The following is a 144179-nucleotide window of genomic DNA, read 5'->3' on the forward strand; positions in this document are numbered from 1 at the left end:
AACTTATGACCATCTGTTTTTCCGTTTCTTAATACAGTAATCCGTTTACCCTCCAGGGTTGGTTTTCCCCCCGGGATTCAGGGAGGGATTCCACCTCTACCGCCTTAATGGCATTGTTCTGGAGCGTGAGAAATTTGGTTGGAATACAACTGGGAAGGAGGACTAGTACCCCATCCAGGTGGCCTCACCTGCTATGCTGAACAGGGGCCTTGTAGGACGATGGGAAGAGATTAGAAGGGATGGGTAGGAGGAGGTAAGGAAGTGGCCGTAAGTTAGCTTCCATCCTAGCATTTGCCTGGAGAAGTGGGAAACTATGGAAAATCACTTTGAAGATGACTGAGGTGGGAATAGAACCCCCTCCACTCAGCTGACCTCCCGAGGCTGAGAGGACACCATTCCTGGCCTCATACCACTTTTCAAAACATATGACCATCTTTATTCATCCTAATCTTTTTCTCTTCTGTTTTTCTGTCTTTATTGCTTTCTTAGCCTACACTTTCCATATCAAGACTGAAGATCTGTCAAGATGGTTCCTCAGTACTCACTGAAAACACTGAAAACTGGATATGTGAATATGTGACTGAAAAGAGTGTGTTTGGATATGTGATTATGAGCAAAATGTGTCTATTGAAAGCTATAGCAAAAGCAAGATAGTAAAAATTTACAGGCTGTAAGGCTAGCCATGGATTTTAAAAGAAATAACTTCAGTTCTGCAGGAAAAGTCCCATTGTGCAACATCTCCCAGGTAATTATGAAGAAAATATTGTGAATTACCATAGATCTGTTATCGGTTTACGAGAGAGAAATTTATATTTACTCTCAAAAACTGGTACTGTAGACCAGATGTATTTATTGTGCAATAGTGGTTTTTATAATTAATATCTGACAAATTAGGATGCAGAGATTAATCGATGGCAAGGATATTTGTGTGTATGTATGGTAATTTTCCTTGTACTTGGATCAGATAGGGCATTTAAATAACATCACAACCAACAACCATTAACACAACAATTAAAACATGAATCACTTTTAAATATAATTTATTCTCTATCGTAGGTTAGTATGTACAAAGATGAATTACATTTTTCTGATGGATATATACAGGGCTTTATAAATTAAATTCAACCAGTTGCGCTGTCCTTCTTTGGCTCACCTTGAGCCTTATCGCTTGCTGATAGTTCATTAGGAACATTTCCCACTGATTCTTCAAACTCTCCAGGATCAATCAAACGCTTCTTTCCATGAGGTGGAGGACCGATGAGTTTTTCAACTTCATCATAGTTCAAGGTTTCTTTTGCAAGCAAAGCTTCAGCCAACTAAAAAGAGTTTATAATTTTATTATACAAAAATATGATTGTAATTTCTTTATTGTGCAATACAGGAGAGGAGATGAGGCATGACAAAAAATATGCAAATGACTAAGAAGTCAAAATGATGAGGATAAAACAGAAAACTGTTATAAATGTTAGTAAAAGAAAAATTGTGATGTAAGGTTACAATTTATTTATACTGTACATCATATAGAAGGAGTAAAGGGACATACAAAAGTTATGTTCTAGCCAGATTTTGGTGTTATTTCTACTGATAAACTGATCAGTCTAGGTACTTACCATTTTCAATTTATCATTATGCTCTTTTAGAACTTGCTCAGTTTTAATGTATGCAGAAGCAACAAGCTGTCGAGCTTCAGTATCAATCACAGCAGCCAGTCTCTTGCTATAGGGTCTCTTTCCTATTTCATTTGACCTTTCTTCTGGGAAGGATACCAAACCAACAATGTCACTCATACCAAACTGACGAATCTGGGCATAAGCCATCTGGGTAACTTTCTGAAGATCATTCTGAGCTCCAGTTGTTACTCTATTAAACGTCAATGACTCGGCCACTCTACCACCCAGAGCCATACACATTTTCTCGAACAACTGTGGAAATACCAATTCTTTACAAAACAACATCTGTTTTTACAAGCACTACATTTACATGCATTAGAGGCAATCATTATACATAAAATGCAGATATAGAAAGAATCAATTCAACAGAATAACCTGCAGATATTTCTGCTAAAGAGGGTAAAAGAAATAAAGAAAATATAACATGATACTGAAGTTAAAAAGGAGGTATGAAACAGTAACAAGAAAACATGTGATGTCCTGCTGAAGACTCGATTATTAAGCTGGAATGATACTTTGCTATTTACCATCTCCACCTTCCCATACTTTATCACAATCATATCTAATGACTAATGTTTTCTTTCAATTCTGAAAAGATAGCTTATGCTTTCATTATGCAATTTCCTGCAAGAACAGGGAGCTTTTGCTGACACAATTTAAAAGATGCTACTTTCTATTCAAATTTAGCAGGACATTTCTTTCATTTTTAATGCAAGCATGTCATTTATGATATCTTATACTTCAAATATTCTTGAAATTAAAAAGTAAGTTCTTTTAAATTGTGTCAATAAACACTCCATATTCTTGCAGCAAACTGCATCAGGAAAGATGAAAATACTGCCCAACTGTTGCACAATTTTTCCCAATGTGTTTACTTAAAGGCCAAGTATTTTTCACATTAAACTAAAGAAAATACAGAATAGGATCAAGGAAACATTCTGCTTGGAAATATACACCTCATGACATGAAATAGAAGCAAAATGTATCTAAACTCTACGTTTCACATAATATTCACGTTCATGTAGTCTAGAGGGTAATAGAAGTTATTGAACATAGTATGAGAGAGAGCAAAGGCCAGGTACAGCATTGTGTGGCTCGAAATAATGGAAACCGTCAATATCATGTAAAGTCCAATCTGTAATGGAAAGAAGGTAAACGAATGTATTATTTAATAAGTAAGTTATAAGTTTTATTTCCATTTTATTTCTTGTCTATTAGTTCAAGCTTTTCACATACATTCAATTAGCTTCTTTCCATTACAGATTGGACTTTACATGATGGTTTCCACTATTTTGAGTCACACAACACTATACCTGGTTTTTGCTCTCTCTCATACTATGTCCACTAACTTCTGTTGCCCTCTAGACTACATGAACTTGTGACTCATTGAAGACGGACTGTTCTTACGTTTTAATTTGTGATTTTGTCCTCGTTTTAGAGTGGCATCCAGAACTTTTAGACTGAGAGGTTTTCAACCTTGCCACAACCTCATGTTGTTTTAGATTCATTATGTCTCACAAGTTTTTATCCTATATTCTTTCTCATTGGTTTTAATGGCTCTTTCAACATCAATTATGTAGCTTCTTTTTCACTGAATGTGGTTCAAAATGAGTTGAAACATGTTTTATTAAAAATCACTCCATCAAAAAATGGACACATGTATTGAATTGGAGGACATAATAAGAACTTTTCTTTTGTAAAGGGAAGGGAAGGGAAGGGAAGGGAAGGGAAGGGAAGGGAAGGGAAGGGAAGGGAAGGGAAGGGAAGGGAAGGGAAGGGAAGGGAAGGGAGCAACAAGTGTTGATATCATTATACTTATGCTCGGTGCACAATATAATTGAAATTAGTGTACAGAGTGTACATTCTCTTTGTCATCTACATTCACAATAGAAATAGGAAAATATCTGACCATTATTATTATTTCAATGGAACCCCAGTAATCCGAACTAATAGGGGCTGTAGTCTGTTCGGATTATTCGAAAAGAGCATGTGATACTGCATGTACAGTACAGTGTACAGTTACAACTATAGTATAAGCTGAATTGGGGAATAGTAAAAGTAATCAAGTTACTTGTAATGAATACCTTTTAGTAATTTTCACTTGTACTCATTACTTTCTAGTAATCGTTACATTCTAGTAATTGATATACATCACACAGAAGCAGAAACGGGGGTGGGGGGTGGGAATTGATGATGAAGATAACTTTTTCAGTTCTACTGCAACAGAATCAGTAGCTTCATCAGTTCAGGATGAGTTACTTTCTTACCTCTCCAGTACTTCCAAAGACAATTCTTATAGCCTACCAATGATGTTTTTAAAATTAAACACAGGTATTCCTTTACGTGCCCCTGTAGAGCATCTTTTCAGTAAATGCAAAGATGTACTTTTCCCCAAAGATGTTGAGTCTTAGCGATAAGAATTTTAAGAAATAATTAATTTATTTGCAAACCAAATGGCAAGTTATTTTAGAAATTCTAAGGATAATTTCAAAAGTTACAAGGTATCACGTTTAGTCTCATCTACGTAATGTCTATATCAGGGCCTTTCAAACGCCCAGAATCTCACGTGTGCAACTGAATCATGCATTGGTTCGATTCGGCTCGGACCAGCATTTTGTCTCGGGGCGACTCGGCTAAATTCAGCTCGGATGGAAGAGTGCTGCACAGTGAGTGAAGAAGGGGAAAACAGGTGGAGCAAGAGAGACAGGCGTAGGGAAAGGGAGAGACAGAGTTATTGCTCAAACTCGAGGAGCGAGGTCTGCACTCTGGTCAGCCTAGCAAAGTCTTCTTATACAGCTTGTGCCGCGCAATGTACCGGTGCATGTACTCTGAGAGGCCCTGGTCTATATGCTAAAGAAAAACCATGCAAAGTGAAATATCTTTTCCTTGCAAACTTTGTGCTATGCAGGGGAAAAAAGTCAGCTATTTCTTTATGACTAGTACTCTGTAAAATAATCTGTAATTGTAATTGAGTAAAATATTTCTCAGGTAACTATAATTGAATCGATTATTTCAGAAAGCAGTCAAGTGCCAAAAAATGAAAAAATGAGTTAATTGCAGAATATGTTACTAGGAGGGTATATGCACATTTTGGTGCTGAAACCAGTCAAGAAACGTCCTCCTATAATGGTCAGGCATTATGTTGAATTTCATATTTAGTTCAGAAACCAGTTAAGTGACATCAATTGGCTGGTTTCTGCAGTAAACTGCTGGTACATTTTGTGATGAACCGCACCTTGCCGGTTGGCGCTGCTGTTGTGAATCTAGAATAACCAGCTGTTCAGCAGTTTATATTGTCATTGTTGTGTATCTGGAATCGCATGCTCGTAGTTTTCAGAACAACTGATTGAAAAAGTGTTTCTTTTGTTTAGTGCAGTGTTTTTATAATAGTAGTGATAGCTTATGTCTGAATGTTCAGAAGACGAACCTGTATCAAAAAGAAAACGAGGAGAGGTAGATACACAAACTCACATGCGTAATATTATTCGAAATGCCAGGAAGAAAGGAGAAGGTTATCTTACTCAGGAAAGGAAATACCTGGTCTGAGCCCTACATTATTCTTTGTTATTGTTTGTTTTATGTGCCCATCAATATCAAGAAGATACTGACCTAAATACCTTAAAACCTTACATGATAGGAAATGAACAGTTTTAGGACAGCATTTTACAATGGCCTAATACAGGGACAGAATATGGTGTGGATTTTGTTAATGAGTATTAATTACCTCCTGTCATAATAAGCAGGCATTGCTGATGTCATCCTTTTAATAATTATATTTGTAGTCTAAACCTATTCAAATATTTTCTGTTTCCACAAATATGGAGTTTATGACAAAATCCTTTCGAAATTCAACAATTATCCCACAAAAATATGTTTACAACACTCGTTTATTTCAGAAACCAGTTAAGTGGAAAATGTTTCGGATTTTTTTACAGCAAAGTTAATAAGCACAAAATAGTTTTCCTTAGATACAAAGTATTAAATGGTATAATACTTTCAAGCGAAAATATTAAATTCCCTACCATAACATTTTGTCTATTGCTAGACAGTTTTTTTCATTTTCCCAAAAATGACAGACTTGGCGCTCGACTGGTTTCTGAAATAATCGATTCAATTCATCCCAATTACTGTTGTACTCTTCCCATCTTTAAGTACTGTATTAGCAGCCGCAAGATAATGTATCAGGTTTAGTTTCTTAAAAAAACAAAAAAAAACAACCTACTGTTCTAGTTAAGTGAAAGTTTTTGTCACAAATGAAAAAATCATTTAAATTAAAAGGAAAATACAGTATTGTTAAACAGTGCACTATAATATGCAGTTCAATACAGTGCAGTATTTTGTACTGTATTTGGATTCTATTCTGACAAATTCTAGATGAAATAATCATTTTAAGATCAGTACCATGATTAGAATGTTCTTTACACAACAGGTGGAATTCTGATCTATTTTCCTTTATCACAAATTTTGTTTGCATTGTCCAAAATTTCTGATTTGCGGGATTTGGTTTGCCAGGGTCTGCTGTATTATTACTGTGCAACTACCAATTATGCTCCTACTATAGTAAGATATTATATCTATTCCTTTGAGGAAACAACAACTGTTGATACCATCATACTTGTGTTAAACCTTTTCCATGGGCATTCTTTGACTCACTATCTGGTGAAATATGGAGTAATAATTTGCTTGTTAGGGATAAATGTGGAGCACCTTCGCTAAAGAATGTTTCTGTAAAAACAACTTAAGATATGTTTCAAATTTTGCAACAAGAAAATATACACTACACTTATTTTAAAATGATGCAATGAGATTATGTAATTAGAACCAGGAACTCACATCTATGATACATCACGAAGCATCCTGCATCTCACAAGGTAATAAAGGCAGACTGAATTTGTTTACCTGAATGGGGCACCTCTTTTCTTAGTCATACATACAGAGAACACAGGCCTTCACCGTAAATCCCCTCAATTCCTTTTCATCTAAGAGGTCTGTCAGATGAAGATATTTAGACACCAAATCTCGCCCCTTCTCAGGCAAACAATTACAAATTAGTCTGGAAGGAAAATAATGTTTATTTTCAGGCAGCTGATATATCTGCATATAAATTAGAATGCCTATAAAAGCCTTCCTTGCTTTGGGTGTGGTGTCTTTGCAATATTTATTTTCAAACTATTTTGTCTCAGACCACATGTAAGTTTGCAGTCCTACTAATTTTGTGAGAATATTGCTATCAATGATGTCTTTCAAATATTCAAATTCACTGGCACCAGTTGGATGTTTATGTACAAGCCTATAATACAAATCAAAATTAACTGGAGAAATGAAACTGATATTATTTGTCCAAGTAGGCACAATGTTTTAACAGGAACAGTTTTGAATGAGCAACTCCCATGCAATCCAATGTTCCTTCAGGTTCATCTTCTGTGCCAACAGATTCCACACCACTTTCACTACCCTCACAATATTCAAACCCACTATCACTGCATTAATATATTTATTCTTAATGAATATGCTAGGTTCTAATCGTGGTAATAAATTTTATAATACTCTGTATAAAAGAGCAATATACAGCCGAAACTGGTTAAGATGTCCCTCTCTAGTGCGTTTCCCTGGTTGTTACACCATTATTCCGGCAATATACAGCCGAAACTGGTTAAGACGTCCCTCTCTAGTGCGTTTCCCTGGTTGTTACACCATTATTCCGAAGTCCCAGGACGTGTCCTATTAAATACATGCTAAAGAAACCTGGATAGCACATTTACGTCACACTTTAGTACGTTCGTAACTCCCATCATAAGAAATTTAAATTAGCGTTCCCGGCCACGTTCCGCTGCAGGGAGCAACAGGCCCAAGCCAGTCTTATTCTCTTTGCGTCTGACGTGTTGGTGCTTCCGCGCTTAGTCGCCGGTCTGCCTAGGCTTAAACCAAGAAATGATCGTTCAAACACAATCTTTCAGATAATGTGGAGGCGGAGAGTAACAGTGCGCAGGAGAAATGTTTGAGCGGGCAGCCCGTGGTGAGTCGCACTCCCACGCCCACAGTTACTTGTTATTTGACATTAGTTTTTATGCGTGTCATCATACACAATGGATCGATCATGCTCGCGACACCAGTACTCTGACCTGTGTCAGAACACGATAGTGTACCCATAAGAAAGTCGAAGTGGATTTAGACTCTCTCATTTGATATTTCTCATTTTCAATTTAAAAGTCATTCGTGTGCTTTTTTCGTTTCCTGTGTGATTTTCAGCGGTTGTTATGAAACCCGAAATAGACATTGAGAACTTAATATCTTTAATGTCAGAAATACCAGTGGTCTCGTGTTTGGGAAACCGTGATATTATTTTAGACCCGTTATTGAGAGAGTATCCTCAAAATTGTACCCATCTCCTTCTCTAACAATATTTGAAGGACACAGCATGCTTGAACTATTTTTGTATTTTCTTAAGTGTAGAAAGTAAACAAAAACTATGAGGGTCCATATTTATTACCCACAAATGAAAAGAGTGTTGAAAAGTATCCCCTGGAAAGCGCGGGGAGTTCTGTACCGCTCGACCCGCTGTGCGAGTAAGAGTCAGCGGAGGCGGGTACCGTACACCCGTGCATACACTCGGGCGTTTCACTCCTGTGCCGTCTGAAAGAGGCCCAAGTGACTTTTGTAACAATGTACTGTACCAGGAAAAGTTGTGGGCAAAGGGCATGAGTAGGACCTCAGGGAGTGGAACTGGGTTTTGGAGCCGATACAGAGAAGGATAGTCTCGCAGAGCGAATAATAGATGGTAAATAATTTTTTTTTCTTAAAACGATTTATTAATTTTTCACCCTGCGGTATGATTATTGACTCAAATTTTGCATAGAAATTAAATGTCGAAAATAATCTCCTTAAAAAAAAAAAAAGGCATAAATATCATTGGTTTCAAAGTCTTTCATATGTGGGAATTTCCACCTAAAGTCTTTTTAAACCTAAGCACACTTTTATAATGAGAAATTATCAAAGTTTTCAGTTCTCAGTTCGTCAATCTCGATATATAGCACACTTGAAAGCCTACAGTCTTTCTACTGAAATTAAATTTATCACTTTTGAGAAATTATGAAAATTGTTCACACGCGACACTGAAGTTTCACTGTTCAAAATAAATGAAAAGGTTTAGTCAGTTTGTTACTCACTTATGACAAGAACTGTTGCTACCAAATGTCGAAAGATGGACGTCTGGAATGTTCCATGTAGAATCAGGATTGGCGATGTTGACGTTCCCAATGAGGTGATGACAGCTGGAACTGGATCACGTTGAGTTGTAGCTTGTTCGGGTGATTTTCGCACACGAAAATGGCGTATGAAGAATCACAGTCCTTTCTGTACGAAATGCTATTTACAGTCGTTATTGAAACGTTCATAATCACACAGTTCACATAAAAAAAAAAAAAGAAAGTAAGTCGATAAGCACAGTCTTTGAACACAGTCTGAAGTTGCTAGGGATTATTTTCTGCTAATCCTGTTACTATAATGTTATATTAACACAGAAAAGTTCTCACTTTTTCACTCAAATTACTACTGTGAGTCTTATGTTGGTGTGACGTGAATATGAGTTCTGGTAATTCTAAGTATTAGGCTCAGTAAAAGTTCAATGTTACTTGAAGTTACCTAAGTCCACACGTAATGAAATAGTTAATATTTGTACTCCAATAAGTTCACTCGCGTTACAGTCTTAAATGTCTTTAGGATTATATTGTAATCGCAACGCGGTATACTAACTGCAGTGCGACGTCCTTTAATAATTCTATCGGTGATAGAATTTCGCGTTCCGGAGATACGACGGAAAGTACTTCTACCGTGACTGCGCGAACATACTGTACGCGGGCCGGTCTCTTCGCTATCTCACTCACACAGCTGTTTGCTTGTCCTTGTACTAGTTTGCGGGCTGTCTGGCCTTGACATATATAGATACCAGCGCAGGGAGGGGTGGCGGCTCTCTCGGCCTTGTGACCATGATTACGTAATTTCGTTGAGACTTTAAATTATTATAACTCAACAACCGTTTGATGAATTAATTTGAAATTTACAGGGATTAACTTTTATGATGTTTGCTATAATTCAGCGTTTGTCCCGTTGAAATTGGTTAAGGCGTTAAAAAGCTGTTAAAAGAAAATTTCTTTCGAGAAATATCTCTAGGGGAGGTGAGCTTCAAGCGACAGGTGACGTCACTTGACTCCGCCTAGCGCACTCGTAGGGTCTGGCACATACTGGAACATTCTTTACATGGATGTTCGTACGTCGGTCGGATCTTTAATGCTGGAAATAACATTTCTTTCAATTAACATGGACCAGGACCTAGGCCTTCCTGGTACATCTTCCCCTTGGTTGGACGAAAAGAAAATACGCAGGATTTTCTTTTCCAGGCTTTACTCTTCCTGTGGTACATATTGTTTTAAATTGGCCGTTAGGCTTACGTACTATGGTCAATGGATTCAAGTACTTAGTTACGCAAGGCGAAATTATCCCATCATCTGTCATTTTATGAATTAAGTTACGAACTTCTTCTCGATATTTCTCGGGTACGGGATATGGTTTCTTCTGATAAGGAGACAAGTCATTTACATCAAGATGATATTCGTAGTCAGCTATCTCTCCAGGCTTGTCATCGAATACACATGCAAATTTCTGTAGAACGTCATTTTTAGCCTCCTCCTTCAATTTTAATTTAATTTCCGGGTCTTCAACCACACTGGCTATTGACATTATATAATCCGGACCTATAATGGAGTTCTCATTGAATAGGGACTCTGCGTCGTCCTCACTTTGGTCACCCTTTCTACTTTCTGCTACGGCTGGCGCAACCTCGCTTACAGCGGGCTTAATAATGTCACCACCGGCTTCTTCAAAACGGGCTCCCTTCTCTTGAACTTCCAGGTCACTTCGTCCTACCAGCTGTAGTTCTACGGAATTATTCTGTAATCTTACGAGGTTGGCATCATAGTCAATGGTTCCTTTGTATTTGATCATAAAATCTGATCCAAGTATTAAGTTGAAGTTAAGACGTGATACTACCAAAAATATGTGTTCGAACATCTGACTGTTAATTTCAAACTCTAAAAATGCCTGGGATTTGCATTTAACAATCTTGTCAGGAACAATCCCTCTTACTTTAATCTGAGCTGCAGGTAATAACAAAACATTGTTCTGATCTTTCAGCGAGTCTACAAGCTTATCAGAAATTAAAGAAGCTTGCGCTCCAGAATCGATGAGCGTAATCACCTGTAGGTTGCCTGTGCGTACTGTTATGACAGGTAATGAACGTGTAATAATTGGCCTTAGTGTTTGTGCGTCTTCGAATAGTAATTCGGAATCGTCAATATGCCAGTAATTGATAACAGCAGTACAATAATTTGACGTTTCGACCTCATCGTGTTCGGTAGTCAATCTCCCTATTGCGAGATCGGCGTTTTTTTTTTTATAGCGCCTGTTGGGTCAGGATCAGGTGATCTTTGTTCTCTTGGTCCGAATTGACGTTGATATTCCAGGGATGTCGCTCCAGGTTCATCAGGATTACGGTTTCTCTCCCTGATGTATTCCCGTGTGTCCTTCCATCTACTTTCGAGTTCTCGCCGTCTGGCCTCACGATTTCCTTCAGGAGTGCTTTCGCGCTGTCTCCATGAATTCCTAGGTTGGTAAGGGTGTCTATCCTGATTCCTCTGACGTCTAAAATTCCGGAATCTGGTTGGGTTAGTAGGGCTTAATCTGCCTTCTTCACGTATCCTGGGTTCCTCTCTCTCCGGCGGTTTTATTTCCGCAGAGTTCGTATTCATTTCTCTACTCCTGTTAGTTTTCGGACTAGATTGGGTATTAGCCGTATCTAACCTACGCAAAGTAGCGTCAAAATGCTCCAATGTTTTAATGTTGGCAGCGACTAGTATCTCTTGAACATGAGGCGGATATTGAAGTGTCAGGATCTGAATAAGTTCAATATCTGGCAAAGGTGGATCTAAAAACTGGAGTTTCTTTAATTGCATTAGACAGTAATCTGAATATCGGGAAGTATTGTATTTGCTAGAGTAGAGTTGCATCTTGACAAGGTGCTGTCTTTCTGAATCCCAAAAGCGTTTAAGAAGTGCCTGTTTAAAGTCATCATAGTTTTTAAAATTGCTCTTAAAAGCTATGAACCATGATAAGGCTCGTCCTTCTAGAAGTTTGGATACTACTCTAAGTTCCCTATCGTCATCTACCCTATTCTCTTCCAGGTAATCGTCGACATTTAACAAAAATTCTCGAGCAGTGTACTCATCACGTCCTGAAAATTTGACTGGTTTGTCATCTGGTACTTTAATAAGGGTAGTTGTATTGTGTATTTCCCTCGACGAACCAGGAATTGTGACGTCAGTTGTATGTTCTTTAAGTTTAATTTGATTCATTTCTTCGGACAAATTTTTAATTTTAGAATTAATTGAGGTGTCTAAACTTTTTATTTCATTTCTCAAGTCAGTTTTAATGACTTGTACGTCTTTACAGAAAGCAGCTATCTGGGTATGCGTGCTATCTAGCTGTCCTGTAATACGCTTGTCGAGTTCTCCTTGCGTGCTCTTAATTAATCCTATCTCGCTTCGTAATTTACCCACGTCGCTCTTTAATGCATCTCGCAAGGTTTCCTGCACCTGAGCTAACTTTGCTTGAGTTTGTGAGATGTTACCATGGGATCCTTGAAATTCAGTCCGTAAATCTTTAAGTTCAGTGGAAAATGCTTGAACGGAAGGAAGAACATTTCTAAGATCTTTGTCTAAAGACTTGACGACCTCTGTCTTTATTTCTTCCTTAATAGACTCTAAATTTTCAACAAACTGATCCCGCATGTTTTTCAATGTAGCTTCGACTTGTGCACTAGAATCAGTAAGTTTCTTTTCGAGGCGAGTTCCAGCTTCACGGAATCGTTGCTCGATAAGGGCACTAGATTCAGTGAGCCTTTTATTAATGACCTTATCCGCTTCAGCAAACTTAGTGTCCAAGGTCCTGTCAATTTTAGAAGTTAAGTCTTCAACCTTACTATTTGACTCAGTTAACTGCGCTTGAAGTTGAGTATTTTGTGCCTGCATTTGTTGTTGAAGTTGAGTATTTTGAGCCTGTAGTTGGGAATTAGACTCGATCATTTGAGTCTGCAATTGGTTATTAGACTCTACCATTTGCGTATTAATTCGGTCAATCTTGGCATTCTGATCGTTAATGCTAAGCCTGAGAGCTTCGATTGCTGCAAGTAAGTTATCCATGTTTCCGGAATATTCGAATAAGTCAAATACAACAAGTTCTTCGTGTTCGTAATGATTGCAGTCGGATCCTGTGCGCAAAATACAATGACTTGGATCGAACCCTGAATATTGCGATTATTACTGGCGCATCATCTATTATTATAGCACGGCTCCAAAATCGGGCCCTTGAAGTTGCGACGTCATTTATTATTATAGCACGGCTCCAAAATCGAGCCCCACGTTGGGCGCCATCTATTATTTTACTATCCTCTCTGTACCAGGAAAAGTTGTGGGCAAAGGGCATGAGTAGGACCTCAGGGAGTGGAACTGGGTTTTGGAGCCGATACAGAGAAGGATAGTCTCGCAGAGCGAATAATAGATGGTAAATAATTTTTTTTTCTTAAAACGATTTATTAATTTTTCACCCTGCGGTATGATTATTGACTCAAATTTTGCATAGAAATTAAATGTCGAAAATAATCTCCTTAAAAAAAAATGGCATAAATATCATTGGTTTCAAAGTCTTTCATATGTGGGAATTTCCACCTAAAGTCTTTTTAAACCTAAGCACACTTTTATAATGAGAAATTATCAAAGTTTTCAGTTCTCAGTTCGTCAATCTCGATATATAGCACACTTGAAAGCCTACAGTCTTTCTACTGAAATTAAATTTATCACTTTTGAGAAATTATGAAAATTGTTCACACGCGACACTGAAGTTTCACTGTTCAAAATAAATGAAAAGGTTTAGTCAGTTTGTTACTCACTTATGACAAGAACTGTTGCTACCAAATGTCGAAAGATGGACGTCTGGAATGTTCCATGTAGAATCAGGATTGGCGATGTTGACGTTCCCAATGAGGTGATGACAGCTGGAACTGGATCACGTTGAGTTGTAGCTTGTTCGGGTGATTTTCGCACACGAAAATGGCGTATGAAGAATCACAGTCCTTTCTGTACGAAATGCTATTTACAGTCGTTATTGAAACGTTCATAATCACACAGTTCACATAAAAAAAAAAAAGAAAGTAAGTCGATAAGCACAGTCTTTGAACACAGTCTGAAGTTGCTAGGGATTATTTTCTGCTAATCCTGTTACTATAATGTTATATTAACACAGAAAAGTTCTCACTTTTTCACTCAAATTACTACTGTGAGTCTTATGTTGGTGTGACGTGAATATGAGTTCTGGTAATTCTAAGTATTAGGCTCAGTAAAAGTTCAATGTTACTTGAAGTTACCTAAGTCCACACGTAATGAAATAGTTAATATTTGTACTCCAATAAGTTCACTCGCGTTACAGTCTTAAATGTCTTTAGGATTATATTGTAATCGCAACGCGGTATACTAACTGCAGTGCGACGTCCTTTAATAATTCTATCGGTGATAGAATTTCGCGTTCCGGAGATACGACGGAAAGTACTTCTACCGTGACTGCGCGAACATACTGTACGCGGGCCGGTCTCTTCGCTATCTCACTCACACAGCTGTTTGCTTGTCCTTGTACTAGTTTGCGGGCTGTCTGGCCTTGACATATATAGATACCAGCGCAGGGAGGGGTGGCGGCTCTCTCGGCCTTGTGACCATGATTACGTAATTTCGTTGAGACTTTAAATTATTATAACTCAACAACCGTTTGATGAATTAATTTGAAATTTACAGGGATTAACTTTTATGATGTTTGCTATAATTCAGCGTTTGTCCCGTTGAAATTGGTTAAGGCGTTAAAAAGCTGTTAAAAGAAAATTTCTTTCGAGAAATATCTCTAGGGGAGGTGAGCTTCAAGCGACAGGTGACGTCACTTGACTCCGCCTAGCGCACTCGTAGGGTCTGGCACATACTGGAACATTCTTTACATGGATGTTCGTACGTCGGTCGGATCTTTAATGCTGGAAATAACATTTCTTTCAATTAACATGGACCAGGACCTAGGCCTTCCTGGTACAGTACGTAAATTAGGCCTACTGTACTTATGTATACAGGTGACATGTTGGTGGTTAATTTTAAGTTCGTACCTAAGTACATGTAAAGGAACTACTGAAGATAGTACAGGTGTATGCTCCACAAACAGGATGTAGTGTGGAAGAAAAAGAAGAGTTCCTCAATGAACTGGAAACACATAATTTTGGAGATGGGATCATGACAATGGCAGATCTGAATGCTCATGTGGGAACTGATAGAATGGGATATGAGAATGTTCTGGGCCCACATGCGTAAGAAATGAAGATGGAGAGAAACTGTTGGACTTTTGTATCAGAAATAACCTGATAATAAAGAACACATGGTTTATGAAGAGGAATAGCCATAAGATCAGCCGATATAGTTGGGATGGACAGTACAGAACACTCATCGATTTTATAACAACAAACCAAGAGTGGGGAAGATACGTTATGAATAAGAAGATGATCCCCAGTGAAAGTATGGAGGGTGATCATAGATTATTAATTGTGGAATTAAAACAAGTAAAAATACCTAAAATTGTATTGAAGAAGAAACAAAAGATCAGGATTTGGGAATTGGAAGAGGAGGATAAAAGAATGGCATTCCAAGATTGTATAAAAAGGAAGTTGCCTAACACGGGAATATGAAGTGGAGAAGACGAATTCAATGCTGATATAATTAAGGCAGCAGGAAGCATAGGACTACAGTGGTTATACCGAACCCTCAATGCCATATGGAAGGATGAAAGGATACCTGAAGATTGGCAACAAGGAAGCATTGTACCATTGTTGAAAAAAGGAAATAGGAAGAAATGTGAAAATTATTGAGGTATAACTCTATTATCACATGGGCTAAAAATAATGGAGAAAGTCATAGATAAAAGACTGAGGGATATAATAGAAATACAGTTAGAGGGAGAACAATATGGCTTTAGACCAAAAAGATCAAAATAGACTTGATATTTAAAGTGCAAACAATAATGGAAAAGCATCTGGAATGGAACAAGGAAATCATCTTTGTATTTTTGGATTTGGAAAAAGCTTATGATACAAAATCATTAATTAACAAGATAAAAATGCTATATCATGAGAGTAAAAGCAGTGTACAAGTGTGGAGTGGTGACTCTGAAACATTTTATACAGAAAAAAGGTCTCAAGTAAGGAAGTGCACTGTCGCCATTATTGTTTATTATGTTGATGGATGATATAAAACGTATAAAACAGAGTATCAGTAGTGATGAAGTGAAAGCTTTGGCATCTGCAGATGATGTGGTGATTTTGGGAAAGGGAGAAAAGGAAGTACAAAGGAGACTGGACCTTAGGAATGAAAATCTGAAGGAGTTTGGAATGGTAATTAGTAAAAAGAAAAAGACAAGAAGACAGAGAATTCAAAATATTAAAATCAGAGAAGAGCTAAATATAGAACCGTTAGTACAGAAGATACAGAAAGCTAGACTGAGATGGTTCGGACATGAAAAAAGAATGGGAAAGGAACAGGTAGCAAGAAGGGAATTGGAAAGAGAAGTTAAGGAAAAGAGACTAGTTGGAAGACTGAGAAGGTAGATGGATCTAATCTGGAAGGACATTAGAGAAGCTGGATTGGATGTGGCAGAAGTAATGGAGCAGGAAAAGTGGAAGGACAGAAAGGAGTGGAGGAGGCTTGTTATCCACACTCGGGCAACTGGAGTGGGACATTGATGATGATGATGATGATGATGATGATGAGAAAGTGGATGCTAAACCACACATGAAACGTGTGTAAATCGCCCAGATGTTGGACTTTCCTGTGACAACTTTAAACATAATTGTAAGAGACAGCTGCGACGTATATAATTCATGTTTCTAAGAACGTTTCTCCTTGATGTTATACTGTCGGTCTTCTCAAATGTATTATTTCTTTATTTATTTAATTAATTATAACAGTAAACACTTGTTTCTTTGTTTTCATCATAATTATTTTTATGTTCAAACCTAACCTTAAATTCAGCAGCAAAATTGTTTTTAATTTTTTAGTACGTTTTTGGCATTACTTTTTTCGGTCCCCACAAAAAACGTCGTAACTAGTTTTGGCTGTAATATAAAACAAGAGCTAAAAGGTTTGCCCTTATTAAATACTTATTTATTGTAACCTAAAAAAGGTAACATATATTTGAAACTAGTTTTGGTGTTGCTAGAGACCATCGTCAGTCAAAATCATAAAGTTAAGGCAAGACATGAATTATAATAGATAAAATTTACGAAATAAAAGAGTGTTGTTGACATTCGGTGCAAGACAAGTAAAGAGTTGAATGATAAACACTCATCATGATGATGGTCTCTAGCAAGACCGAAACTAGTTTCAAATATATGTAACTCTTTTTTTTTATTTTTTTAAAGGTTACAATAAGTATTGAACTGGTGGAAACCTTCTAGCTATTGTTTTTTTTTTTTTTTGCTTTACGCCGCACCGACACAGAGAGATCTTATGGCGACGATGGGATAGGAGAGGCCTAGGAGTTGGAAGGAAGCGGCCGTGGCCTTAATTAAGGTACAGCATCAGCCTTTGCCTGGTGTGAAAATGGGAAACCACGGAAAACCATCTTCAGGGCTGCCAACAGTGGGATTCAAACCCACTATCTCCCGGATGCAAAGCTCTTGTTTTACATTATCCTAGGTCATACTCGCTATATGCAGCCATGTTCCTGCAATGTGTTTAAATTCAGTCAGCTGTCAGTTTTCAGAAAACTTATAAAAATATGAAATTGTAACATTCTGTGTAGGCCACTTGTTTCTAGGAAGCGTAGGGGATTCACTGGTGTCAAGAGGTTATATGTTTAGTCCACAGATGACAGAGGAAGATGGCTTGGAAGTCGAGTATGTTCCACTACGCAAAGTGCGAGTCCAGTAAGCTTTAGTACGTAACCCACAGGAAAGAGTTAACTGAAATTCATATACATTCTCTTCGTCATCTACATTTAAGATAGGAAAATATCTCTTTATTATTATTGTTGTTGGTTTTATATCTAATCCCCCTGTGGGTGGGGACAGTAGAATAACACCCACAGTATCCCCTGCCTGTCGTAAGAGGTGACTAAAAGGGTCCCTAGAGGCTCTCAACTTGGAAGTGTGGGTTGGCGACCATGGAGCTCTTAGCCGAGTCCTGACATTTCTTCCACTTACTTGTGCCGAGGATGGTCGCCTAGTTGTACTTCAATCTTAAAACAATAATCACCACCACCACCACCATTTTACATCCTACTAACTACTTTTACAGTTTTTGGAGATATTAAGGGGCCGGAATTTTGTCCCACAGGAGTTCCTTTATGTGCCAGTAAATACATCGACATGACACTGACATATCTGAGCACCTTCAAATACCACTGGAGTGAGCCAGGATTGAACCTGCCAACTTGAATTCAGAAGGCCAGCGCTCTATGATCTGAGTTACTCAGCCTGTTCTTTAAAATTATTATTTCTTTTGCTGTATAACTACCAATATGCTCATACTACAGTAAAATACTATACCTCTTCCTTTGAATGTAGCTTTCTATCTGTAGGTGTATATTGGGCAAAGCCAAGGGCAAGGTTTGTTCGTGGTACAATGGTGACCTTAAGAAGAGCATCTGTGTACTTCAACATCCAGCCAACCAAAGCATGGCCAGATTCATGATAGGCCACCACACGCTTCTCCTCTGGAGACATGACATGGCTCCGTTTCTCTGTTCCACCAACCAACCTCTCCACAGCATATTCAAGATCACTGCCGCGGACTGATTTCTGTTTATGGCGAGCGGCATGCAGAGCTGCTTCGTTGCACACATTTGCTATATCTGCGCCTGAGAGGTGGAGCAGACATACCATTACAATATTATACACAACATTATATAAAAACAATTTATCAGAAAAATGATCAAAATGTATAAATGATGGTCAAAATGCATACTAACAAAATTATTTCTTTATTAACAGATAGAAAAAAAAAAAGATTTCTCAATAAGTAAAGATGTTGAACTGATTACTAATAAGGGAACTTCTAACTTCCTCTGTGTGTAGGGGTGGTTGAATATGTTCCGGGGTACCGTATTCTGTGGAAAGCAGAGGTGAAAGAAGGTGCTGGTGGGAATGGGTGTATCTACGATAGTCAAAGATTAATTTAAAATTTTAAAATAAAGGTTATATTTCTTTTCAGATCTTAAATTTTAACAAAATTCTTCACTTGGTGAAAGAACAAGATTTCAGGTACAGAGCAATTTTGGTACAAAACAGAAAAACCAAGAATTGGTAGTTTACAACTTTGAGCTTCAAGCTCATAATTTACAAAGGTCCCAACATCGCTAATGTTGCATTTAGTTAGATAAACAAGGAGAGATCTCTCCCAAAACACAATTTTCAAGAGCACTTTTGCTCCAACGGTTACAATTTAAGGCCTTCAAAGGCACCACTCAATATTACACAAATATCTATTATATTACCAGAAAAGAGCTCACATGCTCTACAACTTCTACCAAGGAGACAGTGCTTCCGAACTCTTACGGCCTACTCAAGGCAACCATTAACTATTACAAGACAGAAAAGAGCGTCTCTGCTCAATAAAATTACACCTTCAGGCCTCTCTAGGCACAACCTACAATTTACAATACCATATTAATTACCTTTTAGTTTACACAGGGGTATCTAGTACCCATTCTACTGGGCCTTCGTGAAAAAGAACAGGATAAATTATTGGCCCAAACTCAAAAATATATGGAGGTGTACACTTGCGCTCCTAGAAAACTACGGTTAAAACCCTACTTGGGCATGTGGCCCGATGATGCAGAGGCTAATCCCAAACTACTGAGGTGACTAGAATGGAGAAGTAAATTTACAATTTACAAGAGACAAGCAGTTACAAAATCGTAGTCACCTCAAGATTAATTGAAGGAGGAATTCGAGAGAGGAGTGGGAAGGAAGCGGCCATGGCCTTAATTAAGGTACAGCCCCAGCATTTGCCTGGTGTGAAAGTGGGAAACCACGGAAAACTATCTTCAGGACAGCCGACAGTGGGGTTCGAACCCACTATCTCCCGAATACTTGATACTGGCCGCACTTAAGCGACTGCAGCTAACTCTTAAGTTCATGGCCCAGTACTGAACTATGACATCTGGCAAATAAGGGAGATGCTTTCAGCCTCTTCCCACCCAACTCTAGTTTTAGCGTTGATGGGATGTGAAAGGACTAGATCTAGGAAGGCCTTGATTAAGGAACAGCTCAAGCAGTCACCTGGAGTGAAAGAGAAAAAAAAGTCCTCTCAGGACGTCATGTAGTTGTATGAAGTCAAAACATAAAAGATCTCTGGTGACATTAGAACTCAGCAATAGGTTCCATAAGACCAAAAGATCTGTCAAAAGATCTCTTAGGCCCGTATTCATCAATGAGAGTAAAATCTTGGTTTAAAGCAAAGAAAACCGAGATAACAGTTACCTTTGTATTCACCAACAACATTATCTCAGATAACGAGTATTATCTTGGTTTAATATTTTACCAGAAAAACAGGAAATCTTTCAAGATGGCAGCTCATAAATGGCTTGAACATTTAACTGAAAGAGAAAATCACGACGACGAGGAATATGACCAAAGTTATGCAATAAAACGTCCTAGATGGATAAAAAGAACTATGAGAACTATGATAACACTTATTTTGAAACACATTTTAGGTTATCTAACTCTTCGACACTGTCAGTGTTATCCATGCACGAACATAACCTGAAATCCCCAACACACACTGGTAGGTAGGCCTAACATGAATTCTCAATTGTAGCTTATATCTTCTACTGTACCTACATGACTGAGTGATTTTTAATGACGAACTAAGGAATATTGCTCTTATTTTTTTGAGTGAAATAAACAATGTGTAGTCTATAATATGTTTTCTTATTCTGTATGATGTTAATGCTTTCCGCCACCAAATTCAATAACAATTCCTTCACTTGGAAGGTCGCATTAGGCTTCTTGCTTCATTTCTGGTTAATAGTGGACATAATTTACTATCAATTATTTGCAAACAATGAAAGTAATTGAAAACCTGTTTACAGTTTGATAGTGGCGGCAGTAAGTAGTCATTTGTTTTCCGTGCGTCAATATGAAAAATTTAAGGTTCAAATTCAGACTGAAATGAAAACTTAGTTTTGGGGAACCGAGATAATAAATTCTGCGGTGAATACAGAAACGAGCGTTATCCGAGGTAATGATATTATCCGAGTTTTGGAAATCTAAGATAACAGCAAAAGTAACTGATGTTGGTGAATACAGGCATTAATGAATATGGATGCCCTCCATGGAAGTGGAAAGTAAAAACAGCCCATTAGTGGCTGAGGAATAGGTTTGAAAAGAACTGGGATTGATTAGAAGAGAGTCAATCTACGAATACAAGTATGTGGGTGTTAAGATGTGGACTTTAGTTGACTGACATACGATAGTGAGAGATATTTTAAAATTTTAATAATAAGTGAGACACAGATACGTTACAAAGACCAATCACAAATCACTGTGTAAATCTGTCACCTTGGTATACAAACAATCCCTAGTTCTATGTGGCCACTCATTTACATTAAGAACTGTACCTTTGGTTAATCTCAGCACTGTCATTGCCAGACAATGTTTTAGACTGGCAATACAGGGGTACCTTTTCTAGTAGGCCTGAAGTACACATCACTATTTTTAGTCAAGAGGGTGAAATTAGAATCCAGATGACCAGTCAGAGAGGAAAATGAAGTAAACAAGGGTGAAAATTGTCACCTGATAAGAGTTCTGGTTCCTCTGCCATCTGTTAGAATAAAATGCGAGATTCACTTGTAGTGAGACCTGCAAATTGCGCTGGGTGATGAAAGAGACCACTTTCTCATAGGTACCAAATTTTCAAGTTCTCTGCAGTCTACTGACACTTGTTTCCCACAACACCCAACTGGTACAGCAGACTGAAGGCCTTCTAGCCAGGTTGTGTGATGCTGGCACCAGAATTACTTTCACGTGGCTCCCAACCCACGTTGGGATTGCGGGAAATTAACTTGCCCATCAAGCTGCAAAAAGAAGCGGTACTTTTACCACCTAGACCTGTGAATGTACCAGCTACTTGTTCTCAGCTATGTTGAATCATCTTGGTGTTCTGTGATTTGGAGTGGCTAGCAATCTAAACTTCCAACAAGCTGAAAGCAATTAAGGTAACAACTGCCGCACGGCAGTTCTCTTTCTGGTCTTTGTGGAGAGAGGCTGTAGTTTTTTATAGGAAGATCGATGCCCTCTTTCCTCCTAAATAGGTACCTTCTGGGTGGGGCCGGCAGAATAACACCTACTTAATCCCCTGATCGTCATAAAAGGCGACTAAAAGGGACCCCAGAGGCTCTAAACATTGGGAGCGTGGGTTGGCGACCATGGGGGTCCTTAGCTGAGTCTTGACATTGCTTCCACTTACTTGTGTCAGGCTCCTCACTTTCATCTATCCTATCTGACCTCCCTTGGTCAGTTCTTGTTCTTTTTCGACCCCAACGGTGTTAGTATTCTCATCATCGGCTAGTACAAGTTCGGGTGTCTTCTGCAGGCTGAGGTTCCGTCTTAGGCCAGAGAGATCGGTACATTCTATGAGGATGTGGGCCACAGTGAAGTTGGCACCACAAGAACATACTAGGGGTGGTCTTCCCATTTTAGGTGGTGATTATTGTTATAAGAGGAAGTACAACTGGGCAGTCATCCTCTATATAACACTAATCAGAGAGAAAAATATGGAAGTTATCCGACACTTCGAAAAATGAAGGTATCGGCCAAAGAAAGACAAGGACCACGAAGGATATTAAAAAGGAAAGACTCCCTAGGTTTTGAGTGCTCTAATGTGTTTTTCAAGACATTTTAACACATTGGAGATGCCGCTCGTCGAAATTATGGGCGTGCTATTTCATTGCTGCTGATGGAGCTCGGTGAATCTACAGGCACGTTTTCATTATAGCTAAAAAACAGTAGCTGCTGGTTCAGCGAGCTGTGACTTCACTAGGATACTGTTGAATACTTCTATAAGCATAAGATGTACTAGTTATGAGCATAAGTCGGAAGCTCTTCTTTCAACACACTTATAACACAACCACGTTCCTACATAACCTAGGGCTGCGTCATCGATAACTCTCAACTGTGAAATGAGCGGGAAAGTACGTACGGCACATGCGGACAGGAAGAGTGTGTGTTCGAGAAACAGGCTTGTTTGTGTACTGCTTGTGAATATTTAGCATGTCTAATTCAAGTGTACGAAATTTTGACAACGAATCCATAACGGATGTTCTTATGGAAGACACGAGTTCTCAAAATGAGGATGAGGATAACAATTACACACTAAACATGAAGATTCTGGCGCTTCAGGTAAGTAAATGTAGATAATGAGCTAATTTCAAATTGGTGTGAAGTGTAACGTAGTTTTATACCGCGTTCTGAAGCGGGTTCTGTAATACTATTTTATACCCCTTCCTAAAAATGTGGGTGTTTCCCGTGTACAGACGACAACCTGCAGCAACTCTATGCAACCCCGTCATCAAACAACGAACAGTAGGAAAGCAAATTCCTGGTTGTAAACAAGGATACCGGTGCCAATTGACCAATTAGGTTAGAAACTGTATTAATGTGTTTCAGTGGATGTGTCCACAATATTAGAGAGATTTCCAAATATTAACCGAATTGGCATCCATGGCTGCGTCAGATTTCTTTTTGTTTGTAAAACTCATTATCTTCATAAATTTACAGTATATTTTAAAATTGCTGCACTATTATGATAATCAAAACTCATTTTTGTGTAGAAGAAAGTGTGATCTTTCTAAATATTCCAAAAGTTGTTATAATCATGGCTTACCCTAGCACTGAAAAAATTTCAAAAACCATTAAAAATCCTGTGATTTTTGTAGGGTAGCACATTCAAGTATGGCCATCTCCAACGTGTTAACAGGAAGCACTAATGAAACATTTTAACATGATGCAATGCATCTAAAGATTTTAGAGCCTTATTTTAATTTCATTATGTATTTTATGTGTTGTACACATAGTTCATCCTAGATGCTTTTAATACCTTTTAATGTCATTTGTATTTGTACATTTGTTTTAGTCATTAGATGTGTTTGTACAGTTTTGTATTATGGCTGATGATGGCCAGCCAAGGCTGAAACTAGTTCCAAGATTAAAAATGTAATGTAAACATTGCATAATATAGTATTGAAAAGATGTACCATTACAACATAAGTTTAGTTATTACTGTGATCACAATTTAATACGGATCGAAACCATGAAGTTTATATCCTATGACGATGAGAATACTGCTGAAGACCTACATTAACAAAAGAAATTTACTCACTTCAAACATTTATATAGAAATTAGAAAGATGTTTTGTGAAGACTTTTGTCACGACAGTGAAATATGGGCAATAACTGGCTCAGAAAGAAAGAGAAACTTTTGAAATGTGGTGTCATTACAGAAGAATGCTGTTGGTGAGATGAGTAGATTGAATCACAAATGAAAAAATACTGACTCGAACTTGTAAGAGGCGAATGATTTGGCAAAATTTGACCAGAAGAAGAGACAGAATGATAAGACACATCTTAAAACGACCGGACTTCTTCAGCTAGTTTTTGAGGGAGGTGTAGGCGGTAAGAATGGTCGGATAAACCAAGGCAACAACATATTTTTCATTTACTTTCGCTTTAATAAGCAATTATAGGTACAAACAATGTGAGTGAAGATGTGATAAAAAAATTGTGAGAGTGGCCCTGGGCTAGAGGTGACAAGCTTATGCAAAATGCACCCCACCTCACCTTCTCTCTCTTCTTCCCTCCCATGCTACTTTGCTCACTCTCACTCTTTCGGATAAGTACCACTAATGTTACCTGCCCATCTTACCAGACAATACATGTGGTGTTCAGCTAGTCAATAAAATCTGGTCAGTGATAGATATTATGTGAGAAAATGAGATTGTTCCAAATTATCATGAAAGAACATCTATGATTCTTTTTTCCGTTCTTTTTCTTTGAACTTGCTTTACATCGCATCAACACAGATAGGCCTCGGGGAGAGGAAAGGGCTAGGAGTGGGAAGGAAGTGGTCATGGCCTCTCTATTCAACCCCTGTAGGCAAGGGTGTACAATATACCCACAGTATTCCCGCCAGATTGTAAAAGGTGATTAAAAGGGTAATCCCCTGGGCTTTAAACAGGTTTGGAGACTACAGGGAGCCAAGCTGGGTTTGGCATTGCTTCCATTTTTGTTATCCAACTTCCCTTGATTAACTCTTGTTCTCTTCCAACCTTGATGGTAGTAGTTTTTTTTATATATATATTTCTTTTTTTACAAATGGCTTTATGTCACACTGACACAGATAGGTCTTATGGCAATGACGGGATAGGAAAGGCCTAGGAGTGGGACGGAAGCGGCTGTGGCCTTAATTAAGGTACAGCCCCAGCATTTGCCTGGTATGAAAATGGGAAACCACAGAAAACCATCTTCAGGGCTGCCGACAGTGGAGTTTGAATCCACTATCTCCTCGGATGCAAGCTCACAGCTGCGTACCCCTAACCGCACAGGCGATTTGCCCGGTCGATGGTAGTAGTTTGCAAGGCGCAAGGCCTAGGGAGTCCTTCATTTATGTAACCTACATGGACCTTTCTTCCCTTTACCCCTTTGATTGATGTTAAGAGGGGATGGTTGTCTAGTTCTGCTTCCCTTAAAACCACCACCATCACCACCGCTGCTGCCGCCACCCCCACCACCCTGGAAAGGATTTCTCTAAAAATTTGGAATTCATGTCGGCAACTAAGGCAACTATTCGTTTTTAGGAAGAGGAATTAGTGACTGGAATAATTACCAAGGGAGACCAATACATTTCAAACTGCTTTGAAATCAAAGAATAGACTAGGTAAAATACTGATAGGGAATCTGCCACCAGGGTGACAGCCCTAAATGCAGATCAGTGGTGACTGATTGACTGAGTTTGGTGCAGAAAAGTAGTGAACTTATTTCCAAACTATAATTCAGTATTCTAATTGAAATACTTGGAACACACAACTATTAACTACACCATCATGTCTTTCTTTCTTAATCAGTTTACCATCCAGGCTTAGTTTGTCCTTCCGACTCGGCGAGGGATCCCACCTCTACCGCCTCAAGGGCAGTGTCTTGGGTGTGAGACTTTGGGTCATGAGGATACAACAGGGAAGGAGGACCAATACCTTGCCCAGGTGACCTCACCTGCTATGCTGAACAGAGGCCTTGTGGGGGGGATGGGGAATGGGAAGATTGGAAGGATAGACAAGGAAGAGGGAAGGAAGCGGCTGTGGCCTTAACCAGCATTTGTCTGGAGGAGAAGTGAGAAACCACGGAAAACCCCTTTGAGGATGGCTGAGGTGGGAATTGAACCCTACTTGTAGTCAGTTGACCTCCCGAGACTGAGTGGGTCCTCTTCCAGCCCTTGTACCACTTTCAAATTTCATGGCAGAGCCGGAAATCGAACCTGGGCCTCCGGGGGTGGCAGCTAATCACACTAACCATTACACCACACAGGCGGACACACTATCATATACCAGAGGATATTAGCAACCAGACATTTTCTTCTGTTTCAGAAAACAAACTGGGTAATACACAATCTTGTTCACTCAAATGCTTCACAATTTAATCTACATAATAACAGAGTTTACTAAAAACAGCTCTGGCAAATCTGTCCATTCATTCTACTGGACCGATTTGCTTCATTTCTGTTTTGTTCTATCCGGAATTACCTGCCAGAAAATCATGAGACATTGGTAGATCTCCAACTTCAGACAGCTTTGAGTAATCATAAAATGAAATCATTAAATGATCACTCCAATGATTACAGGCGACGGCTTACCCTATCCTGCAATAGCAAATTGCTAAGCAACTAATACTTTCATTAATATCTCTCTATATATAAAATATCATGTCCTGACTGACTGATTGATTCATTCATCATCGCCGAGCCAAAACTACTGGACATAAAGAAATGAAATTGTGGGGCAATTATATTACAATGTAGGTGCTCATTAAGGGAGGATTTTTGGATATTCTGTCACTAAGGGAGTGAAATAGGGGGTTAATTTTTAAAATGAGTGTATCTAAATCTCAAAAACTGAACAGTTTAAAGATGTGAAAACTGGTATTTGGAATCTCTGTTAAAAATAAGGAAGCACATATTTTTTTGTTTTTGAAAAATCCTCTTGGGGGGGGGGGGGGTTGGGGGGAGGAGAGGAGGTTAAAAATGGGTTGAATAACTTTTATGAGGATACATATATCTCAAAAACTGAATAGTTTAAAGATGTGACAATTTGTATTTGGAATCTCCTTTGAAAATAAAGAAACATGTATTTTTTTTCGACCTGAGAGAAGACTGTTTCTCACATGTGCAGTTCTATGTCGCATGGTCATCTTAGCCCCAAAAGGCAATACAAAAGCTTTCTGGGGTAAATAAAACTTAATTTTTTAGTGAGTTTTTATACTTAAGGGATTTTCAGATAATGTCTTAGTACAGTACCCAGGAATGATTACTTTTATCACAATACAAAATCCATGCAAGCGAAGCCGCGGGTAACTGCTAGTTTAATTGTTAAATTTATTTTACTTACCACTAAACCCTGGAGTCAAATGTGCTAATCGTCTAGAATAGTAACTAGGTTCTTTCTCCAAAACAATACTTTTCAGGTGGTACTCAAATATCTCTTTTCTTTCTTGTAGAGTTGGTAGGTCAATGAGGATGTGTCTATCAAACCTGCCAGGTCGTAACAGAGCCTAAAATTATAAATAATAAGCAATGGAGCAGGACCATCATGTCTCATATAAAATATTCATTTTCAAAACAAGTTAGTACTTCATCATACAAGATGAACATTCAAAGTATGAGGTAATACATATGAATATGTTCAGCTGAATTTATGAAATATGACAAACACTATGACCATAAATCAGTCAATTAATTACAAGTGAAAGAATCTTGATGGCTTGAGGCAATGATTATTGTTCTAAAGAGAAATATTTATAAACAAAGGAGAAATAAATGTTAACTACACTCACTTTGTCCAGTACATCTGCCCTGTTAGTTGATGCTAACATGATAACCCCCTCCTTGGAGGCCATACCATCCATTTCAACCAGCAGCTGGTTTAATGTTTGTTCTCCCTCTCCTGAGGCACCGTCAAACTGACCAACACCGTCACTACGCTTGCGTCCAATTGCATCAATCTCGTCAATGTACACAATACAAGGGGAACGTTTGCGTGCTTCTTTAAACAGATCTCTGGAAAAAACAAATATAACTTTCAAGCAAGAGTGAAGGCAATGTTCTATATCAGGATCGTGATAGTGTGCTGATATTTAAAGTACACTATACAGGGTCTCTCATATAAACTAAGACCACCGAAGCGGTGTTTTTATTCTCCGATGCGTAAGCTACATTATGGGAGGGGCAGGCATAGTTCTTGATCTTGTAAACAGCCTGTACGTGTTCAACCTGGCAAGCATCAGTCGCTAGCCTGAATCTTAGCTGTTAACATGGTGAAACAGTTATCACTGCAACACCGTATTTTTGTATATAAAAGTTCTGGTTTCATCTTAATGGTCGTGTGAACTGTAATAACTCTCACTATTGGCATGCAGAAAATCCTAACGGTGTTCATGAAGTCCCTCACAATGATAGGAAGACTGGTGTTTGGTGTGCTGTTAGTGCAAGATGAATAATTGGGCCTATTTTTTTCAAGATGCCAGTAAATGCAGAGAGGTACCAAGATGACATTATGACACCGTTCTTCCATCAACTAACAGAAGAAGAAAGATCGCGTGGGTGGTTTCTACAAGATTCAGCCCCTGCTCATACAGCAGAAGATTCCATTCTTACAATCTCGGAAGTGTTTGCAGACAAAGTGATCAGTGCTGGTCTATTTCTCCCTCGTTCTCCAGATCTAACAGTCTGTGATATTTTCTTGTGGGGTAAACTGAAAGAAAAAGTTTATCGAAGAAATTCTCACACATTGGAGGAACTGAAAGAAAACATTATGAATGAAATCAGAAACAGCACAATGGCAGAACTCACTTGTGTCAGCCAGAATGTGGTTACCAGATACAATGCCTGTATGACCCAGGAAGTACAACACTTCAAACAATTTTTATAAGGTAAGATTTCATATAAGATTATGTACAAACTTAAAACAGGGAGGCCATGCATGATATAAGTTCGGTTGAGGCAGCTGCCGTAGCGCATAGTACAAACACTGTGCGTTTGGTCTTAGTTTATATGAGACACCCTGTATTCATTGCGCACACTTCAGATGACGAATGTCCAGTTATCAACTTATAAGGTACATAATTTCCAAAATTCCAAAATTAAGTTCTGAAACAGATGCATTACGAAACTTCCATGTACAACCCAATTTCTATAGTTATTGACAGGTCAGTTAATGGGCCTTATGACTGAAGAAATAAGTTCTTTTTAACTATTAGTTTTACATCACACTGACAACAGACAGGTCTTATGGTCATGATAGGATAGGTCAGGGCTAGGATTATCAAGGATACGACCATGGCCTTAATTCAGGTACAGTCCCAGCATTTGCCTGGTATGAAATGAGAAACCACATAAAACATCTTCAGGGCTGTTGACACTATCTCTCTAATGCAGGCTTATAGTTACATGGCCCAAACTGCGTAGCCAACTTACTCGTTTGAAGAAAGACGATGAGTTCCAACTCCACAAAAACTAACAATAATGGGCAAAATGATGATCAAAAATCAAAAATCAAAATCTCTTTATTTGCAAATGAGGTGTTTACCTCGGTGGCAAATGGTACACTAAAATACATTATTGTCAAGCACTAAATATTAAATTAACAAGAGAATAAAATTTTCCTATAATACAATATTATATAATTTACGCTAATGATTTTTTCTATTAAACACACAGCTCATCCTTAATAAATTTACATTGTTTACAAAATTCTACTTATAATATCTCCTGTACTACATGATGATGATGATGATGATGATAATGCTTGTTGTTTAAAGGGGCCTAACATCTATGACATCGGCCCCTAATGGCACGAAATGAGATGAAATGTAAGGACAACTAAAAATCCATAATCATCCACTGACCAGAATTCAAAAAGTGAGGATGAAGAATGAATGGATGGATGAAGTTAAAACAATCAGTGGATCCGACTTGCAATGCCCCACATTCCCAGTAACTAGCTTTAAACAATAGTATTACTGACCAAGGGACTGCTTCTAAAGCACAATACTGAACTGATGATGCTTGTAGTCTAAACGGGTCCAAAATCCAGGTTATCGGCCCCTCATAATGGTACTTATTGCTAGGAAAGTAGAACCATGGTATTTGTCATGTTGTGGTACTAATCAAAAGTAGCGCAGACTCGCGGTATTCCACACATTATGGTACTACTCAAGGTAATGTAATGCGCACATGTAACACAGATCTAAGGTGTTTTGCACACTGCGTAGCTATTTACAGGAAACGCAAACCTATACAGGCAATGCAAACCTATGGTGTTCTTCACATAAGTGGACTAACCATAGGGACTCGCACTATCCCGCAGTGTTCCTCACATAGTGGGTAGTAATCATAGGCAAGGCAGAACCATGGTGTTGCTCACCCATAGTATCGCTCATATAGTGGTACGAATCACAGGTACTGTAAAATGCATCCTGAGCACACACTGTCGCTACTAATTACACACCTATTGTGTACCTAACATAATGGTACTACGCACAAGTAAAAGCGACCCATGGTGTTCCCTGCGTGGTGTACTAATTACAAGTAGTATCATGGTTCTAATTTGATCATCCCTTGGTCGCCTCTTTTAGTCGCCTCGTATGACAGGCAGGGGATACCGTGGGTGTATCCTTCGTCTGCGTTCCCCCATCCACAGGGGGTTGTGTGTTTGGTCTGTGAGAGGTATTTTATTTCCCTCAAGTCCGCCGGCAAGCTGGTTAGGATCCTCCTATTCACCACCTGGGACGCGCCACGTGAGCGTAGTAGGTTTGTGGAATGGGCAGAAAAAGAGGCAGGTCATGAGACTTTCTAGTCTTGAGAGACCAATACAAAAAAAAAAAAAAAAAAAAAAAAGATGAGACAGAAAAGATTAAGAAGAAATGTCTAGCACTTCCTGCCTCGGTAAAGTTGTGTCCTCGTTCTGAGATGGAGCAGCACTTTTAGCCACACCCTTAATGGAGGCAAATTGCACATACCATTTTAACCACATACAAGCTGTTGGGTTTTGTGATGTTAATATTAAGATTCGTGTGTAGGCTAATGATAATATGTCTTACAAAACATCCATCTTTTATTCCGACCGTCAACAATAAACATTACAAAGAGAAAATAAAACATCCTCCAGAGGGAAGACCAGCTGTACAGGCTGAAAAATCTTTGTCCCACTGGCCATCTGAAGGATGAGGGTTCGTATTTTATTGTCTCTGCTTGGTCTCCTTTCTGTGATTTGCGCCTTCTGCCACAGATGTCTAGAGTGCAGGTCATCCTGAAGCAGCAAGAAGTCTCCTACTCGGCACCCCCCTTCTGTCTGTTTGGAAGTCGAACTTCGTTGTAGCTCCTGAGGTCAAGATACTAATTTCTACATCTCTTTAGGAAGTCCTCCTGACCTCCTTTCTCAGGTCTATTTGGACTGTGGGTTCAGAGCCAGTGGGCAGCGCAGTTAGTCGTTTACCGTTCAGGAAATGACTTGGAGTCAGCGTCTCAGATCCGTCTTGAATTATTGGTCTTGAGTTAATGGCAGCTTCTACTTCCACCAATAGTGTTCTGAGTGTCTCCTCACCAATTAGCCTTCCCCAGTACCTTCCTTAGGCATCTTTTAACTGTCCCCACCATTCTTTCCCACTAGTCTCTCCACCAAGCAGCCTGTGGTGCTATAAATTTCCACTGAACTTCGTTATATGCACAGTACTGGCTTGTTCGCGGATCAGTGAGGACCTGGCTGAGTTGTTGCAGTTCTCTGTGAGCAGCCTGGAATGTTCTAGCATTGTCCGTGTAGATAGTGTGTGGGAGCCCTCTTCTTCCCACAAACTACCTGAAAGCCATCAGAAACTTCTCTGTAGTCATATAACACTAATACAAGGTGAAGGGCCCTTGTAGTTGCACATGTGAAGAGGACCATTCTTAAATCTCTGGCAGTACCGAGAATGGAACCCGGGCCTCTGAGGACTGCAGCTAATAGTGCCAACAATTAAGCTATAGAGGTGGACTCTACTTCCAGTGAGAAAAGCAGTGACAAATATGATGTCAAATCACTTGTACAATGGGACCAGGTTCGACCCCATTATGGGTCATCTTCAGCCATGGACTAAAACTGACAATATATAGTGCAAATACAATCAAATTAACACTTTAAAAATATTATGTACGTTTTACAAATTATTTTACAGGAAGGACAAGAAACTCAGACTACAACACTATAAGTAGCAAATTTAAAGTCCACTAGTCGAAGTTTGTCATGTATGACATTGCCATTGGTATTATTCTAAAATGAACAGTCCTAATAAGTAACCTCTGTACGTGTACAATTCAAATTGGACCTGAGCTGTTACACATACAATATTAAAATTGGAGCTGAGCTGTTAGACTATGTTGAAAATTAAAATAACCATCTTGTGTGCTTAGTTACCTTGCTGAGTAGCGTGTTGGTGACAAAAAGGTAAATTCATTCTTAAACATTTTCATTAGCTTCTGAAACTGAATACGATACCTATCTCTTGTCTTGATTAAATTAATTCTAGTTTCCATTTCAAATGTGACTGTTCAGTTTGCCTTTCAATTTTTCAGTATCTGCCTTTTAATTTTTCAGTGAACAATCAGCACCATAGTCTTTGATATTCAAGTTTAAAAAAACACAATGACCCATTTTCAAGGTTGCACAGTAATAGCCTAGCTTTTCATTTTGAAATTCTTCTTTTATGTGGTGTGTTTCCACCACACTATCAGTCATGATTACACAATGATAAAAATATGATACGAAGCATGTTTTTTAAGTAAGCACCGTTTTTATACATGGCCGCTGGAGCGCTTCGGTCGTTGTTCAGATCATGCGCACTCAGTACGTACATCTGTAGGCTAGCCACAAACCCCTTTATGGAAGCATTCACCCATATTTATGTTTGTTTGTGCGTATTGAAAATGCATCTGACAATTAACGGTCCTGCTGAGCGTGAAGTACGTGCTGTGATTCATTTTCTACATGGAAAGAGTGTGAAAGCTGTTGAAATTCATCGCCAGATTAGTGAAGTGTATGGAGAACACACTTTAAGCAAAGGAATGGTAAGAAAATGGGTTAGAGCATTTAAAGAAGGTCGTACTAATGTCTACGAAGAGAAGTGTAGTGGGCGACCATCTGTCATTACTGAAGACTTGGTGAAAAACGTTGATGCAAAGATTCCAAAAAACAGATGCTTTACAATTTCGTCATTAAGTTATGAGTTGCCCAAGGAGTGTTCTTTAGGAAACTGTGTCAGGACACTTAAATTATTGGACGTTGTGCTCACGCAATCTAAAACAAACACATGCATGCTTAGGGCCGTTTTCTACAAATGAGTTTAAACTAGGTTTATTTTAATCTGGTTTAAGTCTGAGTTTAAACTAACATTCATTTTCTCCACATTGGTTTAAACTTTGTACCAAATTTAAACTTGGTTCAAAGTTAAACCTTCTATATTGTAGGTTTAAACTGCTGTTTATATTCAGCCTTTTTGACATTTTATTAACGTATCTGTGATTTTCCTAGCAGAAGGGTTAGTTTTGACTACCAGTACTGCAGTACTTAAATAGAAAAGTACTAAAATTAGAACGTAGTATTAGCATTAGAACAATGGAAGAATTTATTGAAGTATTTGATTAAATAGAATATAACTTTGATGTGCAAGTGAGGTTAAGAAGCCGCATTCCAACAAAAGTTTACAATTTTGGAAAATCGAATGTAAGGGATTTTTTTGATGGATTTATAATTCATAAGTAAACAGTAAGGATTGTCTTAAATCAAAGAAGGATTCATTTAAAATGTCAACTGCACGAAATAATGCTATTTTGCTAGAAGCAATGATTCTGGTTGCTTTATGATATTATGCAGCAGGCATTTTTCTCATTAACAACGGGGACCACAGACCATAAATTGCAGTCTCCTTATAATATTATATAAAATACTGTTGGTGGCATGAATACTATAATATGAAGCATGCAAATATTCGTGCATAAGTGGTGTAATACGTCCGCTGTCTGTGCGGTGTCTGATGACTGTGGTCTTTAAAGCGTTAGGTCAGCATCGTCTGAAACCATAATTAGACGGTTCGAATCCAGTTGGTCGAAAATATTTTTACCATCAGAATGTTGGCCGGCACAGTAGGAGAGGTGGTGGTATACAATTTCTAATGGCTAGATTGCGCGTCAAAAGCCTGGATTCAATCCCGAACTTCTCTGCTCGTGGGAGCATTGACGCTGTTGATGGTGATTCGTCCGTCGGATGGCGACACTAAGCCCTGAGTAGAGCCCCTGGTGCTATTCGGATAGCAGCAGGCTATGTTGACACCGACCTTACCCTTCCCATTCCTAATAATAATAATAATAATAATAATAATACTGTTTCTATGTCCCACTAACTACTTTTGACCGTTTTTGGAGATGCCGAAGGTCGGGATTTTGTCCTGCATGAGTTCTTTTACATGCCAGTAAATCTTCCAACATGAGGCTGATGTATTTGAGCACCTTCAAATACCACCGGACTCAGACAGGATCGAACCTACCAAGTTGGGTTCAGGAGGACAGTGCCTCAACCGTCTGAGCCACTCAGCACGGCGCTCCCTTCATACTATCATATGTCACGTCATTCATTTCATCTCATTATCTCCTCTGATGTGGTTGACGTCAGGAAGGACATACGGTCATAAAGAGTCCACCTTCAAGAACATCATCTTGTGCTAGTAACAGTGCTTCACAATGTTTAAGTAATTATCAAGATCGGGGGGCTTTATGGTATTTCTCAAGAAAATTTGCCTTTCCTTTGAGTAACTTCCTTACATTTACAATACATTTACTACCTTACTCCCCATCTTGCCTAGTACGCCTCATTTTGGAGTCGCCATCGGTAGTGCTATTTGAGGATACAACCAGCCTCTGGGCTGATGACCTGACAGCCAGATGGAGCACAAAATAAACTGTGAAGGGAAAATATCTTAGAAACATTCTTGTCATTTGCAGCCCCAAAGTTTAACGGAATATTTAAATGTCCCGAATGTGATCATGCTCAGATAACCAATCTGATACTTTCCAAGTTCTTCCAACCTATTCTTGACAGGCTACACTCGGAAAATGTTGAATAACTGTGATGCTGTAGACTGAATGAGTTCCACTCAGCGGAGAAATACTGAAATTATGAAAACTACATTGCAGAAGGGTAAGTACAGTACCACAGCTTTATTTTCTAGCAATCAGGATTTTCGGAATCTGATCAAATATTCCACGACTTACATAATGTGTTTGTTTTGTCATATTTAAGGCAACTGCTCTTAAGAAAATATAAACTATATTCAATAAATATTTATGGGATCAGAAAAATAATAAAGTGTTTCATGCTTGCTAGTAATAAAATAAATTATAGTTAAGAATGTTTCATCCTAACTATTGCCAGCTTACCAGCAACATACATATTAATGCTACAGGGAGAAGAGTATTATGCATACATTACTACATACCGTGAACTAGGTTATTTTATAATGATGATGATGCTTGTTGTTTAAAGGGGCCTAACATTGAAGGTCATTGGCCCCGGTTATGTTATAAACGAGCATGGAATCAAGAAATACATCTCTAAATAATACATCCTCACTGGTCTGTCTGCTGGATCTGAGATTCGCGAGATTGATCCCGGTCAAGGGCGATGGATTTTAAAAGAGGATAAATCTCGAGCATGCTTGGAATTTGTTTACTTGAAATTCATATAACTTACTCTAAATGTTGATTTTCTGAGGAAAGCAATATTGCTAAAAGACCAGGATTTTAATATTTCAACGTTCCTGTGTGTTCCACAAGACAATACAGACATCAAAAAACATGTAGGCCTATTAGGCCCACGGTACTTGTTTATGGTAAAGCATGATAGAGAAAAAAAGAATTAAAAGTGCTCTCCATGAAATTGTAGACAACAATGGGTAAAATTATACGACACAACAATTCGCACAAATGTAAACAATTTTATTTATCAGTAGAGCTAATATTCCTCTGAAATTCTACTTTATTCACTACATACGATAGCATTAATTTGCCACAAACAGCTGATATTAATACAAAAATGTTGGTCATTGAATTACTTGGCTCTGATTGGCCAGTTCCAATCAACCATGCCTTCGACTATTCTTTCAGTGCAGCCAATGCTAGCGCAGACTTGACATCATTAGTTTAAACAGGCGAGCTGTCGTTTAAACTAAGCGATTGTCAGAAATTGGTGGAGAAAATGGATGCAGGTTTAAACTAAGTACTAAAGTTAAACTGGTTTATTTTATATCTGGTTTAACTTGATTTGGAGAAAATGGCCCTCACAAGGGGATTCTTTTGCTTCATGACAATGCACGACCTCACATGGCTAATCGAACAAGAGACCTTATTACTTCATTTGGTTGGGGACAATTTGATCATCCTACGTATAGTCTTGACCTAGTGTGTAGTGACTACCACTTGTTCCTGCACTTGAAAAAGCATTTAGGAAGTCAGCGCCACGATGATGATCTAAAAACGACTGTGCGGCAGTGGCTGGCAAATCAGGCGGCAGATTTCAATGAGGATGGAATTCAGAAGCTGGTTTCACGATATGACACGTACCTTAACATGCTTGGTTTAAGGTGCAGGCTTACATGTAAAGAATGAATTGTTTAGAAATGTGCATTACTTTTTCCTATATCAAAATGGTACTTACTTAATAAACACGCCTCGTATATATTAGAAGGCATACATTAGATTAATTACCTAACTCTGGCAGCACCGAGTCCTCCAATCATCTCAATGAACTCTGATCCATTCATAGACAAGAAAGGCACATTTGCTTCAGTTGCAACAGCCTTGGCTAAAAGGGTTTTTCCACAGCCTGGAGGACCAAGTAAAAGAGCTCCTTTAGGAACCTGAGGAAATAATGGAAAGATCCTGTCATTTATTTTGTGAGAAAATACTCCAACTGCAAAATTTATCAAGGATTGTCAATGATGAAGATCACAAACTGATGATGATTATGAAGATAATTGTTTTAAGGGACTTAATTTGTTGTTACCAGCTCTGATTTTCACTGGAGAGGTGAATCCAAATTATTGTTATTCTCTTCCAACCTCAGAAGAGGAAAGAATTACTTTTTAAACTTGGTTTTATGTCATATGAAATAAGGACTTTGAAACATGACAAAGCAGGTGCATGATCCGCCTGATAAGCAGTATTACCTCTCGATTTCAACCACCGTGCGGGTCATGCACCAGGCATGTGAGTAGGATAAGTCCACGAGTTCGACATAACCTGTTGTGCCAACATTCAAAAATTCAAATTATTACAATTTTTAAAGAGGTCCATACAATTATTTCGCTCAGGTTGGCGAGTATGTCATGCTCTACAAATAAACAGTGAATGTGTTAAAGATTTAAGCATTTTTAAATCTTATAAAAGTCAATGATAGTTTAAACAAGACAAATGTAGTCCACAGCGGGAAAATTAATGGGCCTGTAACTTTGAGTTTATGAAGTGATATAACTGACTCTTGACTTTCGAAAAAATTATAAAAAATTTTCTACCATCAAGTCAACATATATAATGCAGTTTAGAAATATAATTTATTTATTTTACTTTATTTAAGAAATGCGAAGTAATGGCATTTTGGAGGAATAGTCCCCTTTAGTTCTATAAAAAAAAAGAGCATTCTGTTGATTTTCAATGTTCTGGGTTTTATCCTAAAAGATTTGTTACAAACTAAAACAATCAATGACTATAAAATACAGCATTCCGAGACTTCTCTCAGAATCTTGAAGTGATATATTAATAAATTAATTCAAGATTATCTGCACACATTTCACTTACTGATGGAATATGCTATCTATATGCCTATAGGCAGAGCCTACCAGGCGAGTTGGCCGTGCGGTTAGGGACGCGCAGCTGTGAGCAGCCCTGAAGATGGTTTTCAGTGGTTTCCCATTTTCACACCAGGCAAATGCTGGGGCTGTACCTTAATTAAGGCCACGGCCACTTCTTCCAACTCCTATCCCACCGTCGCCACAAGACCTATCTGTGTCTGTGCAACGTAAAGTCACTAGCTAAAAAGAAAAAAAAAGGTAGAGCCTTGCATGGACATACAAAATATTATCTGTACCCTCTCAGTATCTGTACTTCCTTGTTCTGCACCCGCATTCGCGAATGGTTATCCATGGATATTGTGGGTATTTAACTATATTACACCCACGGCATTGAAATGGATATAACTGTTAACATAAAATAATAGGCCTGATACCTAAAACCAGTACCCCTACAGTGACAGGTTTATGAGGGATTTTCTCTTGCGATAACTACCAACATACTGAACAGTTTTCCTTCGGAGCCTTTTTTCCTTCCTTCCACTAACTGCAGGAAGGAGCCAGTTAGACTTACATCAGCTTTATAGCTTTATAGTCCCAAAGTTCTTTATATATCACCATTCTCATATGAATATCAAAGGTCGCATAACAACAAGCAGAAATAAGAGTATACCTGAGTGAAAATTAATAAATATCATTATTTAGAAATTATAAGCAAAACTACAGTTTGCATCTGCCAAGACACTAACTTTGCGGATGTCCGTGGATATCCGCATCCTTGCAGGATTCTACCTATAGGTCAAGGAAAAGTAAAGAGCTAATAGTTTACAAATATCTAAATATAAATGTTTGTACCTTAGCCCCTAAACTTTTGTAATGTTCAGGCCTCTTCAGATAATCCACAAATTCCATCACTTCTTGTTTAGCTTCCTGCAGACCTGCAACATCTGAAAAGTGAACGCCTTTTCCTGGGCCTGTTAGGGGATCTACAAGTGTAAATTTCGCACGACCAAGCTGAGTCTGAAAATATAAAAATAAAATGTTTAACCATTAAAATATTACTCCTAATTTGCTATAATTATTCTGGTGAATATGATAACAACCAGTTAACATTTACAGCCTTAAAAAATACCTGATTTCCATATGTTACAATTCTAGATATTATTTATTTCATGTAAGCATCAGATAGAGCTGAAAGGTATTTCTTTATGGATAACAAAAGCCTATAGATAACTGGAAGGTAAAGGCTTCCACTATCCTTAATACTGGCAATAAGTTGGGTAGAGGGGACAGCCTTTTGTACCTAGGAGTTAGCCTGGTATTCATTTCCATTGTAAGCAAGTGAGCTCCAGCACTATGAACATCTCCAGGAGTGGAAATTATATTTCTAAAAATCTGGATTTCCTGATGGTACTGTCTTTTCTATTTAATCAACGATACATTGCCATATTTATTTATGTGACGATAACAAGAATTTGTTGGATCACAGTATCAAAGCATACCATGTTGCACTGGAATACTGTGTTATGGTGATGTGATGTGTGGCCTCCGGAGAAGGCTGGTACAAATCTTTCTAATTGACGCCCATCGGCGACTTCCACATTTGGATGAGTGGTGATGATAATGAGGTAGGGAGAGAGTGAAATCAGGAGTCGGCACTGTTGAATAACACTAAGGGGTCTGCTGAAGACAGATGAATCACCAGCAATAGCGTCATGTGCCCTCACTCCATGTGAACACTTCAGAGAGATTTGGAATTGAAACCAGCCTTCCGGCATGCAATCTAGTGATTAGAAATTGTATTCCACTGCCTCTCCTACCCTGCTAGCCAACATTTTGATGGTATTTTGCCACCAATCGAATTCAAATCAGCTAACCCCAGTGAGACCAATAAGACTTGCCACTTTAACAATCCTAGCCACCAGGTGGACTACCGTATATGTCTTGAGGTATAAACAACTGATTAATTTACAGTTTTTCTTTTAATCATGCCATGTTAATAATTAATGTTATTGCTTTTATGTCCAACTAACTACATTTTAAGGTTCTCAGAGATGCTGTTATGGCATGTTAACCTCCTCAACAGACTGTAGTTTAAAGATGTTCAACTTATTTATTACTCTTAAACTTTAACTTCCCAGTATAAAAATAAACACTCAAGAATATAGTTAAACATGATCAGGTTATAATAATGATATCAAAATTCACATTATCTTAATATCTACTTTACCAAAAAGAGAATAAAACACAAACAGTATTATGTGGCTTGGGGCCGATGACCTTCGATGTTAGACCCCTTAAAACAACAAGCATCATCATCATCATCATCATCACTATGTGGCTTGGGTCCTGTAGCTGTGAGCTTGCGTTCAGGAGATGGTGGGTTCAAACCCCATCATCGGCAGCCCTGAAGATGGTTTTCCATGGTTTCTCATGTTCACACCAAGCAAATTAATTAAGTCTATACATTTACGGCCAAGGCCACCTCCTTTCCTATCCTGTCACTGCCAAAAGTCCTAAGTGGGTTGGGACAATGTTAAAACACTTGCAAAAAGAAGAAAAAGAAAGAGTACTTACAAAAGTGTCCATACTGATTGGTGGTCTGATGCTACGACTGCGTGACAGAAGGGAGAGTAAAATACCCACAACAATAAGGGAAGCCAAGAGTTTCCCAGCTGTATCTGAGCTGCGTTCATATATAACAGGAACACCATTCTCAGCTTTAATACCAAGCCTCTGTTCTGCTTCTCGTAACTTTTCTTCGAATCTGTTGATGTCAACTATGATCATGTGAAACGTCTTATGATCAATCTGGAAAGAAAGAAAAAATATTTTTCTCTGACTGAAACCTCCAAATTAACAAAATCACTCTCAAATAAAATTATAATCTGATATAAGGTTAAAATATGTGCTGTTGGCCAATAATTTTTTAACAACAGGAAGAATGTACAAGAATGACCAGACATGTAGAAATACATAGATCATGCATGGGAGGATAATGATGTGATTAACACCACAGCACAGTTGCATATCTTGTGCTTCAGTTTTGGTTTTAGGCAGCAGTATAAGAAGGGACAACAAAGAGCCATTATTACACAGTGGAAATGTAGCCTATTTAATTACCATTTAAATGGCCAGAAAGCTTAAGTATGTTTTGTCAAAGAGTGCAGGTGCTATATCAAAAGGTTTCTGACTTTGCAGTGTACTATATTGTACAGCAGAATAGTAGCTTGTGTGAGGTTGAATACCATCTCAATGATGCAAATATGGAATCAATGGATTGAGGAGGGATGAACTCACTGACATGAAGGATTCCAATTGCCCTGATACATCAATGAATGAGAGAAGGGACATCTTGAGCACATAGGTATCAATCATCCATATCATAAATACTCACTCAAATATTTGGCTATGTTACACAACAAACTGTGTTTTGTATCATTTTTCAAGACACATTTTCTTTCCTGTACACACCAGTATGATGCCAAGAACATCCGGCAAAGAGGAACAGATGACATACCATTCTCTTTTCTGACAATTTTTTTGCTTCTGCCTGCAGTACAATGATGACACAGGTGACCCTAACTCATATAGGGGCACTGCTTCGGAATGTGCAGGCTTTAAAATACTGACAAGATTATTGATGGAAAGACTATCAGACTTAGTAGATAGGAGAATACCTGAGGAACAACTTGGTTTCTGGAAGGGTCGTTCAACAATCGATGGCATAAAATGCCTACAAAATGATATCGAGAGATCATTGAGACTAAAGGGTGGCAAATTACATGCCATATTTATTGACTACTGCAAGGCCTTCGACTTGGTGAGCAGAAAGCTTATAATAGAGAAGCTAGAATCCCTAATTGGACCTCAAAACTACATAGCAATGCTTATAAGGAGTATTCTTGCGAACAACGTGGTCCAGATCGACGACAACAGATCAGTATCCAGTGTGTTAGAACAAACAAACGGAATATTGCAGGGCGACCCACTAAGCCCCCTACCGTTTAACATAGCTGTTCTGGATGTAGTACCAAGTAGTTAGCATGAATAACGTCGCTATCTATATGTATAGGGACAACATGGTTCTAACTTCGGAATCGACTGAGCAGTTACAAGTAGCCTTCGACAAATTACTGAAATGGAATAAAGAGAATGGGCTAAGAATGAATAAAGTGAAAACGGTCATGATGACCTTCAGAAAGGTAAGAAGAGCTACAAACTAAGTAGGCCCTAATCAAATTAGAAGGGATAAACTTGCAAATAGTGAACAGCTTCAAGTATCTGGGTCTGACATTCCAAACCCATGGTGATATCTTTACCATACATATAAAGGAGAAGGTAGCATCTGCAGTGGCTTCAATGAGTGAAGTGAAGAATATTAGTAAACTTTCGCTCAAAACGGCTATGGACCTATTTAAGCTGAAAGTGACAGCAGTCTTGACATATGCTTTGGAATGCATATGGGATCACCTGAAGAAGAAAGACCTGAAACTATTAGAAAGCTTCAAAGCAAGGTACTTGAAAAAGGCTATGAATCTTTCAAAATTCACCCCTTCCCGCCTGGTGTATGTACTGGCTCGGCAGGAATACTACATTGAAGAACTTCGCATACAGTTGCATCTGCCATCTACTGAGGCCTATCACCAGTTATTGCACGAGCTGCAAGAGAAACGGAATGAAATATGGGACGATTTATATGCGACCGAAGCAATGATGTCGACTGACTGGATGGACTCAAGCTACGAGCTGTGATATGTAGTGACCCGCTTTGCGGTTCATGGGTTTCACCATAGAGTATGTAGCATGAAGAAGTTCCACATCCCAGATATACAGTGTCGGTGTGAACTATGTGGACGGCCATGTGACAGATATCACGTACTGTGGTGTAATCGACGCAGTTCCTCTCTAAGAAAGTTCTGTGAAAACTAATTAAGTTATTCCATGCACATTGTGCGAAATTCTATACTATTATTAAATGATTGCAAAGAAACTGGAAATTTACTGAACATCTCCCTTGGTAAGTTATTCCAATCCCTAACTCCCCTTCTTATAAACGAATATTTGCCCCAATTTGTTCACTTGAATTCCAGCTTTATCTTCATATTGTGATCATTCCTACTTTTAAAGACACCACTCAAACTTATTCGCCTACTGATGTCCTCTCACGCCATCTCTCCATTGTTAGGTACCAACTGATGAGCCCAACCTAGCACACGAGGGCGAAACGCTGGCAACCAGGAATGAGTTAGCTGGAAAATTTATAATGTCCAGTAACAGACCATTTATATTGGTATTATAAATTTACTCATTTGGAACAAATAATTCAGATTCCCTATGGGAATCAGCATTTCTGTATATCATCTGATGGCCAAGCAGGCATCAATTTTTGATAATGAGACAAAGTCTCTCATAGTGTATTGGCACTGCCAGTGGCTACAATTAGCCTACGCAGTGGCCTCCACGGTATGCACTAGCCAGTGTCTTGGTAGGTGTGCTAAGTACCAACTGATGAGCCCAACCTAGCACACGGGGGCGAAATGCTGGCAACCAGGAATGAGTTAGCTGGAAAATTTATAATGTCCAGTAACGGACCATTTATATTGGTATTATAAATTTACTCATTCGGAACAAATAATTCAGATTCCCTATGGGAATCAGCATCTATATCATCTGATGGCCAAGCAGGCATCAATTTTTGATAATGAGACAAAGTCCCTCATAGTGCACTGGCACTGCCAGTGGCTACAATTAGCCTATGCAGTGGCCTCTACGGTATGCACTAGCCAGTGTCTTGGTAGGTGTGCTAGGTACCAACTGACGAGCCCAACCTAGCACACGGGGGCGAAACGCTGGCAACCAGGAATGAGTTAGCTGGAAAATTTATAATGTCCAGTAACGGACAATTTATATTGGTATTATAAATTTACTCATTTGGAACAAATAATTCAGATTCCCTATGGGAATCAGCATCTATAACATACCACTTAGTCGAGCAGCTCGTCTCCTTTCTCCCAAGTCTTCCCAGCCCAAACTTCGCAACATTTTTATAACGCTACTCTTTTGTCGGAAATCGCCCAGAACAAATCGAGCTGCTTTTCTTTGGATTTTTCCAGTTCTTGAATCAAGTAATCCTGGTGAGGGTCCCATACTCTAGTTTTTTTTTTTGCTATTTGCTTTACATCGCACCGACACAGATAGGTCTTATGGTGACGATGGGATAGGAAAGGCCTAGGAATTTTTTAAGGAAGCGGCCGTGGCCTTAATGAGGGTACAGCCCCGGCATTTGCCTGGTGTGAAAATGGGAAACCACGGAAAACCATCTTCAGGGCTGCCGACAGTGGGGCTCGAACCCACTATCTCCCGATTACTGGATACTGACCGCACTTAAGCGACTGCAGCTATCGAGCTCGGTATACTCTAGTTTGGGTCATACCAGAGACTTATATGCCCTCTCCTTTACATCCTTACTACAACCCCTAAATACCCTCACAACCATGTGCAGAGATCTTTGTTGTCTACGTCAGGGCGCACAAAATTACTATACATGATAACCTTGTTATAGCCCATATGTTTAATACTTACGCGTTTTCCTTTGATAATTGCTCCATCATGAAGAATAATAGTAACAATATCAACATCTGGTCGTACTATCACTTCTTCTACCTCTCCTTTGGCCAACATCTGATGTACAAACTCATTCCATGACACATACCGGATAACCTAAAAATAAAAACACAATAATCAAGCACTAATCATCCAATTTAAAAAAAATTAAAAAAATAAATTTGCATATCTACTAAGAATTGAGTGTTTTGAAACAATAGGATAATTTACCTCTGGCTGGTTGCTGCTAGGGAAGAGAAGAGAAACAACAGCTATAAGCATGTAAGCTGTCAGCATCCACAAAAAAGCTTTGGCAAGTAGAGATGACACTTTATTGTCATCATCATCATCTTTATCCTTATCTGGTTTTTTATTATCTTGGGGTTGCTGCTGACCAGAGGATGGAGTTGAGTGGAATCCTCTTGTAGAGAGATAGTGCGAAATTTTCCTAAGATCTTTCATTCCAGTGTGGTGGAGTAAGCTGTACATTGCACAATATTCCCTACAGAGATGTTTAAACATCTGTAGATAGAAAAGTGACACGAAAGGCTTTAGAATGTTTAAGCAGACTTATATAAAACGTATACCAGACAATGTATGATAATTACCTTGGGACTTGGCAAAATTCTCCCTTGCGTTGATGGCCTTAGGCAACCCATTCTGGGGTTATTAAAGTCTTCTTCTATGATTGGTTTATTTATGAACTGAGAGATATTTCTCTCTAACATTTTTATTTCCCGAAAATACCTGAACTTCTTAAATATACAACAGAAAGCACTTCTTGAATGAACGAAATTCATGGTTAAATGACTTACAGTACAAAGTGTAAAATTTACGTTATATTCTTCTCACTTGGTATAAATTATTATAATATTCAGGGGCTAGTTGGTGATGTAATTTCAAAAAAGAACAAATAGAAAAGGTTATATCATGTCACAACATTAAGTGACTTCATCCGCCATGATTGTTTACAAGTGTGCCAGCTATATGTGCGCAGACGCGCCGTCTCACAGGTTTGTATATTTGGTAGGACTATGTTTGTAATGTCAAAATGGCCAGAATTTGATTATGTAATATAATATGGTCTGATAAATGTTGATAATATTTTATATGCAGCCTACAACCTATAATATATATCTAATATATTATATCTCATATACAGTAGGGCCCACGAGAGTTGAAGTCTGACGTTTAGCGCCACCGGCGAGAAAAAGTTGACTAACGCTGCTCGAAAATGGTCTGTTGCTATGGCAACGATAACAGAGTTGCAACATTTTAGGACGCTATCACCACGTGGCTTGGCTGGCTCTCAGTTGCCTTTGTCATTCATATTCTGACTGATTTCTTTTCTCGATGAAGTATCGTCTTCTTGTTGTGCTTATTATACCGTAGTTTATTCCTGAATTGTACAGGTACCGTTAACAATCGGAGTTAAATAATAAAAAACTATCAATGTGGGTAGTGTTGTTATATTCTGTGATTAACATGTGCATTTGTTGAGGTTATTGTCAGAAACTGATGATTTTGTTAGTGATTATGAAATCTTTGATATATATCGATAATGCCGTGTTCTGTCTTAAATGCTGGAATTATTAACACGAGCTTAAGAACCGGTCAAGGGTAAATGAATTGCATTAGGCCTAGGCCTACATGTTTTACTAAACACTCAGCCTGTCTGAAAGGGTGGTAGACCGCAAATGGAGGTAACTATGACAACGCAGCGTACTTCGTAGTTACAGCTTTCGCCGCTCACCTGTCAGACTTCAACTCTCGTGGGCCCTACTGTAGTTAAAGGATATCTAGTACTACAGTGTACAGTACAGTGTGGCCAAATCCGTGCGACCGCCATATTTCTCCCAACCACTCCAATAGCTTAATGTATCACGGGGGATAATTAGGGGTAAAGAAGGCGATGAAGCTATTAATTAATTATAAAGAAAAACACACTTAATTACATAATTATAATTTCTATTACATATTTATTACTTGACAAAACAGAACACTCGACACTACCAGATACATGTAATAACATCCAAGTTCTCTATTAGGAACATTATGACACTAGCAGATACATGTAAAAACAACCAAGTTGTCTATTAGGTTCACAGCGTGTTGTTAGCATAGAATGCATGAACTTATAATTGATTCTAAAGTAGATTTACATACAAACTACACATTGTATATACATATATTTTATGAGAAAGTGTTTCATGTACAATAGATGACGGTGCTAGTTCACAAGTTATTCGATGCCAATTAACGTTGAATGGAAAGAAGTACCGTATCTCGGTCATTCGGCTTTCTTAATATCTTATGATCAGATATAGGAATTATAGGCACCAAGGTGCAAGTGTCATCTACCCGCACGACGGTTCTGCAGTGAGATTGGAATAAATGAGGCGTGTAGATGCAAAAGGGACATTATCCACTTTTTTTCAATTAAGATTTATTGACACTGCCATATGGCGGAAGTAAATATTCATCTTGTTGCAGTAGCATTGGACGTTAAAAGGGACATCATCCTGGTTAAGTTACACATTGAATACGACGTCTTTCTGCATAAGGGGCATCATCCATGCAGCAGTGTACAGCAGAAGGTTCACTATCCTCTCCACCAATAAGAGACATGAATACTGAGTCACATGATGTCAACAACAAAGATGGCGTAATGCACATAGGTTTGATTAATTTCGAGTGTTTGTGAAGCAATTATTGATAACGGGAAATAGTTTTGTAATAATAATACTAGTGAAATGGAAGAACATGCGACACCTATACCTGCTGGAGGGGTGACAAGAAAGAAATCGAGGACACCTGGACAGTGCATGCGGAGAAAAGCCAAGAAAGCAAGGTAAGTTCCAGTAGTTCATTTATTGTAGGCCTAATTCTGAGCTTGGAAGTGCTGTTCATTGGAAATGGAAACTGTATGGACTTCGTAGTGAAATGAGAAAAAATACTTACAGCAATGTGAAACATAATAGTATCCTGTTACTTTGAGTGCTGCAATACCACAATAATTCATACCAAGTACCGGTAACTAATGGGATTTCATCTTATTCTAGATATGCATCCAAAGGTCTGCCGGACTTTCCTTCGTGTAATCACACAAAAGGGGCTTCTCTTTGCAAGTCGTTGACTGCTCAAGAAATTAGGAAATTCAATGAGCGTTTCTATTTGGAGAAAAATAAGCCGTATCAAGACAACTTCCTTCTTAAGCATATGAAAATGACACATGTGAAAGGAGATCTACACAAAATAAATACACACAGAAATTAACCAGAACAAAATACTTCATTTCAAATAATAGCTCAAACGATTTGTTCCCGTTTGTTTGAAAACTTTTCTTGGGGTATTGCAATTGTCTAGAAAGAGGATCAACATCATTGCAAACAATTTTGTTTATAAAGACCAGATGCCAAAAGGCGTGGAGGAGATAGATCAGGGGGTAAATTTACAGACAGAAGGGAAAATGTTATGAATTTCATTAATAAATTTCAGTGCTCTGCCACACACTACTGTGCTTCTAAATCTTGATGAAAATATCTCCCGTGTGTATTGTCTATAAAGAAAATGTGGAAAATGTATTAAGAGGAGCCCACTAACTTGAAAATATTCCATTCAATTTTTAGAAGCATTTTTAACAGAAAGTATAATCTAGGATTTGGTTCTCCACGCGTGGATATTTGTTCAACATGTTTGTAGCTGACTGAAAGAATAAAACATTCAGACAACCCATGCGAAAATAAAATTCATCACTGAAAAACGAGCACATTCATTGCGAGATAAGGCATTTTACCAGCTGCTGAAAGAAGATGATCCTCAGTTGTTAATATTGAGTTTCGACTGTCAAAAGAACCAACCGCTGCCGAAGTTGCCAGGCGAAGCAACCTACTATAGTCGACAAATTTATCTCAATAATTTTACAATAGTGAGAGGTCATTCAAAAGGCCCACTGTCACTGAAAATGTAACTTCCTATGTTTGGGTGAAAAATGAATTTCCTAAAGGCGCTAATGAAATTGCATCATGCTTGTGCACTCTGAGTAAAATTGACTTCATTCAGTACCGAGTGGTTCGTCTTGTTAGTGGTGGCTGCGGAGGACAAATTAAGAATTCCATTCTTATTGCAATGGTTGGTCATTTTCTATCAAAAGCTCCAGCGAATATTTAAGAGGTACATATTATCTCCCCGGTCACTGGTCACAGCTTTCTGCCATCTGATCGTGTTTTTGGTTTAATTGAGAAAGACATTAAGAAGTTAGAGTCGATTTATGATCCTCAACAGTATATTGATTTAATTTCAAAACACGCTAAAGTGCTCAAACTAGGAAGTAGTGGTGTGCAAATTATGATTGGAAAGCATCGATAGAAACAATCATGAAGCCTGTAGGGAAATGGAACTTCAGAATAAAGAGTTGTAAAAGAGTACTTCTGACAATAAATAAGAAGAGAAACATCTTGGTTCAAGGAGAAGATGTCTATATATTAAACATGAGGACTCAAGGATCTGTCTGCAAGTCGCTAAAAACGTTCAGTAACCTAGCAGCTCCTACAATCATCAAAGGGAAGAGCATCAAAAAAGAAAAAAAAGAAAATGTGGATGGTCTTCTCACTAAGCATTATGGAGCAGATTAGCGAAATGACGACAGGCTAAAATTTTACAAGCTCATCATTGATGCAGGTGTGGATCAAGATTTGGACCAAGATGACACTATGTGCGAAGCTACGGAAGATGCTCCACTTCTAAATATTTGAAAGTTTCTGCTGGATGCTGCATTCAGTTTTTAAATGCAAATTTTGTAGTTTTAACAATAAAACTTTTCTTTTGAAATACACTATCCATCATTTCCAATCAAAAGGTACATTATCCATTTTATAAGAATTTTTTTCGTTAACTTCTCATGATTCCTGTACCTGGAAATTGCAGACCTAACCTTTGTCATCAAATGTTAATGAGGTAGTGAACATAAATTAAAAAAAATCACAACTATATGAGTAATTATAAGTTTTTCTAAGTTTCTGTATTTTTTTAAAAAGTGGACAATGTCCCTTTTGCATCTAAACGCCTCAAATATTAGCGATCTGAAATATCAGAACCCCTAAGATTTATACAGCTCACTGGCATAACTGTTGAGTGGCTATGTTACATTTGCGTATTGTTCAAGTACGTTTGCATTCTAACCTATTCATGCCTATAATTTCCATCTCTGCTTATGATTCACGGCAATTGAAATAGGTCAGCTTTTTGTTTTATAATACAAGCATTTCCGGTGTTAATTTCTTCAGTATATACTGCGTAATTCAGTGAGACAGGCGACTTCAACGTACGGTGACCTTCTGTTACATTTTTCCCCTGTACAACAGTGATGGAATGTTTGTAGTTGACACCGAGGCGTGTGATTAAAGTTAAATTTAAGACGACAATGATCTATGAAGTGTTAGGGATGGCAATAAGAAACGAGTATCTCATGTATAGGGCCTACATCATTTTGAATTACTCAGAATTGAAGCAAGTACATTTGACAAAATTCCCCATTATTTCCATTAATTTACCACATTATTTTGTGTCTTCCACAATGATATATGTATTTGGTCAAAGGAATTCTGGTTACTTTAGTGAATCAAACACAATAATTTAAATTACAGTGAGACAGGCGACTTCAACGTACGGTAACCTTCTGTTACACTTTTCCCCTCTACAACAGTGACGGAATGTTTGTAGCTGTCACAGATTTGATGCTTAAGAAAATCTTGTTTTCCTTTCTCCTCGAATAAATTTTTAGCCTAAATACAACGCACTTCGTTATGAATGTGTTCAACAAATCGTGTCAGGTACCGTACCGGAATTGCAGTAATTTCGTTCTTTACTTTAAATACTAAGACCCTTTTATGCCAATATACATCCTTCGTGACTTCGATATATCAATATAGAAAACAATTATTCAATTTCTAATACAAACTGACACGTAAGCTCACGTACAAACCATAACGCGCTCCCTTTGAAACATTTAATTCAAGTTAACCTCTCATGAGGTAAGCCATAGGGATCTAAATTTTTTAAACATCCCTCACAGTGCCAGTTGGTACAGCAGAATGAACAACAACCCGAAAATTTCACCAACTCTGTGAACTACGATCATTAAAACAACGTGTTTTCGATACAGTGCTAGCGAGCAATATAGCGGCCAATCTGAAACCGAACCGACTTTTCTGCACTGTATCAACAATATACTTCCGTAGAGCCTTCGCGGGTGAAAAAACATATACGAATGACGTGAATCGATACCTGCAGTAGGGTAGAGGAGAGATCAGTGGTGGCGCGTGACTTTCGTCACTGGGGGTTCAACAGAAGGAATATATTTTGTCTCCCCCCCCCCCCCCCACACGCACACACACTACCACTCCGATTTTCGTCCAAGTCCTTTCGCTTTCATCACTCGCGAAACATAAACAGGGAAAACAAAACACATCCTGTTGGTAATTTCGCACCCACAGATCCACTCGGTTAGTCGGTTCTTTTACATATATCAATTCTGAATTTACGCACTATTCCTTTGCTTTTAGTCTGCTTCGTTATATCAAGATCAGGCAGTGGGCGGCCGGCATTCTTAATCTCAAGTTTGCACTCAAGAGAGAGAGAGAGAGAGAGAGAGAGAGAGAAGAGTTTGTCTTCCTAAGCATCTGGACACTGTTCATACTCGTTTTGAAGGTCCTTACCTTTCCCGGGCACAAAGATTGTGGACGCAACCACAATGCACAAAAACATACACACGGACAAAAGATTGTAACTTCTTTATGTCCTAAAAAGTTTCTGCACGGCACAAATAATACACTGACACGCTTGCACAGCGTACAATAATATAATGAATTATGATAATTACTGTTAAGTTTTATAAACACTAGTAACACATTTGAAAAACAGGAGGAAACTTTAGGGATGTGTGTTCGCACTGTTGACAACGTTGGTAACTTAATTTTACGAACTCGTGTGTGACAGGCAATTAGCAGTTTCGTTGGTATTATCTTCCTGTTATTCTTTGCCTCAATGATTTTTAATTTAAGTTTCTCCCCAAAAAGTAATTACTCCAAAGAAAGCAAATGAATAGATGTTTAGTAAGTATTGATATATTTGAGACAAAATATCAATCGAAATTTGCCAGTTTTTGTGACTTTTGGTAGTAATGATACTTTCCAGCACTAGTGTTAACTATGTTCACTAGTCTCTGCTGCTGTAGTTAAATTCCTGTAAGGGCAACAGATGGCAGGGATGAACTAGTTTGCTAACCCCAACAACACGACTTGCGACTACGAAGACGGGTGAGAGAGAGTGGCATACTGCGCATGCGTAAAGCACAGATATCCGTTTCTGCGATATCCTGGTCTTGTCTATGTGTTGGCCGGCATCTCCCCGCACATCACCACACCCTTCGCCCTGGTACGGACGGAGATATTGCCTTGAATGGGGGTGCATTTAGGACGAGTGTCCAGCCAGGACTTTAGGCGGCTCACTTGAATTGAAAGTCAGTACGAGTATACAGTATTACGGATAGATGGGCTTAGCAAAGGCTTCGAGATTGACAAGGGAGTTGTGAAAATAGAGTACCGGTAGTTAAGAACAATTTGGTATAAACTGGAGGTTCATTGCTCCGTTGCGCTATACCAGAAACCGCCACTGGGAGAGATAACTCCTTTATGCTTGCCAGGGGCACACCAGCGCGCTCGTAGAAGAATTCTCACTTATACAGACGGATTAAAACGGAGATTTGCGACCATTTTCTGTGTTGCTATCGTCCGGCTTGGGTCAGCTGTCATGAAGACTATTTTTATTGCGTCCGGCAGAGTTCGCATTATAGTTATGTGCCAAGAACACTGCCATTTTCTTTTAATATAAGAAAACCACGTAGTTTCATATTTTTTGTCACGGACAGCTTAACTCTATAACGAAAGACCTTATTACGTAGGAATGTTTCCTAACATATTCATGACTGTCTTTTTTCCCGAAGCAAAACCTGTAGGGGTGTTCTGATAATACCGGTTCACTAATAATATAAAATAGCACAGAAATCAAAGTTTTATTAACATCCTTCCCACCCTGCAATTTTGGTTTACGCTAATAAAATTGCAACACAATGAAAATAATAACATTGAACTTTACACAAAAACATTAAAATCTATTTCACTTGACACTGATCTTACACAAAATGATTGTTTCTATAGTATTATTCACAAGTCCAAACGTTTTGGTGTTTTTTCACTCTTCTACCACTTCTTGTAGTCTTCAGCAGCGGATACGTCATCAGATGGTCTATGAAAAGACCTTTCAGGCTACAGTTTCAGAATAGATTCTGGCCGATTGCTCTGTACAATTGCAGATTCATCCGATGAGGCCATCTCTAAGGGACAGTGTCTTTACAATGGTCTCACCCTCTCACCTGAGTTGTTCTCAGTTTAAAACCCTGACGGCGGCATCCTTACCAGGGTACACCTCCTGAACAACACCTAGTGGCCAGTCAAGTCGTTTAATGTCATAAGCTCCGACCAGCACAACGTCTATAATGTTCACATTGTTGAATGTCCTATATCCCTTTTGCTGAACCTCTGCTGAAAATCTTCCCGGGATTTCTGCAGATAATGCCATCTCAAATTCATTGCTTTTCTGTCGATGGCATCCACATCCAGCACGTCAGTATTGGGTATCTTATGAAGAAAATCAGGTGGTTTCAGTGGCTTCCCTTCAAGCAAATCATCTGATACATTTGTCAATGACCATTAATTTATAATAGCTTCACAGTAACATAGTATCCTGCTTAACCTCTTCAGGGGCATCGACACATTTGATGCCATTAACTTCAGTGTATTTTAAATGTGCTTATAAATGGTACTCCAATGCTCAGAGTGCACAGATGTGGCCTTTAAGATCTGTTGTGTTTGCAGCAACCACGTTTCTTATCCATAAAGCAGCATTTTGTTCACAGCTGTTATGTTTGTTATGGAAGGTGAATGCTTCATCCTGATGTGAGAATTTGATATATTGGTAATTGATTTCGTTATGTTATAATAAATTTCGAACACTGAAAATTTTTAATACGGTAAATGACAACTTGAAGATAATATTGTCATAATAGTTTTATGTGCTTTTATGAAATCATCTATGAAAATCAATAATATACAAATGGCGTCGCATGTGCCCAATGCGCAAATGTGGCACTCATTACGTTATAACATAACCTCACTTTTTACTTTTAGAAATTTTCTTTTATTGGATTGAATGGGGATTGCTCTTCTTTATAGGTTAATATGAGTCGAATATTAAGTCGAGAGGATATTCTTCATATTCTAGACACTCTTCAAGACGACCCAAATGGTTCAGATTTTGAAATAATAGCCACACATGATGAGAGTGAGGCTTATGATGAAATGAAAGTGTTGTGGAAGAAGAGCTCCAGTTATTTTCTCCATCAGTTTCTGAAAGCCGTGATATTTCACAAACTACACAAACAAAAAAACGGTGATCCATCCAACATAACAAGTCCTATTTCGGTCATATACAATTGCATACCAAAGCTAATCCTACAATAAACCACAATTCCATAACGCATGCAGGAAAAGATAACAATTTTGCTGAATAACCCCCATCTTTCCTTGGAAATTATATTTGTACTGTTTCTGGACAACCAGACACACCATACCTATACTACAGTAGCCTATTCACAGAAGAAATAATTTTTATAATAGCTTCCTTGATTGGTCCACCTATGCACTGTGTACACAAATGTTGCCATTAACAAAAAGGTTAGTTTTAGGGTGGTATTAAGTGATTTCTAAAAATAAGTAAATAATTATGGTATTTCACCCTCAATATACCATATAAAACAGGACAAAAAATTAAATTTAATTAATTTGCCCCTGAAGAGGTTAACTTTTCGTAAGCAACCAAAGCCTTGCCCAAGTTACGTCGAAGCAATTATTACACCATTCCAATGAGCCTTTCCGAACACCCTCCCCACCATTCAGCAGTGGGATGGTTGAATTGTTCAATGAACTCGCTCAGCTGTTCTTTGGTTTCACAGCCAGTGACACAATTATCCACATAAAGAGAATTCAGCAGCTTCTCAGCCATTTCTTTATCTTCAGCCGGAACTTCGCTCAGGTGATACAATAATTTCGCACCTAATAATAATATTAAGCTGCTCGTAACCCCCAAACACTACTCTGCAATGTCGCAATGTGATGATCTCGCCTTTGGAATAATCTCCCTACCCGAGAAATCTTAGAATATCCCTGTCATTTTCATAGAGGCTTATCTGCAGGAACGCCGTTTTAATATCAGAATGACCCATATAGAATGTTTTCGAAACTGTAACAAAAGTTTAGGAATCATTTCGATTAAATTTGGTCCCTTCTCCAAGCATTTATTCAGTGAATTGCTATGTCTCTCTTTTTCTGAGGCATCGAACACAGGTCTAGTAGTCGAACTCGATTCCTTAATTAGTGCACTGTGTGGTAAACAGTGGCCTGACGTTTCGTTACTCTCCTTTACAGTCTCCACGATTCCACATTTTATCTACTCCTGAGGCACATCACCATAATATTTAAGCTTACCCAAGTTTATCAATCTTCTAACGACTGCTTCCAACCTCTGCTCAGTTAAGTGTTTTCCAACAATTCTGAATGGCAATCCTTCCAGGGGAGACGAACTTCATATCTACCTTCTTCGTTCACCCTTACAGTTTCACTGAAGTGCTTTACGGCTTCCTCTTCCATCTCTTTCTTTGACTGTGACTCTTCAGGGCCCTTTATGCCAATGGCTTCTAACTTCCGTAAGCCTGGTATGCTCAGTTCATAACCACATGTGAGACTGAGTAGAGAGTGATTGCCCTTAGACAGCTCTCGTTGACCCACCGGTGTCCAACCAAATCTGGCTACCAATGCATATATATTTACATCCAAATTAACCAGAACTCCTGTAAGCAGCTTCCCAAAACATCTGCTCCAAGCAGCATTTACCCCAACATCTGTTAAATAATGTTTATATTTGCAAGAGCAGGATAAACATGTTGAGTTTCTAATCTTGGTACATAACCATATATTTTATTCTTGTCAAGTACCGAGACTGTGCATTTGAAATCCCCTTTTAAGCCCTTGTAATGTTACATTATAAATATTATGGGTCTCTTTGCTAGTCTCTACACTCCGAAATAGACAATGAGACAGGGGCGTAACGTTAGGACCTGCAGGGTCTGCATTGCAGGCGGGCCCCGACTTTTAAAGGGCCCCGCAGACTCTTCGAATAAAAGTATATACAAATAGACCTGTACGGAATATTCTAATGTCACTCTGCACGAAAATGATCGGGGCGGTTTTGTAGAATCAATCAAAATAGGATTTTTCCTCAGTTTGCACATACAGGAATTGCCACATGGTTGCATATTTTAGTTAGAAAATTATACTTTCTTGGTGTCTAATGAACCTGAGATCGTATTATGCACGAAGTTTGCAGAACATTTAATTTTTGTCACACATTTATTCTACACTGAGTGGTCGAACATCATGGGAAGGGATGTCCCGTTAGAAAATGTGCCGTGTATGACCCCTGAGCGTTGCGGCTAGCTGAGGCGTAGCTCAGCAGTCTGTCACAGACACCAGTGTCGTAAAGATGGCAACACATCGCGAGTTAACCAACATTGAACGTGGGATGATCATCGACATACGGCGCATGGGTCATAGCATTGCGGAGATTACACTCGCATTCGTGTTTCCGAGGTCAACAAGATCGAGCGCGGATCTTCAATATCGCAGAGAGAATCTAACTACCCGCGTAAATCGCCGAGGGGAAGACCACCGATGTTTAATGAAAGAACATCACGTCGCCTCTGCAGAACCATACTGGGCGGTGGACCGTCACTGTGAGTCAGATCACCGCTCAGTTCAATCAGTCAAAACTGATCTATATTTAGGACAGTCGCCCAGGTACCAGATTCCCTATCTGTTGTTTTCCTAGCTTGTTCTTAAATGATTTCAAAGAAATTGGAAATTTATTGAACATCTCCCTTGGTAGTTATTCCAATCCCTAACTTCCCTTCCTATAAATGAATATTTGCCCTAATTTGTCCTCTTGAATTCCAACTTTATCTTGATATTGTGATCTTTCCTACTTTTAAAGACACCACTCAAACTTATTCGTCTACTAATGTCATTCCACGCCATCTCTCCGCTGACAGCTCGGAACATACCACTTAGTCGAGCAGCTCTTCTTCTTTCTTCCAGTTCTTCCCATCCCAAACTTTGCAACATTCTTGTAACGCTACTCTTCTGTCGGAAATCACCCCGAACAAATCGAGCTGCTTTACTTTGGATTTTTTTCAGTTCTTGAATCAAGTAATCCTGGTGAGGGTCCTATACACTGGAACCATACTCTAGTTGGGGTTTTACCAGAGACTTATATGGCCTCTCCTTTACATCCTTACTACAACCCATAAACACCCTCATAACCATGTGCAGAAATCTGTACCCTTTATTTACAATCCCATTTATGTGATTACCCCAATTAAGATCTTTCCTTACATTAACACCTAGATGCTTACAATGATCCCTAAAAGGAACTTTCACCTCATCAACGCAGTAATTAAAACTGATTTACTATTTGTGAAACTCACAACCTGACGTTTAACCCCGTTTATCATCATACCATTGCCTGCTGTCCATCTCACAACATTATTGAGGACATGTTGCAATTGCTCTCAATCTTGTAACTTATTTATTACTCTATACAGAATAACATCATCCGCAAAAAGCCTTACCTCTGATTCCACTTCTTTACTCATATCATTTATATATATAAGAATTCATAAAGATCCAATAATACTGCCTTGAGGAATTTCCCTCTTAATTATTACGGGGTCAGATAAAGCTTTGCCTACTCTAATTCTCTGAATTCTGTTTTCTAGAAATATAATCACCCATTCAGTCACTCTTTTGTCTAGTCCAATTGCACTAATTTTTGCCAGTAGTCTCTCATGATCTACCATATCAAATTATTTAGTTAGGTCAATCACGATACAGTCTATTTGACCTCTTTAATACAAGATACTGGTATATCTTGCTGGAATCCTACATGTTGAGCTTCAGTGGGATAACCTTTCCTAAACCCGAACTGCCTTGTATCGAACCAGTTATTAATTTTGCAAACAGGTATAATATAATCAGACAGAATGCTTTCCCAAAGCTTACATACAATGCATGTCAAACTTACTGGCCTGTAATTTTCAGCTTTATGTTTATCACCCTTTCCTTTATACACAGAGTATACTATAGCAACTCTCCATTCATTTGGTATAGCTTCTTCATTTAAAAAATAATCAAATAAGTACTTCAGATATGGTACTATATCCCAACCCATTGTCTTTGGTATTTCCCCAGAAATGTTATCAGTTCCAGCCGCTTTTATAGTTTTCAAATTTTGTATCTTATTGTCAATGTCATTGTGTCATTGTTATCATACGTAAATTTTAATACTTCTTTAGCATTAGTCACCTCCTCTATCTGGACATTATCCTTGAAACCAACAATCTTTACATACTGCTGACTGAATACTTCTGCCTTTTAAAGATCCTCGCATACACACTCCCCTTGTTTATTAATGATTCCTGGAATGTCCTTCTTGGAACCTGTTTCTGCCTTAAAGTACCTATACATTCCCTTCCTTTTTCACTAAAATTTGTATGTTATGCTTGTCATCATGTTATCTTTAGTTGACTTCTTTGCTAGATCCAGTTTTCCAGTAAGTTCCTTCAATTTCTCAGTTGAATGCTGGGAATCAGGAAACCATTCCTACCAGGACTGTAAGGAGGAAACTGAACCGCAGAAGCCTCACCAGTCGACGACCAATTCATGTGCCTATGTTGACATTTGGCCATAGAGCTCAACGACATGCATGGGCCCGCGAACTTCGGCTATGGACCGTGGAACAGTGGTGGTATGTGCTATGGTCCGATGAATTCCGATTGCAGTTGTATCGAGCTGATGGACGCGTGAGAGTGTGGTGTATACCCCATGAAGGTATGGATCCTGCATGTCAACAAGCTTGTGTCCAGGCAGGATGTGGCTAATTTTTGGTCTGGACGGCGTTCTCATGGTCGAAATTGGGTCCCATTCTCCAGCTGCAGGGAGTGCTGACAGGTGCACGTTATGTGGACATTCTTTCAGACCATCTTCATCCCTTTTTGCTCCTAGAGTACCCTGATGGAGATGCCATATTTCAACAGGATAATGCGCCATGTCACCGCTCTGTGGTGGCACGCAGATGGCTGGAGGAACACCCCAGTGAAGTTACGACCATGGATTGGCCCTCCTGTCCCCCGATTTTAATCCAATCGACCATTTATGGATTTATGGGATGCTGTCAATGCTGGTGTACACTCCATGAACCACGCACCATCTACACAAGATCGATTGTGGGTAGCGGTGCAAGATGCGTGAGTCTAGATCCCTTCAGAACGATTCCAACCTCTTGTAGAGTCAATGCCTCGCCGTATTGCTGCCATTTTGAGGATTCGTGGAGGAGCAACTCGTTATTAACATCACATTGCGTTTTATCATGATGTTTGGTCACTAAGTGTGCAACAGTGTATAATGCCAATGGAAAATGAAAGCAATTAAAACATCTAAGTAGTGCTTGGTTGGCAGTTCAGCTGCTTAGCCGTTAAACCAGGGAGGCAGTCAAATAAAATCGATTAAATATTACTTTTTATTCACCTCGCAACAACGAATACTCCCTTTGTTGCCATAAGACCTATCTGTGTCGGTGCGACGTAAAGCTCCTAGCAAAAAAATACTCCCTTTGTTCAAATAACTCGACAATATATTCCATTACTTCTACCTGCTGTAATTAAATAAATTATTCATACGTTTAACATTTTATTTGAGGGTGCCTGGAACTTTTTCTTTGGCAGGCGGGCCCATATCACATTCGCTATGCCCCTGCAATGAGACATCACTTTACCTCTCAATTTTTGGAGTCCTAGCTTCCTAGCCCCTTCTTTAGTTATGTAAGACATTTGTGACCCAGAATCTAACAAAATTCGTGCAAGTTTGGCAGGTGCTTCACCACTTGAAACTTTCACGACAAGCGTTTGTAATAATGTCCCTGTGTTTTGATGGGCAGTTAAAGTGTCAGTGTTTTGATTATCCTTTCCCTTTGAATTTTATCTCTCCTTATTCTTAGTTACTCAATCAGCACAATGGTCCATTGTAAGCAAATCATACACTTCACACATGCTTTACATTTACAACGAAAGCAAGCACCCCTTTTCTTAAAAATATCTTTTTCTCCATTCTTGAGATTCCTCACTTTAATTTTTTTTTTTACAATTGGCTTTACGTCGCACCGACACAGTTAGGTCTTATGGCGACGTTACACTTTAAAACAATCAGAAGATCTATGGGAACTCTTGTCGCACCAGATACAAGGGCAGTTTCATTTTTCTGACCCTCCTCTGTATACAAAGCAGCAGCAGTGGGAAATCTCTCTTGATTACCTGGATTGGATAGCATGCTCTCCCTTCTTACAATAAAACTAGACCGACAAACGTTCTTCGCTCGCTACTTCTTGTTTTAGGAAAGTATTAAATTGCTTAGGTGATGGTCGTGATCTTTCTCTGATATATGAGATACACGAACTCTCTCCCATGTCTTCATAACCTCTTATGACAATGCAGACTCAACTTGAGGATACAGCATTGCTGCATACTTACCACTAGTAACCCGTTAAGATACGAAAGCTCTCAGTTGCGTTACTAATTTATCACAGAGGCTCCGAATACTAAGTCTACCGGTACTAACTTCAGTAGTTTGAATTTGAACCCGATTTAGAAGTTCTCGGACATATATTTCTATGAATAATTCTTCCCTGGCATACCTGGATTTTAGGTCATCTATTGCCTTCTGATAGTTTCCTCTGGATGGAGGGAAACTGTCAGTAGCTCCCTCTCCAAGAAACCTGGAACAGTAGCCTGTAAAATATACTGAAATTTGTCCTCTGGGTCGATGTCACTATCGTTGTTTATTTTTTTTATACTGTCTCCAGAATGCAATCCAATTCATTATATCCCCATCGAACTGTTTAAGTTGTAGCTTGGATAAACTTAGTTTCTTGGTCGTCTCGATCTCACCCGCAACGGTATCACCAATCACCACCACCAACAGATAAATTCGTATGATATTTCCGAACCTAACCTTAGCTTGTAGCCACTTCTGCCGGTACGATTCTGCCGCGTCGAATTCCTTAGCGACTTCTTCTTCTTCTTCTTCTGTTGTTCTTCGACATCCCTGAGTGCTTGGACGTTCTAATCTAGACTGCCCTCTCCCACCAAACTCGGTCACTAACCTGAACGACAGGGCTCCTCCAGGGGAGCCCACGAGGTTAGGTTATGACGTCATGGCATTGCAACGTGAAAAATGCTGACTTAGCAGAAATGAGCAGTGGCGTACGTGAAATTTGGTCCAGAATATCCTTAGCACATTCTACTTATATCACTTTTAGTTCGTCTTATTGGACTAGTTTTATCGACCTTCAATAGCTTTCGGAAACTATTTCAATGATGCAACACTAGAGTTCTGAAATAATCAAGGAGGAAAATTAGAGTACAGAGTATTCATTGACAGTGTCGTGAGAGGTGATAACAAAGAGCTAATTATTATGTATCAGGTGTGGTCAGCGGGCTAGTGCGTGTCACAGTGTAGCCTGCGGCAGGGACAATGCGCCAGTCGCACGCAACATTTGACTCTCTGTTTAGACACTAAACAGGATTTGCAGGACACAGTTGTTTTCTCTGCGACCAGGATAGCAGGAAGGCCGGGTGGATTATTGGTGAGATGCATCCAAGCGACCGGTGTATTTACCTGTGGCTATGTGGACGTCACAGGCTCCTAAAGAGCTCACTTTGCCCGAAAACCAATAAGTCCTAACGAAACTTCAATAATAATAATAATAATAATAATAATAATAATAATAATAATAATAATAATACCAGAGGTACACCTTCTCCGTTCGTTTAAAGTGAGCGCCTTTTAGAAGGCCATCTGTCATATGAATAGTGAAAATTATCTCCGAAGGAGTTTGGAACTTTGCCTTCAGATGTCTCTACTGTCGACTTATGTGCCCCCTCTGATGGGAGGATGGACAATTCATTTTAAAGAGAATTTTGGTATTCATAAGTTTTCTAAACTGAATTGTTGGAAGATTGTTTTTGGTGTTGGTGTTCTAAGGTTACTAGCACTTCTGTTTCTTCCCTCCTTAAAATTTTAGCCAATCAAAATATTGGGATATTTATTAAATCAATCAGTCACAGGGGGTGTGTACGAGGTACAGGGCTTCGGCCTAGAGAATTCTGGAACCTTCCTCTCCGCTATAAAAGCTGGGACCTTTTGGGACATGCTGTATTTCCATCGCTCCAGTCAAGAGGTTTAGACTGTGTTTGTAGAGGAGCAGGGGACAAGCCTCGCCCATCGTCGCAAGGCCCACCAGATCAGGGTAAGGGCAGACATCTTTTAATCAGGCGATAGTCTCAGAAAGCTAGCTTGAGGGGAAGGTTTCAAAAATTCTTTTGTAATGTACATAAATTTTAATCTTTCAATGTAAATTTTCAAATAAGTCTATGGACGTTATTCTAACTTAGGGAATAAAGAGTGTGAACCCTTTTTCAATTCCCATTCAACTTGGTCTTGGGGTGACTAGGATTTTGCAACATTTAAAATGTTTTCTTTTCTCTTTGACTTAATGGTTTTCTCCTTATAGTCACCTCTGTAGTATAGGCTTAGCCTCTGTAACTTCGGGCCATAAGCCAACATAGTGTTTTCAAGCATTTTCAAGTGTACTTCAAAGGAGGGCAAGTGTTCGTCTCCTAGCAGTTTTAGTTTACGGCCGATAAATTAAACGTTTCTTTTGACCACTAAGTCCATGTAGAATGGGCACTTATTGCTTCTGTTAAAATTTAAATATTTTTATGTAACTTAGGCTGTCGAGCGAGTAAAACCGTGAACACTGTTTGTTTTGGTGCTAAGGTAAAATTTAGACTATGCCTTGGAGAGGCTAGAATGGAATATGTTGTGGAGAGTAGTCTCCTAGAGAGTTAATTGTGTGGAACAAAGGCGCTCTTTCGAATGTTGTAAATTTTGGGGCCGAGTCTCTTTACTTGTAATTTATTGTAATAGTGTAATGTTTGAGCTACCTAACTCATCTCTTAAAAATCATTATGTCTGTTGTACCTGATTGTTTTAGGTTTCAAGTAACTATTGTTATAAGAGCTAACGAGCTTCCTTTCTTTCTATCCAACTGCTATTTGTTATTGTTTAGCAAATTTTAAAATCTGATATAAAACAACAACAACAACAACAACAACAACAACAACAAAGAAAGAAATAACATTTCAAATTTTAGAGTTTTAAATTAAGATTTGACCTTTTATCTGCCCACCCATTCACGCCCGCACCTTTTTACACCTCTGAAAATCACGGAAAGTCCGTAACAATAATAATAATAATAATAATAATAATAATAATAATAATAATAATAATAATAATAATAATAATAATAATAATCCGGGTTCGATTCCCGGCTCTGCCAGGGAATTTGAAAAATGCTACGAGGGCTGGAACGGGGTCCACTCAGCCTCAGGAAGTCAATTGAGTAGAAGGCGAGGGGGAGGGTGTTCGATTCCCACCTTAGCCATTCTGGAAGTGGTTTTCCAATTCTCCTCCAGGCAAATGCTGGGATGGTACAAAACTTAAGGCCACGGCCACTTCTTTTCCTTGTCAATCCCTTCCAATCTTCCCACCCCCCACACAAGGCCCCTGTTCAGAATAGCAGGTGAGGCCGCCTGGGCGAGGTACTGATGCCCTTCCCGAGTTGTATCCCCCGACCGAAAGGCTCACGCTCCAGGACGCTGCCCTTGAGGCGGCAGAGGTTGGATCATTCGCTGAATCCGAAGGGAAAACCAACCATAGAGGGTAAATAAATAAATAAATAAATAAATAAATAAATAAATAAATAAATAAATAAATAAATAAATAAATAAAACTATGGCAACAAGGCCGAGATGGTTCCAGGAATGCAAAAAAGATCTGAGGCAGATTGATATTTCAGACCAAGAAATTCCTGACAGGAACGCATTCAGCAGGTTGGTGAACAACTATCAAGGTTTCAAAATGCCATCAACTTCCAGAAAACGGTGAGGACCTTTGTCTGAAGAGCATAAACAGGCATTCGTCGCTGGGCTCAGAAGATACCGGCAGGAAGTCAAAGCCGGAACAAGAACAAGACCTAAACACTAAAATGCAGTTGGTTGTTACCGCGCAGTCCATAGAGGTTCAACTCGATGTATAAAAATAAATAAATAAATAAATAAATAAATAAATAAATAAATAAATAAATAAATAAATAAATAAATAAATAAATAAATAAAAGTGATAATTTCATGTGGCTATTGCTAGCCTGCTACAGCCCTCGTAATGCAGACCTTCCGACCAGGGTGGGCGGCATCTGCGCGTATGGGAAACTGCGTGTTGTTATTGTAGTGGAGAATAGTGTGTGTGGTGTGTGAGTTGCAGGCATGTTGAGAACAGTACAAGTGCCCAGTGCCCGAACTAGGCGAATAAGTATTCATGGTTTCCGGCTAGGAATTGAGAGCGTGGCCCTCTGAATCGAAGGCGACTACGCTGACCATTCAGCCAGAGAGGAGGACTAATAATAGGGCTCAAGAATATGTTTGGCTCTTCACAGCAGCAGAAGCAATAATAATAATAATAATAATAATAATAATAATAATAATAATAATAATAATAATAATAATAATAATAATAATAATACCGTGCCCAGTCAGCTTTCGTGGGGGTCTGGCACCGAATTGAGTAAGCGCTAGTCATAACTCCTCGAAAGACACTGGGGTGGGGGCCTCAACCCCGACACGGCGCGTCCCATATGGCTGATAGGGGATGCTCCTGTAGATATGCAGGACAGGTGTGAATAAGGCCAGGCCAAATAAGCACCCGCGGATCAACTGAGGCAAAAAGGACTGCAGTCAACGGTCTCGACGGCGGAAGAGGATATTTCCCAACGGCTGAGAGAGCGGAAGAACTGGCTCTTCGGCTTACAACCGAAGTTCTAACCACGGACTCCTAATTAATCGTAAATGATAATTTAGCCGGAAGACACCAAGAGGCACCTCTCGATCTTAACCATCGAGTTGTAACCTTGTGATCATACCAGTATGATCATCCCCTGCATGTATCTTCAACTTGCAACATTGGCATGATGGATAACACGTTATCACAGCAACTACCCCAGGCTCTGGACACACCTAGTCCGGTTTCTGCCGATCATCGGATTCTGGGGGATCGGGAGCATCATGCAGAGAAGAGTCGGAGCTTCTCAAAATCTCTTCGTCCCAAGAAAAGACCTTCTTAGGTACAATTAATGTCAACACCCTACTGAAAACAGGCAAGCTTAAACAGCTAACGGACACCCTGGATAAGTTCGATATTCAAATCATAGCACTCCAGGAAACGCGCTACCAGGATGAAAACCATTTTGACTCTGAAGAGTACAGGATATTTAAGGGTAAACCTGCCATAAGAATCCATGGGAACTTAACACAACTTGGAACAGCTTTTGCGGTACGAAAAACTATCATCAGTTATGTACTTGACTTTACATCCCCATCTGAAAGAATCTCAGTACTTACTGTGAAATCTGGCAATAAAGCTTACTCCTTGGTCAATGCCCACGCTCCCACAAGCATTGACAATAAGAAAAACCCAGAGAAAGTGGAAGCCTTCTGGGAACTCTTAGAAGAAACCACTAGCAAGATTCCAAAGCATCACGTGAAAATCTTAGTAGGTGATTTTAATGCACAGGTTGGCAGAGAGAGGAAACACAAATGGATTGTTGGTCATTACTCGGCACATTGGAGAACGAACAAGAATGGAGAACGTCTTATAGACTTCTGTAAAACCTTTGTCTTAAAAGTAATGTCTACGCATTTTGCGAGACCCCCACATAAGAAGAAAACGTGGAAATCACCAAACCCGTTATTGGGCGAATTCCAGATCGATCACGTCGCAATCTCCAGAAAGAATATGTGTGAGATCCAAAATGTTAGAGTACGGAAGGGAGTTGTCGACTCGGACCACTACCTAACACAAATCAAAGTGAGATTCCAACCCAACAGATGCAGACCTAAACACAAAGGATCTCTAAGAGTTGATCCAGAATGTCTTCGACAGAACGCCACGACCTTTCTACAAGACATACGAGAGCAGGACCCCAAGGACTGGCCAGGCCTTCGTAAAACACTTCAGACATCAGCCATGAAATTAGGACAGCCTCCAAGGAAACGCAAACATAGGTGGTGGAACACGACCTGTGATAAAGCCATTGATGAACGGATGAAAGCATGGAATCCGTGGAATGGACATCAAACAACTAAGAGATGGGAGACCTTCCTAAAAGTTCAGAAAATCTCCTCAAAAATAATCCGCAGGGAGAAACGAGCCTATGACAAAAATAGACTCATGGAAATCGAACAAGATTTCCTTAGAAACAACTCCAGGAATTTCTACAAGACCTTCCGTGAGAATTTATTCAGTTATCAACCACCATCTTTATGTTTCCGTCGAGCAAATGGAACATTAGAAACGAACACCAAAGAGAACTGCACTATTCTAGCTGACTACTTCCGAGACCTCCTCAATTGTGATCCTCCAAAGGAAAGACTGAACTTTGAAAAGCCCATGCCCAACCCCGATTCACAGCCACCGACAATACAGGAAACAGCAGAGGTCATACGATCGCTTAAAAATAATAAAGCTCCTGGAGAGGACGGCATCACTGCGGAGATGTGTAAACTTGGAGATGATCTTGTAAGCAAAATTCATGCAATCCTAGTAGAAATATGGGAAACGGAAATGATTCCACAGGATTGGAAGTGTGCATTAATACACCCATTGCACAAGAAAGGTGACAATGCAGATCCAAACAACTATAGAGGCATATCTCTACTGCCAATCGCATACAAAATCCTTTCCAAAGCTCTCTTGAACCGGTTAGAAAAACAGACAGATCATCTGATTGGCGAGTACCAAGCGGGTTTCAGGAAAGGTCGATCATGTGCAGAACAAATATGGAACTTGAAGACGATATTAAGGATTCGCCGAGGTGCCAGCACGATCGTCACCTTTGTGGATTTTAAGAAGGCGTACGACTCTGTGGACAGACAGACAGTATTTGATACTCTAGGAGAACTCAGAGTGGACAAGAAGACCAGAGCACTTATCCAGCAGACCCTCACAAGTACGACCTCTAAAGTGAAATTCCTTGGAGAAATCTCTGAGCCTTTTGAAATATGTACGGGCGTTCGTCAAGGTGACGGCATCTCCCCTATTCTATTTAACTTAGTTCTAGACAAAGTTATTAGAGAGTGGGAAAAGGATATCAAGGGTGTGAACATCGGAAATTTGGGAAGCAAGGTCAATGTGAAATGTTTAGCATTTGCTGATGATCTCGCAATCATTACTAAGACCAAGGATGAAACAAAGTATGCCATACAGAGACTACACAATATTGCATCAAAGGCAGGCCTCCAGATATCCTACGAGAAAACCAAGTACATGGAAAATCTACGTCAAAATAGCAAAAAAACTCCGCTAGAGATGGAAAACGGCACAATTTCACAGGTGCCCTCCTTCAAATACCTTGGAGAAATTATACTACCATCAGGATTAGACAGTAGTGCCAACGTAGAAAGAAACACCTAACTACATAAGGCATACAGACTGTCGTGGAATTACTACAACAAAAGAGTCATATCGCGTAATGCAAAATTACGACACTACAAGACAGTTGTATTGCCCGAAGCTTTATATGCCTCAGAAACCATATGCTTAGGTGGTCATTCTAAAATTACAGGAATTGAAAAGCAGGAGCGAAAAATTCTCAGGAAAATTTATGGTCCTACGAGAGAAAATGGAATGTGGATTAAGAGGAAAACAGCGGACCTCTATTCCTTCACCGACAGGTTTACTGATGCCGTACGGAAAAGGCGCCTTAATTTCTATGGCCATATCTACAGAATGAACAGCGACAGACTAACTAAAAGATTATTCAAAGTAATCAACTCAAAGAAGGTAAAAATAAAATGGCTAGAAGAAACTAAGGCGGACCTCCAAGAAATAAATATTACAGACGACATCATGGAAAATCGTGGAGCTTTTAGAACCAAAGTAGCCAATCATAAATTTAGGGAGAAACCAAAAAAGACAACTGGTAGGAAGTGGTCGACAGAACGCAAGATGCAACACAGTGCATTCATGAAGAGATTTTGGGAGGATAAGAAGGCACAAACCATCAAACTAACTAACAAGTTCAAACGCGCTCTATGAATGGGCATAACGAAGAAAGAAAGAAAGAAAGAAAGAATAATAATAATAATAATAATAATAATAATAATAATAATAATAATAATAATAATAATAATAATAATTGGACAATTCAAATTTCGTGGATTAGAGAGGAATGAGGAGATGCTGAGGTCAATTGGCGGAATTGACCAGAGCATAAGTTAATGCACTAAATTTTGATATTTTATTTCCTTTCTTCCCTTTTTTTCTTTCTTAAAATTTGAAATTTGGAACAAATAACAATCAAGAAAATCCAAATGAGCTCGTCAGCTTCCACAACAACAGTGGACTATAAGTCCGAATATCAGGTACTAAAACTTCAGAGAAATATCGACACAATAACATAGAAGGAATGGGCATTATAGCTCTGAACAGATACACTATCTTATAAGAGCATGTTTGCTCCACTCACTTATGTAGCCTGGGAGTCCGAGCTCCAAAGGTAAATTCAGTCCAGCATTCCAGAGGCATAATTCTTACATCACAAGATTAACCTGACAAGCCCTGGTTTGGGCTCAGCGTCTGCTCAACAGTTTTATAATTCACGTGTTCCAAAAGGAACTTCACACTACAATCTATTGTTTGAAAAAAGAGGGGCGTGATTGCCCATATTACTGGCCTTAATATTAAAAAAAAAGTTGATTATGGTCGACAGAAAACAAAATGCAAGGAGGCGAAAAACCTATACTCCTAGAAAATTCTTAAAACCCTAAGTGGGTTTATGGCCCGAAGGTACAGAGGCTAAGCATATTCTACAGAGGGGTGACTAAACGGTAAATCGATGGCTTTCTTTTAAAACCTCGTATGTCCAAATGTTCTTCCTACCCATTATATTCCTCAAGACTGGTCACGCCTCCCGGTCATATATTTGTATGCAGTCCATCAGAATAATTTTCGCTGTGTTCATTTTCCTTTGCCGGTGTCTAAAGGAAAATGGACCTTACCGTACTGTATTGTAGGGATGTTGATTGCACGGTGAATTTACACACTCCTACAGTATAATGTATTTAAGGTTCATTTTCCTTTACAGATTGGCAGAGGAAAATGACCATAACGATAATTATTCTTTTGGACTGCATATAAATATGGGACTGAGAGGCGTGACCAGTCTTAAGGAATATAATGGATAAGAAGAGTATTCGGACTTACGAGGTTTTTAAAGAAAGCCATCGAAATGTTATAAATGCCAAAAGTATTAAGAATTTAGAGACTCAATTTTAGTCACCCTATACCAAGTTGAGTGGGATTTAACAGAGGGTAATCGCTCTTTGTTGCCTTCGTTTAAGCGTTTCCCCGCAGGGATTTGAACAGAGTCCTCAAATTTGCCGAAAATCTGCATTTAAACAATGAAATGAGAATTTTACATGATAAAAGGAGTTCGAAACTTTCCCCTCGAGCTATCTGCCTGGAGCTATCTCATATTATGAATATCTACCATTACTTTGCTTGTTGGGCCTTCCGAACGCCACCAGCGATCCCTGCCCCCTTTGTAAACGCCACACACAATAAGCTGGAGCCAAGAAGGCCTAAAGTGCCCAGCTTTTATAGTATTCCGAGGGGAAGTTTCCAGAACTCTTTACGGATAGGCTGGATACATGTACACACCCCAAATTTTAATTGGCTAGAGCAGTGGTTCCCAACCTTTGCCAGCTGACGCCCCCCTTTTCAGATACGGGTGGTCATCGCGCCCCCCCCCCGCCGTCCCCCCCGTCGCTTCTATAAACTTTCCGATATACTGACGTGGAGGATATAGACCTAACCTAATGACACTACATAATGAATTATTCCATTATTCAATGATTTATGAAAAAATAATATGAAGTAGACCTACGCGTTTTATATCTATGACATACTAAATTCATTTCAGCACAATACAAAGAACACACTTTTACAATAAATCCTTCAATTAGTCAACAAATGTCAGTGAGAGGGTTGACGCTGTTTTCTCTTGGTAAAATTCGGTATGTTTGGTTTGATATTTGACAGAGCACAGCGGAGATCACTTGCAACATCAAGCCGACAGCGCTGCTTTGTTTCTATGACACTCAGCGTTGAAAATTCTGACTCGCATAAATATGTCGTTGAAAATGGGACAATGACACGCAATGCTACTTTGGCTATTTCAGGATACACTGCAAGACAGTTTACCCAAAAGTCGCTCATCTTTTAGCTTTGAATCACACTTCAAATCTATGGCTTCTTCTTGAACTTGTGCTGGCAGTGCTTCAATGTAAATGGCAAAAGGATTTCTTGTTAACATCCAGGACCATTCATCTGACGAAATATCAGGAAAGTAGGAATTGAATTCTTGTGCCAGGGAATCCAAATGTGACTGAATTTGCACCTTAAGTTTATTACGATCACGTTCATTTTCCGGCAAAATTTCATTAAGACGGTGAAAGGATGAGAAGATGTTCAACTGAAGCCGGCGTTTCCATAACTGTATTTTTTCCAGGAAAGCTCTGATGGCATCACAAGCAAGCATAATATTGGAGTTTTTGCCTTGGAGCTTTAAGTTCAAACTGTTCAAAGCTTCGAAAAAATCGCAAAGATATGCCAATGAGACGATAAAATTGGCATCAATAAACACTTCATACAGATCGTGCTTACCTTCACCAAGAAGAAAAATTTTAACTTCAGACTTTAATTCGAACAGCCGAGCCAACATGTTCCCTTTTGATAGCCAGCGAACCTCTGTGTGGAAAAGGAGAGTTTTGTGATCGGCTTGAAGGTCAACACAAAGGGCTTCAAACAATCTTGTCTGTAAAGAACTTGTCTTCACAGAGTTCACAATTCTTATAGCGACTTTTAGAGTATTATTAAAATCTTGGGGCAAGGTTTTGGCCGCCAAAGCCTGCCTGTGAATTATACAGTGGGTTCCCATGATGTTTGGATTTTTATCTTTGGCCAATTTGAGAAACCCAGAACGTGACCCGATCATAGCAGGTGCACCATCCGTACATACACCCACTACATTTTCCCAGGAAAGTCCATGTTCTTGGAAAGAACTATCGATGGCAGAAAACACATCACAAACTTTCGAAGTTGTTTTCAAACATTGGGAGAATAACTTTTCTTCTCTTAAAATTCCACTGTCGACAAATCGACAATATCCAATCAGTTGACAACAATGGGCCACATCGGTTGTTTCATCACACTAAATTGAAAACACTGGAGATGCTTTCACCGTCTCCAAAATTTGCATTTTAATGTCTTCTGATAGTTCTTGAAGTCTGCACTTCACTGTGTTATCGGAAAGAGAAATTTTAGACAATTTCTGCCGACTCCCTTCATCTAAAACTATATTTGCAGCTAATAACATACACTGCTTGACTAATGTTTCCATAATTTTATGTGCTTTTTTGTCTTTGGCAATCAGAAGAGCTAGTTCATATGATGCTTCCACTGCTTTCTCATTTTCTTGGTTAAAAGTACCCGATGAATCTAATGTCATACGTTTAAGTGAGTTGAGTTTAGTTGCAAAAAATTCTGTGGGTTTGTCTTTTAAGCCTGAATGATTCGTGTTTAAATGTCTGTCCAAACGCACGGGCCTCATCGCATCGTTACTCAGAACACAGTGGCAGATTACGCATTGAGACTGTTGTATTCCGTTCCGTTCAACGACTGTGAAGCCATATTTAATGTAGTCATCATTGTACAGTCTCTTCTTGGACATCGTTTTCATTTTTTTTAAGTCACAATATTAAATAACACAGTTCACACCGTCGCACTGTTACAGCGAAGCATGCACAACACTCACAATAAACAACTTGACAGACACGTCCACTGCGAAAGTATACGAGGCACAGAATCAGTCGAAGTAGCGCTGTGAAGAGGAGGCGGACCTCCTGTTGATTGAATCGGATAATACGATTACAGCGCTCCTCCGGAGACCTCCGGTAGTCCTCCGATTGAATTCACTGGCGGAAAATTCAAATGCTTAGATGTGGGCAATGTTGCAACGGTGATCTTAGGAGGAATTACAATTTAGATTTTAGTACTAATTCCACAGATGCATGTGTTCCCCTACCTTTGTCATTCAAATGATGTAGTCGTTTCAAGCTCGCCGCATTATTTGTTACGTTATGAATAACAGATTTTGATCTGCTGACGTTCAGTTTGCAATAGGTGCAGGTGGATAGAATACTGTAGATTGAATATTGGCATATATTATACTGTTGCAAATGCGTTAACAATATTATTAATACTGGTAGTAAAATAGTTTACGTGGTAATTATATTCCATTGCATGTAAACATGTATTATATACGATGTTCTTACATTAATTATACTCGTAGCTCATTTATTACGGAATAGTACATCCGGCTCCATGGCTAAATGGTCAGCGTGCTGGCCTTTGGTCACAGGGGTCCCGGGTTCGATTCCCGGCAGGTTCGGGAATTTTGACCTTAATTGGCTAATTTCGCTGGCGCTGGAGCTGGGTGTATGTGTCGTCTTCATCATCATTTCATCCACATCACAACGCGCAGATCGCCTAAAGACGTCAAATCAAAGGACCTGCATCTAGTGAGCCGAACTTGTCCTCAGACACTCTCGGCACTAAAAGTCATACGCCATTTCAGTTTTTACTGAATACGAACTGATTGAAACTGGTTATATGCTGTACCGGGCTGAGTAGTTCAGACGGTAAAGCGCTGGCCTTCTGAGCTCAAGCTTGCGGTTTCAATTCCGACTTTGCTCGGCGGTACCTGAAGGTGGTCAGGTGTACCGGCAGTAGCGGCGATTGGGAATTAGAAGTAGGGGGGAAAAATGTAAAGACAACAAAGTACCCCAGTTTGTGGGATATAGCGGGGGGGGGGGGGGGTATATACGTTATACATTAAAACTGAAAAAAAAGCTACTAAATGGAATTTCGACAGAGAGGTAAAGATTCTCAGCCTACCAACTTACCTGTGTTGATAATATTTATTTGAGATTTTGATTCAGTACTATACAATAAAACTTTCACGAGAGGAACAATATTACACATGTATTACAATTAAATAGACGTACGGCGTGATTATATAATTAAAATCATTTAGTATTTGACTACAAACTAAAAAAAAAAAAAAAAAAAAAAAAAAAAACTAACTGACACTAAATAGACTGCCAGACTAATGAATGCACGCGTACCCTTCCTCACAGCACATACAAAGTCTCCACTACAGTACTCGCTGTGGCGCTATACAAATCGGTTAACCGCATGAACGACTTTGTTGCGTATTTCCGCTAATAATTTCGTTATTAATTAAAGCAAATAATTAGCTGATAAGACAACAGGGCTTGTACAAATTGCTTGTTTTAATAATTCCTATAATACCTTGTTTCATCCAGCTAAAATGGAATACAAATGCAAAGTTTTCTCCACAAAGTAGGGGGGCGATTGTCCCCTCTCGCTCCCCCCCCAATCGCCGCTACTGTACCGGCACATGAAAGAACTCCTGTGGGACAAAATGTCGGCACCTTAACGTCACAGAAAACCACAGAAGTGGTTATGGGAGTACAATAATAATAATAATAATAATAATAATAATAATAATAATAATAATAATAATAATAATAATAATAATAATAATAATAATAATAATAATAATAATAATCCTTCCATCAATTTACCCTCCCGGGTTGGGTGTTCCCTCGGACCTATACCGCCTCAAGGACAGTGTCCTGGAGCATGAGACTTTGGGTTTTGTTTTATGTCGCACCGACAGAGATAAGTCTTATGGCGACGATGGGATAGGGAAGGTTTGGGAGTGGGAACGAAGCAGCCGTGGCCTTCAGTTAGGTACCATCCCGGCATTTTCCTGGAGGGGAAGTTGGAAACCACGGAAAACCATCTTCAAGGCTGCCGACAGTGGGATTCGATCCCACTATCTTCCGGATGAAAATGGGTTCGAACCCCACTGTCGGCAGCTCTGAAGATGGTTTTACGTCGTTTTCCATTTTCACGCCTAGAAATTACTCTCCTTAGCCGTTCCTATCACATCGTCGTCATAAGACGGCATGACGTAAAGCAAATTTTTACAAAAGTAATCGACAAATGAAACACGAACGATAAATGAGAATGTATATATTTCCTATATTCTCCTTCGTCATACATATAAAGCAGTATTTACTATGTCGCTAGCACATCCGTTGCGCACCACGGATGGAACGGCAAGCGAAGCACACATTCAGTACTGTTGCTCCGTCCTCCGCTCGCCCTCCGCTCGCGTGCCGAAGCACCGATTGGTTTCCCAGCAACAGTTTACTACCGGAGAATACCGGAGGGAGCGCTCACTCGCACTACCGATTGCAATCATAGGAGCAACTGCTCCGTTCCCAGCTCTATTCGCAACAGTAGCTCCGAGTGTAAGGACTTAGTGGGCTGTAATTTCAAACTTACGTCCATGAATGTAGGCGCCCTATAAAAATCGTTACCTACATAACGAAAAAGTGATCTATATCACCGATATTCCATACAATACCCCTTAACAAAGAACGTATAGTCATTCAGAATAATTAATGCATCCTCTCATTTGTTATCAAGAAAATGCAATTATATCGACATATAATACATACCCCATATACCTGTAGGTATAAACCCTGTAGATACAACAAACAATATATCTTAATAGGTTCAGTTGTTCCTCAGAAAAGTACAGGCCCTACCTGTGCAGAACTTACGCAGTGGTTCGTTCATTATTATGGAAATATTCCCATTATATTGGCGCTAGAATACAGTAATTTCAAGTTAAATTTGAATTCTTTTTAATGTCTGGACATATGTAAAACACGTGAAAGACGTGGCAGAAGGAAGGGATGATTATTTACGAGCGGAGGGAGGAGTTCAAGTGGTTCAAATCTGTAAATGCAGCTGTGTAAAACATGGCACAAACGACTCCTAACCATTGGTCTTGCGGTGTAGGTGGCAACGCGTCCGCCTGTCATCCGGCGGCCCCGGGTTCGATTCCCGGCCAGGTCAGTTTTTTTAATTGTAAATTATTAATATCCCTGGCCTGGGGACTTGGTGTTTGTGTCATCCTTAACGTTCCTTTCCTCGCATTCAACACTTTACCCTACCGCCATTTACATAATACACGCAGGTTTCCTCATATATGGTGCAAATAGGGGCAAAGGATCTTCATAGGTCGACGCCCCGAACAAATAGCATTAAAAAAAGTTAAAGAAGGAGTGTAGTTTCGCGCAAAAACAGCGACGTCATGAATTCCTGTGAAAATGCTCGTTCATTCCTCCCGTATGAAGTTCACACTACGCGCTTGTCATTCAATGTTTTTTTTTTCTTTGCTAGTTGTTTTACGTCGCACCGACACAGATAGGTCTTATGCGACGATGGGATAGGAAAGGTCTAGGAAGTGGAAGGAAGCGGCCGTGGCTTTAATTAAGGTACAGTCGCGGCATTTGCCTGGAGTGAAAATGGGAAACCACGGAGAACCATCGTCAGGGCTGCCGACAGTGGGGCTCGAACCCATCATCTCCCGAATACCATCTTCAGGGTTGCCGGCAGTGGGGTTCGAATCCACTATCTCCCGGATGCAATCTCACAGCTGCGCGCCCCTAACCACACGGCCAACTCGCTTGGTCGTACCGACTGTAACAGCCTGCCTGTATATTGGTGGGAAGTAGCTGGGGTGTAAGATAACTTTCTTCTTTAGCATGCCATTCCTCTGGTTCATACATTTTCTGATATATCTGGTACGTAACACACTGGTTCATCATTGTATTCGAGCTATAAAATCCCTACTCTGAGCCACTGATTGGAATGAGTAGTGTGCATATTTAACGAAATAATGACAGAGGAGTGGTCACGGCAGTCTGCGACCTGGTTATTCCAGTTCTGGAACTTTGGACTCTTAGATCGGCACCGTAGTACTGTTCGTTGAAAGTGAGAAAGTGTGCGGTTTTTCATTTGATCGAGTATTTTATATGATAACATTGCTTTCAATCACTACATTCCTACTGACGTTTTTGTAATGACCTATGTTGAATTCAGTTAGGAAAACCACCAAGTCAGTCTTTCTGAGAATCCCGTAGCGAAGCACGGGTACATCAGCTAGTAATAATAATAATAATAATAATAATAATAATAATAATAATAATAATAATAATAATAATAATAATATTGGCTTTACGTCCCACTAACTACTTATAAGGTTTTCGGGGACGCCGTGATGCCAGAATTTGGTTACGCAGGAGTTCTTTTACGTGTAATTAAATCTACCAACACGAGGCAGACGAATTTGAGCATCTTCAAATATCACCGGACTGAGCCAGAATCGAACCTGCGAAGTTGGGGTCAGAAAGCCAATGCCTCAAACGTCCGAGCCACTCAGCCCAGCATGCAATGATAATAGTATTAATTATTTCATAACGAAGTAATTTACAGTCACGGACAAGGCCTAAATTATAACATGTTTATATTTAAGAAAATACATAATTATGTTTGTACGTAAGAATGCTATATGTAATATCGATAAATAGTTAAGGTATTAACTGAGGGGCCTAGTTTCGCACAATAGTAGCGACAAGTTTTAAATTCCTGAGAAAATGCTCTTCCATTTCTCCCGTACCAAGTTCACACTACGCGCTTGTCATTCAATCGGAGGTTCTGTTACATAATTATTATGTCTGTACGTAAGAATGCTAGGCCTATTTGTAATATCGCCAAATAACTGAAGTATTAACGGAGGGGCGTAGTTTTTCACATTAATAACGACAAGTTATAAATTCCTGTACAAATACTCGTTCATTTCTCCCGTGCCAAGTTCAAACTACGCGCTTGCAATTCAATCGGAGGTTCTCCGGAGGCAAACGATTGAAAGCGCCCGGAGCCTCCGCTCCGTAAACAACCGCTCCGTTAACAGCGCTAAGTCGAAGGGCCTGGTCACTGATGGTCTGTCGGCGATGTGTTGTCATGGCCATTACAGCGCCATCTCTGATGGGACAGTTGTACTATACAGCTCTCGCCAATTTGACTGCAAGGGAAGAATAAGAATGTATAGGGGTGGGAACAGAGCATTCAAGGACGAGCTACCCAAAAAACGAGTGAGAGGGAAGGAGGAATTTCCACTACATTTGTTGCTTCTGAAACTCCGATTTTCTTTGTTCTTCAGAGTTAATGTCGACTCCTGACTGTAGTAACTTATTGCCAGTTAAGATCTTTGGTGAGAAAATGTCACTGTTTCATTAATTGCTGTGGTTAAATATTAATTAGTTGTAGCCCAAAATACAAGTAGGCCTACATAGAATTTCACGCTAGCCGTGAAAGCCTAACATGTTATATTAAATACATTTATTATAATTTAGCCTACTATTATTGCCTTATCTCCTATTGTTCTCGCTACTAGATCAATTTGATATAATACCGACATTTATACGATTACCTCCTTCATGTAATATATTTTGTTTATGAGAAAAACCTTGTACAGTATGTAACAATAATACTAGAAAATGAGAGCAACTACTACAGCGTTGATGAGTTGAAACATGTCGCGTATGGTCATAGTTTACTTTCACGCAAGTAGGTCTACAAAGTGTGCAATTAAACGTGCGTTGAGTGCTCTTGTTCCCGCATCTGCTCTCAGGCTATATTTTGCTCCTCACAACACAGCAAATTCCTTATTTCACCTCCAACCTCGCGGCTCCGCAGAGGTTTGTGCCCAAAGTTGGCAATTACCAGTGCTTTTGAACGATTGACTTGGCGCGACAATCACTTGGAGAGATTCGAAAAATGTTTATTACACAAAATTGTAATATTCGAGTTAAAATCACTTCACGCCCCCCCTGATAAAGCCCCACGCCCCCCTAGTGGGGCGCGCCCCCCAGGTTGGGAACCCCTGGGCTAGAGAAAATATTCACCAAATTTCTGATTGGTTGATAGGTACAGGAGTTGGAGGGGGCAAAAGTGTTGACAACCTTGGCACAGAAAAAATAAACAATATTCAAAATCTAAGGTTAGCCAACTTTGAAAATACACATTTCTTAAAAAAATCATTAGGGTTCGACCCACTAGAGGGAGCAATTAAACCGATGATAAAATATCTAGTGGTTGAAAATCAAAGTATCTTGCTTAACATCAGTTCAAGGCAGATTACTTAGATGGCTTTATAGAAGGCGCGCCAGCTACGCTCATAGGCCTACTGGCAAATTTCATATACTGTTCGCATGGAGCGTTGAAACACTACCGTTGCCCCACGGGAGAGCAGGTGCGAGGTACTATTGGTTAAAATTAATAAACCGGATAGAATTCCACGCGTGAGAAGCCGCAGGTAAACGCTGGTGCACCCGCGGTATCGCCTGCCTGTCGTAAGAGGTGACTAAAATGGTCCCCAGGGGATCTTAACTTGGGAGCGTGGGTTGGTGACCACGGGACCCTTAACTGAGTCCTGGCATTTCTTTCACTTACTTGTGCCAGGCTCGTCACTTTCATCTATCCTATCTAAATTCCCTTGGTCAATTCTTGTTCTTTTCCGACCCCGACTCTATTAGAGCATTCGAGGCCTACGGAGTCTTTCATTTTTCGTAGGACTGGACCTCTTCGTTTTCTCTCTTTGATTAGTGATAATATAGATGGTTGCCCAGTTGTATGTCCTCTTAAAAGAATAGTCTCCACTACCACCACTAAAGGCTGCTATAGAAATAAAACAGCACATCTGATATGCTTATTGTCAGATACCGGATTTTAAAGGAAAAAAAATTTTCAATAAAAAGCAAAACAGGGAAAATAATAGGTGAAAAGAGGACTTGAGATAGAACTAAGTTTATCCCTCAAAAGAACATTGTTTTTATTCAGTACATTTATGGATACACATGTCACTCTTACATTTAATCCTATCACTTCACTACATAAGGTTAGTGTTATATTTGATCACATTCAGTATTTTAATATGTTTAACATTCAGATTCTGCCTCTTGGAATGCAGAATCTATTTATGAACATAAAATGACCGCTCAGCGGGGAACCAGCGGTGAAAATTATGTTTTATGATGAACTCTAGATCAATTTTACAATTTGCTTTACGTCGCACTGGCACAGCTAGGTCTTAGGGCAACAATGAGATAGGCCTAGGAGTGAGAAGGAAGCAGCCCTTGAAGGGACTTGGCCTACCAAGCGACCGCTGCTCAGCCCGAAGTCCTGCAGATTATGAGGTGTTGTATGGTCAGCACGACAAATCTCTCGGCCGTTATTCTTGGCTTTCTTGACTGGGGCCCTATCTCACCGTCAGATAGCTCCTCAATTCTAATCACATAGGCTGAGTGGAACTCGAACCAGCCCTCAGGTCCAGGTAAAAATCCCTGACCTGGCCGGAAGTGAACCCGGGGCACGCTATCCCTACACCACGGGGCTGGCTAATTAATTTACAGCTCCAGCATTTGTTTGGTGTGAAAATGGGAAACCACTGCATACCATATTCAGTGTTACTGACTGTGGGGTTCAAATCCACTAGTCTATCTCCCGGATGCAAGCTCACAGCTGCGCGCCCCTAACCGCATGGTTAACTCTAAATCAGCGCACCTTATTAAAATTTCCGAATTCTTTTATATAGGTTTAGCGAACAAAATATAGTAAGCAGCTACATTTCTTGCGATATTGTGTCAAAATATAGGACAAAAATAGCAAAGTAAAATCCCTACAGGCTATGAAACCCTGGGAGTGGTAGAAGGTAAAGGCTTCCACTATCCGTAACCTCGGCAGTTGGTGGGGTAGCGCCTTTGCCCCCAATAATTAACCTGGTACTCATTTTTGGTGTGTACCTCCGGAAATGGTAATCTGGTGTCTTAAATATTTCGATTTCATGACGTGGAATCAAACCCACGTCCTTGCAAGTGAACCGAGTACGCCTTTACCGCCTTGGCCAGGCAGTCCCTAAAAAAGGAACCAAATACAGTAAGAAATATTTAGAAAAAACGGAATACATACACGACGCAGGGGAATATAGACTAAACAAGAGAAAGAAAAGGTAATTCAAACTACGTAATTCGGTCGTCGGAGACAGGATGGAACTTCGTAATTAGTTATTTCATGTTTTGTGTTGAAATAAAAACAGGAACTACCTTTAAAATTCGGTCTCTACTTATTATATTAAACTGTTTTCGGTTGGAAAATGATTAGAGTGACGGGGTGGAATTTTGGGTGGTAGTATCATCAGTACGAGCTGTTGAGCATTTAGCTACATTTAGCTGGAACTTACATACTTGCACTTTCATGATATTCTATTCTCTCAGAAACACAGCTGAGCTCATTATTTGGCTTTACTACATTACTTCAATGAGGCAGGTCGGCAGTCATGGCCTGATGAAATGCTCCAGAGCTGTAGAGGGGAAACGGTTGATGATAATTACTGCGGTGGGCGTGAACTGGAAACCTCAGCGCCCCTGGCGACAAGCTCGCTAATGACCGCCGTAGGTCTGTGAGGGGAGGGTGACCGACCACCAATTGGTTATTCATGTCGCTCCAGCATGACAAGTGTATTTCTATGATGAGGTGAAAGTAGGCTCGTGTTGTGCACTAAAGCCGATTACTTTATGAACGTTTCATCCAAAAACAAGCTTGCCTATTATCTGTCACTGTAATTTCAACGGTATTTTGTAAAAGTAACAGGTAAACAATCGAACTTCATACTAGGTGGAAGAGTGGCTAGGAGAAATTAACCAAACTTTGAATCTGCATTTTCGGACATAGCACTCAGGACTGAATAGGCATTTCACTTTCACACCGCTTGAAACTCAGGTATAAACAATTATTTCTCCCGCCCCTCCAGACCCCTCCCCTTCTGCCATAAATTAAGCTCTATACTTCCCCTCAGCCCCCGCCCTATTTTCAGCCATTTATATATCTTTTCTAAATAAAGTGGGTAATCTGGGTAGGTGTGGAGCGATATTTTCGTAACTTTTATGGTTATCAGCTGAGGGTACTTGGTGAGTGGAAAGAGGAAAATAATAATAATAATAATAATAATAATAATAATAATAATAATAATAATAATAATAATAATAATAATAATAATAATAATAATAATAATAAAATGCTCACACATTCATACTTCTCACCTCTTATTCACCACAAAAAAGTTCATCCATCTTTCCTACTTCCCACATTCAATCGCTTACCCCATATTCTTATCATCCCCAAACTATTCAGTACCACCACAACAACAATTTAAAATAATATAAAAAAGAAGAGTACACATTTTTTTTTACAATTGACTTTACATCGCACAGACACAGATAGGTCTTATGGCGACGATGGGATAGGAAAGGTCTAGGAGTGGGAAGGAAGCGGCCGTGGCCTTAATTAAGGTACAGCCCCAGCATTGGCCTGGTGTGAAAATGGGAAACCACGGAAAACCATCTTCAGGGCTGTCGACAGTGGAGTTCGAACCCATTATCTCCCGGATGCAAGCTCACAGCTCCTCGCTATCCACGTCCTTTAACCACCTCCTTAATCTTTCACTTGAGGCCGAAAATTACTCGAAGTCGGAGGGGGCTCCTTAGCGACTCGTGAGGTGTCGGCATAGCTAACTCCTTCGACTGAGACAGCCATAGCCTCTAACTCAGCAAAAGTTTGCGGATGCGACGCAAAACACAAGTATGACCTATAGGGTGGGGAAATGCCTTCCACAATGGTCTGCACAATTTGATCTTCAGGAAAATGAAGAGCAAATACCCTTGTGTTAAACTTAATATTTTGGTTGAAGTCTGGCACGTTCTCATCCAGTCGCTGTACTCTGCAATACTTTTGTATTAAGGAGGACATGGCTCGAGCCGGAATGAAATTAGCTAGCAGATGGGCGTGGACGTCTTCTATAGCCGATTGTTCAGCTATTGCTCTAACTATCTTGTCCGAGAGGACGCCTATAGAGTAAGGGTAAATAATGTGAAGAATTTGCCAAGGAGAGACAGAAAACACTAGAGCATGATCCTGGAATTCAACTAAAAACCTTAAAAATGCAATTACATCATTGCTAGAATTGATGGAGAACTTGGAAATTCCCCTAAGCAACATAGCCAAAGGGTGAGGCAAACTACTAAACCCAGGTGACATGATGGGTAAAGGCCTAGGGGGTGGAGAAGCTTCAGAGGCAGCGTTATTTAAAAAGAAAGGTGGCATTGAGGTACGACGATGAGACTCATTTCCTAATGGGGCAGAAGTTTCTTGAGTTGCTACCGATTTTCCGCTTCCTACATTCTTGGACGGGTCTTCTTCCCTTGCGATGTTTACAACAGAGGCTTGGTCGGTTTTGAGAGTAGCAGTCCCAGTTAACAATTGACTAACTTTACCGGACATATTGGACAGGCGTTCAACAAGATTACTTGCCTCCTTACCCTGAACTTCGTTTAACGTAAGAGACAATAGATCGCTAACTCTATGGTAAAAATGGAACAATCTAGCCTGTACTCTTTTAAGTTGGTTAGCAGACGGATCACTCACTTCACAAAAAACTAACTACGGATGCTAGCTCAGTGGTGTTGTCTGTGATGGTGGACAGAGCCTCATCAATATCTTTCTCTCCCAAGGTTGGGAAACTAATAGGTAATTCAAGGGATTCCTTAAGCTTGATAGTATCTGCCGCAACCGTGCCTCCAGAATGAACATTTCTAATAGATAATTCGTAAATTAATTCCTCCTTACGCTAGTAGCCGGGATGGAGGGCTTCGCGAGGGCCGGACACGATGACAAAAAAATTTACAACTTTAGAAAATAGGAAAGGAAAATTCCAGCGACTGAGAAAATTGTTAGAGTACAAATCAAATCTTATGTTTAGCCGACAAAAGGGGCTTAATTGAGACCCATAAAACCACGCTCTGCTACCACTTGTTACGGGGTTACCCGTGGACCAGCAGAGGTGAAGGAAGGTGCCGGGGTGAATGGGTCTAACTACTATGTCCAGAAAGAATTTAAACTGAAATGGAAGGTTATATTTTCAAAAAACAACCAGTTAACAAATTCTCACTTGGTGAGATAACAATGGCATAGCAATTTAGAAACAAGACTTAGAAAAATCCAAGATTTCAAAACTTTAACACACTTGGGTTACAAGCCCCTAGTTTTACAATTTCTGAGCTTCCAGCTCAAACTTTACAGAAGGTTATAAATTTATACTAGGGCAGAAATCCCTCAATACATGGAGCGCTGGCTCCCAACTCCCAATATCAAGCCTTCAGAAGGCATTCAATAATCTTACTTTGAAAAAGAGCTAACAGGCTCTCAGTTTTCAAGCCTATTCAAGGCAACACCAAAAATATCTTACACCTCTTGGCCTTCCATGGCCCAGCTTACAAACTGAAACAGGGGTATCTCGTACCCAACCTATAGGGCCTTCGTGTAAAAGAAATAACAGTTAAATAAATGGCCCGAACCAAAATGAACGAAGGCGAATACTTGCACTCCTCGATGTGACTTCTTAAAACCTAAAGGGCACTAGGCCGATGAAACAGGGGCTGTTCCCAAACTGTGGAGGTGACTCGTATAAAAATAAATTAAGACATTACAGAAAGGAAAAAGACCAGTTACAAACGTAGTCACCTCAAACCAATGTGAAGGGGAGCTCGAGAGGGTACAGCACTCTCTATCCCCGATTTACAGTTAAAGATATTATGAAGTTTTTACATAAGACGGCAGAAAATTACATTTGTAGGAAAGTAGGTTACATAGTTAAAGTTTCGGACCTTTCCCTCAGGTTAAACTGCGGAGCTAGCAAGAAATAAATATGTTAACTGGCCATTACCTTGCTGAAGACCTGCTGCCTGATGAAAGAGGCGCCTCCCGCCTCCTGCTTGACACACACACTAAGATGTTGATCAAATGGCCAAAAGACGTAAAAATGCGCAGTTTATAAACCCTAGGGGAAGGTTCGAGACCTTTCATGAATAATCAAGGTTACATTAAAGTTATACACAAAATCGAAGAAGAAATACGGGGTTGGTTGGAAATAAATTACAAAAATTAGGGATTGGCTGGAATCAAAACTGGCGGAAAGAAAAAATTAATATTGCCAACCTTAAAATAAATGAACATCAATTATTAAAAAACTTATGAATACAAAACTTCTTCAAAAACGTTCCTTCACCTCGCACCAGGGTGCATGATCATAGTTTTCTAGCAGTGACATCTATGAGAGAATGTCCAAACTTCTTGATGAACGGAAAACAAAAACAAGTTGAAATTCACACAGTACTGGAAACTTCACAATAACAAAATTACGTCGAATTATAGTAGTGACATCTTCTGAATAAAAATGTAAGTAGGTCTAGTTTCAAGTTCACTGTTCCTCCTGTAGAGGAGTTCGATTAGGCGCAACATTTAAATGCGCGGCGTTGCGGTGTACCTCCCGGTACAATTACAATTATAGTTCCTTATGTTCCACAATGTGTGACAAACAACTCCTGAAAAAATTATAGCTCTTGGATTTATAGTTTTTGAGAAAAGGCTAAACATTTTTCATATCTGAATATGGTAACCAAATTTTTAAATGCTTTTTTCCTTTAGATACATTTTTTGCATAAACCGAACCCCTATCTCTTTACTGTGTATTATTCTGTGTAATTTGGCAAACCTAGAATGTCTTGGCTCCGATTAAATAAAATTTGCAACATGCAACAGTAACAACATCCTTGACAATATGGTAACTCAGAAATTAAACTTTCCCCCAACCCACACTGATATTATAGCCCATTTTTCTTCTTTACAATGAGGAATGTCACCCCAAACTTTTTTTACACTCTGTGTAGTTTCATTATTCTCACTATTCACTATCATACCCTCATCAGCATTGTATCGATCCCCAACAAAACAACATTTCTCGTTTTTTTTGGTTTAATAAAAATATGATTTATTTTGGTACATTAAATGCACCCAATTTCTAAAAAATAAAGTCATGTCTTGAAGGAGGAAACTTCATCCATCTCTTTACCAGGTGGTAGTAACGCTGTAAAGCTACACTCGTGGTGCTGCATAAGGAAAATTGTTAATCTTATGTCGCCGGAAATGCAAGCAATCATTTGGCCGATCTCCTTGATAAAATTAAGGCCATCATTGGCCAAGTACCACTGGATTCAGTGGCTACTGGTACGAAGATGAATTTGTCCAACAAATCACCGTATTTATTCTCTTTTAGATTTTGCCTTACTCGCGGCTGCACCTTCAGCAATCATTGAAGATTGGATTGGGCGAATATGTCGACACAGGAAAAATTCCACTGGAGAGATCTACCTCTACAAGTGTCATTCCATCTGGTCTTTTACCGTCTCATTTATATCGAAGCTGAAATTCGTTTCCATCGTGACGTTTTTCGATCAAGTCTATATATCTGTTATGGCGAGCAACTCTTCTGACTGCTCAGTGTGTAATCTACTGTAGATGAAATCTTTAACTTACTCTAATGATTGGTATGAGGGTCTCCGTAATGGAAGAAGTACATAGAGCTACAGGGTGGTTAATACGGAACGGAGGGCGTGTCCAGAACACATTAACTTAAGTCAACATTAGGCTAATGGTTTCCATACCTGTACATGCCTTCATATCGTTCATACACATAACACTTACCCTCATGGAAGACACAATTCTTGAAGACAGAATCGTTTCCAAAGATCAAACATTTTCAACATGAGGATTTGTGAGTCATTTCCTCTGACCCACCTTCAAAAAAAAAAAAAACCTGTTGTATTCCTATCTACAATAATTGGATATGATATATCTTCATTGTAAATACTGTAGACATAAGAGTTTCGCTTGTACGTGTGTGTTAAAATACAAAATAATATTTTTGTGCATTTTTCAGTTTCTAGACTATGATTTATTCCTTTTCTTAAATCCTATTAAAATTCAAATTTAAGTGCCAAGTAGATGTATTTTATTGAGGTTTAATACTTGAGCTATTGGACGGTCACAGGCAACAAAGTAAAATATGTAAGTCACAGAGCAGTACAATGCTTTTAAGGCTAGTATCGCGTGATTGGTGGCAAATAAACCATCCTCGGCATTTGAAAAATAGACAGATCATGCCTTCATTAAACAAGTAATATGCATGTCTCAGACGTGCCCAGAAGGAAAAAGGAGTAAACTACGAACTACTGTTGCAGTTTGAGAAATCTGAAATTGAACTCTTATGTGAGAACACCTGTATTTAAGAGACGACTTAAAATCGAGTAAAAAAAGCCAACATTTATACAGTGCAGTAGGAATGAGACCTCCCATCTTCCCTCTACATCAGATCGTGGAGTGGCGACTTGGGTCTCGTAACCGAATCTAGCGCTACTCCTATACTGACTCCAACACTCTGATCTTACTGTTCGCGGCTAGTCTCTTTTATAGCTCGGATGATGCCTACCGGGTATTCGCGATGTGGATAGAGACGGAGCATTCTCGCTGCACCTCGCAGAAACACACGGGGAAACCAGATGAAGAGAAAGGAAAGGCTAGCCATGCCTTCCAGGCCGGCTGACTCACTAGACCCTTCGATCTGCTCATTTGCATTTTTTTGCAAACTCACCTCCCTCAGTCAACTTCCAGTTTTCTTCAGACCACGGCAGTATTGAGTTTCCAAAGCCTTGGCAATCGCACATTTTTACACCTTTCGTACTCGTCCATCCTTTTGCCAATATATTTCCCTGTGATTAGAATCAAAAGGGAATGATTATTCCGCTATATTTTACCTTAAAACAATAACTGAAACACGCCTACCCACCACTTTTAGTCTTTTCTAGTGGTTTAACGTCGCACTAACTAACCAAAGGTTTTCGGCGACAGGATAAAAAGGGCCCAACAGTGGGAAGTTGTGAAAATGGGAAACCACGGAAAACGATCTTCAGGGCTGCTGACGGTGAGATTCGAACCCACCATCTCCTGGATGCAAGCCCACAGCTACACGACTCCACCACCCGGCCAACTTGTTCTATACCCATTTGAAAACGCTATGATATAAACATCGAGGTCCAGATAGTGACTGGAAAAGGCTAAGGAAACAATCCCTGAGTTAGAGATGGGCCTCTTAGGAGTGAGATAACAAGAGGCTAATCTAAGAACACAATAAAACCCTAAATTTATCAAAGATTAGTTTATTGAATAAATAAAAGAAATCCAGAGAATCAAAATGAATCAATATTAGGGAAAGAAAACGTAAATATCATGAAAAACATACGTGGTCAAACTTTGCATTAGACGAAAGTTGTAAGACTCCAGGAAGAAAGAGATATTTGGTTGATAAATATTTTTCTCATTATCCACGTCAGTCGACTGAGAGACTGAAGACTCAAAGCGTACCTTTGGATCAATAATTTCTGCTTCATTCGTCTGTCTATCGATCGCTTTTATATCAATCCTGCGAGTGCTGTCTCCATCGCGATGCAGTGGACTTCTTCGTACACTTCCAGATCTTTGAGACGAAGAGCATTAGCAATAATTTTTCTGATGATATTATGGCGTTTGATTCTAAGCAGTTCTCCTTGGGGGTAACTCCCCAGCACATTGAATTAATTCGATTTCATTTTGGTTTTCTTCTGGGAACTTATGTTTTGATATAAGATCCACTGTAGGTACATATCTTCCCTAGTGCTCCGTCACTGCATTACTATACATAGGCAGCTTGCAGTGGTGTCTCAACGGCGCACTAGTCGCCAACGTCTTGGAAAGGTGTAGCAATCCAACTGATGAGCATAATGCTACACTGGGGCGAAACGCCTGTATTTCACGATTGAAAATCCTAAAGAGCTTGAATCCTTTGATGTATGTTTATTTGCTGGAATGAAATCGAAAATGATAAGATAAAATGAGTTTATACATTTTGTGTGAACTGAATAAGGTTGACGCAACTCTAACTGAACGGGCTGTCAGGCAATATGCACCGTGTCAAGAATGTTGGACTGAGTTCGGAACTAACTAAGATCTGTGTTAGGGCAGTCAGGAATGTCAAAAGGAATGTGCGATAGTTATAGAAAAACACAGCAATAAATTCTAAGATCATAACTCAGTTGAAAACTCCAAAATGAGATATTTCTTGAGCAATGTTAATGTAACTTATTTTTCTTGTCAAGAGGAATCCTTCCTAGAATTTTTTCCCTGTATATTTTAATTCTCTATACTGATCAGAAAATGACTTATTTTGAATTTAATTTCTAGAGGAGATCACTGATTATGCGGCATGGTTTCTTTAGCAAGAGAACAAGGACGTTTTAAAGATGCAAAAAACATATGTCCATTGCAGTGGACATTTCGGGCGCTCCGAAATGTATGGAAGGAGTAGCAGGCTCAAGAAGATGGGCAAAAAGGAATTATTATATTGATTTTCAAGAAAGGTGGTAGAAAATCGTGCAATAACTAATACGAAAATGTTTTCATACATTTTAATTTTAGTGAAAAATCATACGTTCCAATCAGAACCACAGGCGTGGCATATGAGCTGACTTCCCGTTTTCTTCCTTTCGGTTGTCTTATCACCAGGGTCATCAAAGTGATATCTCCGTAGTACAGAAACGAAAGAAGTTCCGATCTGTCAGGCAAACCTAAATAAAGACAGCAAAAATGATGTACATAAATCGTCTTAAGATGGTCTTCTATTTACATCTTTAACGCCACCAGCTCTAGCCATGATCGAACCGGTAATCTCTCAGATTCAAGCCCAGCACATACTCAGGCAGATGCTGTTTACTTGGTATAGTAGGCTATGGTGCCATACTTAAGTCTACATCCAATTTTTGAATTTCGTTTGGAATCGGGTGGAGATAGCATTTGAACTATTGTTGATTACAGTATTGTGGAAAATTTTCCACCACGATAGCTGGAGATCATTACAGTTTTGCCCAATACAATTTAATGTAATTCTTCAACATGGTTACAAGCTATTTATTGGCTTATGTCTTGTTTCTGCTGAAGGAACTTTCCCAGACTTGCCTTAACGATGAGATTTTCATTGCCGCGTTGATTAGGGAGTAAAGTATGTTGTAACACTTAGGTTTCAAAGACTATGTACGTAATTTGACAAGGACATGGCTAACAGTCCTAGCTGGAAACAATTACTATGACATCAGGGTTGGATGTTGAGGGGGATAATCTGGCAGTGTCTGTTTCTTCACTTGTCGGCTCATTAATAAGGGGGGTTTTAATCTGAGGTCTGTCCCCTTACTGTCGGCACAAGTGATCTGTGAAAGCCGTCAAAAGGACCCGGCACGGAAGTGAAGTCTTGAGGCATCCGTCACTGGGCGAGGATTAGCGATGTCGCCATTACCGGTAACTAATGGCAACCAGACGGGGTGACTCTTCCACTCTGGGAATGAGGGATTCAGACTCATTAGTGGCACATTTGGAGATGTCAGGTTTTAGTGATCAAGTACCTCAGATGGTAAGGGTTAGATTGGAGAGGTGAACGTACTCTCCAATCACCGGCAATTTAATTAATTAATTATGTATTATATCCAGCCCATGGAGGGCCATTTTAGACTAATAATATATTTTACACTAATAATATAACACATTTAAATAAGTATAATTAGATAACAACCGGGATAAAGAACAATATTAAGTATCAACAGTAAATAAGTAAGAACAATGTAACAACAATGGTAACGATGACTGGCAAGGGCCGGTAACAGAGTTAGCAAGAAGAAAGGTCATGGGTTGGAAGGACGGAAGAAAATGGAAACCTGGAGAGTCATCTTTTAATTTTGTGTTTGAAGGATGCAAAGAGTGTGAATATGTCAGTATCGGGTAGTGAGTTACCAAGAGTTGGGAGACGGTGGAAAATAGATCGTTGTTATAAGGTTAAGCGCGGACGGGTCACATGATGAGTGCGCCGGTAGCGCGTTGGGCATAGGAACATGTATAGGGAAGTACATTGAAGAAGGTTGCATTTAGTATAGCCCTTATTTTATGTAGGTAACAAAGATCGGAGAATTGTTAAAGGCTTTTCTGGTCAAGTATACCCAGGTAGTTCAAGATGTTAGATTTAGTTGTGTTCTTGAAAACAGGATTGCGAGTCTTTATAATGGAATTGTAAAAGTTGAAAATACTATTTAGTTGAGATATGTTAGTGTTAGCAGATGAGGAACAAATAGGGGAACAAAAGTCAATAATGGGGAGAACATAGTATACTTTTAAGGCGTTAATATCATTAATTTCAGTGAACCTATAACGAATGCCTAGGCTACGCATAACTCAGTCCAGAAATTATATCAATAATATTTTTCGACTTCCCTTCAATTTCTATGCATTTTTAGTGAAACAGAGGGGACGGAATATTGTTTTTCAGGAGTACTTTCATGTGTCGGAATTACGAAGCTGCCGCATTTAAAGATCCCAAAATGTCATCCACCTGAACCAGAACTTCCGATCTTATGAACGATGACGCGTCACCGAGAGAATGATGGTGTGGTGGTAAAGGAAGTGGCTCTTTACCTTTGAAAGCGAGGGCTTTTGTACTTTCCATTGATGTTTTCATGTCATAATCAACAACTATTCTATTATGATGGTGTAAAGAGCGTTGTAAGTCATCCTGTCAACAGCCAAATAGTAACTGGTCATCACCATACGGCATCATATCCAGTTGTAAGCGGTTGTTTATGGTGGAAAGAAGTTTCCTGTCGTTTATAAGAGCGTTCATGTAGATTATGGAAAGCAGAGGGGATAGAACACAACCTTGTGGTACTCCTCTGTTTATTGTTGAGAACATTAGTCATAACACCCATGACAAATGCTAAACAGGAAAATATTTTCTTCTTGCAACAGAATCAAAAGATTTCTTTGAAACACAACGTAACAATGACGGCTTAGTGCCCTTGTTTCAGTTGAGAAAATATCGAGGGGTTCGACTCTAAAGTCATCGACAAGTTCCGCGGCAGAAAACAGCGACGTACGGACTTTATTTTTCGTCAGAGAGAGAGAGGGAGAGAGAGAGGGAGAGAGAGAGGGAGAGAGAGAGAGAGAGAGAGAGAGAGAGAGAGTGAGAGAGAGAGAGACCGAGGGAGTGGTTGCGTCTTTTGGGTCATGTAGCTGTAAGCTTACATTCGAGAGGTAGTGGATTCGAACCCCACTGTCGGTAACCCCGAAAATGGTTTTCTGTGGTTTTCCATGTTAACATAGGCCTACGGCAAATGCTGGGGCTGTATTCTAATTAAGGCCACGGTCGCTTCCTAACCTGTTAATATCGGTGCGACGTAATGCAAATTTAAAAACAAGAGAGAGGAAGAGGTTAATACACGTTACTTGTTCATTTTAGGGGGTTATTTATTGTTAGATCGGTTTCTTACTTGAAATTTGTAGCACAAATTTGAATTTTATCACGAGCCACCACTGGTTACGACGCGAAGTTCGGAGATGGCATGAGATTTAGGGTTTATAGATATTTGTTTAAATGTCACCTCCTTCTCTCCGTCCTCGCATAGTCAACACTGGTTCATTTCCGACCTCGATGGTATTAGGTCGGTGAGTCTTAAGGAGGCGTTATGTTGTGAGGGGCTGATAATCTCGAATGTATTCTCTTTAAACCTTGATACAAAATATCATTCAATTCTTACAATGCAACTTGCGCAACACATGCGCTTCACGTTTTGCATGGTTTCCAGGCGTTGTTATAAAAGTTTTAATTGTTCAAGGATACATACCGTGCACTATTGTTAATAAAATGTTGTTTTTGCATACAACTAACTACTTTTGATGGTTTTCGGAGACGCCGAAGTGCCGAAATTTTGTTCCGCAGGAGTTCTTTTACGTGCCAGTAAATCTACCGACAAGAGGCTGACGTATTTGAGCCAGGATCGAACCTGTCCATTTTCGGTCAGGAGGTCAGGGCCTCAACCGTCTGAGCCACTCAGCCCGGCTTACAGACTTCTTGTGGAGCAGATATCGATACTGAAATCTTTAGAGACTGATAGTTTAAACATAAACTCTTTAATAAGTACAAACCACGTAAGTGAATGGACGTACGGTACTAAAGTAAATGTATTCTCACCTCTTAATACGGAAATTGCACAGCAATTATACCATTTTGGGGCAATGTACTAAAATTATTTTCAGTTAGTATTGTTGTGTCATTTTTCTTCCGAGAGCGATTTTTCCGACATTAATCCAAGACCATGGCTTATTGTAAGACATTTCGTCAGAATTTCCTTGCCACGAAACGTAGCCTACATGATGACTGCTGGCAGTGGAATGTGATGGCGCACAGTTGCTAAATATTGAGCTGATGTTGAATGAGGTTGCCTGGAAGTCAACCATAGGTTGGTTTTCCCATTCTTACTGTGTGGTCTTATGCTATAGCAATGGAAGCGAATGGATTTATTGTATCATTGCCTATTTACTCGTCTCTTTCTTGTTTTGAACTATGGGCTCTCAAACTTGAAACGCGAGAATCCGACCACGGGATCTATAGCTGAATCTGATATTGCCTCACTGAATTATGCCAGTATCTTCTCTTTTATCCTATCCATCTGACCTCCCTTGGTCAACTCTTGTTCTCGTACGACGTGGAAATGTTAGGTTTGCGGTCTTAAGGAGCCTTTCCTTTTCACATCCGTCCTATAGATGTTCGGAAGCTGACTCTGTCAGCAAGGAACCACTCTGTGACAGACAGTTAACTCCCTCCCAGTTTCTGATACTGAACCTCTGATTAACAACTCTGCCTCCTTACTGGTTGAACCAGGTCGGCTCTAAATAATGTAATTATTTGTTGAAGTGTAGGTTCTTGCAAAAGTAACGCAACGAGAAATCTAGTGGTGATACTGTCGCATATATTTTCTTAATTGGATACTTACCAGTAGAAAGGTGAAAAGTGATAACTTTATAAATAAGTTATTGATAAGAACGTGTCTTTTAAAAACAATGTAAAGAATTTACTTTTGAGAAATAAATCAAAGAGCAAATGGGAACTTTTGATCATCTTTAGCAATGGATTGATGAAAAAGTTAATGATGTTATTGTTTTTACGTACCACTAACTACTATTTTAGACGGTTTTTGGAGACGCCGAGATGCCAGAATTTTGTCCCGCGCGAGGTCTTTTACGTGTCAGTAAATCCACCGACACGAGGCTGACGTATTTGAGCACCTTTAAATACCACCGGACTGAGCCAGGATCGAACCTGCCAAGTTGGGGTCAGAAGGTCAGCGCCTCAGCCGTCTGAGCTACTGAGGCCGACAATGTTGAAGTTAAAATTACTGCACAGATGAATAAGTTCATTAAATTCATGTAGCCTGTAAGATGCATATTTTCTTTAAATTACTCTGTTCACGTAACGCCCTATTTTGAAAGACTAGCCTGGTTAAAAATCGACGAGCTACGTAAGCTACACACCGCTACTCTAGTGTACAGACTGTTGAATAATTCACAACTCCACTAACCTTCGTCCTTGTTAAACTCAATTTCCTCCTTTCATGATCGTACGCTCCAGCTCCCGCACCATTATCATTCCCAACAAAAAACAAAAAAACCCTACTATTTTCAACCAGTCATTCCAAGTGTCGGGTGCCAGACACTATTCCAGTGAATGTTAGAAAATCTACACATTTGATGACCTTCAAATCTACTTGCCGAAATTATTTCCTAAGCTGTAGAACTACCTGAGTGAATGATTTATGATTGTGTGAGTAATTGGCTATATTTGTTAAGATTATAAGTTAAACTATATATATACTTATAATAAATAAATTAAGCTATATTTGCAATATAAGATTTCTATCGTAGTTAAGTTAAACATTTATTATATGTAATATATCATAACTGCATTTTGAAATTATGGTTAAGTGTAAGAGAGGGCCAGGGGACCTAACTTCGCCGTGGATAAAGTGATAATAATAATAATAATAATAATAATAATAATAATAATAATAATAATAATAATAATAATAATAATAATAATTGTACCGGCTGGTACACCTCTACGCCGCACATTTGAATTTTTCGCCGTAAAGTACTCCTCTACAGGAGAAACTCTGAACTTTAACAACTGTATCAACTTATTAGTTTTCTCAGAAGATGTCACTGCCGGAAATTTTGTGATTACGAAGTTGTCAGTACTGTGTGGATTTCAACGTATTTTGTTTTCTATTGATCAAGAAGTGTGGACATTCTCTCATAGATGTCTCTACTGTAAAACTAGGATCATGCACCCTGGTGCGAAGTGAATGAACTTTCTTGAAGAAATTTTGTATTCAGAAGTTTTTGTCTTTACTAAATTTTGTTCTTTCATTTGTGGGTTGGAAATATTAATCTTTCTTTCCGCCTGTTTTGAACTTAGCCAATCCCGAATTTCTTTATAAATTTTTGACCAATCGTGTCTTTCTTCTTCGATTTTGATGTGTAACGCTAAGCTACCCAATAAAGTTGAGTGGGTGTATCTTAATTATTCATGAAAGGTCTCGAATCTTCCCTGAGTGTATAAAAACTGCTGATTTTCACGGCTCCTCGCCACTCGAACAACATCTAGCCTAGTGTATGGAAGTGTAGCAGGGGGTGGGTAGCGGCTCTTCCTTCGGGCAGCAGCTCTTCAAAAGGTAATGGCCGTTTAACATCTTTATTTTCTTGCTAGCTCAGCAGTTTAATCCTCGGGGAAGGTCCGAAACCTTTAATATATAACCTATCTCTTGAAACATGTACATTCTTTCAGTCTTCGTAAAACATATATCTTTAACTGTGATTCGGGGATAGAGAGTGCTTTACCCTCTCGAGCTCCCCTTCATTTTGATTTGAGGTGACTACGTTTTCGTAACCGATTTTCTACTCTTCCTTAATGTGTTAAAATATTTCTTATACGAGTCACCTCCCTAGTTTGGGAATAGCCCCTGTGTCATCGGCCTAGTGCCTCTTAGGTTTTTAAAGTGTGTATTGGGGAGTGCTAATTCACGCCTCCATTCCTCTTTGCATTTAGGGCCTTTTAAATTAACCTATTATTTTTCTATGAAGGCCCTGTAGGCTGGGTACGAGATACCCCTGTGTAATTCTTGTATGTTGTGCCTTGATAGCAATTTATTGTGAGGTATGGTATTGCCTTCAATAGGCTTGATAAAATTGAGAGCGGGTCAGCTCTTTCTGACTTGGTAAAAGTGCCTCTAGGAGGCCTGATATGTTATTTTTGGAGCTAATGCTCCTTGTATGAAGGGGTTTTCTGCCCTTTGATAAAAAAGTGTGCCTTGGTAAAGTTGGGCTGGTAGTTCAAGGATTGTAAAATTGGGGCTCGAAGCCCAGAACATGTAAGGATCCCAAAAACTGTACTCTCGTGCTCTTATTTGTAAAATTATACCTTGTACCTGATTAGTGGATAGTTGTTGAGTTGTTGTTATTTGTTGAAATTCTATGTGAAATTTGTTAAGTTTTCTATTTTCGAAAATATAACCTTTATTGAAATTTTAATTCATCTTTCGGCCTTGTAGTTAGACCCATTCCAGCCCGCACCTTCTTTCACCTCTGCAGTCCACGGGTAACCCCGTAACAATAATCAAAAGCAAAGCAAAGTCATCTCCGTACAGGCCATTAAGGCCCTTGGAGGAGAGGAAGGTAAAGGCTTCCACCATTCGTAACCTCGGCATCTGATGGTGTGGAGTGGTTAGCTCTACGCCCGGCCGCCTTTGTCCCCAGGAATTAATCTGGTACTAATTTTTGGTGTAGGCTGATTGAACCCCAGGGCCATAAGCTCCCTCCGAAAGTAGAAATCTTGTTTCTTAAATTTTATGACTTTCTGACGGGGATTCGAACCACGTCTTTTCTGGCGAACCGGGCACGCCTTTACCGCCTCGGCCAAGCAGCCCCTATTGAACAAAATCACAATTTATGGAAGGTGTTAAGTCCTGCAATCATTTCCTATTATGTGCTACACTACATTTATTTTTCAGAGATCTAAAAGTACAATTTGTTATGTCCTCACTTGTATATATAGGGAATCTTCTTCTACTACTTCCTTGACGTTTTCCCTACAAGATGCGGAGGCCGCCGAAAGTCTACATCGTGCCTTTCACTTCGTCCGGTCAATAGCATCAGCAGGTCGTATGCCCACATGCCGCATATCCTCACGTATACAGTTTTCTTTGCCTTCCTCTTGGTCTCCGTACATCAGGGTTAAGTGCGAGAGCTTGCTGCGCAATGGATATTGGATCAGAACTAGCCACGTCACCATACCAGCGAAGCATTGTCTCTCGAATCTTGTTCTGTATCGGGGCCCGGATGGTTTCATTCTATATGTTACCAAGCCGTGTGACTCCCAGAGACCATCTTAGCATTTCCATCGTATGACGCCTCTAGGAGTATACCCCTCGTGCCAGTCCTAAGCCTGGATAAATGAGGAGGGTTAGGCATCGGACTATTTATTTATTTATTTATTTATTTATTTATTTATTTATTTATTTATTTATTTATTTATTTATTTATTTATTGACTTGTGGCGTGACTCAGGCTATGAAGCCTGCTGTTATGCCAAACCATCTCATATGTACTACATTGTACAAACTACAGAGTATTAGGATTTCTAGTTACATATAATTAATCGTATGTGGCAAGCCGTCCAAGATCTAAACGTCGCATCAATATGCATAGACACTTTAACAATGAACATGTTCCTAAATAGAAAATCATGGCCTTCAGATCGTTCTTATTTTCAAGTAACATTGAACCCTTCCGCCTCTGTGGTGTAGTGGTTAGTGTGATTAACTGCCACCCCCGGAGGCCCGAGTTCGATTCCCGGCTCTGCCACGAAATTTGAAAAGTGGTACGAGGGTTGGAACGGGGTCCACTCAGCCTCGGGAGGTCAACTGAGTAGAGATGTGTTCGATTCCCACCTCAGCCATCCTGGAAGTGGTTTTCCGTGGTTTCTTACTTCTCCTCCAGGCAAATGCCGGGATGGTACCTAACTTAAGGCCACGGCCGCTTCCTTCCCTCTTCCTTGTCTATTCCTTCCAATTTTCCCATCCCCACCAAGGCCCCTGTTCAGCATAGCAGGTGAGGTCGCCTGGGCGAGGTACTGGTCCCCCTCCCCAGTTGTATCCCCCGACCCAAAGTCTGAAGCTCCAGTACACTGCCCGTAAGGTGGTAGAGGTGGGATCCCTCGCTGAGTCCGAGGGAAACACCAACCCTGAAGGGTAAGCAGATTAAGAAAGAAAGAAAGAACATAGAATCCATAGACGAGCTACCATCTAACATTGCTGATCGTATGTCCTTTTTCCCGAAAATTTGCCTTACGGGCAATCTCACTGTACGATTCATTCACGTGGACATTTGCTAAATTCTGGTTAGACACAAGTGATGCTGACAATTTGGAAAATATTCAGAGTTCTTGTGTTGATAACCAAATCTTTTACAGGAACTACTTTAGCTTCTTCCACTATTTTATGCTGGGATCATATGCCTTTGCGGATGTTTTCCTTTTCTACGTAACAGTGAAATCGGAATTACAAGAAAGGAAGCTACGTCCACTAACAAGAAACCTTTGCTGCATACTTTCAAATAATCCATTTCCCACCAGAAAAAAATAAAGGCGAACACCACTTAAAACCTTTCATTTGTGAGAGCTTGATGACTTACCACTACTGCCATCTTTTAGTTGTCTTAAGAACTCTTCTTCTTCTTCTCTTTAACTGTTTACCCTGCAGGGTCGGTTTCTCCATCGGATTCAGCGAGGGATCCCACCTCTACCGCCTCAAGGGCAGTGCCCTGGAGCTTCAGACTCTGGTTCGAGGGATACAACTAGGGAGGATGACCAGTACATCGCCCAGGTGGCCTCACCTGCTATGCTGAACAGGGGAAGGAAACGGCCGTGGCCTTATGTTAGGTACCATCGCGGCATTTGCCTGGAGGAGAAGTGGAAAACCACTTTCAGGATGGCTGAGGGGGGAATCGAACCCACCTCTACTCAGTTGACCTCCCGAGGCTGAGTGGACCCCGTTCCAACCCTCGTACCACTTTTCAAATTTCGTGGTAGAGCCGGGAATCGAACCCGGGCCCCGGGGGTGGCAGCTAATCACACTAACCACTACACCACAGAGGCGGGCGTCTTAAGAACTCTCTATAGTCTTCCCCATACCTAGCCGCTCCTTGGCATTCTGCACATTTCTCGCGGAAAATCTAAGTTTTCTTTTAAATTTCGCACTTTGCATCTTATTACTGATAAGCATCCAAGTTCTGTTTTATCTTCTCTTTTATCTTCTCTTGATCCCTGCTTATCTCTCCAGCAATTTTCGTCACCTTGGTTCTTTACATCTCCATGATACTCGCTCAGTGTCCCTCCTAGAAATACCTGTCCACCGAACAACCACATACCATCGATCATTTACTATCACTGCTTCGGGATGGTGGAATGCTCTTCCCAAAGACATCAAGGATGCTGCATCAAAAAGTATATTTAAAACCTCCTACCAGCAGTTCCTCGTTAAGTGCTTCCAGCAAGGTACAGTACCTGTATGAGTGGAACGAGTGATTGTGTGTGAAAATGATATGAGATTATTGCACAATAAAATAAATATTGGTTTAATATAATAATTTAAATTAAATTAAAAACATCCACATTGTATTTACGAAGTAGAAGTAGTCTAAAAATAGCTTAGTAGTAAGTACAGTATTTAACTTAGATCTAGTCTTGCAAGGATACAAATAGTTAAATTCTCATTTAGTATTTTTATTAAGCTTACTAGTATTTTTACATTCTTATTTCTTTTGTTGTGTATTGATTTTTTTCCTCAAACCTGTATTAAGTAGGCAGTTACTTTTTCTTTCATTCTTCTTTGCATGTATATATTCATATTTTTGTCTTAAATATTAGTGTTATTTGTAGTTCTTAGTATTTTAAGTTAATGTCATTGTATGGAATAATAATAATAATAATAATAATAATAATAATAATAATAATAATAATAATAATAATAATAATAATAATAATAATAATATGTGTGTGGTTAAGTGTAAGAAAGGGCCAAGAGCCCTAACTTCGCCACAGAAAATAAAGGCTTTATCTATCTATCTATCATTATCAAACTTTTAAACTGTATCTTTTTGTCCTCACTTTTAGCTTAGACTGTTTAACTGTTTCACCTTGAATGATGGGGCTAGTTCGCGAGGCTGTCGCTAAGCCGGAAGTAGTCTCTTGTGTGGTCAGCTAAAGCTTAGAGTTGCTTGTCTACCTAATCCCACTTGGATGTCACGGCAGAAGAGAGAGAGAGGCCTCGCGTGTGGTCATTTCGTCCACAATGAGTGCAGTCTAGCCGATAGGCACTGTTTTTCCCCCCCAAAGCCTCCTCGGTTGTGTTTGCGAACACGGGTCAGGCAATTAAGGCACCCAGCAGAGCGCGCGTGTTGCTACCGCCTCGATGTATAGTATCGACGGACGGTCGATTAGTCGCTGAAGGCCATTTCTCGCTGTAGATGGAATGCTGATTGAAAATGCAATGTTCCCTCCCACAACCAGATCGATGATGGACAAGCGTCGCTCTTCCCCCCCTCATTCCCGTGCCCTCGCAGCGCAGCGAGGCTCAGCGACTAAGGAAAGTAAACACTGAAATAAATATGGAAGAAGGGATCCCATGTATTGTGCTGACTTTTTTTTTAAGAAATATTATCATCTTTCACCTTTGTTGTTCATAGTTTACATGTATCAACTGCAGAAAGTTATAAAGTGGCAGGGAGGGATTCAGTTAGGTGGAAATGTAGTAAGCAGTCTGGCCTATGCTGATGATTTGGTCTTAATGACAGTTTGTGTCGAAAGCCTGCGGTCTAATATCCTGCAACTTGAAAATAGGTGCAAAGAGTATGGTATGGGTATTAGCTAGTCCAAGACTAAATATTGATGTCAGTAGGTAAGAAATCTAAAATAACTGAATGCCAGATTGGTGATACAAATCTGGAACAGGTAGATAATTTCAAGTTCTACCAGGATGGTAGATAGTAAGCGAGATTGAATCAAGGTGTAGTAAAGCTAATGTAGGGAGCTCGCAGTTGCGATCAACAGTGTTCTGTAAGAAGGAAGTCAGCTCCCGGACGAAACTATCTTTACATCGGTCTGTTTTCAGATCAACTTTGTACGGGAGTGAACGCTGGGTGGACTCAGGATATATTATTCATAAGTTAGAAGTAACAGACATGAAAGTGCTGGTACAAACAGGTGGGAACAATGGCAGAAGGGTATTCGGAATGAGGAGATAAAGGCTAAGTTAGGAATGAACTCGATGGATGAAGGTGAACGCATAACCCGACTTCGGTGGTGGGGTCATGTGAGGCGAGTAGAGGAGGATAGGCTACCTAGAAGAATAATGGACTCTGTAATGCAGGGTAAGAGAAGTAGAGTTAGACCAAGACGACGATGGTTAGAATAAGTTTCTAACGATTTAAACATAAGAGGTATAGAAGTAAATGAGGCCACAGCACTAGTTGCAAATAGAAGATCGTGGGGACGTTTAGTAAATTAACAGAGGCTTGCAGACTGAACGCCGAAATACACAACAGTCTATAATGATGCTTTTTTTTACAACTTGCTTTAGGTCGCACCGACACAGATAGGTCTTACGGCGACCATGGGGCAGGAAAAGGCTAGGAGTAGGAAGGAAGCGGCCATGGCCTTAATTAAGGCACAGCCCTAGCATTTTCCTGGTGTGAAAATGGGAAACCACGGAAAACCATCTTCAGGGCTGCCGACAGTGGGGCTCGAACCCACTATCTCCCGAATACTGGATACTGGCCGCACTTAAGCGACTGCAGCTATCGAGCTCGGTCGGTTCGGTAATGATGTGTGTATGTATGTATGTATGTATGTATGTATGTATGTATGCATGTATTACGTAAAGGTGTATTTCAATTAAGAATGGGGTTCTGGTCTCGAATATGTGACTGTTTTCCAGAACCCTGTAAATATTATTTGTCTTGTATCTCGATTTACAAGAAATTTTACAGAATCCTACATTTGTTTCGTTGGCAACCTCAGTCATATGACATATTTTCTTTTCATTTCTTGCTCAGTTTCCGTTTATTATCATTTCGTTCACAAATACTCTCTTATATGTTTACTGTCTGCGATCTATATTTATTAACTCAATATTTGTATGAAGATTGATCTGCACAAGAAAATATTTATCCAAACGAAGTCTTGTGTACGAAAAACAAATGAAACTGTTCTTTCGAAAACATGAAAGTTAATTTTTCTGATACATGGAGGCTTGCCTTTTGAATACAAACATCAGTATACCTTTTTAAATCATCGTAATCGATATCTACACAAGAAAGGGACACAACGAGCGAGTTGCCATGCGGTTAGGGTCACGTAGCTGTGAGCTTGCATTCGGGAGATGGTGGGTTCGAATACCATTGTCGGCAGCCTTGAAGATGGTTTTCCTATTTTCGCACCAGGAAAATGCTGCGGCTGTCCTTTAATAAAGCTGGCCCCGTGGTGTAGGGGCAGCGTGCCTGCCTCTTACCCGGAGGCCCCGGGTTCGATTCCTGGCCAGGTCAGGAGTTATTACCCGGACCTGAGGGCTGGTTCTAGGTCCACTCAGCCTACGTGGTTAGAATTGAGGAGCTATCTGACGGTGAGAAAGCCAGGAATGTCGGCCGAGAGGATTCCTCGTGCTGACCACACGACACATCATAATCTGCAGGCCTTCGGGCTGAGCAGCGGTCGCTTGGTAAGGCCAAGGCCCTTTAGGGGCTGCAGTGCCAAGGTTTTTTTTGGTACTTTGATTAAGGCCAGCGCCGCTACCTTCGCAATCCTAGGCGCTTTCCCATCCTTGCGTCACCGAAAACCTTGGATGGATTAGTGCGACGTCAAACCTTGGCATACCGTAAATAAACATGAAGAAGCGTACACATATTTCATATTTCAGCGTCCAAGACCTTTCCTTAAAAATCAATTAATTGTAAAGGAAGTGAGTTAAAGGAAAATTATAGATATTGGTCCTTTGAAAGGACAGGGCAAAGTCATCTCCGTACAGCTGATGAGGGCCCTTGGAGCAGTAAAGGCTTCCACTATTCGTAACCTTGGCAGTTACGATAGTAGGATAGAGCAATTGAGGCTTTCGCGGCCCGCGTTACAAATAGGCCTAATGTCAGTTTTTTCCAGGCTTGTAGGCCTGGTCCAGGAGCATGTTACTGTCCCGACGTTTCACCAAAGACTGCGTTCGGCATTGTCAAGGGTTCCGACTACCTCGATAACTTCACTGCCGGACCACGGCCTACAAGCCCGCAAAACACTCACATGATTTGATTAGGATAGAGCTTAGCGCCTTTTCTCCCAGAGTTTAATCTGGTACTAATTTTTGGTGTAGGCTGAGTGAACCTCAGCACATTGTGTCTCTTCAAAAATGAAAATGTCGAATCTCAATTTTCTATCGGAATCGAAGCCGAGTGCCAGGCTGAGTTGCTCAGACGGTTGAGGCACTGGCCTTCTGACCCGAACTTGGCCGGTTAGATCTTGGCTCAGTCCGGTGGTATCTGCAAATGCTCAAATACGTCAGCCTCGTGTCGGTAGATTTACTGGCACGTATAAGAACTCCTGTGGGATAAAATTCCGGCACCTCGACGTCTCCGAAAACCGTCACAAGTAGTTAGTGGGACGTAAAATTAAAAAAGTAATTAAAATACCTAAAATAACATTAAGGGAAAAACATAAGTAAAGAAATCATATATGGGGTTCAAAGCCCAACAGACCGAGCGAGATGGCTACGTGGTATGCGACAAGAAGTAGTAAGCTTGCATTCCGGTGATGATGGGGCCGGACTCTGTAGGTAGTTTTCTATTTTTACACCACGCAGATGTTAGGGACGTCCTTTAATCAATACCATAACTGCTTTCTTACCAGTTCCACTGCCGCCGAATACCTGTGTGCGTAAGTAACAAGAAAATACTGTATACTGTAAATAAATAAATAAATAAATAAATAAATAAATAAATAAATAAATAAATAAATAAATAAATAAATAAATAAATAAATAATAGTCCGCCTACGTGGTTAAGTGGTTAGTGTGATTAGCTGCCACCCCCGGAGGCCAGGGTTCGATTCCCGGCTCTGCTATGATATTTGAAAAATTGGTACGAGGGATGGAAAGGGGTATACTCAGCCTCAAGAGGTCAACTGAGTAGAGGTGGGTTCGATTCCCACCTCAGCCATCCTGGAAGTGGTTTTCCGTGGTTTCCCACTTCTCCTCCAGGCAAATACCGGGATGGTACCTAATTTAATGCCATGGCCACTTCCTTTCCCACCAAGGCCCCTGTTTAGCATAGCAGGTGAGGCTGCCTGGGCGAGGTGCTGGTCATTCTCCCCAGTTGTATCCCCCGACCCAATGTTCAGCATAGCAGGTGAGGCCGCCTGGGCGAGGTACTGGTCATTCTCCCCAGTTGTATCCCCGAACCAATGTCTCGCGCTCCAGGACACTGCCCTTGAGGCGGTAGAGGTTGGATCCCTCACTGAGTCCGAGGGAAAAACCAACCGTGGAGGGTAAGCAGATTAAGAAAGAAAGAAATTAATAAAATGTACATTGCACTAATGTTTATCCTGCTTGGTCAGAATTTTGATCATTGTGACAGTTTAAAACGTGCGAACACACTTAACGGGCGAAGACCCTATGTTATGAACGTATATCAACGAAAATAATCTTCATTTTTCGGCAGAATTTTTTGAGATTTCTGGAATAATATTAGCACCTTAATCTTAACATCGAGAGGAGAATTGAAAAGCCATCTCGTCCAAGAAAACCCGGCACTCTACAGAAGGTAATTAAGAGCTGACATGAGATTGTCTCGTCCGTGAACCATGCTTGCGGGAGTTTTGGGTTCGATTCTAATGAGACCACCTTTTAGTTCGCTCGTCGTAGGTAAGAAAGGTTTTAAGAAAGAACGTTCCACCATTCTACTTTAATGTGAACATGACAGAAATGATAATTAGGTGTGCTGTTTAGCAGGAGTGTGAACAGTAGTTTTCGCCGCTTTTGGTATGTGGCGTGACCATCTTCAGGGCTAGTAGCCGCAGCGAGATAGGTAGTTGCAGAATCCGTCTTTGACGGGTTAGTTTTTGTAGAATTGCAGCGGTAATAATAATAATAATAATAATAATTGTACCGGGAGGTACACCTCTACTCCGTTCATTCAAAATAAGCACCTTGATAAACTCCTCTATCGATCAAAAGGTGAAACTGATACTATATGAAGTTGGAACTTTAATCAGAAGATGTCACAATTGAAATATTAAGTAATTGTGTTATTGTAAAGTTTCCTAAACATTGTATTTCTCCTTGTTTTGTTTTGCTATTGAGACATTCCTTAGTCGCTGACTAATTTTACAAATATTATAAAACTGCATTTAACTTGAAAAATATGAAATATCTGCATTTAAAATGGAAAATCTGAAAATTAATATTCATTAAATAAAATACACACTCGTCGGACCTTGTACTCACACTTACTTGTTACCTGCTTACTTACACATACGTTATTTGAAGGGCGCCAGCTGCCACTCAGTGCAGCAATAATAGAATGAGACTCTTGACTATCTCTAGGGTGTGGGGTAATAAGCTTACTTTTGACAACATACCAAGTTCTGGGAAAAGGAGATTGGCGTTCGGTTTCCCCATTAATTTTGAGGTTAAGATATTTTACTGTCATTGAAATAAAACTATGAATTCGTTTGATAGAACAAAATATATTCTTTAAATAATATAAGAATAGTGAGTCTTGTTGCGATAACACAGATGAGAATATGAAATTATGACATTGCAACTGAAAGAAACTAGGCATGAATTTGAATTCTTCTTGACCGGACATTTAACAATTTATACGAAATATTTCCCTCACTGATTCACTTGACAGTACCTTCAACACTTTGAGTGTAATTACGACGTATTCCTTTGATCTGGTGTTTACTGTAGATGTGTCACGCCTAACTTGGTGATACATCCTTGTGACTGCTTCTTCTCCATATCATCTGACTTCTTGGTAAGTCAGTATGGTATTACCTCTTGGCAGGTCCAGGGTTGCCCTCTCTGACTCCATGGTAAGCCCTTGCGTCCGTGTCTTCAACTAAGTGATCAACTAACTTTGGCCTCACTCTCTCAATGACCAATGATTAATGGCTCACTGAGTCTTCTCCATCTCTCGTTCACACTCGTTGACTGACCGACTGAGGCCTCTTCATCTAGTAGACTTCTTCACTGTTCAGCTTCCGTTTAACTAATGACTCACGCTACAATATGCATCTACCTTTTATAGACGTTGGTTGACACAGCTACGTAATCTCCAGAAATAACAATGATATACTCCCACAACGCCTCAAACTGTTGCATGTAATGGTGAAATCCCCTGGGGCGGCCGACTCTCTGAGCGAAATGCTAAAAGCTCACGATGACGTAGCCATGACGTGGCGATGATTTGGCAGAATCGCCAGTATAGCACAATATAACAACGTCACATCCAACATCTGATACATCGAAACTCTCACTGTACAGGTATTTAATGTTAATCTACATATACGTATATATGCATACACTCAATTATAAATAATAATTATAACAAAATAATAGTAGTCTCATAGATAAAATAATAATAATACGGACATAATAATAATAATAATAATAATAATAATAATAATAATAATAATAATAATAATAATAATAATAATAATAATAATAATAATAATAATAATAATAATAATAATAATAATAATAATAATAGTACTGGGAGGTACACCTCTACTCCGTTCATTCAAAATAACCGCCTTTAAGAACTTCCCTATCGATCAAAAGGTTAAGCTGAAACTACACGAACGTGGAACTTTAATCAGAAGATGTCACCGCTGAAATATTGAGTAAATGTTTTGGTGTAAAGTTTCCTAAAGTGACTGAATTTCTCCTTGTTTTGCTTTGCAATGCATCAAGAAGTTTGAACATTTTTCTACAGATGACACTACTCAAAAACTATGATCATGCACTCTGGTGCAAAGTGAAAGAACTTATAATTTAAAGAAGTTTTATATTCCTGGGTTTTCCATAACTGATCTATGTTCATTTATTTTTGGATTGGTAACACTCCCTTTTCTTTCCGCCAATTTTGAATTTTGCCAATCAGGAATTTCTGTAATTAATTTTCAACCTATCACAGGCTTCTTGCTCGATTCTGAGTGTAACTTAGAGATTAACCAATTAAATTGAGAGGGTGGGGCTGGTTTAATCTTGAATGATCTCGAACCTTCCCTGAGGGTTTATAAACTGCGGCTTTTCAGGTTTCTTAATTAATAATGTTATTTGCTTTACGTCCCACTAACTACTCTTTTACGGTTTTCGGAGACGCCGAGGTGCCGGAATTTTGTCCCACAGAAGTTATTTTACGTGCCAGTAAATCTACCGACACGAGGCTGACGTATTTGAGCACCTTCAAATACCACCGGACTGAGCCCGGATCGAACCTGCCAAGTTGGGGTCAGAAGGCCAGCGCCTCAACCGTCTGAGCCACTCAGCCCGGCTCAGGTTTCTTGGCCAATCGATCATCATCCTTCTGAGTGTGTGTGTTTAAGCAGGAGGCGGGCGGCCTCTTTCGTCGGCAGCTAGAACACCTACAAGGTAATGGCTACATAATTCCATCTTTCTCGCTGTAGCCGCAAATTATTCCAAGGGGAAGGTCCGAATCTTTAACCATGTAGGCCTAACCTACTTTTCTAAAATGTAACTTTTCGTTTGGCTGCATAAAAACCTTTAACTGTAAACCGGTGTTAGAGAACGAAGTACCCTCTCGAGCTCCCCTTCATCTTGGTTTGAGGTGACTTCGTTTTGTAACGGTTTTCTTCCTGTAATCTGTTAAAGCGATTTCCATGCGTGGCACCTCAAGAACTTGGGATCAGCCCCTATTTCATCGGCCGAGATCCCTGTAGGTTTTAATTTTAATTATCTGGGAGTGCAGTGTACGCCTTCTTACAGTTTGTGTTTCGGGCCGTTTACTTAACCTGTTCTTTTTCGCGAAGGCCCCGCAGGTTGGGTACGAGGTACCCCTGTTTCATTTTGTATGTTGGGCCATGGAAAGCCAGAGAGTGTTAGAATTGTGTGTAATGTTGCCTTAAGCGGGCGGTTAAAATGGGATGAATGTTGGAGAGCCTGTCAGCTCTTTTTCCAAGTTTTGTAATTGTAAAGAGTTCCTCTGGAAAGTTAGATATTGTAATTTTAGGAGCAAGTGCTCTTTGAATTAGGGGATATCTGCCCTTGACTAAATTTGTTCTCATCTTTGAGTTGTAAATTTGTGCTGGGAGCTCTGGAATTTGTAAAATTATGGGCTTGAAGCCCAGGATCTGTAAAATTCACTAATCTCGGACTTTCCTAGTCTTGTTTCAAGAGTGCTCTGTACCTGATATGTTTTGTGTTCATCAAGTGAAAATTGTTAAATTGTGGTTTTCTGGAAAAATATAATCTTCAGTTCAAGTTAAATTGATTTTGATATTGTAGATAGACCTATTCACCCCGGCACCTTCTTCTACCTCTTTCTGCTCCACGGGTATTCCCGTAATAATAATAATAATAATAATAATAATAATAATAATAATAATAATAATAATAATAATAATAATAATAATAATAATAATAATTGTACCGGGCGGTACACCTCTACGCCGCTAAGTTAAATCTTCCGCCAATAAATCCTCCTCTACCGGAGAAACTGTGAACTTTTAGAACTGTATTAATTCATGAGTTTTCTCAGAAGAGGTCTCTACTATAAATTTTGGGATTACAAAGTTGTCTATACTGTGTGGATTACAACGTGTTTTGTTTTCTATGGATCAAGAAGTGTGGACATTCGCTAACAGATGTCTCTACCCAAGAAACTGTGATCATGCACCCTGGTGCGAAGTGAAGGAACTTTTGTTGAAGAAATTTTGTAGTTATAAGTTTTGGTCTTTACTAAATTTTGTTCTTTCATTTGTGGGTTGGCAATATTAAGCTTTCTTTCCGCCTGTTTTGAACTTAGCCAATCAGTAATTTCTGTAATTAATTTTCCACCTATCAGAGGTTTCTTCTTCGAATTTCCATGTGTAACTCTTAGCTACCCAATAAAGTTGAGTGGGTGTGTCTTTATTATTCATGAAAGGTCTCGAATCTTCCACGAGGGTTTAAAAACTGCTGATTTTCTCGGCTCTTCGCCACTTCAACAACATCTTGCTTAGTGTATAGAAGCATTGCAGAGGGCGGGTAGCGCCTCTTCCTTCGGGCAGCAGCACTTCAACAAGGTAATGGCCGTTTAACATCTTTCTTTTCTCCTTGCTAGCTCAGCAGTTTAACCCGCGGGGCAGGTCCGAAACCTTTGATATGTAACCTTTAACTTAAAACATGTAAATCTTTTTCCTACCTTGTAAAACTTCATTTATCTTTAAATGTAAATCGGGGATAGAGGGTGTTTTACCCTCTCGAGCTCCCCTTCATCTTGAGTCGAGGTGACTACGTTTTCACAACCAATTTTCTACTCTTAACGTCTTAATATTTTCTTATACGAGTCACCTCCCTAGCTTGGGAATAGCCCCTGTGTCAGCGGCCTAGTGCCCCCTTAGGTTTTATATAAATTTTCATGTAGGAGCGCAAACAACGCCTCCATTCATATTGGTATCTTGGGCCATTTAATTAACCATTAATTTTTTCCTTCAAGGCCCTGTAGGGTGGGTACAAGATATCTCTGTTTAATTCTTGTATGTTGTGCCTCGATGGCAAGTCACTGTAAAGTCTGGTATTGCCTTTAATAGGCTTGAAAGATTGAGAGCGGGTCAGCTCTTTCTGGTATTTTGGAAGGTGCCTCTGGGAGGCTTGAGGTTAAAAGTGGGGAGCAAGTGCTCCATGTAATTAGGGGTTTTCTGCCCTTTGGTAATTTGTGGTTGTGAGCTAAGAGCTCAGAAATGGTTAAACTTTGGGGCTCGTAGCCCAGAATTGTAAAAACCCCTTAACTTGTGCTTTCGTTTGTAAAGTTGCATTGTACCTGATTTTTCTTTGTTATTTCACCTAGTGAAAATTGTTAAATCTTGTTATCTGTTGAAAATATAACGATGGCTTTCTTTAAAAACCTCGTAAGTCCGAATACTCTTCCTATCCATTATATTCCTTAAGACTGGTCACGCCTCCCAGTCCCATATTTATATGCAGTCCAAAAGAATAATTTTCGTTATGGTCATTTTCCTCTGCCAATCGGTAAAGGAAAATGAACCTTAAATACATTATACTGTAGGAGTGTGTAAATTTGCCATGCAATCAACATCCCTACAATACGGTACGGTAAGGTCCATTTTCCTTTAGACATGCGCAAAGGAAAATGAACACAACGAAAATTATTCTGATGGACTGCATACAAATATATGACCGGGAGGCGTGACCAGACTTAAGGAATATAATGGGTAGGAAGAACATTTGGACATACGAGGTTTTAAAAGAAGGCCATCGATAACCTTTATTTAAATTTTAAATTCATTTTTCGGACTTGTAGTTAGACCCATTCCAGCCCGCACCTTCTTTCACCTCTGCTGGTCCACGGGTAACCCCGTAATAATAATAATAATAATAATAATAATAATAATAATAATAATAATAATAATAATAGTAGTACAAACCCCATGGCGTAATAGCCCCGCAGGGCCATGGCTTACCACGCGACCTTTACCCAGTCCGAAGGCTGTCGTGTGGTCTGCACGACACATCCTCCTGGCTGTTATTCTTAGCTGTCTAGACTGGGGTCGCCATCTCACCGTCAGATGGCTCCTCAATTGTAATTACGTAGGCTGAGTGGACCTCGATCCAGCCCTCGGATCCAGGTAAAAAAATCCCTGACTCCCGGAAATCGAACCTGGGGCCTCCGAGTAAGAGGCAGGCAAGCTACCCTTACACAACGGGGCCGGCAATAATAATAATAATAATAATAATAATAATAATAATAATAATAATAATAATAATAATAATAATAATAATAATAATAATAATGAATTGGTGCAGAAGTGGTGGTGCAGAATTTTCGAGTAGACGCCCTATAGGTGACCTTCGCATCTTTAAATTGGGGGCCCTAACTATGATGACATTCTAATGTTTAATACGGCACAAACACCCAGCCTCCCGAGCCACGAAAGTTAACCAATTAAGATTAAAATCCTCGACCCAACCGGGAATCGAACCCGGCATCCCTTGGACCAAAGGCCATTTAGTCATGGCACCGAACAATTGCAGCGCGAATGTTGTCTTGCAGAGACGAGTGGCAGCCGAGAAGAGAGAGAGAGAGCACAAGAAAATTTGGAAAGTGGTACGAGGGCTGGAACGGGGTCCATTTAGCCCTCGAGGTCAACTGAGTAGAGGAGGGTTCGATTCCCAACTCAGCCATCCTGGAAGTGGTTTTCCGTGGTTTCCCACTTCTCCTCCAGGCAAATGCCGGGATGGTACCTAATTTAAAGCCACGGTCGCTTCCTTCCCTCTTCCTTGCCTATCCCTTCCAATCTTCCCATCAGCATAGCAGGTGTGGCTGCCTGAGCAAGGTACATTGTCTTCTTCCTCAGTTGTATCCCCCGACCCAAAATCTCACGCTCCAGGGCACTGCCTTTGATGCGGTAGGGGTGCAAACCCTCGCTGAATCCAAGGGAAAAACCAACCCTGGAGAGTAAACGGATTAGGAAAGAAAGAAAGAAAGAAAGAAAGAAAGAAAGAAAGAAAGAAAGAAAGAAATAAAGAAAGAAATAAAGAAAAACTAAATTGTAATAGGTTATACGCGTTATTTGAGTTGCGTATCTCCGAAAAAATAAGGGGCTAGTGAACCACCCGGTATAAATAGATTGACAAATACATCGTAATTGGGAAACAACCCGGTGACAGTGAACAATTACGGTAGTGTGATAATAAAGTAAAGTTAGAACATAATCACCACCACCACCACCACCACCACCAACAAGAGTACAACAAAACAATTCTATGGAAAGAAAATATTACAATAAATAATATTAGTTTAAAATTCTTAATTCAGCATCATCGTATACACTTTCATACACAGTTTAAGTATTTCCAGTACTTAACACTACAACGCAGCCCTATACAAATGACTAAGCCCTAAGATCCGATAGTTACCAGGTGTATGCACAAGTCTTTTCTGGTTTCACTAAGAGATGGCGCCAGCGAACAGTACGCAGAGTATGAATTTGACACATACGTCAGTTTGTTCGTCTGACATTAAGCTAGCAACACACGCAAGTTGAGTGCGCCAAACACTAGCGTCTGTGTTGCATCGTTCAGTGATCATGTCGACGTTTGTGCCTGAAAAAGTACATTTGCGGCACGCATAGCTTTTCTTATTTATTTAATCAAAAGAAAAAGTCGGTGGAAAGTCATCATTTGCTGGTAGAAACATATGGTGGTGGACACGCTCCGTCGATTAGAACATGTGAGACATGGTTTCAACAATGTAACGTGGTGATTTCAATGTGAAAGACAGTGTGCGCTCTGGACTCAAACTCAATAGCAAATGACACAAGCATTACATGTGTCACAAGAAACAATCAGCAGACGTTTACGAGCAATGGGGAAGATCAGTAAATTCGGTAAATGGGTCCCACAGGATTTCAATGAACGGAAAATGGAAAATCGCAAAGTCACTTTTGAAATGCTGCTTCAACGCCATGAAAGAAAATCATTTTTGTACCGATTTGTGACGGGTGACGTAAAAAGGAGTTGTTTTGAAAACCTGAAGCGGATAAAATCGTGCCTGTCACTTGGCGAAGCTGGTCCTTCAACACCAAGAGCAAATCGCTTCGGCAAGAAGACCATGCTTTGTGTCTGGTGGGACCAGAGCGGTATTGTGTACTATGAACTCTTGAAGAACGGCAAAACCGTTAATGCACAATACTATCGCCAACAAATGATTAATTTAAATCTCGCATTGATCGAAAGACGACCGGAATGGACCAGAAGACATGGCAAAGTGATTTTGTTACATGACAAATTGCCGTCTCACACAGCAATACCAGTGAAAGACACCTTGCAATCGCTTGGCTGGGGCATCCTTCCACACCAGCCGTACTGCTCGACCTGGCACAATCTATCGCCTTTTCGCATCGCAGAGCAGCACTTCAGCATTTTCGAGAAAATTGGAAAATGGCTCGATGAATGGTTTGCCGTGAAAGACAAACAGTTTTTCTGGCATGGTATTCATAACTTACCTGAAGGATGTGCGAAGTGTGTAGAAGCCGATGGCCAATATTTTGAATAAAACAAAAAATGAATTTTGTTTGAAAATTTCGCGTTTTCTTTACCACAAAAAACCGGCAAAAACGTATGAATACACCTGCCAATCTCATGATTTCTCGGAGAGAAATGTCAAGAAAGTTCAAGCTTCGCGTCATGTGTCAAAGCTACAGAAGTGTTTGGATTACGGCTTATTTAAACAATTGCTAAATGTCGATCATTCTTATTTTCTTTTCAAAATAATACAACTGTAGTTTATTCAGTTGAAGGTTATAGTCTATAAAAATCTTTATTGATAGCTCGTCCTCATGAATTAAAAGAGTGCATTAGACCACTGTTGTATTTTATAACGGCTTAGCATTATTTTTATGAGACCCACTTGAGTAACGTATGAAAAAGAGCCTTCCCTTATTCAGTTCTTCACATTCAGCTTCTCACTATTATGGTTGGTTGACAGTAGATAGGTAGCCATGTTGGTCAATTATTGGGAGCGATGGCGCCTACAGAGGCTTACCAATCGAATCTCGTCAGCCGTATAATAGATACAAAGGCTAGTACGCAGTATGGTACACAGGGGTCTCTGACAGGAGGCAGCATTGGCTAGTGAGGGGTTGGAAAGGGAAGGAGAGAGAGAGGAGAGGTAGGGCAGCCGTCCGAAACTCTCTCTCTCTCTCTCTCTCTCTCTCTCTGTCTACTTCACACGTCTGTACAATAAAGGAAAGATAAATATTATCGTAGAGCTTTGTGTTGGGAAACCGGGAGCCATTATAATCATCGCATTTGTGTCGGTTCTCAGTAGTAGCTGGGCAAAAAGCTGGGTTCGCTGGGTCAGTCTCTGAATATTCACCGCGTCGTGTCGTGTCTGTCGTCCTGTCTTCACCGCAATGCAATATGTATGACGGCTCGCGAACCGGTCACAAAGGAAGCTTTCACGCATTCATGTATTCCTGTCCTGGTGGACAGGGCAAGAGAAAATAGAGGTTTTTGTTCCAAATTGTCGCTAGAACGTGTTCACAATGCGATGTTACTGAAGTATGAACTATATTAGACTGAAGGATCGATTGGTTATTCCTCAAACATTTGCTAAGTTCCCAGCTAGGACAATAATGGATTCTTTTCCGTTATTAAAATTACTTTTACGCTGTTCATTTCCATTTGGGACTTGGGACTTGGGACATCCTGTTCTATTATGTCGGATAATAATAATAAATGATAAAAATTGGACTTCGGATTTTTATGCAGTAATAGGTAAGAATGCAAAATAATTTGGTTATTAGGAAGTGTAGAGTAACAAATTCTAGGAGTTCTGAAGGACTGTACCCCTGAAGTTTATGCAAAGCTCATTGCATAGCCATTGTGCAGGTAGATTTTTACTTATCACTCACTTAAGTAAGTTTGTATTCTCACCTGTTACTGCCTAAAAATCTGATCTATAGGCTAATAATAATAATAATAATAATAATAATAATAATAATAATAATAATAATAATAATAATAATAATAATTGTTCCGGGGTATTTGTGGACCGCAGAGGCGAAAGAAGGTGCCGGGATGAATGGGTCTAACTACAATGGCAAGAATAGAATTTAAAACTTAAAGTGAAGGTTATATTTTCAGACACCAAAATTGACAATTTTTAACAAGTAGCAAACGTTAAATAAGATTGGTAAAAAAAAAAAAAAACTAAGATTCAGAATCTTAACACCATTGGGCTTTAAGCCCCTAGCTTTACATTTCCTGAACTACCCGCTCAAATTTACAAAGCTCATGAATTTACACAAGGGCAGATCTCCACTGATACATGGAGCACTTGCTCCTTAAACTACAATATCAGGCCTCCCAGAGGCATTTTTACAACACTTGAAAAAGAGCTAACGTGCTCTCAGTTTTGCAAGCCTACTCAAGGCAACATAACATGAAAACCTAATAATCACTGGCCTTACAAAGGCACTATTTTACAATTAGAATCTTATTACACAGAGGTATCTAGTACCCAACCTACAGGGCCTTAGTGAAAAAGAACAGGTTAAATAAACGGCCCGAGTACAACTTGAATGGAGTCGAAGATTGAGCTCCGAAAACTTTAAAGACTTATAGGGCACTTGGCCAACGAAACAGGGGCTAATCCCAAACTACTGAGGTTGCATGCGTGGAAATAACTTTAACACATTGCAGAAACAAATGTGGCACCTGAAACCAAGATGAAGGGGAGCTCGAGAGTGTATATCACTCTCTACCCCCGATTTACCGTTAAAGTTTTATGAAATATTTACATTAGCCGAAAGGAGATTTACATTTTAGAGAAGTTGGTTACATAGTTAAAGTTTCGGACCTTTCCCTCGGGTTAAACTGCGGAGCTAGCAAGAAATAAGGATGTTAAGTGGCCATTACCTGGTAGAAGTTCTAGCAGCTGACGAAGAGGCCTCCCGTCTTCCGCTTGAGTCACACACTCAGTAAGATGACGATCAATTGGCCAAGAGACGTGAAAATCCGCAGTTTATAAACCCTCGGGGAAAGTTCGAGACCATTCAAGATTAACTAGCCACACCCTCTCAATATTATTGGTTCATTTAAAAGGTACACTCGAAGAAGAAGAAGAAGAAGAAGAAGAAGAAGAAGAAGAAGAAGAAGAAGAAGAAGAAGAAGAAGAAGAAGAAGAAGACTGAGATTGGTAGAAAATTAATTACAGAAATTAGGGATTGGCTGGATTCAAAACTGGCGGAAAGAAAAGATAAATATTGCCAACCCAAAAATAAATGAACATCAATTATTAAAAAAACGTATGAATACAAAACTTCTTTAAATCAAATGTTCTTTCACTTCGCACCAGGGTGCATGATCATAGATTTTTGGTAGGGTCGTCTATGAGATAATGTCCAAACTTCTTGATAAATGGAAAACAAAACAAGTGGAAATTCACACAGTTCAGGAAACTTCACAATAAAATAATATATCAGATTTAGTGGTGACATCTTCAGAGTAAAGTTCTAACTTGTACTATTGGTTTCACATTTGATATATCGAGGAGTTCTTTTAGGCGCTCATTTTGAACGCGCGGCGTAGAGGTCTACCTCCCGGTATAATAATAATAATAATAATAATAATAATAATAATAATAATAATAATAATAATAATAATAATACTGGGTGAGTTGGCCGCGCGGTTGTGAGCTTGCACCCGGGAGATCGTGGGTTCGAATCCCACTGCCCGCAGCCCTGAAGATGGTTTTCCGTGTTTTCCCATTTTCACACCAGGCAAATGCTGGGGCTGTACCTTAATTAAGACCACTTCCCCTTCCTTCCAAATTCTACGCCTTTCCTGCCCCATCGTCGCCATAAGACCTATCTGTGCCGGTGCGAAGTAAAGCTACTAGCATAATAATAATAATAATAATAATAATAATAATAATAATAATAATAATATAATAATGATGATGTTATTGGTTTTTACGTCCCACTAACTACTCTTACGGTTTTCGGAGACGCCGAGGTACCGGAATGTATTCCCGCAGAAGTACTTTTACGTGGCAGTAAATCAACCGACACGAGGCTGACGTATTTGAGCACCTTCAAATACCATCGAATTGAACCAAGATCAACCCTCCCAAGTTGGGGTCAGATGATCAGCACCTCAACCGCCTGAGCCACTCATCCCGGCGGCAAAAATGTATCCAATGATCTGTTTCATTATGGTGTCTGTACTGCTTTGTATATTTGTAAATAACTGGGCCTAATATAGGGAAAGAAATACCCACAATCTTGAGAAAATACTCCACTCCAGTATTTTATTACTTTAGACTGAAATCAGACAAGGATATTGAACATAATGTAAAGAATTACCGTATGAATGCAAATTATACAAATAATACTGTTTTTAAACTTTCCTGCTATAAATTGAATTGGAGTGCTGCTCTTTATTGTAGCAAGTGTAATAGCCCTCGCCGACTGTTTCTGAAATATGCTGGCGTAAGGTATCCCATCTTAGGGATCTTGTACAGTTTGTTTGGCGATCATCTTAAGTCCATTTTAATTTGATAATGCTTCCATATGCCTTTGCTGGCTGGATGTAGTGTTTCCAATGCACTATGTATTATGGTAAGAGCTAGAATTATTCGTTACTGTCATTGACCTGTCTCAGTCTCATCCTTGACTTTGACAATATGAAAGTGATTGACGTATGAGGGATACTATACTGAAATTCAACTCAAGAGCTTAGGAAAAGTATCCTTCCGCATGCGAGCACGTCCCCTGTTCCCCCTTCCCATAACCGTTCTCCATCTCCGCCACAACCAGCTTATCATTAACGCCGTGCGTCTATCTGACAAGTACTTCATTCTGAAATAATAAAGCATCAAACGAACTCACTTCCTTTCACATAGCTGTACCTGTTTATTCCTTTATTGACCATGTAAAACCTACAGATTACTGACGAATACCGAGGCAAGAGAAGCAAGGTTTATTTTTATTCCATAATGCAATTTGTGTGAGGCACATGGGGACTTACAATATAAGTATACGATTCCGCTCTCGTGCAACGACTTTCAGTGGCAGTGGCTGAAAAAATCACCCGTGAGTGGGATTGCAAAATACAATGTTTCCAGGAATGTTGTACATATTGTAGTCTCGTCATTCGGAAGGTAAAAACGAACTCATGATCCCCCCATGACAACATTTCTGCAGGTAGAGGGCGGTTACGAATATAAAGTAAAGTACAAATTATTATTATTATTTATTATTATTATCGAATACGCCAAGGATCCTATTCCCATACCGTGTTAAGGCCCTTTCTGTTTTATTTACGGCGAGTGCTGAGCTGACACATCGACCTTTCGATGAAGACTTGGATTTTCCGTGGAGTTTAAATTCCACGCGAGCGGCGTAAACACTGTACACAGAAACGCCGATCAGCTGCGCGGTGTTTTTCACCACGTCTTCCACAGTCCACGGCGGATTCTCATCTCGTAGGCTACTGTAAACGTTTAAAACAATTTGGTTTAGATTTCCTACTTAATTTTTCTCCACTTAGCTTTAATGTATTTCACAGGGGACTCAAGCGTCACAGCATCACACACGTCTTGCTCACAGCTGGCAGCCATTATGAATACTGAACATGCTGTTGCAGCCAGTATTGCCAACAGTTTTCTTGTATCCATCTTCAACGTCGCACATATTATGCGAACACATCAGCAATGGAATGAACTCGAACAAAGATTACTAAGTACACAGTGCAATAAGATATAATATATCATACTAAATAATTTTTATTTTGCTACATCACTGAGAACAATAACTATTCATAGTCATCTACGTATGAAATATAAGAGTTGGTAACAAACCCGAATAACATACAACCTGTGATATATTTTCTATATTTATACAGGGCAAAATTTTTTAATTCGTCAAGTCAGTTCACCACAACATCTAACGAAACTCCTCACTTCAGAAACAAGTAACAAACTTAGGGAACTATTTGGCGCTGCGGAAGCCCTTTCACCGACCAGAAGTCTGACTAACATCAAAGGGACCGCTAAGGTCCTGAGTTGACTCTCAGTATAGTAAGTTAATACCATTCCTTATGCAGCCAGTTCCTGTTACGAATGGCGTGAAAACACCGCTCATACGGTCAGTTGGTGCATGCATTTCAGTGGGCTTGGCAAACTGATATAACAACAACAACAACAACAACACCAACTTCTGACTCGGCGAGGAAAGCAACGGGAAAGTGTTTCACACCTCATTTCCCTAGTATGCCTCTTCCATGGTGCCTAGCCTTCGGACCAACAACATACAATGCTTCCATTGTTTGCACCAGGCTCCTCATTCCGACCTTCTTTCATCAGTTCTTGTTCCTTTCCAACCCTGAATTTGTTGTCCTTCTTATTCTTCCACTTTTCCCACACCTATGGATTCGGCGGTGCGAACTGTGCAGCACATGTAGATTTGGCCCTGTTTTACGACCGGATGCCCTTCCTGACGCCAACAATATGTAGAGAGATGTAATCACTATTGCGTGTCTATTCTACTCAGTTGACCTCCCAAGGCTGAGTGGACTCCGCTCCAGCCCTCGTAACACTTGTCAAATTTCATGGCAGAGCCGGGAATCGAACCCGGGCCTCCGGGGCTGGTAGCTAATCATGCTAGACACTACACTATAGAGATGGACTTAGCACGTAATATATGTAATAAATGGCACAATTCACTCACCCTTTTGGTCTAACCCAACTGAGAAGCTTTATGATACAAGAGCCAGTGCACTTGGACGCGAACATCAAGAAATAGGCTACGGATGTTATCACACCGACCATGTGGCACTCAAAATCAGCAGGCCATCTGAATGGGCAGCAGTCATCTTGGCAGGTAAATGTCTTCAAAGGGTTGTTACACCACGTAGTTGTTTTTGTTTGTTTCTTTTGATCTAACTATTCTCAAGAATTAACCGAAATGATCACATTTAGAAAAAACTTAGGGAATGTATAGAAAAAGGCAAAAAAGAAAAGTTCAAAATTTTGAAAGAAATCATGTGAATCTTCTCATTCAGTTGCAGGATTGTGAGCGACTGCTAAAAGACCTCGACAATGTTGTGGAATGGACATCAGACAATGGTAAACGGGGTGTAAACTCAGGTTGTAAGTTTCACAAAGAAGAGGTCCTCTCAGTTTTTATTAGTGTGTTGATGGGTTGACAGTAATTCATGGAGATCGCTGTAAGTACTTTCCTTCTTAACCCGTTTACCCTCCAGGGTTGGTTTTTCTTTCGGACTCAGTGAGGGACCTCTACCGCCTCAAGGACAGTGTCCTGGAGGGTGAAACTTTGGTTCGGGGGATACAACTGGAGAGGAAGACCAGTGCCTCGCCCAGGTGGACTCACCTGCTATACTGAACAGGAGTCTTGAGGGTAGAGACAAGAAGAGAGAAGGGAGTGGTCGTGGCCTCATGTTAGGTACCATCGTGGCATTCGCTTGGAGGGGAAGTGGGAAACCACTGTAAACCACTTCCAGGATGGCTGAGGTGGGAATCGAAATCCCCTCTACTCAACTGACCTCCCGAGGCTGAGTGGATCCCTTTCCAGTCTCGTACAACTTTTCAAAGTTCGTGGCAGAGCCGTGAATCGAACACTGACCTCCGGGGGTGGAAGCTAACCACACTAATCTGTACACCACAGAGGCGGACATTGTAAGTACTTAGTTGTTAATATAAGGAAAGATCTTCATTGGGGTAATCACATAAATGGGATTTTAAATAAATATTACATAAATTTTGATAAGGTTCCCAGCTGTTAGTGGAGAGTGTACCGGTTGGTACACCTATACGCCGCACATTTGAATTTTCCGCCTTAAAGTACTCCTCTACAGCTGAAACTCTGAACTTTAAAACTGAATGAATTCAACCGTTTATCAGAAGATGTCACTGAGTTAATTTCGAATTGTTTTTGTTTACTAATTATCAAGAAGTGTGGACATTCTCTCACAGATGTCTCTACCAAAAACTATGATCATGCACCCTGGTGCGAAGTGACGGAACTTTTCTTGAAGATATTTTATACTCATAAGTTTTCCTTTTTTTTTTTTTGCTACTTGCTTTACGTCGCACCGACACAGATAGGTCTTATGGCGACGATGGGACAGGAGAGGGCTAGGAGTGGGAAGGAAGCGGCCGTGGCCTTAATTAAGGTACAGCCCCAGCATTTGTCTGGTGTGAAAATGGGAAACCACGGAAAACCATTTTCAGGGCTGCCGACAGTGGGGTTCGAACCTACTATCTCCCGAATACTGGACACTGGCCGCACTTAGGCGACTGCAGCTATCAAGCTCGGTCATAAGTTTTCCTATAACTAAATTTCGTTCTTTCATTTGTGGGTTGGCAATATTAATTTTCCTTTCCGCCAGTTTTGAAATTAGCCAATCGTAAATTTCTGTCATTAATTTTTAACCAATGGCGTCTTTCTTCCCCATTGTTGATGTGTAACTGTAAGCTATCCAATAAACGACTGTAGGTGTGTCTTAATCATTCTTGAAAGGTCTCGAATTTTCCCCGAGAGTATAAAAACTGCTGATTTTCCTGGCTCTCGGCCACTTGTACAACATCTTGCTTAGTGCATGGAAGTATAGCAGGAGGCGGGAAGTGCCTCTTTCATCCGCCAGCAGCTCTTCTACAAGGTAATGGCCTTTTAATATCTTTAATTCTTGCTAGCTCAACAGTTTAGACCTCGGGGAAGGTCCGAAACTTTTTCAATGTAACCTACCTTTCGAAAAATGTAACTTAGTGCCGGCTTATATAAAAATTTCTTATTATTAACTGTAAATCGGGGATAGAGAGTGCTTTACCCTCTCGAGCTCGCCTTCATTTTTTGAGTTGAGGTGACTACGTTTTCATAACCGATTTTCTACTCTTAATGTATTAAAATTTTCTTATACGAGTCACCTCCCTAGTTTGGGAATATTCCCTGTATCTCCGGCCTAGTGCCCCTTAGGTTTTATGCGGTTTCATGTAGGAGTGCAAGCAACGCCTCCATTTATTTTGGTATTTTGGGCTATTTAATCTGTTCTTTCCTCTAAGGCCCAGTAGGTTGGGTACGAGATACCTCCGTTTCATTTGATGTAAGTGGTGCTTTGATGGCAATTTGTGTAATAGTCTGGCATTGCCTTTAATAGGCTTGGAAAATTGAGAGCGGCTCATCTCTTTCTTGTGTTTGAAAAGTGCCTCTGGGAGGTTTGAGGTTAAAAGTTGGGAGCAAGTGCTCCTTGAATGAGGGGTTTTCTGCCCTTTGGTAAGTTGTGGTTATGAGTTGAGAGCTCAGGAATATTAAACTTGGTGCTCGAAGCCCAGAATTTGTAAAGACCCCTTGTGTTTTCCCTTGTAAAATTATTATTGTACCTAAATTTTCGTTGTTATTTCACCTAGTGAAAATTTGTTAAATCTTGTTGTCTATTAAAAATATAACCTTTATTTAAATTTTAATTAATCTTTCGGCCTTGTAGTTAGACCCATTCCAGCCCGCACCTTCTTTCACCTCTGCCTTCCACGGATAATTCCGTAACAGGGATATAGCGTGGAATGACATTAGTAGACGATTACGTTTGAGTGGAGTTTTTAAATGTAGGAACGATCATAAAATGAAGATAAATGTGGATATATATATATATTTTTTTTGCTATTTGCTTTACGTCGCACCGACACAGATATGTCTTATGGCGACGATGGGGTAGGGAAGGCCTAGGAATTGGAAGGAAGCGGCCGTGGCCTTAATTAAGGCACAGCCCCGGCATTTGTCTGGTGTGAAAATGGGAAACCACGGAAAACCATCTTCAGGGCTGCCGACAGTGGGGCTCGAACCCACTATCTCCCGATTACTGGATACTGGCCGCACTTAAGCGACTACAGCTATCGAGCTCGGTAAATGTGGAATTCAAGAGAGCAAATTGGGACAAATATGGTTGCTTTTCTATAGGAAGAGGAATTAGAGTTTGGAATAACTTATCGAGGGAGACGTCTGATAAATTTCCAACTTCTTTGAAATCACTTAAGAAATGATAAGGTAAACAATAGATAGGGAATCTACCACCTGAGCGATAGCCCTAAATGCAGGTGATTGATTGATTGTATGTTTGGTTTATTTATTTATTTAATTAATTTATTTATTTATCTCTTAGTGATTAATCCTGTAAAGTGAAGCCTCTGCGTCAATCCTTTCTTCCAGGAAAAACATATCAAACAAACATTTGGACAAAATTAAAGAAATATTAAACGAAATCATAGAAAATTATCACCACGATCACCACCATAGAAAAATATTTTTACTTTTAAGGAAGTTGAGACACTTCCTTACGGAGTTTCGGTACATTGTGCGTGTGAAGCTCGTCTGATGATGTGTGTAGCAAATGTGCAATTGTTCGTTCCCACCTAGTGGAATCGGATCGACCGAACTTTCGAAATTCCCGCTCCACCGCTTACGTCTAGCGGGGCAGAATCAAACGGGGTTTTACGGGAAAAATAAAGCACGCAATGGACGGTCTTATAGCGCTAGCACTTTTGTGTGATGAGGCTGAAAATGAAGAGAGTGAGAGGAAAAGAGATCGGAGAGGAATTAACTTAACAAGAGAGCCGACAGGAGAATAAGAAACCTTATTTGAATGTTTATCGAACGATGAAGCTACGTTTCACATTACTTCATAATGAGTGTATTGACATTTCAGTAACTATTTCAAGTAGAAGAGCAGCATTTAACAATACAATTCACAAGATTTCGAACACCAGGACGGTTGCATTTTACAGGAAGAATTGCTACTTCAGACGCAATGAGAGTCCGTGATGAATTAAAAACTTTCTTGATGTAGTGATTTGGCCACGTAGTTAGGGTTGGGTCCGTCTCTGTGGTATAGTGGTTAGTGTGATCAGCTGCCACTCCCGGAGGCACGGCTTCGATTCCAGGCTCTGCCACGAAATTTGAAAAAGTGGTACGAGGGCTGGAACGAGGTCCACTCAGTTTCGGGTGATCATCTGAGTAGAAGGGGGTTCGATTCCCACCTCAGTCATTCTCGAAGTGGCTTTCCGTGGTTTCCTGCTTCTCCTCCACGTAAATGCCGGGATGGTACATAACTTAAGGCTACGGCCACTTCCTTCCCTCTTCCTGTCTATCCCTTCCGATCTCCCCATCCTCCCACAAGGCTCCTGTTCAGCGTAGCAAGTGAGGCCACCTGGGGGAGGTACTGGTATCCTTCCCTAGTTGTATCTCCCCGGCGCAAAGTTTCACGCTCCAGGACACTGCCTTGAGGCGGTAGAGGTGTGATCCCTCGCTGAATCCGAAGGAAAACCAACCCTGGAGGGTAAACGGACTAAGAAAGAAAGAAAGAAAGAAAGAAAGAAATAAAAAAAGAAAGAAAGTGAGGGTCGGGAGATGGTGGGTACGAACCCCACTGTCGGCAGCCCTGAATATGGTTTTCCGCAATTTCCCATTTTCACACCAGGCAAAAGCTGAGGATGTACCTTACTTAAGGCCACAGTCGCTTCCTTCCCACTCCTAGCCCTTTGCGTTCTCCTGTAGAGTATTTTTTTTCCCAATCTTCTGTCGCCCTATAGGTCATTTTTCATTTAGCGCAGTTATGCTATAAGACGGGGTAAAGCGTGCACCCCGACAAACGCGTTGAATGGAGCTTCCACTGTAGACTATCAGTTAGCCGCGCGACAAGCCGTTCTTAGTGCCTCAAAATGGTGGCACATCACCAGATGACGTCATACCGATTCCACACTCTTGGTGTCAGGTGCACCGGTCCTTCTTCTTTAGACTGAGTACAGTTCTAAAACTAACTAAAACTATTCTACATAAAAAATTCAACAAAGAGATTTTCAGGTGGGAGTGAGCTAGCTGAGTCTGACTCTACTGTTATTTCCCATAACTATCACCCACTCTTTGTATATTTATATCCCTTTAATAATAACACTAATAATGCTCTTTTATTTACGTCCCACTAACTACTTTCACGGTTTTCGGAGACGCCAAAGTGCCGGAATTTAGCCCCGCAGGAGTTCTTTTACGTGCTAGTTAAACTACCGGCACGAGGCTGAGGTATTTGAGCACCTTCAAATGCCACCGGACTGACTCAGTATCGAACCTGCCAAGTTGGGGTCAAAGGCCAGCGCCTCAACCGTCTGAGCCACTCAGCCCGGCTATCCCTTTAACTGACAAATGCTAGAGTGGAATGCAATCAAAATCATTCAAAACTCTGTAACTTAGTACAGATCAGGTAACCAGTGCACAGTTTTTACTATTAGATTAAAATATATTATTAATTAAGTTAGAGCCTCCGTGGCTCAGGCGGCAGCGCGTCGGCTCTCACCGCTGGGTTCCGTGGTTCAAACCCCGGTCGCTCCATGTGAGATTTATGCTGGAAAAAGCGAAGGCGGAACAGGTTTTTCTTCGGGTACTTCGGTTTTTCCTGTCATCTTTCATTCCAGCAACAGTCTCGAATATCATTTCATTTCATCTGTCAGTCATTAATCAATGTCCCAGAGGAGTGCGCCGGCACAATTCCTATCCTCGCTGCTAGATGGGAGCTTTATTCATCCATCCCTGACCCAATCAATCAATCAATCAATCAATCAATCAATCAATCAATCAATCAATCAATCAATCAATCAATCAATACTAATCTTCATTTGCGTAGTCGCCCAGGTGGCAAATTCTCTATCTGTTATCTTCCTAGCCTTTTCTTTAATGATTGTAAAGAAATTGGAAATTTGTTGAACATCTCTCTCGGTAAGTTATTCCAATCCTTAACTCTCCTTCCTATAACGAATATTTGTCCTCTTGAATTCCAAGTTTATCTTCATATTGTGATCTTTCATACTTTTAAAGACACCACTCAAACTTATTCGTCTACTAATGACATTCCACCAATCTCTCCATTGACACCTCGGAAGATACCACTTAGTCAAGCAGCTCGTCTCCTTTCTCCCAAGTCTTCTCAGCCCAAACTTTGCAACATTTTTGTAACGCTACTCTTTTGTCGGAAATCACCCAGAACAAATAATCATTGGATTTTTTCCAGTTCTTGAATAAAGTAATCCTGGTGAGTGTCCCATACACTGGAACCATACTCTATTTGGGGGCTTATCAGAGACTTATATGCCCTCTTCTTTACATCCTTACTACAACCCCTAAACACCCTCATAGGTAAATAATTTAGCTAAGTAGTTTTAGGAGAGATGTAGTGCCTAGTGTTTGTTTGTTTGTTCTTTTTGTTTCTGGGTTTCGCTCTGTCTGTCTTTATTACCTGTAAAGCCGATGGTGTATTCTAGGGTGGGTAATAAAGATATGTATGTATGTATATAAACACCCTCATAACTACGTGCAGAGACCTATACCCTTAATTTACAATCCCATTTATGTAATTACCCCAATGAAGATCTTTCCTTATATTAACATCTAGATCGAAAACCGGTCGAATGTTTGGAAGGAGGCTGTGAATTTTAATTTTAATTTCAGTAATTAAATAAAAATATGTGGAGTATAGTTGTATGTTTTATGTCAAAGTGCCCAACTATGATCCAACATTATTCTTTCCTCCTTGGAACATACTTGACGTCATTATCTACACTCATTTAATGTTTAACTATATTTATTAATTAATTTGAAGTAAAATATACAGCATTTTGGAATATAGAATGGACTACCTTTATCAGCTCCGGTGAAAAATTAATTTTTTCATAGAATACAATTTTCTCTTACAAGTCACTTTTGTTGGAGAATCAATTGTACACTTTATATCACAAAGTTTATACTCTAGTACGTCCTTATTCTTGAACCAGGTCCAAAAGTTTCCTTTTCTACACATTCAACTGGCCGTTGCTCAACTCACCGAAACATTGATCACTTTAGGCCAGTGTCAGGGCATTGTCAAAAATGGGGGAGGGGGGGGGGGTTTACTGGTGGTTAGCAGCCCTCGTGGTATGTTTACAAAGGAAAATAAACAGAAACTGGCGATAAACAAGTAAAAGTCCACTCAGTGTGTTGGATCTTTTGAACTTTCACAGAGACGTAACTGTACAACCAACAGATCTCTTGAAACTATTTTCTAAGAAGCCTCGAAAGTTGGATTTTGGTTTGTAATATGTACGTACCATTCGCCGTAAAGCTATTCACCTTGATCATATTGTTCTTGTTCTGTATTTTAATGTACGAGTTTAGTGATGTACCCATACCACAATCTGAATATCAACATAATTCACTTGTATCAGAGTCCTTATAATAATACTCATGCATGCGCGCACCACACACACTCACAAGCACGTATCATCATTTTGTAATTGTATTATTTTGTAAAAAGTGGACTATAGTTGTGTTTCAACTTACCATTTCACCTTTAAACATTGACTAGCACATATATATTTTAATAATCAGGTATAATTATATCTTAAAACATCACCAATAAATGTAATTTATTACAAATGCAATATTCCTTTCTAAACTTGTTTCTTACTATGCTGTCAATATATTTTTGTTTGGGATATCTGAAGCCATACGGGCTGCCTGGCCGAGGCGGTAACGGCGTATTTGGTTCACCCGGGAGGACAAGCGTTCGATTCCCCGTCAGGAAGTCGACAAATTTAAGAAACGAGATTTTCACTTCGTGAAGGTCCTGAGGTTCACTCAGCCTACACCAAAAATGAGTACAGGTTAATTCCTGGGGGCAAAGGTGGCCGGGTGTAGAGCTGACCACTCTACCCCATCAAGCCTATACCTTCCACCCCTCCAAGGGCCTTCATCGCCAGTACGGAGATGACTTTGCTTTACTTCGCTCTATGTCTGAAGTCATCTCTTTTCAGTTTTGACTCAGTTAATTTATAACCATTAGTGTCTTTAGTGCTGAAACTAATTTTGAATAAGTGTATAAACTATCTTAAAAATAAAATAATATATGCTAACAGTATTATACTCGAAAAAGAAACAACTTAAATAGAATATAATGTCATGTTTCGTTCTTAAGAGAACATCATCAGATTCTATCAAATCACACTGAAATATTTAGGAATTTGAAATCTGGAACGTATCTTCATGAAGTCGTGCTTTGTCTCCACTCCAGCTCTTAAGTAGACTATAATTCTGTTACCATATGTTTTCGTTTTCAGATAGTTTATACATTTATTAATCAAAATTAGTTTCGGCAGAGTGAAGAACCTGACAGTTATAAATAAAAATTGCTGTGAATGCACCACAAAATTTGCACATGTTACCTCACAACAAACTGGCTTTCCACAAATAAAACTGCCTCCAGCTGTTGCTTCTTTCTTCATAGTAAGTACCTCCAAGGAGGGGACAACTAACTAAGCTTCCATGTTCAGCTCAGAAGAAAATGTTGCTAAACAGACAGTAGTGGCGTTTGGGAACTTGAAGATGGGGGCGGGGGCAAACATTTTTTCACACAACAAAAAGTACTCGGGTTTGTTAATAATTAAAGAAAATAAAGAAACGAATTAGCTGATAAGACATCAGGTCTTGTACAAATTGCCTATTGTTTAAATACAGTCGAAACCGGTTATAACGACTCCGAAGGAACCGCCAATCAGTGGTCGTTATAGCCGATAGTCACACAAACCGGTTTTTTGTTTTTGCTAAAAATGTAATATCAGTAAGTTTTGGCTGCACACTTACATATTTAATTAAAATAATATTAAGTTAAAAGTACAAAAGCGTAACTGAAATAAGTACTGTATTTTTACAGTAGGCCTACAGTATTTGTGGAATGGGACTGAGAAGAAATTCATTGGCTTTCACTTGAAAAACAGATCCATTGTTCTTTGCGACTTAAACGATCTGAGTAGAGATTCTTTACTATCTTTTTGCTCAGGTGATCTGGCCCGCTTGAATTTGTAAATAATATGTTATTCTAAATAGTAAAATCGTTCAGTGTGATACACCAAATTCCTTCGCGACATTGACGTTTGTTTCCAGATTTTCCAATCGTCACATTGCGCGACTTTCCATAACACTTTCTCTTTCTTTTGCGACATCTTCACGGTGATGCTTGCCTTGACTATTTAACGGACGGAATGCTTTGAAGTCTCCAATAATAAGCGTTACATTGTTTTCAGCAAACCCCAAATACGTAAAAAGAAAAAAAAAATCATTGGACGTTATAGCCGATACATTTCTCAGAAAATGTGAAAAAATGGTCGTTTTATACGATGTTGTAATAAGTGACGCCGTACTAAGTGATTTTTAAATACAGTGTTTATCTTAGCATTTAGACGGGACCGGTAGATTTCTTCACTATATCCATTACGTCGATAAATGCGATGACGTAATGAACGGTTTTCACTGTAATTCCTATAATTTCTTCTTTCAGGCGGCTAAAATGCAATGGAAATGTAATTTTTTCTCCACAAAGTGAGGGGAGACTGCCCCCTCGCCCCTCCTAATCGCCGTCACTGTAAAACAGAGAACTAAGTGGAGAATTGGTTAACGCAAAAGTGTACAATGCAGGACTATTTGGACCATAGTTGAATGCCTGAACTATAGTTATGAGCTTATGAGAAATTACGGTACATTTTCCTACTGTGACGTAGTACTAATTGATGCCACGAGAGAACAACTAAACCGATTACAACGTACTGTGAACTCATCTATTAGATTTATATTTTCCTTACGCTATGATGTTCATGTTACCCCTTATTATCGACAACTTTCCCTTCTAAAATTTGAACAATATAGAAACCTCCACGTGGCAGTATTAATCTTTCGAGTATTAAAAGAGAATATCCCATACTACTTATCTTCACAACTCAATTTCCTATCCTCTTTCCACCAGCATAACACACGCTCCGGCAGTACACTTGCTATCCCTCTCACTAGGTCAGCAGCATTTAGCCGTTCCTTTGTTGCAAATGGAGCTAGAATATGGAATTCTCTCCCCCACAACATTAGAGCCATAACATCCTTAAATTCGTTCAAGTTGTATTGCCGTGAGTATCTCCTCGATGTGTGCCGCCAGGCTGAATGAATCTGGTAGAGTGAATGTGTGTATGAATGTACGTTTACTGTGCTTATGGTATTTTGTGTCATTCAACTTTTAATTTGTAACGATAGTTTTAAGACATGACTAAGAATATTTATAGAGTTTATCTTATTTTGTTTCATAGTTTGTAATGGTAGTTTTAAGATAGGGTTATGAATATTGCTCTCAGATGTACAATGTTAATGAAGTGTGGTTAAGTGTAAGAGAGGACCATGAGTCCTAACTTCGCCACTACAAATACAAGCAAATATAATAATAATAATATACATCCACTTGGGTCCGACTCCTAATTTGAATCTTTGGTATCTGACCTTATATTTCACAACTGTGTCCTAGATGGTGTCTCCGTCACTAGCGACGTAGCCACGTCCCTCGGGCTATGCTCGCCAAAATCACGTCCTCGTGGCGAGGCGACGCGTGCTCTAGCGAGCCAGATAAATAACGAGCGAGGCGAGGCGAGGCGGTTTATCTCTCCGTGTCGCATGTCGGCAAATTAACGGGGCCATAATTCGTGAGGCGCTGTTTACCTTGGAGGGGCCTCTGTTTGGAGAGACCACACTTGTAGCGAGGCGTTTAGGCAAATTACACGACCAATTGTGATATCAATAAAGAAGACTACGTTACGAGCAGTCTGTCAAGACTCGACTCATTCACACATGTTTCTCCGTGTGACAAGGCGGACTTTATTGTGCGACAAACTTACACATCTCAATTAGAATTATGTTGTTACGTGAAACACTCTGAGGAAATGGAAAATAAAACCTTCCAACATCTGTAAACTTGGCAATAACAAGTCAGTTTTTAGGAGGGGATGAAATAAAGTCGTATTTATTTTGTGCCTCAGAATTAACATTTTTAACAACACGTAATAAACACCAATGTATCCAGGGTGGGCGATAAGTTGGTTGGCAAAATAACACTTCAATACAAAATGAAAGGGTGAGATTCGATCAGGAAAGATTCCACTCACAGTAGTTTTCGGTTAAGTAAAAATGTTATGTGCCGATCAATGGACCTGTTTTTCAAAATGGTGGGGCTGTACCTTAATTAAGGCCACGGCCACTGAGTTTCCACTCCTAGGCCTTTCCTATCCCATCGTCGCCATAAAACCTGTTTGTGTCGGTGCGACGTAAAGTAAATAGCAAAAAAAAAAAAAAAAAAAAACACACCAAACACACAAAAACAACTTCCCGCGAGATCAGTGCATTGCGAACAGAATTATAGGCGCAGTAAAAATGAAATGGCGTATGGCTTTTAGTGCCGGGATATCCCAGGACGAGTTCGGCTCGCCAGGTGCAGGTCTTTCTATTTGACACCCGTAGGTGACCTGCGCGTCGTGATGAGGATGAAGTGATGATGAAGACAACACGTACACCCAGCCCCCGTGCCATTGGAATTAATCTATTAAGGTTAAAATCCCCGACCCGGCCGGGAATCGAACGCGAGACCCTCTGAACCGAAGGCCAGTACGCTGACCGTTCAGCCAACGAGTCGGACGTAGGCGCTGTGATATAATTGAGCGCTCGCAATGCCATTGCGTGCCCAGTTTAAAATCGGTTCTGATGCTGCTTGGTACGCATTCATTAGTTTTAACATGTTAAAGGGAAAGAAAGTAAGTGGCTAATATTATTAAGAAAGACACACACCTACTTACAAATATTAATGTTATCATATCTTTATGATGGAAGCCCATGTAATATTGTAGATGCAGAAGTCGCATGTAAATATCACTGCTTCAATGTTTCTTCTTAGAATGACGATTCAGCTGTCTGTAATTAAAGGATGTAGAACATAGGTACTGAGTTCACCAAGTTATTCATGACTACATTAGAATTAAATAATACACTAGCTTAATTAATCATTTCACTCCAAGATTCTAAAAATAAAGATAAAAAATAAATCACAGCTGAGCGGGACTTGTGACGACACGATGCGTTCGGCACTATGAGCCAAGTGACAGCGAATATAGCCGATGACGGCCTCTTGAGTGTCAGTTGCTAGACGTAAGAATTTTGCTCGGCGTCTTCAGAAGAAAGTCTCGTCTTTTCACAAGCAAGATTTCTCTAATAGTGAAGGCTTATTTAATGATGCTTTGCCGTTGCTCTGTAGTAAGAGGTACTTCCGTTCGTCACTAGATGGCTCACTGTGCGCTAGCCTTCTTAGCTCCAATTAAGATGTTTCTTGTTCCATCGTATGTATATGCGAAGTAAACGGCAAGGTCATCAGGCGAATTACAGACAAATTGCGATAGAAGAAATCGATGGCTTAGTTCTGAAACCTCGTATGTCCCAATGCTCTTCCTACACATTATATTCCATAAGACTGGTCACACCTCCCAGCCACCTGCGAATATGCAGCCCATCAGAACAACTGAATGAATGAAAACCATAACGGTATAAGTAGCATTTTGATCATTCAGAGAAAAAGGCATTTAAACATCTTAACACTCATATGGAAGCATGCTATTTGTAGTTATACCACGTATCACTAGAGTGCAAAATACACTGACTGACAGAGCAAATGCAACACCAAGAAGGAGTGGTTCGAAAGGGATGAAAGTTGGGGAAAAAACAGAGACGGCACGGACGAATAATTGATGTTTATTTCAAACCGATATGCAGGTTACACAATGCGCACGGCATCGACTCAGTAGGATGTAGGACCACCGCGAGCGGCGATGCACGCAGAAACACGTCGAGGTACAGAGTCAATAAGAGTGCGGATGGTGTCCTGAGGGATGGTTCTCCATTCTCTGTCAACCATTTGCCACAGTTGGTCGTCCGTACGAGGCTGGGGCAGAGTTTGCAAATGGCGTCCAATGAGATCCCACACGTGTTCGATTGGTGAGAGATCCGGAGAGTACGCTGGCCACGGAAGCATCTGTACACCTCGTAGAGCCTGTTGGGGGATGCGAGCAGTGTGTGGGCGGGCATTATCCTGCTGAAACAGAGCATTGGGCAGCCCCTGAAGGTACGGGAGTGCCACCGGCCGCAGCACATGCTGCACGTAGCGGTGGGCATTTAACGTGCCTTGAATACGCACTAGAGGTGACGTGGAATCATACGCAATAGCGCCCCAAACAATGATGCCGCGTTGTCTAGCGGTAGGGCGCTCCACAGTTACTGCCGGATTTGACCTTTCTCCACGCCGACACCACACTCGTCTGCGGTGACTATCACTGACAGAACAGAAGCGTGACTCATCGGAGAACACGACGTTCCGCCATTCCCTCATCCAAGTCGCTCTAGCCCGGCACCATGCCAGGCGTGCACGTCTATGCTGTGGAGTCAATGGTAGTCTTCTGAGCGGACGCCGGGAGTGCAGGCCTCCTTCAACCAATCGACGGGAAATTGTTCTGGTCGATATTGGAACAGCCAGGGTGTCTTGCACATGCTGAAGAATGGCGGTTGACGTGGCGTGCGGGGCTGCCACCGCTTGGCGGCGGATGCGCCGATCCTCGCGTGCTGACGTCACTCGGGCTGCGCCTGGACCCCTCGCACGTGCCACATGTCCCTGCGCCAACCATCTTCGCCACAGGCGCTGCACCGTGGACACATCCCTATGGGTATCGGCTGCGATTTGACGAAGCGACCAACCTGCCCTTCTCAGCCCGATCACCATACCCCTCGTAAAGTCGTCTGTCTGCTGGAAATGCCTCCGTTGACGGTGGCCTGGCATTCTTAGCTATACACGTGTCCTGTGGCACACGACAACACGTTCTACAATGACTGTCGGCTGAGAAATCACGGTACGAAGTGGGCCATTCGCCAACGCCGTGTCCCATTTATCGTTCGCTACGTGCGCAACACAGCGGCGCATTTCACATCATGAGCATACCTCAGTGACGTCAGTCTACCCTGCAATTGGCATAAAGTTCTGACCACTCCTTCTTGGTGTTGCATTTGCTCTGTCAGTCAGTGTATTACGGCTATCACTTGTATCTCTTTGCTGGTGAAAGGATACATCCTCCCGGAGTTACATCCTGCAATTAACTCATTTTAAAGAATAATGTCACTTATACCGTTATGGTTTTCATCCATTCAATTTTTGTTGTGTTCATTTTCCTATGGTTATGTGTAAAGGAAAATGAACCTAAATACATTATACTGCAGGAGTGCGTGAATTCGCTAGCAAACAACATTCCTAGAATACGGTACGGTAAGGTCTATTTTCCTTTACACATTAGCACAGGCAAATGAACTCAACGAAAATAATTTTGATGGACTGTATACGAATATGTGGCTAGGAGACGTGACCAGTCTTAAGGAATATAATGGGTAGGAAGACCATTGGGGCATACGAGGTTTTAGAAGTAAGCCATCGAAATAATTAACAAAAATCAAATGAAAAAGTGAAACGAGAAAAATGAGAGTAAGTCAGGCGGGTGGAGGAGTGGGTGTGTGGAAAGAAGAGCGTACTACAACTAGGTTGAAGGGAAGTAAGAATAATACATGTGTATAAAGGTTATGAAGGTATGACACATAGCACACAGCCTGGAGTGAACCGTCTGGTGATGAGGCGAGTACGAATTTAGTTTTCCATCTTCAGTTCTATTCTTGTATCCTGTTAGTCTTTCGTTGCACTTTATTTTCCTTTCCCTTTATTTTATTTTATTTATCGTTTCTTCTACCACATTCATCCCTGACTCGTTTGATGACCTTGCTGTTTACTTCATACGTACATACTATAGAACAAGAAACATCTTAATTGGAGCTCAGAAGGCTAGCGCACAGCAAGCCATCAAGTTATTTATTTATTTATTTATTTATTTATTTATTTATTTATTTATTTATTTCACACCTTCATCTGTGGCGAAGTAAAGGCTCAGGGCCCTCCCTTACACTTAACCACATAAAATCTAGAATACATTTTAGAAAGTAGGATAATGAAATAATAAAATAAAAAAAAATCCTAACCACATTCATTCTTCCATTCATACTGGCATTCACACAAACTGGTTATATATCGTCTCTCCTATGCCAACACCGCGAATGTGACAATGCCCTTCCTTAAGACTGGTCACGCCTCCCAGCCAAATATTGATATGCAGTCCAACAGAACAAATTTCGTTGAGTTCAGATTTGTGCTGGACAAAGCGGAGGCGGGACAGGCTTTTCTCCGGGTACTCCGGTTTTCCCTGTCATCATTCATTCCGGCGACTCTCTCCATTAATATTTCATTTCATCTGTCAGTCATTTATCATTCCCCAGAGGAGTGCGACAGGCCTTGGCAGCCGGCACATTTCCTATCCTCGCCGCTAGATGGGGGCTTCATTCATTCCATTTCTGACCCGGTCAAATGTCTGGAAGGAGGGTGTGGATTTTCATTTTTCATTTTCGTACGCTAACGTGTAAAGGAAAGTGAACCTTACTGTTCCGTACTGTAGGAATGTATGTTTGCATGACATTTTTACCCGCTCCTAGAGTATGGTGTATTTAAGATTCATTTTCTTTTACACATGTGCAAAGGAAAATGAACTCAACGAAAGTTCTGATGGACTGAATATCAGAGTGCTGGTCGGAGGCGTGAAATAATGGATAGGAAGATCATTGTTACATTTGCGGTTTTGTCATAGGAGTGACGATATTTAATAGGTAATCTCAGTAAGGCCGCTTTAAAGAAGCTAAAGAGGTATTCCTTACACTAACTGGAAGGGAATTCCATACCCTTGCACCAGATACTTGAAAGGAGCGGTTATGACGAGCCATGCACAGGAATTGAGAGTGTAGTAGTCGATCGTGTGTTACGTTCATGAGAGCAAGGGGAGTATATTAAACTTTGAGGATAAATACTGGGGTTTGGATTCATTAAACAGACGAAATATGGGAGTTGCAATGTGAAGATATCGTAGTTAATCGATTTTTAATCAGGAGAGTACTTTATAGTAGCGGGAGGTATGAGTTGACAATTTAATTGAAAATGTAAACCTAATGCATGAGTTCATTGCCCTCTGTAATTTCAATTTCCATGGTGGCATCAATTATTAAAATATCGCAATAATTAAGTATGGGAAATATGAGGGTCTGTATAAGTTTAATTTTCGTGCTTAGTGGATTGGCGAGTCTTGAAAAGTGAAATGGCGAGTGAATTTTCCTACAGATGCTTGTTTATCCAGTTTAAAATATGATAGTCTTTCAAAGCTAGCTCGAGGGGAAGGTTTTAAATCCTTAGTAAAGTAACTTTATTTTCTAAAATGTAAATTCCAATCTCTAAATGTAAATTCCCCTCAACTTGACTATGATTTTGTAACATTTCTATCTTGTAATTTTTCTCCATCTAGTCACCTCCGTAGTATAGGCTTAGCCTCTGTAACGTCGGGCCATAAGCCCAAATAGGGTTTTATGCAGTTATGTAAATTTTAAGGAGGGCAAGTGTTCGCCTTCTCACCATTTTGGTTTTTGGGCCAGTAACTGTAACCTTTTGTTTTCACCAAAGGCCTTGTAGGATGGGTAGGTACTGGTTACCCCTGTTAAACTCTATTTCATTCTTTTCATGTTAAAGATATCAGAATGTTGAACAGTTAAGACAGTGAATAATGGTTAATTTTGTTAAATGTAAGTTATGCCTATGATAGGCCTGGAAAGTGTTAATTTTCGAAAATTGATTCCTAAGTGTAAATTGATAGAGCAAAGATACTCTTACTAATGATGTAAAAGCAATTGGGAGATCCGTCTCCTTGACGATTGATATAAAGGAACAATAGTGGTAAGGTAAAAATTGTAATTGGGAGCTTCAATATTTTAGACCTCTATAAAAGTGCTTTTCTTGCTTACGAGATAACGTTTGATTAATTGTTAATTACTTGTTAAAGTATTAAGATTTGAAAAGAAGAAAAGGGGAAAGATTGAGAAAAGAAATAAAACTGCCAATTTTAAAGTTTTAATTCAATCTTTCGATTTTTGTGTATCCACCCATTCATGCCCGCACCTTCTTTCATCTCTGTGATTCACAAAAACATGGTAACAATCACGACTGTGACATCTTCAGTTGTTGAGATATTTGTATCCTCATGAAAATAATTCAACTACTATTTCTTACCCCCCAAGTTGATTCCCCCTCCAAAAAATGCGTGTTTTTTATTTTTAAAGAAGATTCCAAATACCCATTTTCACGTCTGTAACATTTTTAGTTCTTTTAGATAAAAGTATCCTCCTACAAATAATTAAACTAATGTTTCAATCCTTTCATCCCCCTTTAAGTGGATTTTCAGAAAACAAAAGAATAAGTATTTCTTTCTTTTTAAAGGAGACTCCAAATACCAATTTTTACGTCTGTAATATCTTTAGTTTTGAGATATCAGTATCCTAATAAAAATGATTCAACCCCCTTTTCACTCCCTTTTATCTCCACGTTCAGTGGTTTTTCCAAAAACAAACAGTACGTTTTTTAAATTTGTAAAATGTTAAAAATACCAATTTTCACATCGGTAAAATGTTAAGTTTATGAGATATACTGTAGATATGCTCAGGGATAATGTGTACCAATTTTGGTTTTCAGTTATGCCCGAACCAACGACATTAAAAATATAAACTGCTAATCTGATGGCCATCTTTGAATCTACTTGAACCACTGGCAGCCATGACACTTGTAGGCAAAACATATGCTTATTTCCTCTGAATCTGCCATAGAAAGGCTCTGCAGAAGTTGTTGTGTGATGGAGTACGGTCTTTGAGAAGGTGTGCAAGGTTAATTAAATAAATAAATAAATAAATAAATAAATAAATAAATAAATAAATAAATAAATAAATAAATGTAGGCTATGAATTCAGTCGAATGAAGTCAGGCGAGGTTTGACCAAGAGAGGTCCGGTAGAAATATTAAAGTGGTAAAGCTGGTAGGATACCGTATGTGAAAGGAATGCTACACTCAACCAGGGGTCAGGTGTTCTCAACTTTAGAATCTGGGGTTACCCCATTTAGTGGCCTCTTACGACAGGCACAGGATGCCGTAGAGATATTTACACCGCAACCAACGGACGTCTGTGCTGCATGTCGCACAGCAGTTCTTAGAAAGTAGCCATAAGTAGCAAAAGGCATAAAACGTAACAAACCGGACAAAGAGGCAAAATTCAAAAATTATACCAGAATGACACTGAAGGTATGTCATGAAAAGGCAGGGTATCTTTCTCTACGCGTATGAATTCCTCAATGAACTGCTGTACGTATAACATGTCTTTCTGTAGTGAATGACTTTATTGTTAGTGCATGACGCCGAATTATCCATTCTTCTACATACGTAATTCTCATTTTAACCAAGCAAATGCTCACTATATTCACTGCGCTTATTTCATTATAACATCAATGCAACATTAAGCATGTTTGAAAATGTCGTGTTTATTCTTAAATATATCTTTAATTTGCAATAACGTATAATCTCATCAATTCATTGAACTGGTAAGGGCTAACTGTCAAGACCAAGAAGTGGCAGCCGCCATGACAGTTGCAGGCAAAAGTTAGTTCGCTGTGCTTCAACCAGAGGCGCTGTAACGAGTATGTTTAGCAGTCTATATAACTTATCTTTAATGTCGTTGGCCCGAACGTACATGCGTAATAGTGATGGAGAGTGACTGGGAGAACTTGGTGCAACCTTCACGGCTTGTGACGTAACCACAACGTCACAGCGGCTGAATAGCATACGCTCATTTTTTGCCTGCCCGCCCGTTTACAGCGCTGGGCACCCGCGGGACGAAATGCGCAGCGTGAGCACCTCTGCTCTAAAATGACCGAATACAGGATTTTAATCTAATTTTATATCCTTTTACTTTGTGTTACTTTAGGAGGAGCCAGGCGCGGCCTCATAATATGACCTGCAGAGCTGCAGAACTATCAGAATGATAGGTATCCTATATAGAGCGATGAGCGATCCCATCCTTCATATTGTGTGTTGTTATCGATCCAAAGATCGATACCCATTCAGATACAGGTGATCTGGCAACCTTGCTTGGTTCTGTAAACAACAGCTCCCTAGGACGAATACATGGGAGCACATTTAGCCGCCTATCGGAGAAAGCTGTAGTTATAGAGTCTGCCATAAAGTTCTACATGATCTGCACGGCTTGCAGCACGACAGGTCTGTCCGTGTCCCCTCAAGAACGGCTGTGAATCATACCCCTTCCTCTCTTGGACTTGGGATGGGCTTGTCTTGCAGGATATGAAAGGAAAGAATTGCCTTTAAACCTGGCTTGATGATTTGTATTGCAATGTCGTTGCTCCGGCTTGGCATCTTGCTATTAGATAACCCTGTAGCGACTAATTATTTCAACGGCTTAAAATATCCTTCTTTCGACAAACATTTCGATAGGTAGTACTTCACTTTTCGTAATAAAGCTGGCAAGATGAGACAAGCCGCGAAAGTAATTACAGTATACTCTCGATTATCCGGGCTAATGTCCGGGGTGAATGGCACAGATAATCTGAAAACACGGATAATCCAAAAGGTTGTGTTTGTTGCAAGCAAAATGCCTTCTATAATATCGATGGCTTTCTTTTAAAACCTCGTATGACCAAATGTTCTTCCTACCCATTATATTCCTTAAGACTGGTCACGCCTCCCGGTCATATATTTGTATGCAGTCCATCAGAATAATTTTCGCTGTGTTCATTTTCCTTTGCGCATGTCTAAAGGAAAATGGACCTTAGCGTACCGTATTGTAGGGATGTTGATTGCATGGCAAATTCACACACTCCTACAGTATAATGTATTTAAGGTTCATTTTCCTTTAAAATTGGCAGAGGAAAATGACCACAACGAAAATTATTCTTTTGGACTGCATATAAATATGGGACTGGGAGGCGTGACCAGTCTTAAGGAATATAATGGATAGGAAGAGTATTCGGACTTACGAGGTTTTTAAAGAAAGCCATCGATATGTTTATATACAGAACCACATAAAGTAGGCTGTAATACATTTATAGAGATAACTCACGCACATTATTGTGCTCTGAAGAAGTCTGTAATGGTTCTCTGCTTTTGGTTGTTCATCTGCTTCCTTACCTCGAGACGTATTTTGCGTGCGGCAATAAAGTCACCATATCAAACCCCCCTTTGTCCCATATAATGCAACAGGGTATCTGTACAATGGAGAGCCACACAATCATCACTTTCATCACTTTCTCTTTCTTCAACCTCAATTAAACTGTCAAATTCAAATGTATTCAATTTCAATTACAGTATTTTTAATGAGGTGAAAACTGCTCGGTTAATCCACAAACCGGATAATCCGCGTCGGGACAATCGAGAGCATACTATGTCAATACCTGAATGAACATTATACAAGTAATCTTGAAGATGTGTCTACGTAATGCTACACAAGAGGGTAATTCTTCGAAATTAGGTAGTCATGAACATGGAAACAGGAACGTTAGTATCACCAGACAATGATTTCCTCCCTCCACTAAGAAACCCAGCTCCAAAAGAACAGATCTCGGAACTTCTGTAAATGTGAGTGCGTCGATACTAGATTCGATAAGGGAAAGATATCGATGGCTTTCTTTAAAAACCTTGTAAGTCCGAATACTCTTCCTATCCGTTATATTTCTTAAGACTGGTCACGCCTCCCAGTCCCATATTTATATGCAGTCCAAAAGAATAATTTTTGTTATGTTAATTTTCCTCTGCCAATTTGTAAAGGAAAATGAACCTTAAATACATTATACTGTAGGAGTGTGTGAATTTGCCATGCAATCAACATCCCTACAATACGGTACAGTAAGGTCCATTTTCCTTTAGACATTAGCAAAGGAAAATGAACACAGCGAAAATTATTCTGATGTACTGCATATAAATATTCGACCGGGAGGCGTGGCCAGTCTTAAGGAATATAATGGGTAGGAAGAACATTTGGACATACGAGGTTTTAAAAGAAAGCCATCGATATACTGCACTTTTCTTTAGCATTTTAAAAAACCAATTTCTTGGACTAATTGGTTGTTTTGTTGTCAAAGTCACTCGAAATCAGGAAGTCATAAACTGAGATGTATGTTTACCTGTATTTTTCTGTAAATTTTCCGGGACTTCAAAGCTGATAAGACACGTGGAGAGGTTGAGAGGGATACATTAGGATGCACACGAGCAAGTTGGCACTTCTACAATACAATACAATTTGAGATTTGTCTATTACACTCACTGCAGTGGACTGAGCGTCACTGAGCAGAACCATCATCTTAATTGAGGACCAAAGATGGAAAATCGTGAAAGTGCCCGAAACATATCTTCGAGTAAATGCCAATAACAGAGTTCCCGAGCACAAAGGCACTTTCACCCTTTTCTGGCAAGGCAGGCCAAGAATTGATGAATACCGACGGCCTTTGAAGTACAAGTATACTACATCCAGTACATTTTATATAATTACATAACAATATTTAGCTTCTATAAATTTCATTTCATCAATTAAGTGGTTAATAGGTGAGAAAACACGTAAGTGACAGCACACTGACACACTGGACAGCACAGAAGAATTGCAGCGCCAGACGCTGGCACATTCACCCTTCCCCACCAAACTCAGCTGGGCACATTGGACTGTGGCTCTACCTGTTGAACTTCTTATGAACTAAACTAATGACCTTGGGCACATGCATAAGTTACCATCATTTGCGGCATTGCTAATACATCCCTTATTGTAAAAAGCCTCCCATCTTTGGTCCTCAATTCAGCACGAGCCGGCACTAGGAGCGCACCCTGTATGAGTGCTGAACTCGTGGCAGAGACCGGACGGGAATCTATGTTGCCAAAGACAACCCTAAAGCTACGTATGGAATGCATTAGCGATTGGAAGAGTCATCTGCGACAAATGAGCGAGGGAAGGGGAACATTAAGGAAGTGATATCGGAAGCCATCTGGAATAACATGGAGAAAGAGAAGCTAGCGGCCGCTCGATGGACTAACAACTTGTTGACGGTTCAGCTGGCTCGCATGGACGAGAGATGATCCTCCTCCATTTATCTTGAGAATCCACCCAAGTCTGGGCAGACATTTGACAGACGACTTACTTGGAAATTCAATGCTTCTCAAATGTTAAAACGAGCTACTTTTGCGGTCAACCATCGCACACCCAGCACCACACCTCCCTCCACCCAAACCAGTTGTTACGGTGAGAATAATGATAATAAAATAGTTTACTGATAGCCAACATATACCAGTTCAATGTATACTACCCTGAAGGTATCCGATGTAACCAGTAAACCTGTAAATATAACCAACTTGTTAACAATAGATACAACACATTTTCTGTAATCAAGTAACCTATTGTACATGTCCCTATACAAATACTATTCATAAATCCACCGTAAATACTTCTGTAAACATAAGACTATGTTAAAAAATCGATTCACAAACCGTTGTAAATACTCCATGTAACCATAAGACTCTGTAAAACATTATTATTCATGTAATTTTTTGCTGTAAATACTACCAATAACACTAAGTCTCCTTAATAAAATAAATAAATAAATAAATAAATAAATAAATAAATAAATAAATAAATAAATAAATAAATAAATAAATAAATAAATAAATAAATAAATCTCTTGTAACCCACACTAACCTGACAATCAAGACAAATGGAAACAGAGCAAATTGTAATATTGTAAAAATATAACTGTATATTGTAATACAAATGGAAAAATGTATATTGTAAACTGGGAAATTGTAACCATAACACAAATTGAAACGGTGTAAAGTGTAAACTAGAAACAGCTAACTGCGAACTGTAAACAGCATAAATTGTGAACCAGGAAATTGTAACTGTAAATTGTAAAATCTGGTAACTGTAAAGTGAACAATTTGGAAAATCAATAAAGCACTTAGCCAAGAGGCCGAAACCCCCGCTCAGCTCCTTCGCCAGTTCAATCGTCCTCACCCACCTCCTAACTCCCTCAAATCTCCAAACCCGCCAAATCTCCTGGCCAGAGAGAAGACGATACCTTCTAGTTGTCCGACTCGTTGGCTGAATGGTCAGCGTACTGGCCTTCGGTTCAGAGGGTCCCGGGTTCGATTCCCGGCCGGGTCGGGGATTTTAACCTTCATTGGTTAATTCCAATGGCCCGGGGGCTGGGTGTCTGTGCTGTTCCCAACATTCCTGCAACTCACACACCACACATAACACTATCCTCCACCACAATAACACGCAGTTACCTACACATGGCAGATGCCGCCCACCCTCATCGGAGGGTCTGCCTTACAAGGGCTGCACTCTGCTAGAAATAGCCACACGAAATTATTATACCTTCTAGTTGGCCCGCCCCTCCCCTTCGGGGAGAGGAATGACAACCCTTCCTAGTTCCTAGTACTTTTGCTGTCAGTCACGTTCCAAGAAGTGTTTCAGGACACACTTCTGGGTGGTGACGGTGGTTGTTGTTACTATTCCTTCTTACTTGTAAACAGATGTGAAAAAGGGAAGAGGTCGACCTTCCCAAGAATGGATATACCGAAAAAAGAGAAGGAAGGGCATGAAAATGCAAAGCCGTACGTGTTGGAAGAGTACAAGGGTTGACCACGGGGATGCCCACCTGGTGGCCATGATCGTTAAGGCGTCAAGTCTATGTGGTCTGACACCGTGGTTGGCTGGTGTTCGAGTTCCGTTGGTGGGAAAATATCACCATGTGAATGATCGCCGGCAGGGAAGGACAAGCGGAGCTATACAATTTCTAATCGCCGGGCAGAGTGGCTCAGACGATTGAGGTGCTGGCTTTCTGATTCCAACTTGGCACGTTCGACCCTGGCTCAGTTCGGTGGTAATTGAAAGTGCTCCAGCCTCGTGTCGGTAGATTTACTGGCACTTAAAAGAAATCCCGCGGGACAAAATTCTAGCACCTTGGCGTCTCCGATAAGCGTGAAAGTAGTTAGTGGGACGTAAAACATTATTATTATTATATATATACCGGGCGAGTTGGCCGTGCGCGTAGAGGCGCGCGGCTGTGAGCTTGCATCCGGGAGATAGTAGGTTCGAATCCCACTATCGGCAGCCCTGAAGATGGTTTTCCGTGGTTTCCCATTTTCACACCAGGCAAATGCTGGGGCTGTACCTTAATTAAGGCCACGGCCGCTTCCTTCCATCTCCTAGGCCTTGCCTATCCCATCGTCGCCATAAGACCTATCTGTGTCGGTGCGACGTAAAGCCCCTAGCAAAAAAATATTATTATTATTATTATTATTATTATTATTATTATTATTATTATTATTACGGAGTTATCCGTGGAAGGCAGAGGTGAAAGAAGGTGCGGGCTGGAATGGGTCTAACTACAAGTTCGAAAGATGAATTAAAATTTCAACAAAGGTTATATTTTCAAAACTTAACAATGGTGACATAGAATTTGAAAACTTAACAAGTCAACAAAAAGCCAAAATCAGATACAAAGAAATTTCAAGTGTTAGGGGATTATTACAAGGTCTGCGCATCGAGCCCCACAATCATAATCCTTGAGCTATTAGCCCAACTTTACCAAGGTACAAAATTGAACAAAGGGGCAGAAAACCCCATCATGCCAAGGAGCACTTGCTCCTAATTACAATGTTAAGCCTCCTAGAGGCACACAGAAATCAAATTTAGGAAAGAGCAGACCCGCTCTCAAAGTTCAAGCTTATCAGGAGGCCATAAGCAGACTTCACACTAACTGCCCTCAAGGCACACATATAATGGTACAGGGGTACCTCGTACCCAATCTACTGGGCCTTCTCAGGAAGGAAAACAAAACGAGTTAAATAAATGGCCCAAAATACAAAACTGAATGGAGGCGATTACTTGCACTCCTACACTAAAGTTTTTTTTTAAACCTATGTGGCGCTAGGCAGATAATACAGGGGCTAATCCCAAGCTAGGGAGGTGACTCGTATGAGAAAACTTTAATACATTAAGGAAGAGAAGAAACGGTTATGAAAACGTCAATTTCAAAATGAAGGGGAGCTCGAGAGGGTAAAGCACTCTCTATCCCCGCTTTACAGTAAAAGAGATTTGTAGATTTTACATAGACAGAAAAGGAATTTACATTTTAAAAAGATGGGTTACATATTAAAGGATTCGAACCCTCCCCGAGAGTTAGACTGCTGAGCTAGCAAGAAATAAAGATGTTAACAGGCCATTACCTTGTAGAAGAACTGCTGCTTGAAGAAAGAGGCGCTTCCCGCCCCCTGCTACATATCCACACACTGAGTTAGATGTTATACTAGTGGCCCGGAGACAACAAAATCAGCAGTTTTTATACCCTCATGGAAAATTCGAGACCTTTCAAGAATGAGTAGACACACACCCTCAACTTTATTGGATAGCTTAGAGCTACATATCCATATCGAAGATGACATACATGATCGGCTGAGAATTAATTAAAGAAATTCGGGATTGGCTAAGTTCAAACCTGTCGGAAGGAAGGATTAATATTGCCAACCCAAAAATAAAAGAACAAAATTTAGTAAAGACAACAACTTTTGAATACAAAATTTCTTCAAGAAGGTTCATTCCTTTGCACCAGAGTGCATGATCATAGTTTTTTTGTAGAGACATCTGGTAGAGAACGTCCACACTTCTTGATCAATGACAAACAAAAACACATCAAAATTCACACAGAGTCATCTTCGGAGA

General features: G+C 39.9%; 1 protein-coding gene across 1 annotated transcript; it reads right to left on the reverse strand.

Moving 5' to 3' along the window:
- Positions 1-1023: 1023 nt before the first annotated feature.
- Spg7 (Paraplegin) lies at positions 1024-45495 on the reverse strand. The gene is made up of 11 exons (XM_067147907.2): positions 45144-45495; positions 44767-45057; positions 44515-44652; positions 40507-40740; positions 38785-38949; positions 36851-37002; positions 27898-28120; positions 27453-27615; positions 18346-18656; positions 1611-1922; positions 1024-1316 (listed from the first exon to the last, which is right to left on the reverse strand). Exons 1-11 carry the CDS (start codon positions 45333-45335, stop codon positions 1122-1124), a joined length of 2376 nt encoding a protein of 791 aa, XP_067004008.2. The 5' UTR covers positions 45336-45495; the 3' UTR covers positions 1024-1121.
- Positions 45496-144179: the final 98684 nt, after the last annotated feature.

This window comes from Anabrus simplex, chromosome 5, assembly GCF_040414725.1.
Source record: "Anabrus simplex isolate iqAnaSimp1 chromosome 5, ASM4041472v1, whole genome shotgun sequence".
NCBI lineage: Eukaryota > Metazoa > Arthropoda > Insecta > Orthoptera > Tettigoniidae > Anabrus > Anabrus simplex.

Excerpts from the sequence above, each read along its gene's own strand:
- Spg7 (XM_067147907.2), bottom strand. The coding sequence starts at position 45,335 with ATGAATTTCGTTCATTCAAGAAGTGCTTTCTGTTGTATATTTAAGAAG. Across the intron at positions 40,741-44,514 it reads CAATTATCAAAGGAAAACGC|ATTGATCATAAGACGTTTCA; the intron begins GTAAGTATTAAA and ends CTTTCTTTCCAG. Across the intron at positions 27,616-27,897 it reads GGGCAGATGTACTGGACAAA|GCTCTGTTACGACCTGGCAG; the intron begins GTGAGTGTAGTT and ends TTATAATTTTAG.